This window comes from Mesocricetus auratus, unplaced genomic scaffold (genome assembly GCF_017639785.1).
Source record: "Mesocricetus auratus isolate SY011 unplaced genomic scaffold, BCM_Maur_2.0 Super-Scaffold_100015, whole genome shotgun sequence".
NCBI classification, from domain to species: domain Eukaryota; kingdom Metazoa; phylum Chordata; class Mammalia; order Rodentia; family Cricetidae; genus Mesocricetus; species Mesocricetus auratus.
Window position 1 is genome coordinate 1625275 of NW_024429198.1, and position 142545 is coordinate 1767819.

Sequence of the window (142545 nt, forward strand, 5' to 3'; positions counted from 1 at the left end):
TTAAAAAGTATTAATAATGTCATCTAACTCACAGGGTTGTTTTATTTAGTGTGAAAATGCAAGTAATTCACTTATCATCATACTTGGACTACAGTAAGGTAGTATACAGAAGATTATAAGCAACCTAAGTGGGCAGTGGACTGATTAAATTGTACAGGCATTAAATGAATATTAACACAACTGCAAAACTGAAGAAGTTGTCTATGCTCTGATAAAGACAATTAAACAGCATGCAGTGTTCAAGAAGAAAGAAAAGAGTAAATGAGATGACTTAGCAGGTAAAGTTGCATTGCTTTGCCATCCTGGTGACTGGAGTTCCATTCACTGATACCATGGTGGGAGATAGACAACTCCAAAAGTTGTCTTCTGACCGCTATACACAGGGTGGGGCACTCACTGGCACACACTCACACCCCACTAATAATAATAGTAATTTTTTAAAGTCTGCTTTGGCTGCTGAGTTAGTTAAGGCCAGTCTGGACACTTTAGAGAGACCTTATCTCCAAATAAAGAGTAAAAGCATGGCTGAGGATGTAGTTCAGTGGTAGAGGACTAACTGGCATGAAAGAGGCCCTAGGTTTATCCCTAGGACTGTGTATTGGGCTATAGAGATATGATAGCTCAATAGATACATAGTTAGATATACAGGTTGATTGATAGATGATACATACATACGTCCCAATTAAAGCTAAATAAAATGGCACCTCATATCTCAAAGAAGAGGGGGAGGGAAAAGAAGAGTAAGAAAAGAAGGCAGAGTCCAAAGAAGAGGAGGAGGAAGAGGAGGCAGAGGAGGAGGGGACAGAAAAGAAGGAGTAGGTAGAGGTGAAGGTGGAGTCATCTCCAACACAGCACTTGATGGACAGCTGAGGGGTTAGGTCAGCAACCTGAGCATAGCAGCTGTAGCTTTGCCTCTTCTCATCAAGTCTGAAGTGGGGAAACCCAGAAAGGGAAGTCGATTTTCAACTTGAAGAGCCTTCAAGGAAGAATTTGTATTTGTAGCCAGAAATAAACACAAATACAAGTATAGATACAGACTTGCATCTATAGGTGGAAATATAGATATTTTAATGTTAACATTTCAAATTATATATTCAGTGGTAACTTGATTTAAAATTCTTCCTTGAAGGCTCTTCAAGAACCTAAAAGTAGATCTACTATAAATACAACTATATATTCATCTGAGTTCATATCCAAAGAAAATTAAATCAGCATCCCAAAGAGATATATTTGTATTCCCATGTTCAGTAACACTATTCATTAAAGCTAAGGTATGTAATAAGCCTAGATATTCAACCACAGATAAATGATTGAGATAAATAGGCCTTTATACAAAATGGAGCATTGTTCACCCATAAAGAAGAATAAAACCCTTTGATTTGATGCAAAATGTAAAAAAACTAGAGGAGGACATTGGGTTAAGTAAAATAAGTCAGACACAACAGACGAGTACTTCATATTTTCTCTCATATGTAGAAGCAAAAGAAAAGTTTTAAAAAACTAAAAATGATGAATCTGGGAAGGGGAGTGGTAGGGAGAAGGGAAGGCTGCTAGGAATGGGAAGATATAGAGTTCAATCAGAATACATTATATAAATGTATGAAATTGTCAAAGAACAAATTTAACTACTTTTTAGAAGTGGAACTGGATGTTTGGTTAATTGTCCATCAAAGGGATTGTGTTACCTAGGTTGGCTTCACAATTTCTATGTAGCTCAAACTGGTCATGAACTTCTTATCCTTTTACCTCCACCTCCCAAGTACTGGGAACTCAGAGATAACATACATAGATAAGAACTTTTCATTTTGATGAAATTCAGTTTATCCAATGAGGCTGGAAAACAACTTTAATCCCAGCACTGATAAAATTTTAAAAGGTAAAAAGCACAGAGGCAAAACATAGTTAAAGAGAAATGTGATAATTTAAGTTAAGAAAAGCTAGCTAAAAACAAGACCAGCAAAGACTGGGCATTCATATATAACAATAAGTCTCCATGTATTTATTTGGGAGCTGGGTGGAAGGCCCCAAAGAGTAAAATTTAAAAAAAAAACTAAAACAAAAATACACAGTGCCTTCTTTGTGACTATTTTTTTATCTCAACATGAATGTTAAAACCTCTCAAATAATAACAGAGCCCTCCCCAGCCCCAACAGAAAGAAATATTACACATGAAGGAAGACTGTTCAACAAAAAAGTTGATAAACAACTTTTTGTAAAGATAAGCAGTAAGACATTGTGCTTGAGAGAGCCTCCCATCCCGGTGGGAGCCAAGCACCCGAGATCTCAGGTCTTCTCTTCCACAAATGAGACAAGAGGACCAGCAGGTCCAGGGGACCAGTGGGACCAGTGCGACCGGTGGCACCAGCAGGACCAGGTAAACCAGGCCCACATCCAGACCTGCATTCCAGTGCCTGGGGATTGCCTGGGGACTAGACAGGAATACCAGACAGAAACTTAACAAAGAAGCAAAGGGTCTAATAGAATTTATGACCCAATTGGGATTAACACACATCTATAGAACATTCCATCCACATAAAAAAGAATATACCTTCTTCTCTCCACCACATGGAACTTCTCAAAAATCGACCACATACTTGACAACATATCAAACCTCAGAAGGTACAAAAATAACTGGAATAACTCCATGCATCTTATCAGACCACCATGCATTAAAATTAGAATTCAACAACAACACAAATTGCAGAAACCCTGCAAAATCATGGAAGCTGAATAATACACAATTGCACCACTCCTTGGTCAAAGAAGAAATAAAAAAAGAAATTAAAGACTTCCTAGAATTCAATGAGAATGAAGACACAACATACCCAAACCTATGGGACACTTAAAAACAGTGCTACGGGGGAAGTTCATAGCATTAAGTGCCCACATGAAAAAACTGGAGAATAGTTATACTAGAGAATTAACAGCACAACTGAAAGCTCTAGAACACAAGAAGCAAACTCCCGCAGGAGGAGTAGACACCAGGAAATAATAAAAGAGAGGGCTGAAATCAATAAAGTAGAAACTAGGAAAACAATTCAAAGAATCAATGCAATGAAGAGTTGGTTCTTTGAGAAAATCAACAAGATAGACAAACCTTTGTCCAAACTTACCAAACAGCAGAGTGTGAACATGCAAATTAACAAAATCAGAAATGAAAAGGGGGACATAACAACGGACTCTGAGGAAATTCAGACAATCATCAGACTATACTTTGAAAACCTGTATTCCACAAAATTCAAAAATTTAAAGGAAATGGACAATTTTCTAGATAGCTATCACTTGCCAAATTAAATCAAGAACAGGTAAGCAATTTAAATAGACCTATAACTTCTAAGGAAATAGAAGCAGTCATCAAAAGACTCCCAACCAAAAAAAGCCCAGGTCCAGATGGCCTCAGTGCAGAATTCTATCAGAAATTAAAAAAGAGCAGCTTATACCAATCCTTCTCAAAGTATTCCATGCAATAGAAGAAGGGTCTTTGCCAAACTCTATTTATGAGACTTCAATAACCTTGATCCCCAAGCCACACTAAGACACAACTAAGAAAGAGAACTTCAGACCAATATCCCTCATGAACATTGATGCAAAAATACTCAATAAATCAGATCCAAGAACACATCAAACAAGAACACATCAAAACAATCATTCAACACAATAAAGTAGGTTTCATCCCAGGGATGTAGGGATGGTTCAAAATACGAAAATCCATCAAAGTAATCCACCATATAAACAAGCTGAGAAACAAAAACCACAGGATCATCTCACTAGATGTAGAAAAGCCTTTGACGAAATACAATACCCCTTCATGATAAAGGTCTTGGAGAGATCTGGGTTAACAAGAACATAACTAAACATAATAAAAGCTATATACAGCAAACCAACAGCCAACATCAAACTAAATGGACAAAAACTCAACGTAATTCCGCTAAAATCAGGAACAAGACAAGGCCGTCCACTCTCTCCATACCTTTTCAATATTGTATTTGAAGTTCTAGCTAGAGCCATATGACAACAAAGGGGGATCAAGGGGATACAAATTGGAAAGGAAAAGGTCAAACTTTCACTATTTGCAGACGATATGATAGTTTACATAAATGACCCAAAGAACTCTACCAGAGAACTCTTACAGCTGATTAACACCTTCAGCAAAGTGGCAGGATACAAGATCAACTCAAGAAAATCATTAGCCCTACTATGTACAGACAATAAAAGTGCTGAGAAAGAAATCAGAGAAACATCACCCTTTACAATTGCCACAAACAACATAGAATACCTTGGGGTAACACCAACCAAACAAGTGAAAGACCTGAAAGAAATTAAAGAAGCACTCAGAAAATGGAAAGATCTCTCATGTTCTTGGATAGGTAGGATCAATGTAGTAAAAATGGCAATCCTGCCAAAAGCAATCTACAGATTCAATGAAAACCCATTATATTCCCAGCAAAATTCTTCACAGACCTTGAAAGAACAATAATCAGTTTTGTATGGAAAAACAAAAGACCCAGGATAGCCAAAACAACCTTATTCAACAAAGCAACATCTGGAGGCATCACCATCCCTGACCTCAAGCTCTATTATAGAGCTGTAGTCCTGAAAACAGTTTGGTATTGGCACAAAAATAGACAGGTACACCAATGGAATCGAATTGAACACTCTGATATTAACCCATACATGTATGAACATCTGATCTTCCACAAAGAAGCTAAAAATATACAATGGAAAAAAAGATAGCATCTTCAACAAATGGTGCTGGCATAACTGGATGCTGGCATGTAGAAGAATGCAGATTGATCAATGTCTATCGTCATGTACAAAACTTAAGTCCAAATGTATCAAAGACCTCAACATAAATCCAGCCACACTGAACCTCTTAGAAGAGAAAGTGGGAGGTACACTTGGGAACGAATTGGTACAGGAGACAGCTTCCTGAACATAACTGAAGTAGCACAGACACTACAATCGACAATTAATAAATGGGACCTCCTGAAACTGAGAAGCTTCTGTAAGGCAAAGGACAGTCAGCAAAACAAAAAGGCACCCCACAGAATGGGAAAAGATATTCACTAACCCCACATCTGACAGAGGACTGATCTCCAAAATTTACAAAGAATTCAAGAAGCAAGTCTCCAAAACACCAAAGGATCCATTTAAAAACTGGGATACAGAACTAAATAGAGAATTCTCAATAAAGGAGTCTAAAATGGCTGAGAGGCACTTAAGAAAGTGCTCAACATCCTTAGCCATCTGGGAAATGCAAAATCAAAACAGCTCTGAGATAACATCTTACTCCTGTCAGAATGGTTAAAATCAAAAACACCAACGACAATTTATGCTGCAGAGGTTGTGGTGAAAGGGGAACACTCCTCCACTGCTGGTGGGAGTGCCAACTTGTACAACCACTTTGGAAATCAGTATGGAGATTCCTCAGAAAAATCAAAATAAGCATACTACAAGACCCAGCAACTCCACTCTTGAGCATATATGGAAAAGATTCACATTAATCCAACAAGGACATCTGTTCCACTATGTTCATAGCAGCATGATTTGTAATAGCCAGAACTTGGAAGCCAGAACTTGGACAGAGAAAATGTGGTACATTTATACAATGGAGTAGTATTCAGCAGAAAAAAAACCAATGGAATCCTGAAATTTTCAGGCAAATGGATGGCACTAGAAGAAACCATCCTGAGTGAGGTAACCCAGTCACAAAAAGAGAAACATGGCATGTACTCTCTCATAGATGGATATTAGACATAGATCTGGGGAGTGCCAGCCTACAATCCCATGGCCAGAGAGTCTGGGAAACAGAACCTTCATTCAGTGGCTGATGGAAGCAGAGGCAGACTCCCACAGCTAAACACTGAGCTGAACTCCAGGAATCCAGTGACAGAGAGGGAGGATTGATGAGCAAAGGGGTTAAGACTTGGCTGGTTTAACCCCCAGAAACAGCTGACCTGACAAGGGTTAGCTCTTGAATCCCAGACTGATGGCTGGAAATCCAGCATGCGACTGATCAAGACCCCCTGAATGTGGGTGTCAGTGAGGAGGCCTAGGTAATCTATTGAGCCTTGGGTAATAGATCAGTATTCATCAGGGATATACAAATGGACTTTGCGAACCCATCCAACAATAAGAGATGCACTCTCACCCTGGACTCTTTGGGGAGGGTCTAGGCCCTTCCCTGGATGAAATGACTGACTATGGACACCCCCACGGAGTGCCTAACCCTCCCTGGGGAAATGAGGGGATATTTGAGGGGTTGGTGGGAGGGTGTGGGAGGAGGGGAGGGAAAGAGAGAAGGACCTCAAATTGACATGTGAAGCAACCTTGTTTCTAATTTAATTTTAAATTTAAAAATTTAAATTTAAATTTAAAAAAAGACATTGTGCTCAATTGGTAGGGAATTTGGGCTATCAAATTCCACACAAACCAAGGATAGTGTCATAAGGATCATATCAAAATTAGAAAAACTGAAAGAGAACCTTCATCCAGTGGCTGATGGAAACTGAGACAGACACCCACAGCTAAACACTGAACTGAACTCCTGAAACCCAGCTGCAGAGAGGGAGGAGTATGAGCAAAGGGGTCAAAACCAGGCTGGTGAAAGACACAGAGAGAGCTGACCTGATCGTGGGTGTCAGTGAGGAGGCCTCCGCAATCTATGGGGCCTCAGGAAGTAGATCAGTATTTATCCCTGGCATAAGAATGGACTTGGGGAGCCCGTTCCACATGGAGAGATGCTCTCTCAGCCTGAACACATCCTGCCCTGTATGATATGACAAACTTTGGAGATTCCCCCATGAAGAGCCTCATCCTCCCTGAGGAGGGGAAGGGGTATGGGGTGGAACATTAGGGGAGTTACTAGGGGAAGGGGATGGAGGGGAGGGAGAGGGAGCTGGAATTGACATGTGAAGAAGCTTGTTCTAATTTAAGTAAAAATAAGAAAGAAAGAGAGGGAGGGAGGGAGGAAGGAAGGAAGGAAGGAAGGAAGGAAGGAAGGAAGGAAGGAAGGAAGAGGAGGGCAACACATCAAAACTCTGTCTTACTGGTCTGTAGCCAGATGAATTGAGGAAACAGGACAATTAATCAAGGGAAGTGTGAAGAGAAGCTGCTGATTTTAAATTTTATACTCTGATGATAGACTGATGTAATGAATATGGTGTAACCTGCCATTTCTACTGACAGCATTGATAACAAATGTAATATCACTCAAGAGAGGGCTGGCAAGATGGCTCAGTGGTTAAGAGTGCTGGCTGCTCTCCCAGAGAACTAGGTTCGATTCCTAGAACCCATGTGGCAGTTCACAACTCTCTGTGACTCCAGTTCCACAGGATCTGACACCCTCAAACAGACTCACACAGAGGCAAAAACACCAATACGTGTAAAATAATTTTTTTAAAGACACAACTAAACCAAGAGATTTATACAATGCAATAAAACATGTTAAAGCAGTTTTGGAGTCCACCGTTAGCACACCTGGTATGGTGACTGACAGTTCCCCAACAATAACTGGAAAAAAGAGAACTTGTAAAATTATTAGATGACACAATTACCACCCAAAACTCACCTTCAGTGAAATGTCATCGCACAGTGTATAGGAAAATTTATGACCAAAATCATTAAAAACAGGTATTAGGCAAACCATCAAGAGTCTTAATTTCAGAGCCCCCCGTCTATCTAGACAGCTGATGGCCACTGTGGGAGGGAGAATCAGTTTTCTTTAGGGCCGTGGTCTCAGTAGGCTGATGGTGCTCTATTGGATGGTCCCACGTCTATACAGATAGGCAGCACTAATCAGACTCTGAGTTATAAAAAAAATTATAATCTAGTTTTAAAGGACATGAAGTTGGGAGGAAGAAGTGGGAGATATCCAGGAGGAGTTAGAGGGGATACATTTCAGCCCCAAAGAAGAGTTATTTACAAGGGCCAAGTTTTGAAACTCTAAGTTGACTTTTATGTGTAAGCATTGGAATTATCCAGAAGATGGCAGTATAATGATGTGTTCCAAAATTTTAGCTCTTTGGAGGGGAAAAAAATTCTTAGGAAAATCAAATAGATATATTCTCTCTCTCTCTCTCTCTCTCTCTCTCTCTCTCTCTCTCTCTCTCTCTCTCTCTCTCTCTCTCTCTCTCTCTCTCTCAGGATGTTGCTTTGTTTTTGCTTTGCTTTGCTTGCCTATTTATTTGTGATGCAGTCTCTCGCTGTGCAGTCCAGGCTAGCCGCAAACTCACTATGTCCATCTTCTTGCCTCTCACTCTCCTTTTCTCAGATTCCAGCACCATACCCTTCTGTGTTTGGTATGACTTAAACCACTTTGAACCTGAGAGGACACAGGAGGATAAACTGAGGCTGGGGGTGGGAGGCAGACCTATGATGAAGATTCTAAAGACCGACTGACTTGACTAGAACTTCTGTGGCTGTGTGGAGGGTTAGAATGAGAAGGACTGGATCCAAGCTATCTGGAGCTGCCTTTGTCCCCTTTATGCCCAATTGCTCACCTCTGTGTTCCGCCTAACCTCCATCTTTGTGATTAAGGGTATGCACCCCCAAGCCCCGTTTTTGTCCAACATTTTCTAATCCTGAGGAAGGATTCAGAGAAGATTCTAACAATAATCACTATCATTCATTTCAAAGGTTTTTTTTTAAAAAGCATATTCAGATGAGGAATTCTACTTTTACAGCTAATATTTATTTATTTAGGTGTGTGTGATAGGAGGTTGAGGTCGAGTCTTTCCCTGATTGCTCTCCACATTATTTTTTGAGACAGGGTCTCTAACTGACTCTGAAGCTCACTAATTCAGGTAGAGTAGCAAGCTCCAGGGATCCCCTCTGTCTGCCCTCTACCCTGCTGACCCAGTGCTGGGGTTACGAATGTGCACCACTGTATCCAGCTGTTTACATGGCAAGCACTTTCCTGACCGAGCCATGTCCTCAGTCCAACACCAAAGTTTTCTAGTCATTAACTGTTTGTTTATTTATGCAGACAGTGTCTCACTAAGTAGCCTGTCTTATTTAAGGTCAAGTTGACACAAGTCAGGGTCATTTGGGAAGAACGTAACAGGGCAAAAGTTTCTTCGTTTTGTCTCAGTTTAAGCAATCTTTGGTTTCTACCCCTTGCCCTTGAAAGTCTTGAGGGAAAGCAACCAATCCTGCACTAGAAACTTGGGGTCAAAACGCCCCCAGCTAGCTGCATATTCTTGGCTCTTATAAACTGCTTCCTTGCTTCCCCCTGCAACTGCCAAGTGGGATGTGGTTTTTCTGTGTTCTTTGTCTTGAAAACTTCCTGTAATAGGCATCTGGGCCTCCCCTATACAAATGTTTCATGCTTTTCCTCAGGAAGGTGGAAGCAGATCAGTCCTTTGGTTGTGTTAAGTGGTCTTTGGGTCTTTACCCCATAACCAGAGGGAATCTCAGTTGAGACAATGGTCACCAGATGGGCCAGTGCACAAGCCTGTGGTGCATTTCCTTGCTTGACAATTGGTATGGGAGGGCCCAGCACCGTGTGCAGTGCCACCCTGGGTTAGTGGTCCTGCAAGCTATAAAAAAGCAGGCTGAAGAAGCCATGAGGAGCAAGCCAGTGAGCAGTATCTCTCCAAGGCCTCTGCATCAGGTCCCACCCTGACTTCCTTCAGTGATAAACTGTGCTGTGGAAGTGAAGTAACCCTTTCCTCCCCAAGTTCCTTATGGTCTTGGTGTTTTATCTTGGTGTTTTGAAATCAGCACTGGAAACCCAAACCGAGGCACTAGAACTCCAGTTTCCCTGCCTTGGCTTCCCACATGTGTACACATGAGAGCACATGTGTGTACCACTATGCCCAGCAGGTGATCTTCAGGGTTTTTATCATGAGAATGAGGATCCTCACTTCGTAATGAAGAAGCACTGGAGACTCAGAGTAATAAAAGTCACAGTTTACTGTACAATCTTGCACGGTCTAGTGGCAACCCAGACAAACTGAGCACAGAGAAGAGTTTTCATAGCCCTGAATGATGGTCCCTTCTTCACTGCTTTGGCTGAGAATCAGGGGTATGTATGAGCTCACGGGTCACCCACCGCTGACATTCGTCTATTTCTCAGCCCATGTGTATATGGGTTAATTTACATATTTTATACCCTGCCTGTTTTTTTCTCAATATATGTTTTCATTTAAATTACAAACGTGAATATTTCACATGTCAATCCCAGCTCCCTCTCCCACCCCTCCTCCCTTGTTCCTCCACCAGCCCCCCCAGCCCCCCTACCCAATCCCCATATCATTCCCCAGGGAGGGTGAGACCCTCCTGGGGGGGGGGGGGGGGGAATCTAAGGCCTTTCAGGACCATGAACTTTATGTCCGAAAGTCATCAGGCAAGCTTGACTCTTAGTCATTTTCTTCTCTAAACTTCTGAGTTTGAGCGAGGGTAGCTAGACTAGCAAGCACTGGCAGGGCACAGACTTCCTGTTTATCTGTAGGTTGGTGCATGCTGGCTTAAGGCACTTTTGTTTTGAAAATGTGTTTTATTTTTTTACATTTATCATTCTAAAAGAATTCACAAGTAAAATTAAACATTCACATATACTATCCTCTATTTCTTTTTCATCTTTATAATGACCATTAGAAATTTTATTATGTAACATGTACAAACACACTTTTGTGATATTAGACTATTTTTTCAGACACTACTGATTCCTTTCAAAAGTTTATTGAAAGCAATTTTTGACCTAGGTAGCTCCTATTTTACTATTTAAAATTAAGTATATAGGAACAAGTGAGATAGCTCAGTGGGTACAAGCACTTCCATCACATAAAGGTGGAAGGAAAGAATGAACTCCATAAAGTTGTCCACTGATCTCTGCACACGTGTATGACATGCATGTGCACGCCCATTCACATACACACACACAAACACTATACACAGATACAATAATAAATAAAATTACTGTTTAACATTTAAAGAATAAACAGTCATAAATTCAACAACTCGAGCGATTAATCCAATTTATGAATCTTACCTTATTTCTAAGTGAGGCAAATTTTAACATCTACCTTAAGGGGACTTGTTTTTGTTTTTTGAGACTTGGTCTCACTGTGTGCTGCTGGCTTGAACCTTGATCCCCTTACTCAGTCTCTTAATTGTTAAGGTCACAGGTGTGTACGAGCATATTCAGCTAATGTAGCCTTTTAGTCATATTTGATGTCACTTACAAACTTAGAGAAGCTCCAGCTAAATATCTAGACCAACTTTATTCTTTTTATTTAATGCTGCTAGCTAGCAGAAGTTATCCAAATGTTCAGGACAATATGAATTTATGAAAATTATAATTCCTCTAAGCCATAAGTTCTCTCAAACATTACTTATACCTTTTGTAAATTCATCTTAATCTCTTCAACTTAACTCTAAAATTAAAAACTCACTAACACATTTCCGATTTCAAATAACTAAACTAACAATATAATATTAGAACCTCTAGTGAGGTAAATTTTCTTAGTTATTGTATACAAAGTATGAAACACACAAAAATCAGACCCAAAGTTTATGTAAGATGATGTTTCTTTGAGCATTCATTATTTCCATGTGTACAGGCCAAGTGAGACAGTCTTCTCAGATATGAAAATTGGGGCCATAACCACAAGCAAGTTGCTTTAACTGGTCCAATAGTTCAGGGTCTCTGCTCAGTGGCTGGTAATAAGCCCACAACCAAGGCACCCTGGAAGCAGTTTTCTTCAACACTGAAATACTTTGAACTCCAAATTTTCATCACTTTGCAATCACTGTAACTCCATTCTTCACACATATGGACATCTCACAGACTCCATCCCCGGGGGTCAAGTCGCACATTACCTAATAAGGAAGGTTGGATTCAATTCATTTATGTATCCTCAGGTCCCATTCTTTTTCCATCTTGCATTTATTTGACAATTTCATGTATACAATGATCATACCCATCCCAAGCTCTTGCCCCCTCCCACTCGGTCTGACAACCACCCCCTCCTTCCTGTTTAGTTTTGGGTTTTTTGTTTTTAGTAACCCACCAAGTCTAATTAATTAATGATGCCTTCTGGAATTCTAACTGATCTTGTTGGCTTGATGTTAGATCCTATTCTTTCTTTCTCTTTTTAAGACAGGATCTCATTATGTACTCTGACTGGTCTAGAATTTTCCATGTCATTATGTAGATTGGGTTGGCCTCAAAAGCACAGAGTCAGACGGATTCTGCCTCAAGAGTGCTGGGATTACAGGTGTGTGCCACCCTGTCCAACCAGATCCTACGCTTAGCTACTTTCATATTTTCCACATTTAGATTCCTCACTATGCAGAGACTTTGCATAATTTGTTTTGTTCATTTTATCAGTCTTTACTGAAACTCTTCTTCAGACTGTTAAGAGAGGAATAACCTAAGCAAAAGACATACTTCCTAAGGTCTCTCTTAGGGTCCTCCTTGTTTCCTAGCTTCTCTGGCGGTATGGATTGTAGGCTGGTAATCCTTTGCTCTATGTCTAAAATTCATATATGAGTGAGTACATACCATGTTTGTCTTTTGTGACTAGATTACCTCACTCAGGATGGTTTCTTCTAGTTCCATCCATTTGCCTGAGAATTTCAAAAATCAATTGTTTTTTTCTGCTGAGTAGTGCTCCACCGAATAAATGTATCACATTTTCTTTATCCAGTCTTCGGTTGAGGTTGCTTCCAGGTTCTGGCTATTACAAACAATGCTGCTATGAACATAGTGGAACAGACACCTCCTTGTTGTATTAATGTGCATCCTTTGGGTATATGCCTAAGAGTGGAATTGCTGAATCTTGTGGTAGATTAATTCCCACTTTCCTGAGGACCACCATACTGATTTCCAAAGTGGCTGTACCAGTTTACACTCCCACCAGCCATGGAGGGAGGGAGAGGAGGACAGGCGGGAGCAGGAAGATTGAGTCAGGGGAAGAACAGATGAGAGCAAGAAAAGAGATACCACAATAGAGGGATCCATTATAGGTGCAAAGAGAAATCTGGCACTAGATACTTGTCCAGAGATCTATAAGGATGATACCAACTAAGAATCTAAGCAATAGTGGAGAGGCTACCTTAAATGCCTTTCTCAGATAATGAGATTGATGACTACCTTATATGCCATCCTAGAGCCTTCATCCAGTAGCTGATGGAAGCAGAAGCAGACACCCACAGCTAAACACTGAGCCAAACTCAGTGGAATCCAGTTGCAGAAAGGGAGGAGTGATGAGCAACGGAGTCAAGACCAGGCTGGAGAAACCCACAGAAACAACTGACCTGAACAAGGGGGAGCTCATGGACCCCAGACTGACAGTTGAGAAACCAGCATAGGACCAGCCCAGGCCCCCTGAACGAGGATGTCAGTCTGGAGGTCTGGTTAATCTATGGGGCCTTTGGTAGTGGATCAGTATTTATCCCTAGTACACGAATAGACTTTGGGATCCCATTCCACATAGAGAGATACTCTCTCAGCCTAGACATATGGAGGAGGGCCTAGGCCCTGCTCCAAATGATATGACAGACTTTGAAGATCCCCCATAGAAGGCCTCACCCTCCCTGGTCATCAGAAAAAGGATGGGATAGGGGTGGTGGGGAGCCAGGGAGGAGGGGAGGGAGAGGAAACTGGGATTGACATATAAAACAAGCTTGTTTCTAATTTAAATAAAAAAATAGGACGGAAAAAAAGACATACTTCCTGGCTCTCTGGGGTATGCTTGTTAACGTCTCCCTGCTCTTGGGTAGCAGGTCTTGGCCTGCGAAGACTTGGTCTGTGATGATGTATGTTGGGTAGATCTAGGTTGGAAAGGCTTAGATTGGGACTGATGGGGTCTATGAGGCTTGGACTGAGTAGATCTGGATGGGGAGGCTTTAGCTTGGGAGGGCTGGGGATGAGGGGCTTTAGCTTGGGAGGGCTGGGGATGAGGGGCTTTAGCTTGGGAGGGCTGGGGATGAGGGGCTTTAGCTTGGGAGGGCTGGGGATGAGGGGCTTTAGCTTGGGAGGGCTGGGGATGAGGGGGTTTAGCTTGGGAGGGCTGGGGATGAGGGGGTTTAGCTTGGGAGGGCTGGGGATGAGGGGCTTTAGCTTGGGAGGGCTGGGGATGAGGGGCTTTAGCTTGGGAGGGCTGGGGATGAGGGGCTTTAGCTTGGGAGGGCTGGGGATGAGGGTTTTTTTTCTGAGAAGGTTGAATGGGCTCAGGCTTGACATGTTTGACCTGGAACTTGGGTTGAAGGGAGCAGAACTGGGAGGCAGATGAAAGCTTACTCCCAGACATGGATTGAGACCCTGCTTGGAAAGCTGGATCTGAAGGCCTTCCCTTTATCATCCGCTGAGATCCTTGATGAGGAACGGGTATTTTTCCTTCTTGAATGGCCCCTGCTGCCTGGCAGGACGGAGAATGAGGGTACTTAGTATGAGATGCTGTCCTCGTAGGTTTTATAGTTCCGTCACTCAGGTGCATCCCCTGGGCACAGGCTTTCACAGGCTGTGGGTTTCCTGCTGCTTTTGTTGCTTTTGAGCCGAGAGAATGTGAGTGACCTACAGGAGAGACCACTGTTCCAGGCCTTTGAATGGTTCTCTCTGCCTGTAGGCTCTCAGGACGGGTCTGTACAAGAGAAGTCTGTCTTTGTGATCTCCCAAATGTTCCACTCGAATGATACCCCCGATAAGGTCCTGAAAATTTCATGGATCTTTGCCCTGAATAAAATCTCCAGGGTTGGAAATGCTGATTACCAAAGTTTTTTCCTCCTCTGTGAACCCTTGCATTCTGATGAGGAAAAAGATAGAACCACTTAGCTCTCTGCTGTGACCCAAAGTGGGAGTTCAGAACCCAGGGGGCTTTCAAGGAAACATGGTAAAAGTTACTTCCAAGTGTGGTAGGCAGGGGCCATGGGTGGACCGGATGTGGCACAAATACTGGAGTCTGGTGCGGGTTCTGAGCACTCTGGCTGTCCTCATGTTGGGCCCCAGGCTCTGTGACTGGCACCTGAGCTCGGCTTTCAGATGGGATTTTTGTCTGACTATGTGTTTGCTGGTTCTCACCGTCAGTCATTCTGGGGGGATCTTGAATATCTTGAGTAATTTCAAAGTCTTGGTCTACCTGGATCCCCAACTCCCTGGCCAGAGAGGCCATATCTTCTAGGGACACACATCTGAATGAAGAGGACATTACTTCCTGGAGGGCAGCTTGAAGGGCCTCCATCTTCTCCCTTCTATCCCCAGCTTCCTCTACTTCCCAAAACAGTAGCTGTGATGGCTTGAGTCTCAGGAGCCTTTGGAAAATCTGGGTCTCTTCACGCTCCTTGGCCCAGGAACCAAGGACAAAGTAGCACCTTTCAATAGCATCTTCTCCTAAAAACATCAGCAAGTCCCATTCCTTCTCGCCAAGGCAGTCAGTGAAAAAAAACACGGCTGAGGAAACTTCTACCAGAAAACCAAATTGTGTCCAAAAGCTTTCGAGATCTCCACGCAGGTTGGCCATAGCAACAGGCTTTTGGAAAACATGACGACTTTCCTTTAGCTTCTTGTTGTCAGGAAAACACCACGTTACCTCCACCAGGCCACCAGAAATTTGCCGAGGAAGCACAGGAACAGAGGGATCCTGATGGAGAAAGATTTTGTGTGGCTTCTGTTGGGAGGAGCTGAGCAATGTGTTAAGGATTCTGGATTTGGAGAAGCTACAGCGTCCTAGTCGCACAAAAGAGATGACAGGCATCTTCATGGGAATCAGAAATGTTTCTGTTTCTCTGGGGGGCCCTCCTGAGGACTGCGCTGGGTACAGCTTTAAGTCTTTCATGGCCCCCAGCATTAAGATGCTTTTGTTGTTTTCTGCATCTGGCAAGAGCAGGGGCAGAGCAAACTGGCATTGGTACATGTTTGACATGACTTCACGTTGCAAAGAGCTGTCTGAACAAAGCATGGAGGCACAAAGGACATCAAGGGGGTTGATGGTTTGTTTGTCTCCAATTTCTAAATTCTCTATACCAGCCAGCAATTCTCCTTTGCTCTCCTCATCCACCATCTTGGGCCTAAGGATAAAATCTCTGGCTGTCAGGTCTAGTGCCTGAACTTTCATCAGGAAATTCCAGGCTAAGTCTCCTGGGGTTGAAGGTGTCCACTCACTTCCTCGGTCTATGGAAAACTGCTTCACAAACTCTGGGAGAAGCTTTCTGCTTCTATCCATGCTCAAACAGGACAGGATATGATGAAATACTCTTTTCCTATCTGTAAGACAGAAAGTATTCATTATCACCTTGTTTGGAGTCTTGTCTTCCCTTAAAAGTATGTCACTGACAATTTGACTGCCAAAGGTTGAAGCAATACAAAATCAAATTCTCATTTCACCACCGTTCCTGCCCTGTTTTCCTTCTAAGAGACATACTAACTTTGCATAGTATGTGTCTTACTCTGTTTTCTGTTGCTGTAATAAAGACAATGACCAAAAGCACCTGGGAGGGGACAGGAATTACTTCAGCTTTCATGTCCCAATCACAGTCTGTCGTAAAAAGAACTTCAAAACACGAACTCAAGGCAGGAACTGAAGCAAAGGCCATAGAGGAAAACTCCTTACAACCTTGCTCTCCACAGCTTGTTCAGCCTGCTTTATTAAACAACTCAAGAACCTGCCTCGGGGTGGCACTACCCACAGTGGACTGAGCCCTCCCACATCAATTATCAATCAAGAAAATGCCCCCCACAAATATGTCTGCAAGTAAATTTTATGGAGGCAAAAGTGTAAGTATTAGCTCTGAGGAGAAAGATTTTCCCCAAATCAAATATTGCAGCTGTGAAGGAAAAAAATTTCCTAATACAAGAGTTACAGCCCAGCCAGGCATTGGTGGCACACACCTTTAATCCCAGCACTCAGGAGGCAGAGGCAGGCGGATCTCTGTGAGTTCGAGGCCAATGTAGTCTACAGGGTGAGTCCCAGGACAGCCTCTGAAACAATACAGAGAAACCTTGTCTCAAAATACAAACAAACAAACAAAAAAACAAGGGTTGCAGCCCTAAGTGAGAAAGGTTTCCCCAGTGGAAGTGTTGTAACTCTGAAGGGAAAAGTATCCTGATACCTGAAGCCAAGGAACATCACTAAGTTACCCCACACAACAAACCTCATACAAAACTGAGAAAGTCACAGGGGGAGTCTGCCTCTACTTTGCGAAAAGAACTAAGTGGGAGGCAGGCTTATATAGAGTTCCTTGGGGATGGAGTTCTCCAAGTAGAGATTTACACAGTGGGGATTGGTAGAATTTCAAGTCTTGAGCTTGGGGTGAGTGCAGGCATTGGTGGGATTTCAAACTCAGAGACTGGTGGGTTTTCAAAACCCAGAAGTGAGCTCAAACTTTTTACCATATAAAAGATAGTTATTAAACTTGACAACCTGAGTGTCATCCCTTGAACTCACAAAGTAGAAGGTAAGAGCAAACTCCCACAAGCTGTCCTCTGACCTCTACATGCATGCCATGGTACACATGCTCACACACATGCTCATACACATGCACACAAAATAAAATATAATTAAGCAGTATCAGAATTTACATACTGGGTATTCCTCCTTTGGAACCCCTTATATTCTTGGGCATTTTCCTCATCTTTGCTCTGCTTTAAAAAAAATTACATGCTGTCTCTATTTTTCCCTAATATCCCATTTTTACAAATATTTTTCTAGTTACTAGAAACGGTACTTGTAGGAAAAAACAGCGCAGGTTTTACTATTGACAGATGACAAGATAGCACAAGATGTTTCACCTATTTTGTTTTGCTGTTCCCAGTAACTTGGGACAGGAGTGGATCAGGGTTTCAGGTAGCCCAGAATGGCATTGATCCTCCTGCCTCTACCTCCCAAATGCTAGGATTTACAAACACATAGCACCATGCCCTACATAAGGTATAAATAAGACTTTGTCTTAGGGTATAGCATAGTAGGTACAACGCTCATCTAGAGGATATGAAGCCATGTGTTTAATCCCTGGCACTGAAAAACAAATAAGAAAACAAACAAAAAATAGGAGTGATAGCACATGCTTATAGTCCCAGCACTTGGGAGGGAGAAGCAGAAGTATCTGAAGTTTAAAGTCAGTCTTGGCTACATAGTAAGTCTGAGAACAGCCTGAGATACACAAGACCATGTCTCAAAGCAAAGGCTCTGGAGCTATATGTTTGGTAGAGCACATGCCTGTTCTATGAAGTCTATTCTATGCTTTTACTTCCACATCAAACGCTTTTGTACTTTCAGTGTGTGTGTCTGTGTGTGTGTGTGAGAGAGAGAGAGAGAGAGAGAGAGAGAGAGAGAGAGAGAGAGAGAGAGAGAGAGAGAGAGAGAATGCACATGCCATGGCATGCATGTGACAGTCAAAGGACAACACTTAAGAGTTGATTCAATCCATGTCATCTTACTGACTCGACTTTCATTTTTAACAAGTCTATACTTTTAGTCCTCAAAAAAGGAAGGTTTACACACATAAATGTCTTTGTGTCAAGATGGTGCTATACGGACCAGAACCAGATATCCTGAGACCTCAACTATGCACTGTGAGTTCCTCTACTGATGGTTTCCACTTCAATTGTTAAAACTAAAAGTTGCAAAATCCAACCTCTTTCTGGTTATGAAGCCACTAAAATTCAAAGCTGCTTTAATCTGAAAACAGAAAGTAATGTCTAAAGTCAGCAGCTAGTGGCTGGAGATATAGATCAGGCAATAGGATGCTTGGCTGGCATGCATACAGGTTCCATCTCTAGCACCAAATAAAACCATGTGTGGTGGACCATGCCTGTAATCCTTCAACTTTAGAGGTGGAAGCTGGAGGATCAGAAGCTCAAAGTAACCCTCAGATACACGGTGACTTCAAGGCTAACCCTGGACATCACAAGACTTTGTCTCATGGATGTAAAGCCCACTACACAGGAAGGTACTTATGCCTGGGCCTGCTCAAAAGCTCGTAGCTAGGGAGGTCATAGGTCCTACGGGAGAACACACTTCTTCTGTCGTACTAAATGAACACACTGTCAAACTGCCCTCTCATGTATGTGTACACCCATACAGTACTGCCATCAGCGCTGGTCAAACAAGTCTCCTTCTGCAGCAAACTAGTTAATACGGAGTCTCACAGCCAGCCAAGGTGTTAAGAATAAGTCACTAGCCAGTGCTTAGCACTTAAAGGAACATCCGCCCGATCCCTTCCAATGCACAGAAAACATCATAGATAAAAGGACAGATAGGGAAGAGGGCCTAAAAATGCTGTCTTCCAGGCATGAAATGGTCATTGCTTTCATGAACTCACAGGGGAAGCAGCTGCCTGAACAGGGCCTGCACAAAACTGCCTATGGACTTTGTCATGGATGGCTGAGAGGAGCTATCAGCAGTTGATGAGCTGCCCATTTTCCAGTGTTTAACTGCCTGAAGTGGCCCTCACGGTGGCCCTGGACAACTCAACGGTCACAAAACAAGAGGACGGGATAGTGGGCAGAAGACTTGTTGGGTACACGGGGAGCTGGGGTGGGTAATAAAAGAGGGTGGTAAATGTAACCTGAATATATGATCTTACATTCATATATGAGATTGTCAGTGAATAAGATTTTTGTTTGTTTTTCCAGACAAGGTTTTTCTGTGTAGCTTTGGAGCCTGTCCTGGAACTCACTCTGTAGACCAGGCTGCCCTGGAACTCACAGAGATCCGCCTGCCTCTGCCTCCCAAGTGCTGGGATTAAAGGCGTGCGCCATCACCTCCCGGCCGTGTTGGTGAATAAGTTAATTAAAAACACACATAAAAAATAAATAAGGTATCCCCTACTGCATGTTGGGAAGTGACTAGAGAAATCTATGTACTGATAATCAGTGGTAACTTCTGCTCATATGGACAACACACCATATTCAAGACCCTGAATCTGTAATTCAATAACATTCAGATCATAAATATTTGGGGAAATATTATGTTTATTCTAAAGATGATGACTAATTTTTTCCTATTATTACTCCCTGAAAAATAACTATTTACATAGAGTTTGTTAGTATGAGGACTCTGGGAGTGATTTAAAACACACAAGAACTTGAAGGAGGGAGAGAAAGATAGAGGGATAGTTAGTAGGTACTAGATTGCAAATAGTTAGGAATAACTTCTAGGGCTGGAGAGATGGCTCAATGGTTAGAAGCACTGGCTGTGCTTCCAGAGGTCCTGAGTTCAAGTCCCAGCAACCACTTGGTGGCTCATAACAGTCTATAATGGGATCTGATGCCCTTTTCTGGCATGCAGACAGAATACTTATACACACACACACACACACACGTGTGAATTTTAATTAAATTTTTTTTAAAAAGAATAACTTGTAAGGCCAGCAAGATGGCTCTGTAAGCAAAGGTACTTTCTGCTGGCCTGGTGACCTGAGTTGGATCCTGGTAACTCACATGGTGGAAGAGGAAAACAAATCCTCTAACCTCCACACACATACATGCATGCATACATACATACATACAAACATACATACATGTGATTAAAAAGCTAGGTATCCACATGAAAAGGAAGAGTAGCTTCTAATATTTTGTATCACAGTAAGACATCTTTGGTTGAGAACAATTAATTTCTCTAGACCAGCCAGTATGAGAGCTACTTTGTTTGTGCCTGCTTTGAGACAGGACTTCAATAGCCCAAGCTGACATCAGCCTCTTGGTCTTCCTTTCCCAGTCTCCAGGGTGGGCATTATCTGCATGGACCCCCACACCCGGGGAAAGGATTCTGAAAGTGCCCCAAAGAAATTATACATGTCTGGGAAATAACTATGCCAATACCCTCAGCAGATTATTACACATTGTTTATATTTATTGAAATGTTATACTGTACTTCATAAATACGCATATTACTATGTATTAGCTAAACTAAAAGTGTAATTTTAAAAACAATGAAACATGTAAGAGGATGTATAGAAGTTGTATACAGGTATCAAGCCTCTTTTTTTCATTTTTTGGGTTTTTGGTTTTTGGGGGGGGTTGTTTTGTTTTGAGACAGATTTTCAGTGTGTAGTCTTGACTACACTATGTGCCTTAGGCTGGGCTCAGTTTTTCAGTAATCCTTCTGCCCCAGGTTGCCGAGTGCTAGGATTACAGGCAAGAGCCACCAAGCCTGGTTCACTATGCCATTTGAAACAAGGAGCGCGAGTATTCATGGATTTGGCTAGGCAGAGGAGGTCCTCAAATCTAGGAGAATCTTTCTGCTGCACAATCTCCTACTTCCCCAACCTGGGAACTCCTTTGTTCAATACCCGCCTCCAGAAAATCCATGTTAGAGAAACACCAGATTTCTGATTAGTTGATTAGCCCTATCATGCCCCCTCTCCAGTATGTCTTGGCTCCTTCTTAGTCTATTGATAAGCTGTCTAATTAATTATACAGTCTCCATACCGTCAGTGCTTTTCTCTTCCTCTTCCAATGAAATGCCGCTCTCTGAACCCTCGTAACTACTTTCTTCATTAGAAAGCCCCATGGCTTCTCCATACTCGCGGTCCTCTTCACTGTCATATACAAAGCACTCCAGGTCATTGAAGTTCCCTTCCTCCACATCTTCAACATCTTCAGGGTGTCCAACAGACTCTTGATATTCCCCTTCTCCTAAGTACAGAGAATCGTCCAGCTCCTCGTATCTTTGCCCATCATTTAAGTATGTGATACTCATTGGAACTTCAGACTCAACTCTTCCAAGGGAATGCTCGCTCTCCCTGGAGGAGCCTGCAGTTTCCCTATCATCGCTCCTTCCAGGCACTTCCCATTCCCAACCCACACATTCTTTCTCTTCAGAGAGCTCTGCAATCTCTTCATTCTCTGGAGTGTTCCTCCTGAGGGAAAAGGGATCTGCTGCATTCCTGCTCATCCCCAGCAACCCGGCTGCTTCAGTCGCCTGCTGTGGGACTTCTGAAAGGAAAAGATTTCATTATCGCCTCTGTTTTTCCCCAGAAAGAATTTTAAATTACCTTGAGTCTCAAGTCCTCAAAGCATCACCCGTTCAATTTCTTTTTTTTCCCTTCCTTTCTTTCAGACAGAGTTGTCTGTATTGCCTGGGCTAGCCCAAATGCCTGAGCTCAAATACATTGCTTCCTCAGCCTTCCCCACCAGCTGACGCTACAGGAATGCAGTATCTCTTCTTCATTTCACTAGAAGTTCCAACACCTACTGTGCCTAATCTAATGTGCACTATAACCAACCAATTATCAGAACTTTCTTTTTCATGAGAGAAAAATAAAATCAACTGCTGTCTCTCAAATCAGCTTTACTGAGTGAAAAGAAATGTATTTTTTATGAATTAATTATATTAATATGAATTGCTGTAATTAATTAGTAATTGTATTAATTATACACTTAATGTGATCCACACTCAGAGCTCTTTGGGCTAAGGAAATCCCAGTAACTCCTAATGAATGAGTTGATTACTGTATTGGAATAGTGTATTTCACAAATAGTAAAAGCTATTTTTCCAGGTATATGAGGCTTGTGGAGGTTAATTTTAATTGTCAATGCAGCTTAGAATCACCAGGGAAGAGACTCTCAAGAGTTTTCTACATTGGGTTGGCCTCTGGCCATGGCTATGGAGGACTGTTTTAAATTAACTGATCTGGGAAGACCCACCCCAGCCACTGTGGGTAGCAGTAATCCCTAGGCAGGGGGTCCTGAACTGGAGCAAGCAAGTATGAATGCATTCTTTCCTCCCTGCTCCTGACTAGCTCTCTCAATCCTCTGCCTCTGTGATGGCTCCCACAGAGAAGCACTGTAACCCAGAATTACAAACTAAAATAAGCCCGCATACATTGCTTGTTGTCAGAGTACAGTAACTGAAAAGGAAACTAGAACAAGGTTTGTCATATATATATATATGGTTTTTACGAGACAGGGTTTCTCTGTATTGTTTTGGAGGCTGTTGGTCCAGCTCGGCCTCGAACTCACAGAGATCCGCCTGCCTCTGCCTCCTGAGTGCTGGGATTGAAGGCGTGCGGCACCACTGCCCGGCCTTGTCTTATATTAAGGATCATGAACATACACTGTTTTAATCTAAAGCCCTGTCTCATCCCTTAAAATAATCTTGCATCAGACAAAAAGGCAGCCCACAGAATGGGAAAAGATATTCACTAACCCCACATCTGACAGAGGGCTGATCTCCAAAATTTACAAAGAACTCAAGAAGCAAGTCTCCAAAACAGCAAAGGATACAATTAAAAAGTGGGGCTGCAGAACTAAATAGAGAATTTTCAATAGAGGAGGCTAAAATGGCTGAAAGACACTTGAGAAAGTGCTCAACATCCCTAGCCATCGGGGAAATGCAAATCAAAACAACTCTGAGATACCATCTTGCTCCTGTCAGAATGGCTAAAATCAAAAACACCAACAATTTAAGCAGAAGAGGTTGTGGTGAAAGGAGAACACTCCTCCACTGCTGGTGGGAGTGCCAACTCATACAGCCACTTTGGAAATCAGTATGGAGATTCCTCAGAAAAATGGGAATAAGCCTACCACAAGACCCAGCAATTCCACTGTTAGGCATATATCCAAAAGATTCACAGTCAAGCCAGGCGTTGGTGGTGCATGCCTTTAATCCCAGCACTCGGGAAGCAGAGGCAGGTGGATCTCTTGTGAGTTCGAGGCTAGCCTGGTCTACAGAGCAAGTTCCAGGACAGCCTCCAAAACAATACAGAGAAACCTTGTCTCGGAAAACCAAAAAAATCAAAAAACAAAATTCACATTCATACCACAAGGACATCTGTTCCTCTATGTTCATAGCAGCATTATTTGTAATAGCCAGAACTTGGAAGCAACCTAGATGCCCCTCAACCGAAGAGTGGATAGAGAAAATGTGGCACATTTACAAATGGAGTACTATTCAGCAGAAAAAAAAAAACAATGGAATCCTGAAATTTGCAGGCAAATGGATGGCCCTAGAAGAAACCATCCTGAGTGAGCTAACCCAGTCACAAAAAGACAAACATGGCATGTACTCTCTCATATATGGATTTTAGACATAGATCTGGGGAGTGCCAGTCTACAATCCCATGGCCAGAGAGTCTGGGAAACAGAAACTTCATTCAGTGGCTGATGGAAGCAGAGGCAGACTCCCATGACTAAGCACTGAGCTGAACTCAAGAAAGCCAGTAACAGAGAGGGAGGACTGATGACCAACCGGGTTAAGACTAAGCTGGTTTAACCCCCAGAAACAGCTGACCTGACAAGGGTCAACTCTTGAATCCCAGCCTGATGCCTGGGAATCCAGCATGGGAGTGATCAAGACCCCCTAAATGTGGGTATCAGTGAGGAGGCCTAGGTAATCTATTGAGCCTTGGGCAGCAGATCAGTATTCATCCCGAGTATACACATGGACTTTGGACTCCCATCCAACAATGTGAGGTGCACTCTCACCCTGAACTCTTGGGGAAGGGTCTGGGCCCTGCCCTGGATGAAATGACAGACTGTGGACAGCCCCATGGAGGGCCTCACCCTCCCTGGGGAAATGAGGGGATATGGGGGGGGGGTTGCAGTAGGGCACGGGAGGAGGGGAGAGAAACGGAGAGGAACCTGGAACTGACTTGTGAAGCAACTTTGTTTCTAATCTAAATTTAAACTTAAAAATAAATAATAAAGCCGGGCATTGGTGGCACACGCCTTTAATCCCAGCACTCGGGAGGCAGAGGCAGGCGGATCTCTGTGAGTTCGAGGCCAGCCTGGTCTACAAGAGCTAGTTCCAGGACAGCCTCCAAAGCCACAGAGAAACCCTGTCTCGAAAAACTATCTCTTGTTTTGTGTTTGTTTGTTTGTTTGTTTGTTTTTCAAAATGCGGTTTCTCGTCGGGCTCACGCTTTTAATCCCAGCACTTGGGAGGCAGAGGCAGGTGGATCTCTGTGAGTTCGAGGCCAGCCTGGTCTACAAGAGCTAGTCCAGGACAGCTTCCAAAACAATACAGAGAAACCCTGTCTCGAAAAAAAAAAAAATAGTGGCATATTCTCACACACACACACACACACACACACACACACACACGCACAGATCATACTTTGATTATGTGATGTTTGTCTTTTGGATTTGATTTCGTGTAAGATGATCATTTCTGGCTCTAGCCACCTTTCTTTTTTGGGTTTCTCTGTGGCTTTGGAGCCTGTCCTGGAACTAGCTCTGTAGACCAGACTTGGTCTCGAACTCACAGAATCCGCCTGCCTCTGCCTCCCAAGTGCTGGGATTAAAGGTGTGTGCCACCAACGCCCGGCCCTTTTTTTTTTTGGTTTTTACGAGACAGGGTTTCTTTGTATTGCTTTCGAGGCTGTCGGTCCAGCCCAACCTCAAACTCACAGAGATCCACCTGCCTCTGCCTCCCGAGTGCTGGGATTAAAGGCGTGCGTCACCACTGCCTGGCTGCAAATATCTATGTGATATGATATGGGGCTCTCTGGTATACACCCCAGGAAGAGAACAGAGGGTCATATGACAATTCTGTTCTTAATTTTCATGTTCTCCCTTATATATAGATCATAGTTTAAAATGTACCTATGTATATATATGAGCAAGTATGAGTGTGGGTTTAGTATAAAATTTAAGAAGGAAACCAACAGGGGCTCAGAGGTTAAGAGCACTGACGGCTCTTCCAAAGGTCCTGAGTTCAATTCCCAGCAACCACATGGTGGCTCACAACCATCTGTAATGAAACCTGGTGCCTTCTTCTGGCCTGCAGGCATACATGTAGGCAGAACACTGTATACATAATAAATAAACAAAAAAATAAATAACAGCTTAAGCTTAAAAAAAAAAAGGAAACCAACAGAAGATAGCATTAGATGACTAAGGACAGACTGCCGGCAAAAGGACATGGGTCATGAAAGAAGGTTTAAAGTTACTTTTTATTGAAAAAAAATTTCATACAATATTTTTTTCTGGGAGGGACTGGGATAGGGGGAAATGGTTAAAATATACTACATAAAAAAACCCTACTTTCCCCCCTAGTTTGAACTCCATCATAGCTTCTTTTTTCTCTGTTTATGTGGATGCATGAATAAAATGCATTCCAAAGCGGAAGAATAGCTCGGTGGTATACACCTTTAATCCCAGCACTAAAGAGGCAGAGGCAGGTGGATCTCTGTGAGTTCAAAGCCAACCTGGTCTACAGAGTGAGTTCCAGGAAAATCAGGGCTACAAAGAGAAACCCTGTTACCAAGGAAAGAGAGACAGAGACAGAGACACAGAAAGGAGTGTCGGGGTTGGACTCCTAGGGAATGGAAGGACACAGGGCTGTGGGGAGGGGGACTCAGGGACTGGGACAGGGACTGACCTGCAGTCTGGTAAGGACTGACACCTGGAGAGGGGGGAGGGGCTACATGAGGACTGGGAAGGACTCGGGGACGGGAAGGACACTGGGACCGGGATGCCAGGCAACAGGGATGGACACGGGACATGGCCACAGGGAGGGGGAAGGGGCTAGGGGAATGACATGGGGACGGGCCCTGGGTGGACACGGGGACGCAGACAGGGACAGACATGGGCGGACACAGAGGACTTGGGCGCGGCCACTGGGACTCAGTGACAGGGACGACTAGCAGACATGGCGGACACAGGGACGGGGCAGACACGGGGACAAGGACAGACACTGGGGCTGACACTGGGAAGGGACGGATACATGGACAGAGCAGACACGGGACCAGGACAGGATGGGAACAGACATGGTGATAGCGACTGACTCTGGACACTGAGAAGGGGAAGGAAAACGGGATGGGTATGGATACTGGGAAGGGATGGGGAGAGGGACAGGGATGGACACAGGGATGGACATGGTGACTGGGACAGACACAGGGCCTGAGCGGACTAGAGGACTAGAGTACACAAGAGTACAGACACGGGGAAGGACAGGGGGATGGTAATGGACACAGAATAGACACCGGGCAGGGAGGGAGGCAGGGAGGGAAGGAGGGAGGGAGGCAGGGAGGGAGAATAAAACCCTAAGTGAACCCCATGGCTTCAGAACAGTTGTTCTCACTGTGAGAAGTTCACTGTGACACAGAAGTTTGGGATTGAACAACTTTTTGAATGGCTTCCTTAAACTAGCTGTGCTTTATTTGTGAGTTAATGAGAATAAAGTGATTTTGGGGGGGGGGGTTTCGAGACAGGATTTCTCTGTATTGTTTTGGAGGCTGTCCTGGAACTAGCTCTTGTAGACCAGGCTGGCCTCGAACTCACAGAGATCGGCCTGCCTCTGCCTCCCGAATGCTGGGATTAAAGGCGTGCGCCACCAATGCCCGGCCAAAGTGATTTTTTTTTAAAGAAAGAAAACAACCATATTTTATAGAGTACCAATTTCAAGACTTAAAACTTTTGTTAATAAGATGGAGAAATTGCACTTATAGAAACTACTATTCTGCTGGCATTTTTATCACAGAGACAGGAAGTTACTGATCCCCCGGCTGGTTTAATAAAATGCCCCCCAGTGGCTATCCAAAGGCACTGCTCAGAAAGTTCTAGATAGAGCCCTTACTAACAGAGAGTCCCAGCAGGACCGGTGAGCACCTGATGGTGTCAGGAAAACAACGGGAACTGTCTGACCGGCACTTACCAGTCTCCCAAATCACCGGGATCCATCGTTCCTGCTTTAAAAGCCATACTTTCTGTTTCACATTTCACTAAGAATCTCCTTAGGAAGTCCAATCCAAACAACAGGCAACAATTCTTCCTTTCTTTTCTGGAAAATCTGCTTCCTCCCCTTCCTTTAAAATTAAAAAGAAAAGAAAGGAAAATCGACTCACCGTGCTTCAAGCCCAATGTGGCAGCTGCCTCTGGAAATGCGTTAGACAAACACTTCAGGAAGCAACGGCAGCTCTCCTCTCCCTTCTTCTGTACCACAATTAACAGCTTCCTGCTTTTCCTCAGGGGATCTGTAATTTCCTCTAGCATCTCATACTCGTCCTCAGAAATCAGGCTCCGAGAGGTTAAAGTGTCCAAGAGCGAATCGGGGTCTTGCTGGAGGACATTAAGCAACTTGGTTCTTTGTCTTTCTATGATTTCTGAGGAAGCACTCTCGGTAGCCATTGCTTCCTAAAAACCAGGAAATGGATTAAATCATTCTGGCAAGTAAAGAAATGTAAGCTAAAAAGAAAAAAAGAAAGATGGGAATTCCACTTAGCAAAGATAAAATACGACAAGAATACCTATTGTTGGAGAGGCCAGAGGGGAATCAATCCGGAACACCCTGTGACTGATTTCCTGTTGTACTTGACTTCGCTTTATCTGCTCTGTGTGTGTGTGTGCGTGTGTGTGTGTGTGTGTGTGTGTGTGTGTGTTTGCTGAGTACAGAACAGAAGGTCTCATGATGTTCTGCTACTCATGGACACCCCTAACTCTCTCTGGTCTTTGATTACAAGACTGAGTTTCATTAATACTGGGCACAAATGGTAGCACACACATCACAATCCTATCATTCAGAAGGCAGAGACAGGAGAATCGGGACTGTTGCAATTTCAGGGATAGCCTAGTCTACACTGTGTTCTAGGCCATCCAGGACCACACAGAGACCCTCTCTCAGTAAAACAAGAGATGAAGTAAGGCTGAGAAATTCCCCTAGGAAGTTCCCCTTGAACTTCAAGTTGGGCTAGGTATTCCTGCCCTGGGCACTGTAGTATGATGCTATAAATGTAAATGAATTGGTTGATTTGTAGAGAGTATTCTTCAATATGCAGGTAAATGATAAGAGTTAGGTAACGATTGATTTAAAATGTGTAACTTTCAATCCAGCAATCCCACCTTGGAAATTCAGGGGCTGGAGAGGTGGCTTAGCAGTAAGAACACTAGCTACTCTTACAGAAGATCTGGCCAGGGTTCGGTTCCCACATTCACAAGGTGGTGGTTCAAAGCCATCCATAAATCTAGTGCTAAAGGCATGCATGTGGTACACAAATATACATACAAGCAAAAAACTCACACATACAACAAAATAAATTTAAAATATATATTAGGGGGCTGGAGAGATGGCTCGGAGGTTAAGAGAACTGACTGCTCTTCCAGAGGGCCTGAGTTCAATTCCCAGCAACCACATGGTGGCTCACAGCCAGCCGTAATGAGATCTGGCACCCTCTTCTGGTATGTGCAGACATACATGGAGGCAGTATGTTATATTCATAATAAATAAATAAATCTTAAAAAAATATATTAGATACATGCCAAAATGTACATATAAAAATTCTAAAAGTGTAATAATAGCAGAAAATCGAAAATAACCTAAATTTCCATAAATCAGGGCTCTGTGAAATAAATGATAATAGTAAATACCAAATATATATGTGTGTGTATATATATATATACATATATATATATATATATAATATGGGTTTGTTTTTTCTGTTTTTGAGGCAAGGTTTCTCTATGTAACAGCCTTAGCTATCCTAGAACTCATTCTGTAGACCAGGCTGACCTTGAACTCACAGAGATCTGCCTGTCTCTGCCTCCCAAGTGCTGGGATTAAAAGAGTGTGCCCACCACACCCAGCCCACCAAAGAACTATTGAACTGTTAAGATTTGATTTATTTATGAGATGTCATGTGTGTGCTGGGAATTGAATCCTGATTCAATCCTGGTTCCCTGAAAGGGTAGCCAGTGTTCTTAACTGCTACGCAGTCTCTCCAGCATCCTACTAGACTGTAAAGAAGGATAAAGTAGAACTTAATAATATGATGATACCCACCTTATAATATTTTGGAAAATAGCAAGTTATAAATCCCATAGAAAATAAAACCAAGCTGGACATGGTAGTGTGTACCTTCAATCCCAGTGCTGGGAGACAGAGACAGGTAGACTTCTGTGCATTCAAGGCCAACCTGGTCTACATAGAGAGCTCCAGGCTATTTGAAGTTATATAGTGTGACCCTGCCTCAAAAATAAGCAGACAAAAAAAAACTAGTATGTAAGCTAGGTATGGTGACACATGCCTCTAACCTCAACACTAGGGAGGCAGAGGCAGAGGCAGAGGGATCACTGTGCGTCTAAGGCCGGTCTGGTCTACACACCAAGTACCAGGCTAGCCAGGATGGTACAGTGAGATTCTGTGTCAGGAAAAAAAGTATGTATTCATATAAATATACATGCACATAAACACATATATAGCAAATATTTTCTATAAAATAACCAATAAGCCAGGCATTGGTGGTGCACACCTTTAATCCCAGCTCTTGGGAGCAGAGGCAGGTGGATCTCTGTGAGTTCGAGGTCAGCCTGGTGTAGAGAGTGAGCTCCAGGACAACCTCTAAAGCAATAAAGAGAAACCCTGTCTCAAAAAACCAAAAATAAATAAATAATCAATAAATACTCCAAATTTTAATACTGGCTACTTCTGAGGATAAGATTATGAATGGGTTATATTTTGTACATTAAACACTAATATATTTTAGGGCTAGAGAGATGGCTCAAAAGTTAAGAGTACTTACTGCTCCTACAGAGGACTTGGGTTTGATTCCCAGTACCCACATAGTGGCTTACAACCAACCATAACTCCAGCTCCAGGAAATCCAATGCATTCCTCTGCACTCTGCGGGTACCAGGCATGAATGTGGTGTACATCCATACATGGAGGCAAAACACTCCTACACATAAAATAATTTTTAATTTAAATTAATTTTTTGAGACAGGGTCTCTCTAATGCAGCCCTGGCTGTCCAGAAACTCATTATGTATACTAGGATGGCTTCGAACTCACAGAGATCCACCTGCCTCTGCCTCCCAAATTACTTATGTCATCAAATATAGAGAAATCAAGCTGGTGCCCAACCAGGAGCTTCACCCCTAGCTAGTATTTACGGTAGTGGAACTGCTGTGTACACGATCAGAGAAAGGCAGTCATTACCCAGCTACACAGCCTGTGACCTACAACAGTGACTAGCCTGAAAGACATATAGGTATAACAGTGGCATAAACGTTATAGGAATAGCAAACTTTATGATTGGATTTAAGGCCCACTCCATGAGATGGGACCAGTATCTGACAATATCTGGGTGGCCAAGAACCTGGAACTAGATATGTGACGGGTTGAGGGGAAAATCTACTAATGTCATACTGCTAAAGGAGCATGGCAATAAAATGACTCCTAATGACATTTTGCTACAGCCACAGACCGGGGTCTCTCTCGAGCCACATCAGAGGAGCTTCCTCTTGCAGTAGATGGGAGCTAACAGAGACAGCTGGGCAATGTGCAGAGAATGAGAGACTTTGGAGGACACCGTCCCAAATGGGATGTCTTCATCAAGCCCCTTGGATCAAGGCTCAGGGATCTATCTGGAAGAGGAGACTGGAAGACTGCATGTACTGGGAGTGATGGGAGACTCCAAGGGGACTGTCTTCCAGACACAACAGGACTGGTGCACGTGTGAACTCAGAGACGGAGACAGCATGCAAGACTTGCACACATTCAAGCCAGGTGGGGTCCTAGCAAGTGGACATGGGGTCCCACTCCTCCACTCCTAACCACAAGGCATCCGGCACTCAGTAACTGCCAGCCTAGGGAAATCAGTTCTTACCAATGGAGTGACACAGGGTACATTGACACTCCAGGGCGGGTCCCATGCCCAAGACGTGGCACGTTTTTTTTTTTGTGTGTGGGTGGGTATTGAGGTAGGGGTTGCGTTTCTTGTTTTTTTGTTTGTTTGCTTTTTAAAATAATTTATTTTTGGTTTATGTTCGATGGTTTTTAATTTTTTATTTATTTGTTTGTTTGTTTGTTTTCAAGACAGGGTTTCTCTGTTGCTTTGGAAGCTGTCCTGGAATGCTCTCTGGAGACCACCCGCCTCTGCCCTCTGCCTCCCCTGGAAAAGTGTGTGGGGAGGTTAGGGTTTTTTTTTTTTTATTTGTTTGTTTGTTTGCTTTGTTTCTCCGTGGCTTTGGAGGCTGTTCAGGGTTTTTGGTTTTCTTAAAGATTCATTTCTTATGTATACAGTGTTCAGCCTGCATGTACACCTGCATGCCAGTAGAGGGCACCAGATCTCGTTATAGATGGCTGTGAGCCACCACGCGGCTGCTGGGAATTGAACTCAGGTCCTCTAGAAGAACAGCCAGACCTCTTAACCTCTGAACCATCTCTCCAGCCCTTGATTTTTTTCTAAATAAACAGAAAAAATATATAAAGTTGGATAGTTAGGGAGTTGAGGAGAATATGAGGGGAGTTGGGGGAAGGAAAAAACATGATCAAATACTACATAAAACATTTTTCAATAAAAATGTATTTCATGTGTCGGGCGTTGGTGGCGCCCGCCTTTAATCCCTGCACTCGGGAGGCAGAGGCAGGCGGATCTCTGTGAGTTCGAGGCCAGCCTGGTCTACCGAGCGAGTTCCAGGACAGCCTCCAAATCGATACAGAGAAACCCTGTCTTGAAAAAAAACCAAAAAAAAAAAAAAAAAGAAAGAAAGAAAGAAAGAAAAAGGGGGAAAAAACTAATCTACTGTCAATTGTTGGTGGGGTCAAACTTTCTTTTTTTTTCTTTTTTCTTTTTTCTTTTTTTTTTTGGTTTTTCGAGACAGGGTTTCTCTGTGGCTTTGGAGGCTGTCCTGCAACTTGCTTGGTAGTCCAGGCTGGTTTCGAACTCACAGAGATCCGCCAGCCTCTGCCTCCCGAGTGCTGGGATTAAAGGCGTGCGCCACCAACGCCCGGCCCAAATTTTCTTATAGGGTCTTAAATTCAGGATTTAGGATTAACGTGGTCTCTATAGCGGCCAAAAGCTGGGTATGGGGGCACACTCCTTTAACCCCATAGCTCCAAAGCAAATGTTTTTAAAATTATGCTAAGAACACTCATGAGATTCATCTACTTAAAAGATTCTTTTTTGTGCCGGGCATTGATGGCGCACGCCTTTAATCCCAGCACTTGGGAGGCAGAGGCAGGCGGATCTCTGTGAGTTCGAGGACAGCCTCCAAAACAATAAATACAGAGAAACCCTATCTCGGGGGAAAAAAAAAAGATTCTTTTTGTTGTTTTGTTTTGCTTTGTTTTTCCAGACAGGGTTTCTCTGTGGCTTTGGAGCCTGTCCTGGAACTAACTTCCTTAAGAGATTTTTAGCCGGGCGTTGGTGGTGCACGCCTTTAATCCCAGCACTGGGGAGGCAGAGGCAGGCGGATCTCTGTGAGTTCGAGGCCAGGCTGGACCGACAGCCTCCAAAACAGAGAAACCCTGTCTCGTAAGACCAAAAAAAAAAAAAAAAAAAAAAAAAAGATTTTTAAACTGGGCGACAGTGGTGCATGCCTTTAATCCCAGCACTCAGGAGGCAGGGGCAGGTGAATTTCAGTGAGTTCAAGGCCAGCCTGGTCTACAGAGTGACTTCCAGGACAGCTAGGGCTGTTACACAGAAAAACCCTGTCCTGAAAGACCAAGAAGAAAAAGAGAAAAAAAAAAAAAAAGATTTCTAAGTGTGCATCACAACTTTGTATGTTCAATGCTACTACAAATGGACCTCTAGAATTTGATTTCCCATAACTGAAATTAAATCTATGGTGCTTCATGCCACTACATTTGCAGCAATTTGTCATACAGTCTCCTGAGACTTATAGTTCGTTCAACCACTTAAACGTTTGTTTTCTTTCTCTGAATTCTCCCTGAAACTCCTCCACTTTCAGTCTTTTACTTCGGAGTGGAAAGGAATATGTATTTTCATTTCTACTCCCTCCCTCTAGAAGAAACGAGTACTTAAATACTATTTGCTAACATGAAAAAGAAAAAACAAAAACCCTTCCAATTCCTTAGTGTTCACTTTGCATGTGATAGACTAGTAATTCCCGTATTTTAGAAAGTGAAAGTACATAGATGATATGGCCGAGATTATTTCCCCTATCCATAAACGTCTGTATACATTCCTCACGTTTTGTACTGGAAGAGGTTGCGGGCAAGATGCATTAGCGTTTATCAAGCAAGTCTGGAGTTACTAATTTCTAAACGGTCTAGAGAACACTTTTACAGCACAGACTTCCAAGCTGTACTCAAGTCTGAAGGCTCAGATTTCCTGGTGGCAGCGCGCAGCAAACTGCTATTTACATTTAACAAGTTCTACGTGCGATTTCGTGTACGGGATCAAACAATTCGCTACTGCCGGACGTTTGCCTGAGTTAGAGCTAAGCTCCTACCCTTGCGGGGGCTGGGGGCTGCCGAGCGTCCCAGTGACGACGAACCTGGGAAGCTGGCCTTTCCCGCATCGGGATCCCAGTGCCAGCCGCTCACGGCACACACGGCCAGGGGCGTTGTCACGCCGAATGTCCGACTCTCCTCGATCCCCACGCCGGGAACGCACGCCGCGGGCCCAGCCTGGACCGCAAACGTCGAAGGGTCAAGCAAGACACAGGCGCAGAAAATCTGCCACCGCCGCAGCGACCAGCGACAACTCCGCCTGCCTAGAGGAGCCGCTGGCGCTCCAGAAGGTGGAGTCGGACGCGCTAGCCACACCCCCTCCGGGCGCAGGAGCGCGATTGGCTGCCTCACTCTCCCGGTCCCGCCCACACCACGGCGCCGGAGGCTTGACGGCCCTGCACCTCGCCCGCCGGAAGCAGTTCGCCGGGCGGAAGCTTATCCGCAGGAAGTAGGGGAAGCGCTTTCTCTTCCGGTCTCTTTGGCCTCGGCGGCAGAAGCAAGATGGTGAGTGTGGTCCCTGGGCTCTGTAAATCTCTTTCCATCCTTCTTCCCCGAGCTGCCCTGCCCGCCGTCGGCGCGTGGGTGACGGGATTGCGAGTGTGGGGAGCCGCTGGGCCAGGAGCGGGCGTGCGGTGGCGGGCAGGAGGCAGAGGAACGGCAGCGCTGGCGGGCGAGCCTTCGGCCCCAGCGCCGCCGTTCGTCTCTGGGGCTTGGGGGGACGTACGCACTGTTGTCTCCCCGCGGCAGGCGCTTAGGACAGTTCTGGGGACACTTGTCCCCGCCGCCGAGAAAGCTGGGGACGTGTTTGTTCGCCGGAGCTGGGACTAGGAGGCGGCCACCTTTGGTCTCCCGGCGACTTAAAGTACTGGTGTCCGTGCGGAGCGGGACACTAGAGCGTGCGGGTTAGCGGCAGCCACTTCCTTTAGCTCGCGTGCGAAGAGCTGAAAGCTCTGCCCCGTCTTGCCTCGTGTAAATGTCGCGTCGGTGGGCGTTTTCCGTGAAAATGCCAGAGTGCATGGGAAAGGGGCCAGCTTTCAAACCCGCTTCTTAATGCCCTCACTGTGCAGACGAAAGGAACGTCATCCTTTGGAAAGCGTCGCAACAAAACGCACACGCTGTGCCGCCGCTGTGGCTCGAAGGCCTACCACCTTCAGAAGTCCACCTGTGGCAAATGTGGCTACCCTGCCAAGCGCAAGAGAAAGTGTGAGTACCGGGCTGTCTTTGCATCGGGCCGAGGGAGGGGTGTGATAGCTCTGTACTCGGCACGTGTTAGCTGGTGTGTAAAGAACTTTGGCGGTTGCTGTGTTGGTCAGTGTTAAAAACACCGTAGTTTCTAAGGGGATTGGCTGGCGGTGGGCACTTGGAAAAACCTTTGGAATCCTGTTTTCTTAGATAATTGGAGTGCCAAGGCTAAGAGGCGAAACACTACCGGGACTGGACGGATGAGGCACCTAAAAATTGTCTATCGAAGATTCAGGTACAGTTTTTGTTTCGGTGTCGTTGACTGGGCTGGGATAAGAGCCGGTCCTGTAGCTTTCCGCGCTGGTGAAAAGTGGCAGTGACACTGTTAATTTTGGAATAAGGACCGGCATGATGGACGGAGCACAAGCCATGGAGAGCACGTTAACTACAGTTTATTATAGTTAGACCAAAAGGGGGAGACAGACATGGGAGAGTAAGTGGGCGGGGGTCTGTCCTTTAAGGGGGTCCGTTGCACCTGGTGCAGACTGGTTCTCATGGAACTCTGGGCTGGTCTCAGTGCGTTCTGCCAGGTAATAGAGCAGGCCAGTGTAATGCCTAAACCTTTCAAACACTGCCAGGACTTGTTCTGTGAATGGGGTCGAGGAGGCAGCTCACTTGGTTTAGTCTTCGCTTTTGGTTTCTAAACAACCCTACTGGGTTTTCACCAAGGCTGCCAGACAAAGCTGTACTGCTTATCACTGCTATTCCAGCAGTCTGAGGCGGTCCATTGTGGGGATTGCCCATGGGGTTTGGATGGTGTGCACTGACTGCTGTCTACTAGGACCCAACTTTTGAAGGTCACATGGCAGTGTGAGTCTGTAAACATTTGTGTTTGCACTTTGTGGGCTTGGTGTGTAGTGTAGTAGTTTGCTAGTGCTTTATTAACTGAGTCTACTTTAAGCATTCTTAACCTGTCTGTGCTTCAGATCACTTACCTTTGTAAAATGAGGTTCCTAAAAGTAGGTCTGAGTGTTAGTTAGAATTCACTCCTGGGTGAGCAGCTTCAAATGTTCTGTTATTGGTCATTGTTTTCTGCTACTAAGATTGGGGCCTGTCCTTGAATAGCATAAAGAATAGTGGTCATAAATACCCTTGACTGAAAGAGTTGAGTATATTTGAATCAGTTGTTGTGATTTAATGTGGGTGTCTTTAGTGGGGTAAAAACAGCTTATCAGTGATGTTTTAAAAATAAATGTCTGAACATATGAATGCTATACTGATTTCGACATTTAACTGAGATAAGCTTTATTGAGGTTATTTTGGCTGAATTGAAATGTGTTGGTGTTGCTACATTAACTTTTCTTGTCTTTAACATGGGACAGACATGGATTCCGTGAAGGGACGACACCTAAACCCAAGAGGGCAGCTGTTGCAGCATCCAGTTCATCTTGAGGATTTCAGTCAGTCATAAAAATAAAATGTTCTGGTTTTGAAAACGATGTGTGGTGTGCTAAGGTAATTTAATGTCAGTTCAGTGTTTGGTTATGTGATTGCCTTGGAATCTAAGTTTCTTAATGGCATGTTAAGAACTGGGTCTTCGTACATAAGGTTAGTTCCTATGAGACTGAAGTATAGGGGTAGGGACTGAATGACTTCTCACTTGGGAAAGGATGTGAACCTGCCTGTTTCCGTTACCCTTGGCATGGAGGTTGATAAATGATGAGTGAGAAGATTTGTTAGGGAAGACAAACTTTAAAGAGGAGTTACTAGAATAGTTGTATTAAGTAGCTAAGTGTGCGCCCTAAATTATTAATTCCAGCACTTAGGAGACAGAAGCAGGAAGTTCTCTGTGTTCTAGGCTAGCCTGGTCTACAGAGCGAGTTCCAGGACAGCTTCCAAAAGCCACAGAGAAACCCTGTCTGGAAAAAAAAGTGAGCTTTTAATCCCTGCCATGCTAGGGTATCTTAAGGTGCTTTCAGTCTGTAAAGGACTTGAAAATCCTTATAACTGGTAATGGAAACCCTCAAGGGTGGGAGCCATTTGTAATCCCTGCTCCTGACCTGCTATTGAGCTCTTCATTCTGGATACAGCCAAGTAGGCAGGATGGTGCTTGCCTTTATTCCCAGCACTTGAAAGCAGACAGATCTCAGTTGGAGACCAGCCTGAGCTACTGATGCTTTTCAAATGCTATTTACTTGTTATGAGTTGCTAATCTAAGGGTTGCTTGGACTTTCTAGTATATGAGACTGTACTCTCCTTCAAAGGTGCTAAATTCAAGGCCATGAAGTTGCTTTTGACAGTTTGCATTTAATCTTGATGAAATTCATAGCCTGTGGTAGTCTTATTTTATGGTTAGTAGTGATTAAAATCGGTGAGTTCTAACAGGATAATCAGACATTTAGACGAGTAGGAGTTTAGCTAGGTAGGTAATTGGACTCGAGTAAATCTAGAAACGGGAAGATGAGGTTAGCACAGTCACAAGAATAGGTAGTGCTTGACGAAAATCCCTTTGTTAGCAAGCATAAGAATGGCTTATACCTGTGGGGAAATTTGTTAGCTTGATCTTTCTTGTACATAATAGATTTAGTGCTGATATTAAAGGCATGAACCTCCTCCGCATAGGACTATTATCAGAAGTCACACTTTACTACTACTTTCAGTATTTATAAAAATGTTACATTTTTTAGTTTGTAAACAAGGGTGATGAGAAGCCTGTGATCTTACCATTGGGGATGATAGAAGCAGGAGGAACTAGGGAGTGAGACCATTCTGAACTGCATGAAACCATGTTTCTAGAAACATTTTCCTGCGGCTTAAATCTAAAGTGGGAGGGGTTAGAGACATCTTGGTGGGTTAAGAGCACTGACTGCTTGCAGAACCAGGCTCAGTTCCCAGCACCCACATGGCAGCTCACAACTGTGATTCCAGTACCAGCGAACCCAACAGCCATGACAAACTACCAATGCATGTGAAATTGCAAAAATGGATTTTAAAAGATCTGGAGTGGGAAATAAGATTTTTCAGCTTTTCTGAAGTGACCTCTGAAATGTCTCCCCCAGTTCTCACAGACCCTTTTTTCTATTTGTCATATGTGGGCACGTGAAAGTCAGGCCAAGGAAGAAATAGAAAGGTTTGCTGGCAAGTACCTTTACTGCTTGCCAGCCCCGAATTCTCCCTTTTACATCTCTGTCTTGATCAAAAGTTGGTCTGGGCCAGCTGTAGTGTGAAAGAAGCCCTCTGAGCACGGGCGCACCAGTGCTTCCTGACTGCAGGTCACCATGGCCAGCTGGAGCTGCACTTAGCACTGTATCTCCCTTGCCTTGCTGGACCATACCCTCGAATTGAACCAAGATAAATTATTAGGTTTCTCTTGTCAAGAAGGCCACATACTTGTTTGTGTGGTTTACATGACAGGGTTTCTCTGTAGCTTTAGAACCTGCCCTGGTACTTGCTCTGTAGACCAGGTTGGCCTTGAATTCAAATAGATCCTCCTGCCTTTGCCTCCCAGATTAAAGGCATACTCCATGACACCGAGACACCCAAAGCAGTTTTTTTTTGGTTTGGTTTTTGTTTTTTGGTTTTTCAAGACAGTTTCTCTGTAGCTTTGGAGGCTGTCCTGGAACTCACTTTGTAGACCAGGCTGGCCTCGAACTCGCAGAGATCCGCCTGCCTCTGCCTCCCGAGTGCTGGGATTAAAGGTGTGTGCCACCACCGCCCGGCTTGGTTTGGTTTTTACAAGACAGGGTTTCTCTATTGTTTTGGAAGCTGTCGGACCCGCCCGGCCTCCAACTCACAGAGATCTGCCTGCCTCTGCCTTCCGAGTGCTGGGACTAAAGGCCTGCTCCACCACCGCCCGGCCCCCAAGGCAGTTTTGTGGAAGACATTACAGGGCTCTCAGAAGTTTGAATTAACAGGCAAGATGTTAAAGTAGAAGGTTAGCTTTCAAGATTGGATTAAATACAAGAATTTCTTAACTGGCTTGCTGAATAAATTCTTTAAAATCCCAGCACTTGGGAGGTGGAGACAGGCAGATGGATTTCTGTGAGTTAATCCCCAGTGAGGCAGACAAACTGAGTAATTAGCAACCTGGGTCTCCTTGCTTTGGGCTGTGTATAGACACATCTTAACCCTTAGCTGCACACACTCTGTCCATAGACTCCATTCTGAACAATGGAATAAGATGATTCTTCCTTAGGTGGGGGGGAGGAGGGGAGGACGAGAGCTGGTATTGACACGTCAAGCAAACTTATTTCTAATTTAAGTAAAATAAACAGAAAAAGAAAGATTCTTCCTTTAAGTAGAAAATTACCCATGCTTTTTAGTAACCAGCCCTTCTCTATACTGTTTTACTGTAAAACAGGATTTTACATTAAACCAGATACTTCCCATTTTAGCCAAGCTAGCAGACGAGAGAGCTTTAATCTACTTATCTGTCCTGCAACAACAGGACACAGAGAACACTAATAACCTTGTTTGCCTGGCTCTTGGTTTTATGAAAAAGGGTCTCCACATGTAGTGCTGGCTACCCTGAGTTTACTTTGTAGACCAGGCTGGCAAATTCAAGAGATCATCTCTAACTAGTGCTGGGATTGAAGGTATGAATCGCCATTCCCTGCCTTTCTCTTTGTTTTTTGAGACAGGGTTTCTCTGTTGTTTGGAGACATTCCTGGAACTCTGTAAACCAGGATGACCTCAAACTCAGAGACCCGCCTGCCTCTGCCTCTCTAGTGCTGGGATTAAAGGCGTGTGCCACTAATGCCCGGCTTTTTTTTTTTCACACTTTTTTTTAAAATGTAGGAACTAGGCATTGAAACTCACATCCTCATCTGCACAGCCATGGCTTGCTTGCCTCTGCAGGGCCCAGTTTTCACTCTTGGTAGCCTATTTATGATCTACAGTGTTGCTTTGCTTGAGTAAAGTCACCTTGCTACTTTCACAGCCTGTAAGCCCAGTTCCTTGTAAGAAACCCAAGAACTAGAGCTGGGAAGATGGCTCAAAGTTTATTGCTAAAAACAAGAGGAGGTACAGCGTCTAGGGGTAGGTCTGGTTTTCTCAAGTTACAAGTTAGTTACCAGAGGAAGCTGAGGAACAAGCCTGGTAGCACATGTTATTTCAGGTGCAGAGCCATGGAGTGAAGAGTGGAAAAAATAACTAGTCATCTGGGAATGGGGAAGGCATAATCTGAGCAGCAGCCCTCGAGGAGAAGCAGATCCCCAAAGGAGGAGAGGAAACAGGAAACATTCAAAGTGCTCCTGTTAGAGATGGCTCTTGAGAGAATCCTGTGAGACAGCAGCATGGCATAATGATCTAGAATCCCAATAGTCTTAGTTTTTCTAGACAGGTTTCTCTGTGTAACTTTGGATCCTGTCCTGGAAGTCTTTGTAGACCAGGCTGGTCTCAAATTCACAGGGATCCACCTGCCTCTGCCTCCTGAGTACTGGGAGTGTGTGCCACCACTGTTCCACTGAATCCCAAGAGTCTTGTGGTGATACTTTGTAACTCACTTTGTAAACACAAACTACAACATGAAAAAAGTATTTGTTTAACATACAAGCTTTTTCCCCTGGTAATAAAGATGCTGTTAGTGAGTATTGGAGTGCATTCTTTTAAATAATTGAAATTGGTACCAGATTTGCTTTACAGGATCAAATACGCATCTGGGCAGGATGTACAACCAAAATGCTAACCGTACACCACAAAACAGGTGAAAAGCACCATTTAGACATCCGTACATGTAATTTTAGCAATGGGCTAACACTTCCAAACGTAACAGTGAAACTAAGCGTGGTGGTACAATACATGCCTGTAATCTTAGCACTTGTGAGTGGGAGGCAGGAGATTATGAGTTCAAAGCCAGTCTAGTATGGGCTACTCTTACCTCAAAGAAAAAGACTACAAGCCATTTCAAAATAATTATGGTCGCCGGGCGTTGGTGGCCCACACCTTTAATCCCAGCACTCGGGAGGCAGAGGAAGGCAGATCTCTGTGAGTTCGAGGCCAGCCTGGTCTACAGAGCGAGTTCCAGGACAGCCTCCAAAGCCACACAGAAACCCTGTCTCGAAAAACCAAAAAAAATAATAAAAATAATTATGGTCACAGCAAACCTGCCCTTACTTGATAGTAAAAATACAAATCAACCTTCAAATTTTCATGAAGAAGATCAGGCCCTTGCCTACCAACCAGGACTTTTAACTTAGACTTTAAATTGAGTCCCGTTAGACTACAGTGGGTCTCTTTCTCTGGCTTGACTAAATGTATTGCAAGTATAGACAAACGCTGTCTATTAGCAAGATAAAGTTAGGGCCAGGGAGATGGCCCAGCAAGTAAAAGTGATAGCTAAAACACCCTGGCCAACAGAGACTGATACCTGGAGTTCAATCCTAGCAACCCAAGACAATAAAAAGCCAGGTGGTGGTAGCACACACCTTCAATCCCAGCACCCAGGAGGCAGAGGCAGATGTATCTCTTGTGTTCAAGGCCAGCCCAATCTACTGAGCAAATTCCAGTGCTACTCAGAGAAATCCTGTCTCTCCCCTCCCCCAAAGAAGAAAAAAGATGCAGTGACACACATCTGTAACCTTGGCACTCCTACAGGAAGACTGAAAGCTGAGACAGGAGAATTGCTAGGAAGCTTTAGGGCTACTAGCTAAGCTGAAGTATACAGTGTGGAGGAAATGGAGAACCTGTGCTTCAAGAGAAAACAACAGACCCCAAAAAGTACACAAACGTGGCATAACATCTGCACATATGCAGAAATAGTAAATGTTAAAAATAAATGTAACATCAGTTACAAATGCAAATCAAATATGTAGTTTTAAATTTTCTCGTAGACATTTAAAATGTAAAATTAATCCTATGTATTAATCTAACCGACATTTGTCACCACATAATTGGCACTAGAAATTGAGACATCTTAGATTTTTTTTCTCCCTACTTAAGTACAATATACTTTACATCATCAGCATACCTTACATTTCGCTAGCTAGATTTCAGTGTTTGTGTGACTGGTGGTCACCTAGGTGGTAATGTGAACCGGAACATAAATTTAAGTTTAAATGATCATTTAGTAACACTTTCTTCAACAAGAATAATGCAGTAGATATTGTGACATACATGCTAGAATCCCAGCACATAGGGCTGGAAAGCCGGGCGGTGGCCGTACAGACCTTTAATCCCAGCACTCGGAGAGGCAGGGGCAGGGGGATCTCTGTGAGTTCGAGACCTGCCTGGTCTACAAGAGCTAGTTCTAGGACAGCCTCCAAAGTCACAGAGAAACCCTATCTCGAAAAAACAAAAAACAAAAATAATCAAGTAGAAAGCACGTAAGTTGATAAAGTTAAGATATTAAAGTTACCCAGAGGCGTTTTTTATTTTGTAGAATGGCAGAGAATTTCATACGTCATAAGCACCTCTATTACAAGGTATTGCTGTAAGAATAAAATGCTATGGTGTACATATGGCGTTTGGTGTGATGTCCATACAGTAAGAGTTTGCAAATACTAGCAATCATTATACAGTATCATCTTCTAATATAAATGCTCATTGACATTACGGTTTGCTCTTGGTGCTTTATTGACATATACACAGGACTTCCCCATCATCTCCTCTTTTCTGTCTAAATAAAAAGAAAGGTTTTAACTTTAACATAGTCAAATTATATATAACAAAACAGTTATCAAGTAAGAATATAGTTACAATTTTGTCCATTAACATTTAGTAAAATTTAAAGAAAGTACCATCTGTCCTATCTAGGTGAGTCTAAAGTCTTATATGTAGCTTATCTTTTATCATAACTAAGGAAAACTGATTATAACCATCTGTCTTCAACCCTATCAAAGACCACAGAAGGATAATATATAAACACTAGATTTGAAAGAGACATTTGCTACCTGGACAGTCACCCGAAGTTCCTCTGTAATATTGGGGCATCCATCTTCAGCCCATAGGCCACAATGTGTCCAGAAGATTTCTCAGCAAAGCAGGAAATTTCAAACTGTCCATCTGCATTGTCAGTCTGTCATTCATTTTTCTGTGTCCTGCAGAAAGTCTTATAGACTCTTCCATGAAGCAGGAACCCTGAAGGACTGTTTGAGTTCAGCGGTCACTTTCATATGGGTCCTGCATGTCCAGATTATACAGCAACAGTCAAGCAGTCCAGGCAAGAGCAGTTTCTTGCCCAAATGCTAATCTTGCCATGTTGAAAGCAAACTCCATAATGAGTTTCTTCAATGCCCATCTTCCTCTCAGACATAATTGGTGCTGCCAGGAGCAGACATTTCTCATTGTCAAGAAAAACCTTAAACAACTTTAAATGCCATTTTCTGAAGGTCTTTGAAAGGTTTGAAGACTATCTATCTATCTCAAATGTATCTCTGTATATCTAGAAAACCTAGCTAGCCTAACTATAAGTTCTGACTATTATAAGTGACTATCTATAGTCTGTATTTAATTATGCATTAATGTTTTAAAAGATCATTATAAGCACAATACTTAATCTAGAGGAGAAATATACATACCACAGAATTGACCTTGAATTTGTATCACTAAATGAAAAACCATACCCATATCATAATTCCCCTTTTTACCATTAAAAAGAGATTGGCTGTGATCATTAACCAATTATAAACAACGTCATTTAAATGAAAACTAAGATTTATGAACAATATGGGAATTTGGGCATCAATCATTCCAAACTGCTTCATGCTGGATTGGGGCACTGTTCATACCATGGGGATCATGACAAAACTCAGAAACCTGTGTTAAGTCCTTATTTTCGGGGTCTGTAAGGCTGCATTCATCTTAGCTGTTTTAAATGTTGAATCACTTGGGCCACTGCTTCCGGGGGTCTTGGTTCATCAAACCACAGAAGCCTGGAAGGAGTCCACAGCTTTCCATTTTCTGTGGAAACAGAAATAAAATATCTTTTCCAAAGTAACATATCCTTATACTTAAATTTTGAAGTCAAGGCATTTTCAAAAGATATAAGTTGAATTAATTCAGCAGCATTTATAATCAAGTGTACTTTAGCATTTGTTCCTTCAGCAATCAAAAAACTGAAAAACACAATAGCATAAAGTATTCAGACTCTCTGTGTATTTTCCATCATACGTGGCTTATATTACTCTATTTCTTTTACTCTTATTTATTTTTATTTATTTCTCTGAGACAGTGTTTCCCTGGAAATCCGCCTGCCTCTGCCTCTGCCTCTGGAGCAAATCCTACCTACCAGCATGTGCCACCACAACTGGCTTCTCTATCTATTTACCACTATGCCTTTAGAGATTTTTCTTCATCTGAATCTGACTTTACTGTAAACCTTTTTGTTTTTCTGGCCATGTGTCTTATCTGCTAAAAACCATGGCTGTTTAAACTGCAGTTTTTCCAAGATGGCAGGCATAAGCGTGATTCCAGCTCATTGCCTCAGTCTAGGCTGACATCCAGCAAAAGCTTCCGGCTTAGAGATGTGGTCACTGCCATTTCTAGCTGTGCATACACACCTTTCAATTGTTAGCAGAGCCTCTTAAAAGAACCTTGCTGGGTTCTTTTTTTTTTTTTTGCTTATGCTGAGTCAGGAAGACTCCCTTAAGCAAGCCGCGTGAGTCTCTGCTTGTCGCTAGCAAAACAGAGCCCACCTGAGAAAATGCTGTTACCAAGAACCCATGCTTTTCTCTCCGTCCTTTTGTTTCTAAAATTCCTTTAAAGCTTTTGTAGTTCTACATGGAAATTCAATCCCGCTCCTGACAACCATTTGTAGAGAGAAGCCTTCCTGCCAGCCTGGTTCCAGAGCTGCATCAGTCCCAAATGAACACACAGGAGGCTATATTACTTATGAAGCTGTTGGCCTTGCTTGTTTCTTACTGGCTAGCTCTGACTTAAGTATTTACTCCATATTGTTAATCTAAGTATTTCTCTTACCAGAGAAAGGGTCCGGACTTTTTACCCCTATGGCAGCTACATGGCGACTCCCTGTGTTTCTCCTTCCCGGCATCCTCCTCGACTCCTAGGACTCCTAGTCCCACTTATCTTGCTTCCCTATTGGCCAACAGTGCTTTATTGACATATACATAGGACTTCCCTATCACATAGGAATATGGGTGAGGATTTACTCAAAGAAGCAGAAATGGCTCAAAGACAGTTGCATCACCAAGACCAACCCCAGCACAAGTGACATCTCTCAAAAGCTGGGAACCTGGAGCACACTACTAGCTGCGGGGAGGTAAACAGGTTGGAGAATGTCCTTTCCAAGTGACTAGTCTAAACCTCTTCCAGGCAGCTCAGCTGGTTTCTGCCTCTCCCACACAGCTGGTCTGACCTCAGTCTCCTTTTCAACTTTGCTTGGAGCTTCTGAAAAGGACTCAGCTTTTATTACTTACTCTAGCAGGGAGAGGGCCTAGTGAAGCTTGTCAGTTTCAGGGACTTCCTGGAGCTCTTTTGAGTTGTTTCCCTCAGTGCTTTAAAGAGCTTTCCTTGCAGGATGAAATATTTCAATCTAGTAGGAAACTGTCAACAACCCCTTCCTCTGGCCCTTACATTCTTTTCTCTCCCTCTTCAGCAATGATCCCTGAGTCTTGGAAGGGGTGACTGTAGATATCCAGCTATGCTAAGAATTAGGCCACTGTGCCCTTGTCACTTGTTTCAGCAGCACCAGTGGTTTTAAGTTGGGGTTCGTAGCCACCGTGATCTGTGGGTGCAAGCACACATGTTTAGAAGGGAGTCTGACAGACACATCACGTACATCTAGTAAAACAATAGAAGTTGCTTCCCCACCGGGCGTTGGTGGCGCACGCCTTTAATCCCAGCACTTGGGAGGCAGAGGCAGGTGGATCTCTGTGAGTTCGAGGCCAGCCTGGTCTACAAAGTGAGTTCCAGGACAGCCTCCAAAGCCACAGAGAAACCCTGTCTCGAAAAACCAAAAAAGAAAAAAAAAAAAAAAAAGAAGTTGCTTCCCCATTAGGTCCTATGATCTCCTCAGGCACAGGTTTTTATCCTGGTTTACAATACCAGACATAAACTCCCTCTAGTGGAGTAGGCCTTAAATCCAATCAGAACCCTGCTTGTTGATCTTATCCAAGATAGCTGAGACATTATTGCCCAAGTAGCACATCTTGCCCTACATGTCAGTATTTTAGCATGCAGCGTCTACAGTCAAGTAAGAATGCTGGTGACAGGTCTCCACCAGCAGCCTGTGTGGATCTCCTTTGGCACTACAAAAGCCAGTCAGCAGGGTGAGAGTTTCAGTTCACTGTCAGCTTAATATCTCCATGTCCTGTAGTCACAGCGTGCACATGTGGTATCTTCTGCAATAGGGTCTTACATCTAGTTGTGGCATATAATCAACAGCAGTACTAATAGTTTACATGATTTGGGGGGCCTCAGGGGCTTCCTTGGTCAACAATTCACAAGGATGTAGCCTACTCCTGGCATTTAAGTTTTTATTCAACAGCCTTATGGCCTCTTGTAGTATCTTTTTTTTTTGAGACAGGGTTTCTCTGTATTGTCTTGGAGGCTATCTGGAACTCGCTCTGTAGACCAGGCTGGCCTCAAACTCACAGAGATCCGCCTGCCTCTGCCCCCCAGTGCTACGATTAAAGGCATGTGCCACCAACCCCTGGCTTGGATTTTTTTAAATTAACACAGCCCCAGTAGGATTATAAGGTAGGTGAAAGTATCATTGTGCCTAGTTGTCGCTCCTGTAACTTTCCAAATCTCTAAAATACTCAGAGTTTAGCATTCTGTCATTTACATGACAATCTTTTTCAGAGAATAGGCAGGGTAAGGCAATATCTTGAACCACCATTCACTAACAAATAGTGGGGTTACAAAAATAACCTTGGTTAAACCCTCTGAAAGTCTGTTGTCATCTGAGCAGGTTTCAGGTGATTGCAGAAGTTCACATCTCCTTATGAAGACACTAAAGTTGAACAAGGTCTATCCACACAGCATGGAAAGGTTTCGTCCATTGTATCAATTCTTCATCCACAGGTCAAGGTTGGGTACAAAGCATGGATGGGGGTTTTAACTTAATTGGTTCTCTGTAATTCTTGGTCATTTTCTCTAAGCCATTATTACATTTTCATAACCGAGAGCTCTTCCGCACAGCCTTCCTACATTTCTCCACATCTAATGATCTCAGTGGGCTGAGTTAATCTGCTCAGACAGAGCCAAGGGGGAACATGACCATTGCTCTCCCTTGATGGATCTGAGTGGCCCTGGGGTTGGCACTGTAAATGTAGCTATGACTGTTGCCTTTCCATCCACCATTCCTGGCTGGTGGGGAAGTTCCTGGCAGGGCAAACCATCCCCCCCCCCCCAGCATAACCTTGTGCTAAAGGGAAATGTATCTGCCTCACTCTGGGGAATAATTGCCTACCCCTGGGGCAGTCATGATGGTCTTCACTGGTTTGTGTTTGCATGGATGTCTTCTGTGAACAGCTCCCTGGGCTTCCAAGCCTTCTAGAAGCTCATTGGCACACAGTTTGGCTTTTTATCATTTTTCCCCTTAGAAACTGTGGCTCAACACAGATCTTGCCACATATGTCTTCCAACAACCCAGACAAACCTCTTCCTCTGCTTCACCATTTTAAAAAATCTCCTCTAGGTTGAGCTCTCACTTTATGGACACTCTTTACATATTGGTCTAAGTCGCTGAGACCTACCAAAGCCTTTCCTACTTTACAAAGGTCTTCTTTCACCAAAGGGCTCAGCAAAGTCACTAAAGCCTCATACCAGCCTCGAGGTCCATGCTGAATCAACCTTTTCCTTAACTGTCCTTTGAACCCAGTTCTATCTGGCCCAGTGAACTAAGGTTCAAACACAGCTTCTCTTGTTCCTAGTTCCCTCAACAGTGTCTGTCCCTTCTCTATTGTTGTCATTCTCGGACATTTATGGGGCCTTCAGACAGAGATAACCAATTGTTCCTAATGGCTCTGATAAGTCAGACCACTAGGGACTGACACCGTGTGTCAGTTATGCAGTCTTTGCCTTAAGGAGTAGTTACACTACTCGGTTTTCTGCCTCCATAGCAGTCAGACTGTTCCCATCTGCTCCCATGGCCCACAGCCTCACAAGGCATTCTGTCCTGGTCACAGAGGAAGAAGGAATCTTAACTGAGGAATTATGCACCCGCAGCAAGTTGGCCTGTGGGTGTGTATATGGGGAGAACTCTCTTGATTAGTAATTGATACAAGAGGCCCCGATCACTAAGCATAAGCCACAGAGTGAGCCAAAGGGTATAATTCCCTCATGGCTTCTGCTTAAGCTCCTGCTTGGCTTCCTGTCCTGAGTTCTCTCAGTGACGGGTTGTGACCTGGAAGTACAAACAAACAGTCCCCTTCATTCCCCTGTTGCTCAGAGTAGTTTATCAGAGAAGCAGGAAGCAAACTAATTTTTTTTTTTTATTGAAAGAGGTATTTAGTATAACTTTTGTCAAAGTTACAGCATTGCAACAAGTCAATTAGATTGCTGCAGATAGGGATTGTGGCTTTTGAATGAGAAATGCCCCTCATAGGCTCGTGTATTTGAACACTTGATTCCCAGTTAGTTGCTACTGTTTGTGAAGGCTGTGAAAACTTTAGGAGCTGGAGCCTAGCTAGAGGAAGTGTATGGCTTGAGTCAGGCTTTGAAGTTTGTTTGTTTGTTTAACCTGGCCACACTTCCTGCTGGGTTTTGCTTCCTGTGTGCAGATGATGCAACATAGGAACTTCCTGCTCCCACTGCCATGGCTTCATTGCCTATTGCCATGTCTTCCCTGCCACAGTAGACTCTACCTCCCTGGAACCGTAAGCCAAAATAAGCCTTTGCTTTTCTAAGTTACTTTTTGTCAGGGTGCTTTATCACAGCAAAAGAAAAGGAACTAGTGCCAGCATGTAGTATCAGCTGAACATTCGTGTCTCTCTGAAAGGTACATGTTGAAATCAAATCATCAGTGCTATGGGGTGATGTGGCGATTTGGAGGGAGTGATCAGGTCCTGAGAGTGAGACCCTTATGAATAGTATCACTGCCCCTGTGGAAGAAGTTCCTGAGAGCAGCCTTTCCACTTCCACCATGTGAAACGACAGCAATAAGCCATCAACTAAGAACCAGGAAATGGCTTCCCACCAGACAATGAATGTGATAGCATATTTGTTGGGGCCCATAGAAATAGCTCCACTTCATCTTGATATAGGGTAGAGAGTTCAAACTTGTTTTCATTCCTTAAAGGTCAAACAACAGAAGTAATTAATGGGTCTGGAAAGATGTCTCAGAGGTTAAGAGCACCGACTGATCTTCCAGAGGTCCTGAGTTCAATTCCCAGCATCCACATGGTGGCTCAAAACTATCTGTAATGAGATCTGGTACCCTCTTCTGAACTGCAGGGATACATGTAGTCAGAACTCTGTATACATAATAAATAAATAAATCTTTTTTTTTAAGAAGTAACTAATGGATGTCTTTAGCCTAACAGTGTGACTGATGGATGCTTTACTCCTTGAGAGATTTTTTTTTCTTCCGAGACAGGGTTTCTCTGTGTAGCTTTGGAGGTTGTCCTGGAACTCACTCTGTAGACTAGCCTGGACTGGAACTCAGAGATCCACTTGCCTCTGCCTCCCAAGTGCTGGGATTAAAGGCGTGTGCCACCACTGCCTGGCCTTTTGTTGCTTTTAAGTCACCTAGTTTATAGTGTTTTGGTAACAGTGTCAGCCTTCATGTCTAAAGACAACATGGTTTCCTGGAAAGAATATTTTGAGATATGGATAGATGCATGAGTTAGTAGTATACCCATACATGCCTATTTCTCTGTTTTTCAGCAAAGAAGATCTGGGGGCAGTGAGCATGCTTAGCACCAAATACCAATCCACAAAAGAAGTAACTAAGACTCTTCAAGAAATGACTGATCCAGGGTTGGGGAGGAGGGGAGGGAGAGGGAACTGGGAGTGACATATGTAAAAAGTTAAATTAAAAAATATGAAAAAAGCCGGGCGTTGGTGGCACACGCCTTTAATCCCAGCACTCGGGAGGCAGAGGCAGGCGGATCTTTGTGAGTTCAAGACCAGCCTGGTCTATAAGAGCTAGTTCCAGGACAGCCTCCAAAGCCACAGAGAAACCCTGTCTCAAAAAAAGAAAGAAAGAAAGAAAGAAAGAAAGAAAGAAAGAAAGAAAGAAAGAAAGAAAGAAAGAAAGACTGATCCAAAGACAAAGAAAAGGAGCCAGGTATTGGTGGTGCATGCCTTTAATCCCAGCACTCGGGACGCTGAGGCAGGCAGATCTCTGTGAGTTCGAGGCCAGCTTGGTCTACAGAGCAAGTTCCAGGACAGCCTCCAATACAATACAGAGAAACCCTGTCTCAAAAAACAAAAAAAAAACAAAAAAAAAAAACAAAATAAAAAGACAAGGAAAAGAACTACACACGATGAGTCAGAGCACCCTGGAATGACAGAAAGTGGAAAGGCATGAAACTAATAAAACTATACTGGTGGAGGATGTACTAGGCTTCTCTTGGGCCACCAACCAGCTCCAAAGTCATGACACATTGACTTATTATTAGTTTTAAATGCTTCACTCTCATTTTAGTCTGTTTTTCTTTATCTGCCTTTTGTCTCAGGGCTTTTTTACCTTTCTTTCTTTCTATATATCTTGCTTTCCTGGTATCTTCAAGTCTGGCTGGCAGCTGCCTGGCTTCTGTCCCCAAGCATGTCCCTCTTATTCACCCTCATTCTCTTCTTTGCTCTCCTACTTATTCTTTCTGCCTGTCAGCCCCACCTAACAAATTTCCTACATAGCTATTGGCTGTTCAGATTTTTATTAGACCAATCCAGTTCCTTAGGCAGGCAAGGTGAAACAGCAACACATCTTCACATATTTAAACAAATGCAGCAGAAACAAATGTAGCACACCTTTATACATTAAAGTAACAATCTGCAGCATAAACAAATGCAGCACACCTTTACATAGTTAAATATTTCACAACAGAAGGATATCAAGCCACTGAAACAGGGGTCTCTAATGAGAGCTGAAATGATTTGAGCAATAAGAAACAGTATTGGATTTAAAATATCTGCTGTCAATAAATAACTAGACAGGCATGGAGATGCACAACTGTCATATTGGGACCAGGGGCAGAGGCAGGAGGACCAATGAATGATCAAGGCCAGCCTGGTTATCTTAGGTACTCCTCTGTTGCCATGTGAAAGCACCATGACAACAGCAACTTATAAAACACAGCATTTAATCTGGGGGCTCATGGCTCCATAAGGTTAGAGTTCATGACCATCATGTTGGGGAGCATGGCAGCAGGCAGGCAGGGATCTACAGGAGTAGCTGAGAGATTACATTGGGTCCACCAGGACAAGGTGTAGTGTGTACGTAGAAGCACTGACTGGGAATTATGTGGACTTTTGAAACCTTGAAGCCCAATTCCAGTGACAAACGCCCTTCAATGAGGCCACACCTCCTAATCCTCCCAAACAGTTTCACCATCTGGGCACCAAATATTCAAATATATGAGTGTATGGGGGACAGAATTCCCATTTAAAACACCACACTGGTCTACAAATTGGGTTCTGAATCTAGGCCAGTCAGGGCTACATAGTGAGACGCTGCTTCAATAGTGGGGTAAGAGAGTGTTTGCTCGAGTAAATAAATAGAAGGGAGAGAGGACACGAAGAATTCCAAAATAATTTATGTAATGGTACTTACTTTTTTTTTTAAAGCAATAGTCTCACTGTGTAAGCCAAATTGGCCTGGACCTTGTTTGTGATCTTTCCAATTCAGTCTCACAAATTCTCAGTGAATACTACAAGTTAAAGCATAAGGAGTACAAATTTCCAATGGTTCCAGTAATTTATTTGTGTGTGTGTGTGTGTGTGTGTGTGTGTGTGTGTGAGAGAGAGAGAGAGAGAGAGAGAGAGAGAGAGAGAGAGAGAGAGAGAGAGAGAGAGAGAGAGAGAGACCTGCTGTGGGTGCTGAGAACTAAACTAAACTTGGGTCCTCTGGAAGACCAGTATGTTCTCTTACCCACTTATCCATTCAACCATTTCTCCAGTCCTAAATTTCCAGATTTTTGTTTTGTTTTTTTCTTTTCAAGACAGGGTTTCTCTATGTAGCTTTGGCTGTCCTGGAACTCGACTTGTAGACCAGTCTGGTCTCGAACTCACAGAGATTCTCCTGCCTCTGCCTCTCAAGTGCTGGAATTAAAGGCATGTGCCACCATAGTGCAGCAATTTCCAGTCTTTAAGGATGAACTTTAAGCTAGTTCCAGGACATGGTCCAAAACAATTCAGAGAAACCCTGTCTCAAAAAAAAAAAAAAAAACAAACAAACAAAAAAAAGGATGAACTTTAATTAATGATGTCCTTCCAAACTCTGGAAAGAGAAAAATGTGACAAAGCCAGGTAACCGAGGTCAAGATCAACAGGATGAATCCTGTTGACAGGACCTGGCTTTGATAAGTGTAATGACAGTAGACTGTCAGTGTGCTACAACACTGCTAAGGACGCAGAACTTGGAAATGTCTGGAAAAACATCTCAACTGAGGAAAGACTAAGGAGGCACAGTAGTTTGGCCTTCTGTAATAGTGATAAAAGGACAAATATATACTTGATACTTGCACTTGGTTCCTGGCTCTAAACACCTTTGCAGAAAGAGGCACTAGAAAAATCATTTGTCGAACATTTGGATTTTGAACCCTGTTCCTGACAGAGCACCTGTCACCCTTGCAATCCTCCATGTATATAACAGGAACATCTTTTGTTTTAACAAAAGGATTCTGGGATGCCTTCAGATAGGGCATGCTTACCAAAGGATCCAACCCTGTGACTAGAAAATTGACACTGTCAGCTCTGTCTTCCAGCCTCTGTGGAGGGCAAAGGGATGAAAGTTGAGTCCATTGGTCCTACTTATGTAATATAGACTCTACAAAAAAGCAAAAGTGTAGCTGTTTTTTTTTTCTCGATTGGGGGTCCACCATGCAGCTCCCAAATAAATACATGGAGACTTATTCTTATTTATGAATGCTTGGTCTTAGCTTGGCTTGTTTCTATCTAGCTTTTCTTAAATTATCCCTCTACCTTTTGCCTCTGGGCTTTTGTCTTTCTCTATTCTGCACATCCTTTTTTCCTTCTTACTCCATGTCTGGCTGTGTGGCTGGGTTGGTGTCCCCTGGCTTCATCCTCTCCTTCTCCTTTTCTTGTTCCTAGCTCTTCTCTCTTCTATTTATTCTCTCTGCCTGGCAGCCCTATCTATTTCTCTTTCCTGCTTAGCTACTGGTCATTCAACTCTTTATTAGACCAATCAGGTGTTTTAGACAGGAAATTAACACAACTTTACAGTTAAACAAATGCAACACATCTTTGCATCATTAAATATTCCACAGCATAAACAAATGTAACACATCTTAAACTAACATTCCACAACACAAAAGCACATGGTTGGGATTGCTGAACATTTACAAGTTCCTTGGTGGTGTACGCTGGGAGTGGGCTTAGGGACCTCTTGCTAAATTCTTTGCCTGATCTGTCTCTGGCATCTGAGTGAAACTTTTGTGACATTATCTGTAATTAACTAAGTAAACTGTCTAAGTATAGTGTTTTCTTCGGTTGTGTGAGCTGCTGTAGAAACTACCAGAACTAGAGGAAGGGTTATTGGCTGTGATGTACTGAAGTATGAAGCCATACCCTGAGGTGTGTAGTTGACAGCTGATAAGGGAGGTGGTGCTATGGATTGAAGCTCTTTACTTATGGGGTCGGACACTGTTTTCAGGAAGAACTTGTCAAAAACTGAATTAACTTGTAGGGCACTCATTTGGTGTATGCCGGAGAATCTGATAAAAAGTGTTTTGATGCAGGGAACAAAACAAACTTTGCTTTCTCTTTATCCAGATTTTATAAATTGATCAGGCGGCTTATGACCAAATGAAAAAAAAGAAAGCAGACTGTTCGCTCCTTGTGTTGTCATCCTACATGGTGGAAAGAGAGCCCTCTGGGGTCTTTAAAGCTGTCTCTAAAGGCACATGTTCTATTCCTATGATCTTACTCTCACAACCTGATTTATCCTCAAATTTTAAGGGTAGAATTTTAACAGGCACATTTTTAGAGATACACCAATTTAGTCCGTAATATCTAATATAGTGTAATCTCCTGAGGTTTATCTGACAACAAAGAAAGAATGAGTGTTAGTGACTGTTATCACTGTTGAGACAAAGTACCCCCAAAAAGAAAAAAAGGCTTCAGGAAGAGTTCATTTTGTATCCCAGGTTGAATGTGCAGTCTGTGATGTCTTTAAGGTATGGTAGCAGGAGCGCCAAGTAGTTGGTTACATTGTGTCCACAGTAAGAAAGTAGAGACGGGTGGATGCAGATGCTCTGTTCCTACCTACGTAGACCTTGCGTGCTTTTAACACTGAACCATCTCTCTAGACACATCCTGCTTTTTACCTAACTTGGGTCATCTGGCTTAGGTAGCTAGTGTCTTTATCCACCTAGTCATTTCCGTGGTCCTCTTCCTATCTTCCTATCTTACCTTAGCTACCATAAATACAGATGGACACCGAGGTGTCATAAACATCGCCATACTGTAGACTCTAGTACTTAAGGAAAGAACAAGAAGAGACACAATTTCTTAGAGGCACCAGTGGGCTAGAGTATAAGCAGACAGATGTCTGTCTCCTCCATTATGCTCTACCAATACTAGGTCATCCTGGTGTGTTTTCATCAGGATCAAACTCATTTGAATTAATAAATGCCACAGTACTAAAGTAGGTTTACAGTCTATAGTATCTTAAACTAGAGTAAGCAGGCTTATAGTTTATAGTATCTTCTCTTAAACTGGAGTAGATTCAAGGTACTTCTATGCAATTCCTGCTTGCTTATACTCCATGCACTTTGCCGAGATGGGCTGGACTTAAAAATGATAGGTCAGTAACTGGGTAACAGCCACAGGGTAGTTTATCTTTGCTTCCATGCTAGAAGACTGTTGAGCTATGTAGCATAATCCATCATGGGTGGGTGGGGGCCAGGGAAATACAAAGAATATCACACTGTTCACCTTCCTCAACAGTAGGGACCATGACTTTTCATATCACTGAAGAATATCAGTTTTCATAGTGTCTGGAATTAAAAAGTATTTGAAGAAAGTGAAGACTTGGAGATGGATCAGTGCAAGAATGAATGAAAAGAAGGTATAAGAAAGCACTCTTAAACTTTTTTAAAACCAGGAAGCAAAGAAGAAGCAAGGAGCTATAGCAGGCTTATTCTTTACCATTTCAGCATTCAATTTGATTTGGGTTTTTCGCTCAAAATAAGAAAAACAAAACAAAACACCCCCCAAAACTAATAACAACACAAATCCTCCAAACAAAACATTCAAAACCCTGAGCATGAAAAGCTGCTTAAGCCTGAGCTGTGGTCAAGAGATAAGACAATCTCTAAGTTCCTGCCCAACAGTTTGACTTACTGTTTCAGACTTTGCACACAACCTGAAAATGTAGGCTTTATTGAAGACATAAAAAAATAAAAAATAGCCGGGCGTTGGTGGCGCATGCCATTAATCCCAGCACTTGGGAGGCAGAGGCAGGCGTATCTCTGTGAGTTCGAGCGCAGCCTGGTCTACCAGACAAGTTCCAGGACAGCTTCCAAAACAATACAGAGAAACCCTGTCTCGAAAAACCAAAAACCAAAACAAAAAACCAAAACCAAACAAACAAATAACCCCCACACACATAAAAAAAACAAACCAAACGAAAAACCCCAAAACTAAGAATGAAAATAAATTAGTCAAGGTTGAGGGACATAACTCTGTTTTGGCAGTGAAAGCAATAGTCTTTGACCAAAAGTAAAAATAATACGAGAGTGCATTTCTTCATTTAAAAAATTTTAAATTGTCTTTTACTTAAATAGGTTTGACAATAAAACTTTATTGAATTAAATTTTTTTATTTTTACTTTATTTTATTTATTTCTTTTTTGGCTTTTTGAGACAGGGTTTCTCTGTGGCTTTTTTTTTTTCCAACGATCCCATGTGGAGTTTTATTGGTGGACAAGGAGGGAAAGGGGGGGGTGAGAGTTAACCAACCTGTGCAGAGCTGAGAGAGATAAGATGAGAGAGAGAGAGAGAGAGAGAGAGACAGAGACAGAGACAGAGACAGAGAGACAGAGAGAGACAGAGAGAGAGAGAGGAGAGGAGAGGACATGGAGGAGAGGAAGACGAGAGAAAAAGAGAGTATAAGCTGGCAGGGGTCAGTCCTTTAAAGGGATCCTTTGCACCTTCGTGGTTCTCACAGAACTCTGGGCTGGCCAGAGTGTTCTCTGTGGCTTTGGAGGCTGCCCTGGAACTCGCTCTGGTAGACCAGGCTGGTCTCTAACTCACAGAGATTCGCCTACCTCTGCCTCCCGAGTGCTGGGATTAAAGGCGTGTGCCACCACCACCTGGCTGGATTCATTTTCTAACTAAGACTATGGAAAGGTAAATCAAAGTGTTAAATTGACTTAAAATGTGTTTCCAAGGAAAATTCAAAGATGTGTGATAAACATTTGCTTTTCCACTTTCTCAGAGTATTTTATTTTGATTCTAGGAGTTTTGAGACTTGGACTCTGTGGTAACTATAATTATATCTGACAATAACATTTTACAAAAAAACAAAAATAAAAATAAAGCTCTCCTGTTGCCTTCGCATGATCTTTAGGTTTTTTTTTTTTGTTTTTTGTTTTGGTTTTACGAGACAGGATTTCTCTGTTTTGGAGGCTGTCGGTCCAGCCTGGCCTCGAACTCACAGAGATCCTCCTGCCTCTGCCTCCCGAGTGCTGGGATTAAAGGCGTGCACTACCAACGCCCGGCTGATCTTTAGCTTTTGAAGATTGTTTTTCTTTTGAGACAGTCTAATCCTGCTAGCCTGGAGCTCTCTATGTAGCCCTGGAACTCACAGGTATACCTGCTTCTGCCTATGAGTGCTGGGACCAAAGAAGTGCACCTTCAAGCTTGATGCTGTAATAGATTCTCAAGTCTGTAGTAGTTTCATGAGAAATTGGCAAATGGTTTTTTACAAAGCTCAGTTCCGTTTGCTCTTTTGCAACATCCTAGTGATGTAACTGGCACACAGTTGGACTATTTTGTTACTATTTTCTTTTCCTTTTTTAAGCATTTACTTAATGTGTATATGTGTAGGCATGGGGTAGGAGGTCAGAGATAACTTCTGGGAATCCATTCTCTCCTTCTGCTGTGTAGGTTCTGGTGTTCGAATTCAGGTCTTCAGGCTTGGCAGCATGTTCCTTTGGCTGTTGAGCCATCTCTCCTATGTTTGTGTTAGTTTTGAGAGAGTCTCATGTAGTTCAAGGTGGCCTCAAAGTTCATAGGTAGCAGAGGATGGCCTTGATTTTGCTGAGATTTCAGGCATGAGCTGTCATGCTCACTTTTATATGCTGCTGGGAATCAAAGCCACAGCTTCATCATGCTAGGCAAACGCTCAACCAACTGAGCTACAACCTTAGCCAAATTATTTCTTTTAGATTAAAATAAAGAGCAGAACCTCCCTGGGGCAATAACTAAACATGAAGTAAATTATGATGCTATTTCAGGGGGTGGGAAAAGTTAAAGGGTTCCCCCCCCTTAATAGAACTCAGAGCTATCTGCTTTATACTAATCCAAAAAGCCTCACAAAGGAACTATGAAAAGTTGAAGCCAGTCACTCAGATACACCTGCCATCAAAAATGTCTTTTTTCCTGTGAGTTTGAGGCCAGTCTGGTCTACAGAGTAAATACCAGAACAGCCAGAGCTGCACACAGAGAAACCCTGTCCCCCCCAAAAAAAACCCCAAATAAACAAAAAAGCTTTATTTTACCTTTCAACATAAATGTAAAGTAGGGAGTTGGTTATCCACCACTGATCTCAGTTACTGTTCTTTGCTTATGACATGCTCTAAGTCACAGGTTCTCAACCTCTATGTCGAGACCCCTCTGTGGGTCAAATGACCCTTTTACAGGGGTAGCCTGTTGGAAAAACAGATATTTACATTAGGATTAAAAATTACAGTTATGGGGCTGGAGAGATGGCTCAGAGGTTAAGAGCACTGATTGCTCTGCCAGAGGTCCTGAGTTCAATTCCCAGCAACCACATGGTGGCTCACAACCATCTGTAATGCCCTCTTCTGTCATGCAGGCATACATGGAAACAGGATGTTGTATTCATAATAAATAAATCTTTAAAAAAAATTACAGTTACGAAGTAGCAACAAAAGCAATTTTACGGTTGGGGGTCACCACAAGATGAGGAATTGTTTTAAAGGGTCACATCATAGGAAGGTGAGAACCAACCAGTGTTCTAAACTCAAAGTGGATTCCCCCCCCCTTTTTTTTCTTTCTTTCTTTTTTTTTTTTTTTTTTTTTTTTGGTTTTTCGAGACAGGGTTTCTCTGTGGCTTTGGAGGCTGTCCTGGAACTCGCTCTGTAGACCAGACTGGCCTCGAACTCACAGAGATCCGCCTGCCTCTGCCTCCCGAGTGCTGGGATTAAAGGCGTGCGCCACCAATGCCCGGCTCCCTTTTTTTTTCTTACTTATGATGCATCCTTACTGAAGTGCTTCTCTTGGAACAAAGCAGTGCTTAACGTTGATGTCAGAAGATGGGAAAATTAGGAGAGTTGGCAATTTTCATTCCGAAGAAAAATGGCATTTCTAGTCTCTTAAGAAACAAACAAACAGACAAACAAAAAACAGCCAGGCGTTGGTGGCTCACGACTTTAATCCCAGCACTCCAGAGGTAGAGGCAGGTGGGTCTCTGTGAGTTCGAGACGAGCCTGGTCTATAAGAGCTAGTTCCAGGACGGGTTCCAAAACAATACAGAGAAACCCTGTTTCAAAAAACCAAAAACTGAAACAACAAAAATTCCTTCATGACTGACCATTTTGTCCATTGACTTCGACAGAAACTGAAACTGCAAAATTGAAGGAGGCACATACATTTCTTATGATAATGAAGTTGATTTTGCCTTTTGTTAGGGTAGAATTGAGTAACAGACTGACTTGAAAATTCGATTACAAACAAGCATACTTTCTTGGTGATACGTTATGGCTCCGTATATACCAACAAGACACTTTGTTTTTAGTGCAGTGCAAGTGTATATTTCAGTGAAAATGTAAAAGTAATAACTTCTATACACCATAAATTCGGGATACCGTCCCTCTTTCCCGAATACACATACACTCGCAAGCACACATCTCCAGCCTGCTTGCTGCACAGGGGAAATTTGAGAGTAGCAAACTTCCTAAGAAGGAAGACCCTCCAGGTTGCTTGAGCTGTGCGGTGCCTAATAGTAGTTACTAGCTCAGAGTTCTGTTTCTTTTCTTTTTTAAAGCCGTGGGAAGTATTAAAAGTGCAAGTGACTACAACCCGGACTTCCAGATGCCACAGAGATGAAACTCAAGGTTAAAAGTCAGTGGTAGGGCGGTGTCCCCTGCCATGTTTCCAAGCACACTGCACTATCCCGGGGCAACGTTTCTGCATTGCCCTCCTGGGGACTCCAGGGGGGGCTGTATCCTCACCCGCAGACCCTGGAGGGGCAACCGTGAGGGGAAGCTAGGGAGCCCTCCCGCGCGCAGGTGGGCGGGCGGGCGCGCGCAGAGGGATGCGGGACGCCGAGGCGAGTACCGGCGCCGCTGCCGCCGCCCCGCCGCTCAGCCCGCCAGGGGGAGCGAGTGCGCTCGGCGGCCGGCTGCGGGGACTGCGGGGCCTGCGCGGGCGGCGGCCGGCGACTGCGTCCCGCCGCGGCGCACCCGCGTCCCCACCCCCTCGGCACCCGCCCGCCCCCGGCGCGGCCCTACCCGCCCCCTCCGCCCCCTCCCGCGGCGCCATGCGCAGACTCAGTTCCTGGAGAAAGATGGCGACGGCCGAGAAGCAGAAGCACGACGGGCGGGTGAAGATCGGACACTACATTCTGGGGGACACGCTGGGCGTCGGCACCTTCGGCAAAGTGAAGGGTGAGGACGCCCCGGCCAGCGCGGACCCCGCGAAGCGAGGGCGACCGTGCCTTTTCGCACTCCGCATCCTTCCTCACGCCCGCCTTCCGGGTCCCTGGGCTCGGTATCCCCCCGGCCCGGGCGGCGCTGGGAACGGAGCCCGAGGCCGCCGCGGGCTGCAGAGCGATGGGGTCCGCTGCGGTGGGGTGGGGTGGGGGCGGTCGCCATGGCGACGGCGCGGCGCCCGAGGGGCGGGGATGTCTCTGGGTGCAACTTTCCCAGGCGAGGGAGTTGGGCACTGTGCGCGCGGGGCTCCTGCCGGGGACCGAGGGGGATCTCATCTGGTTTCCTGATCCCTTGTGCACCCTTGGCGCAGAGCCAGCCCGTCGTGCCTTGGAGGTCCTCGGAGTGGTCGCTGCCTCGCTTTTAAGAGGTTGTGGACTTAGGTGCTTCTTCAGTTTCCTGAGTCGAAATGTGTTCTCCCAAAAGTAAGGTAGCTGAGGAGAGATCTTTCAGAAAAAAATAGTAGCAATAATAATAATTACTAATGCCCTTGTAAGGATTACTGATCTCCATTAGGACATTTGATGGATATGCATGTGAACTGGCTAAGTGTTTTCTGTGCATGGCTTACAGTTGGATGCAGACCCTGTGCTTTAAGTGTTTTCATTTTCGGGAGTTTTGGGATTTCTGAGAGCCATATCTGGTAGATAGGGCATATGTTACCTCCAAATGGTATTGGTTATCTTATTGGTGCAGTTATTCTCACAATGTATTTCTATTTTAGTAATTTAGTGCACATCCTTTGGACTTTTTGTTTTAGTAGAATCCCCTGCTGTTGTGGTAGCAAAAGTACATCATTCTGTCAACAACAATCTTGCTCTCTAGCCCACCAGCTCTGACAAGGAAAGTTCTGATTGCGACCTTTGTGAGGTAGACATTTTCCCCTTTAAAATATTAAAGCTTGCTATTAAGTATTTAGAGGAAGGAAGTTTGGAACTGATGAGAAATAATTCATGCATTGGTTTTGGGGAAATAATAGTAAGCATATAGTAAGCTCTTAGTGGATGTTTGCTTGAAATAAAAAGTTGATAAAGACTTACACAGCGAGCTAGCTGAGCTCTATTCTCTCAGGAGGAACAGGAGAACCCTTCCTTCTCTTGCCCTTTCCTAGTCCTAAAACTTGGAAGTAACTGTGGAAGCCTCAGGGGAGCAAATGCATGAACCTTAGGAAAACCAGCGAGCCCAACAGGAGCAGGTGAAGTCGGTGTGCTCTTGGAGGTTTCTGCTTTGTTTTGACATTGTTCAAAAAAAAAATCATTCTGATTGTTGACATTGCTTGGTTGAGAATGTTACAGTGCTGCCCAGGCTGGCTTTGAACTTACCAACCTTTGTGCCTCAGCCTCCTGAGTAGCGGGTGTACCGGCAGTCCTTACTTTTAGCTAGGCGTGTTCCTCATTAGCCGTTCTGAGGCGCTTCTTAGTTTACTAGTGTTGGTAGGAAATGCTCATGCTCGTTAGTGCTCTGATGGTAGTGATACGACAGTCTTGGACTCACAACCCTTCTCCAGGCAGTTCTGTTCAGAAGGTGGTGCCTGCCGTTCCCCTGATACAGACCCGAGTGGATCAGGCAGATAGGAAAGGAAGAAGGGGTTGTTTTCAGTTTTGGGGTTTGACCTGTGAAGCCATCTTCCCCTGAGTGACTCTGCTTTTCCTTACCCTTCGCTTCTCCGCCCACACAGTCTTCTCTTGAAATCCTGTCCTGTCAGTCATAAACCTCCCCAAATATAGAGGGCCAGTGTGAGTCAGAGGATCATAGCTTCATGGTTATAATTAAATTTGTCCTTAAACCTGTTAGTTGATGTTGGTCTAATTACTCAACCAGTTCATTTTAAAACTGTTAAACAGTTGGGATGCTTTTTTTTGGTAGTAGTAATAGAAACCATGATTTATTTATTATTATTATTATTTTGCTATGATGCTCTCCATAGCAAGGCATGACCATATGTCCTTTGGTTTATAGCATGACCATGAGAGAAATGAGACCCAGGTTTGGATGTATGTGTGTTGGGAGCATCTTTATTTTTTTCCTTAGTACTTGGATGCAGTATATGGCTACATGTCTTCTTGCTCTTGCTGGCGAGACACCTACAAAGAATGAGTATAGTCAGGATAGGAGAGAAAATGGGAGTGGGTAAAATTAATGACTGCAGTGGTCATATTGGTAATTAACCCCACTCTTAGTTTGATGAGAATTCTTAGAGATAATAGCATTACCATATATTGTAATTTTCAAGTATTATGTATGTTGGTAAATTTAACATAAGAGAATTTAACAGAAAATATGATACTGGGGGCTGGAGAGATGGCTCAGTGGTTAAGATCACTGACTGCTCTTGCAGAGGGCCCTGGTTCAATTCCCAGCACTCACATGGCAGCTCACAACTGTCTGCAATTCCGGTTCCAGGAGACCTGGCACCAATGACAAAACACCAATGCACATAAAATAAAAATAAAATTAAAAAAGAAAATGTGATACTGATAGACAGTTAAATCCCCAGTATGATATCCAGTGCCTCTGGGGGCACTTAAGGTTTTTTTGTCTGTTTGATTAATGAGATAGGGTCTCATTTAGCCCAGGTTAGCCCCAAACTCACTATGTATCGAGGAGGACCTTGCACTTTGGGTCCTCTTGCACTCTTCCCCCGTGCTTGGATGCAGGCATGTGTGCCGCCGTGCCTGGTTTATATAGTGTTAAGGACTGAACCCTGAGCCGGGCATTGGTGGCACATGCCCTTTAATCTTAGCACCAGGGAGGCAGAGGCAGGCTGATCTCTGTGAGTTCGAGGCCAGCCTGGTCTGTAAGAACTAGTTCCAGGACAGGATCCAAAGCTACACAGAGAAACCCTGTCTTAAAAAACTAAAGTAAATAAGTAAAATCTACATATAATATCACATACATATTGTATACATAGATATTATATATGTACATACACACCATATATGTACATATATGTGGCATGAGTGACTCTTTAGAAAATAAGGGTAGGCACCAAAGACAAGTTGTAGAGACAGGCATGGTGGGACATGATTGTAATCTCAGCACTTGAGAGGCCAAGTGCTGTTATCTTGACAAGATATGGAGTTTGAGTCCTACTGGGGCTACATGAGACCCTGTTTCTAAAAACAAAAACACAACTTCATGTTGTAGAAGAATATATATAGTCTGATATTTATATAGATTTACAAAAACACACAAAATACTTGCCTAATGCCAGTACAAATCTACAAATCAGTACTATCTGTAGTGGCCGATAGTATGTATTAAAGTTAGTCTAGCAATAGAACTTGTAGGAATTTATTCTGTACATGTGTATGTGCTTGGAACACTGTTATTTGTTACAGTATGTGCAATATAGAAGTTTAGAATTAGCTGCGTGTGGTATCAGACACCTGTAAACCCAGTACTTGAAAGAGAAAGGCAGGAGGATTAAGAGTTGAAGGCTAGCCGGGCGTTGGTGGTGCACGTCTTTAATCCCAGCACTTGGGAGGCAGAGGCAGGCGGATCTGTGAGTTCGAGGCCAGTCTGGTCTACAGAGCAAGTTCCAGGACAGCCTCCAAAACAATACAGAGAAACCCTGGCCTGAAAAACAACAACAACAAAAATCCAAACAAACAAACAAACAAACAAAAAAAGAGTTGAAGGCTAGCCTCTGCTATGTAACAAGTTAAAGATCAGCCTGGGCTGAAAGAGATCTTGCCTTAAAATACTGAACAAGTGCAATAAAAAAGTTTAGAAATAACTTTTTATGCACACACACACACACAAACACACACACACACACACGTTTGTATGTGTACGTGGTACACTCATGCCATAGTACATATGTTTATAGCTTGTCTTCATGTAGGTATGCACAAAACTGCTGTGGTCTTTGCTTCAGGGACTAGGTAACCAAGGATGCTGTACTGCTGGGTAGCCTTTGTTCTTTTGTATGCTCACCACAGTCATTTTTAAAAAAATAAAATTTATGAAAAGAAGGAGCTGTTACAGTATTTTCATGGTTTTATACTTACATAATAAAAATACGGGATCATGTGGGAGATTGACACCGAATTCAGAGTAGTTGTCACCTCTGGGGAGAGATGAAGAAAAGCTCTGGGAGGAATCATCTGGGACTTCAAATGTGTCTGTAATGTATTGCTTAAGTGGCTGGTGCTTGAGTATTTGGTATGGCTCTGAAGAAAAATTGACTTTTTCATTTATTAGGGCCGTGTGTATGTGTGTGTGTGTGTGTGTGTGTCTTCTGTCTTGTGGATCCTGTGTGTGTGTGTGTGTGTGTGTGTGTGTGTGTGTGTGTGTGTGTGTGTGTGTCTTCTGTCTTGTGGATCCTGGGGCAGGAACTGAGGTTATCAGGCTTCAGGTCTGTTGCCTTAACTAGCTGTGTGTCTCACTAGCCCCTGGCATGTTTTGATACAACTGAAAGAAATCTTCTAAATTCCTCCCTTGATAGGATTAAGCTATTTTCTAACACTTTACTGGAATTTTCTTCTAATTTTAGAAAGGAAAAGGAAATGGTTAGGTGACTAGAATGTTCTCAGGGGACATTGTATCTCCATGGCATGTCTAGCCTGTTAAAATCCTGTCTTTTAAAATAGGACCCTGTTTCAAAAACAAACAAAATAATAAATAATAAAAAAAGGATCTTGTTACACTTCAGCTTTCTGGATCCCATTAGATCATTTGTTGGCAATGTTTTGTAGTTAAGAGTTCTTGGTAGCCAGCAGTAACTTTGTAGTTAGCTCATCTTTAGTTGAATAACCTGCTAATCTGCTGCTGTGAGGTAGACCCTGTGGGTGTGGCTATGCCTGTATTGCATTTTTCTTAAAAGTAACATTTAAGCACTGTTGAAAGCATAGGAGCAGTCTGAAAAATACAGATTAAGTGTTCATAAAGGGCAGGCAGGCCCCTCAGGGAATATATACTCCTGACAAAGTCCTTTTATTGCATTCACTGATTGACTGGAACAGCAATTACTTTGACTCCACCTAAGTTTACTCAACAGAGAATCTTTAGCCCAGTTTTAAGAAAACAGTTCTAATTCTGACTTTATGCCATTTCCCCCCTCCTCTCTCACTGCAATAGACCTGTGAGTTTTTTCCCTTGTCCCTTCTCATTTCATGAGGAGGAAAGAGTGGATAGGTGGAAAGACTTGGAATCAGAAGAGAATTGGATTTGATCAGAATAACTGTCCCCTGACAAATTACAGACTAGAGGAGTCCCTTGTTTCTTCATCCTTAAAACATCAGTTTTGCTGAGGTGTTGCGTGGCCTAAGATACGATGTTTTTAAAAGTTGAATGCTGCTGAAATGGTAATGTTGCCAGTCCTATTTAAGGTAAGCTGTTTCTGTGTTCCTATGCATCCACACTAGCAACTTTGTAATACCATAGCTTTAAATCACTGACTTAACTGAAGAAGAGGCGAAGAATGGAAAATTGAAGATGTCTGTCGTTTTTTTTGTTTGTCTTTTTTTGACACAGGATTTCTCTATGGTATAGCCCTGGCTGTCCTGGAATTCTCTGTAGATAAGGCTAACCTTGAGCTCTGCAATCCATCCCCTGCTTGCAGGGATTAAAGGTATGCACCACCAAGCCCAGCTGAGATAAGGCCTGTTCTGAAAGAGAACATATTTTAAGATCTTCCGGGTTTAGACATTGCTTGAAAACCTTAGAGAAGTTTGTATTATTATTTTTAATTTGTGTGTGTCTGTGTTCTTGTGCTTCTGTCTGTGTATGTGTGTTAATTTATTTATTTATTTTTTTGCAGGGTCTCTTACCTTAAGTCGAAGCTCAGTCATTTGGTTAGTGTAGCTAAGCAGACTGCTCCGGGGAAATCAGAGGGAGGTGATAAAGTGTGAAGGGACCTGCTCCACACAGGACTAACTGATGTGCAGTTAAGATGTAGCAAACGGCAGAATAATCCTCTGCCATCCCATTAGTCTGATGTTGTGTTGACTAGTCAGCTGCTACCGATGGACCATGAAGAAGTAAAATGAAAACAAACAGGAGGAAAGTTCTGGTTCTTTTTACTAGGGGCACAATACTCAACATCCAAATCAACTGCGTTCATGGCAGGGATGGGGAATTAGGAGTGTCTCAGTTACTGTTCTCTTGCCGTGCAGAGACCCCGTGACCAAGGCAACTTATAAGAGAAAACATTTGATTGGGTTTTGGATGGCACGTTGGTAACCACCAATGGTGGGGAGCGTGGTGGTGGCAGGCAGTCTAGTAGGGTGATGGAGCAGTAGCTGAGAGCTTACATCTGATTCATAAACAGGAGGTGGGGAGGGGGTGGCAGACAGACGGACGGGCGGACAGGCAGACAGACATAGATAGACACGAGACACACTGGACCTGGTGTGGAGTTTTGAAACCTCCAAGCCTACCACCAGTGAAATACCTTCATCAACAAGTCCACATCTCCTAATCCTTCCCAAACAGTCTACCAAAACCCAAATATTCAAACCACCACATAGAGATACCACATTTAACAGGTTTTTAAAAATTATATATATTTTTTTTACTGTAGGATTCCTCAGAGCCTTGTTTTGTTTTTTCGAGACAGGGTTTCTCTGTAGCTTTCGGAGGTTGTCCTGGAACTCACAGAGCTCCTCCTGCCTCTGACAATAAAGGCATGCACCACCACTCAGCTCTCAGAGCCTTGCTAATAAAGATAAGGAGTCCATAGAAGGGAGACTATGCATCCTTTCCCAGGTTTGGGAAATCTTTTTCTGTGACGGCCAGACCTCCACATGTTATGCAAATATATTATACATTAAATACAATATATTTTATGCTTAAAGAACATGACTTGAGAAAATTTTTTTCTGGTACTTTTAGCTGCATTTCCCAGTCAATAGGAAATAATTAGAGCACTGGAAAGCAGCTGTGGAAGGTGATTCCTGATTGGCTGTAAAGGGTGTAAGTTTAGCTTCAAAGGGAGAAAACCACAGGAGCGTTGACAAAATTGACTAGTCATAGGAAGTCCTCTGAGTTAAATGGCTCCCGCCAAAGCGTTGTATGCTATGAAAGCACATTGTATGTGTTTATGTAAGCTGAACCTTTGTGACCCTGTTGACACAAACACTATATTCTGCTTTTGAAACCTTGGGCTTGTATAATCCAGTTTAGAAAACCTTTCTTCATAGGACTCTTGTTTTTAATGCTGTTGTTTAAATTTATTATCATTTTAAAAATTAGGTTCGTGTGTGTGTGTGTGTGTGTGTGTGTGTGTGTGTGTGTTTGTATGTATGCACTTGGCTGCAGCGCCTGTGGAGGCCAGAGGCATGGGATCCCGGTGAGGCTGGAGCCGCAGTGGTTGTGTGCATCCTGATGTGGGCGGCCCTCTGGAAGAGCAGTCTGCTCTGAACTGCTGAACCATCTTTCTATCCCCCTCATCTCATATAGCTCGGTTTGACCTTGAACCCCCAAATCCTTCACCTCCAGAACGCAGGCTGCTTTTTAAATTGCTAAGCACTGCAGTAGCAATGCTAAAGATTGGTGGCTTAAAACAAGAGAAAAACTATTCTCCTTTAATCTGGAGGTCAGAGGTGTGAAACCTGGGGTCCCGGGGCTATGTGCCCTTTGAAGGTCGGTGGAGAACGTGTTCTTTCTCTCCTAGCTTCTGCCGGCTCCTGCTTTGGCTTGGCGTGTGGTAGGCTAACTCCAGCCTCACCTGGGGCCATGTGGTTAGTCTCTACCCTCCGCTTGTGAAAACAAGTCCTTAGATAATTATGCTCACCCTGAGTCTAGCATCATACCATTTTGAGACTAACTCCGTTTGGGAAGAACTATTTCCCAATAAGGTATTCCTGAGGTTCCAGGTTGAGGCGGATTTCAGCTCACCATACTCACTGTGCTGTCTCATGTTTTATTTTTCATGTGTGCGAGTGCGTACGGACATGCGTGTGGAGGCCAGAGGAGGACATCGGGTGTTTTCCTGTATTGTTCCCTGTTGCGTTCAAGGTCCCTCCCTGAACCGGAAGCTAACTCACCCTTTCGGCTAGGCTTGCCTCGCCTCAGATGCTGAGGTTACAGGCGTGCATTGTCATTCTAGGCTTTTATGTCGGAGCTGAGAATTTAAACCAGGCCCTCTTGCTTTCTTAGAAAGGTCTCTTATCGGGGCTGGAGAGATGGCTCAGGCAGAGGTCCTGAGTTCAATTCTCAGCAACCACTTGGTGACTCACAACCATCTATAATGAAATTTGATGCCCTCTTCTGGTGGGTAGAACACTGTATACACAATAAATAAATAAATCTTTGAAAGGAAAGGTCTCTTTCAGTTTAAGCTCTATGCTTTTTCTCTTTTCTTTTAAATGATTTAATTAGCTTGCTAGCTTATTTATTTATTGAGAAAAGGAGTTTCTAGTTCTGACCTGGAACTTTCTATAAAGACCAGGTTGGCCTTGAACTCAGAGATCAAATGCCATTAATCCTGAGTCTGGGGTTACAAACCACATGTCACCACCCACAGCCTTTTCTTTTTTTGACTCTTAAATTCAGTGGTAATTTTGAAGGTGGTTTGGGAGACTGTTTTTAACAAAATGTCTTCATGGTATATCTTAAGATTTTTAAATTTAAAAAGCTAGAATAAAAAGATTTTGAAGTTGATAGGAGGCAGATTTTTAATCAACAGGGCTTATGTTATAAGACAGGAAAAAGAAATGAAAGAATAAAATTTTAGAATTTTTTTTAGTATGGGAAAATTCACTCTATTTTCAAAACATCACTATACACTGAAGATGTTTATGACTGTTCAGCTTTTGTATGTTTTATTAAAAAGATGCATGTATATGCATTATACTGTGTAATTTGTTTTTGAAGGTTTATCTGTTTTTAAAGGTTAGTTTTATTATCATTATTTGAGATAGGTTTTCACTCTGTAGACCATGAGGCTTTGAACTCGGGATCTACCTACCCTAACATGCTTAGTGGTGGGATTAGCAGTAGACCTCATACACCTGGCTATTTTACTATTTCTGACGTGTGTATGCGTGTGTGTGTGAGTGTGTGTGTGTGTGTTTGCACTTGGAGTGCTGGCAGAAGCCAGAAGTCTTGGAAAGCTAGAGTTATTGGTAGTTGTGAGCAGCCCAGTGCAGGTGCTGGGAAAACCTGATATGGGTGCTGGGAACTGAACTCAGATTCTCCACAAGACCACTGTGAGCTCCTAACTGCTGAGCTCTCTCTCCAGCCCCTGGGTTTGTCTTTTTCTAAGGAATATGTTATTATGAGCTAGCAAGATGGTTCTGCGGATACAAACCCTAGCTGTGCAAGCTTGGTGGACCTGAGTTCTGTTCCTGGAGCCTGGGGGGAGAGAACTGACTCCTGAAGGTCAGTCAGCCTCTGACTGCTGCGCGTGTGCTGTGGCACCAGGGAACCCACAGTTAACACATGCATACCGCAATACAGTAATAATTCAGAAAATCATGAAAAAAAAAAGGTTTAAAGACTGTTACCACATGTCTCTTCTAAGAAGCAAGACGTTTTTAAAACCCAGTCTGAGTTTAGTCTGTGGGCATGTCACTCACCAGCCGTGTGCCTGTGCGTAAGGTATGTCCTTGTGTGCCTCCATGCCCGCCAGGCTTCCAAAGTTGGTGAAAGTCAAGAGTATGTCTGTTTACAGAGTGGATGTGCTGTTGACTAATAAGGTGTATGACTTCATTGTATTGCACAATACAGATCAACTAGATTTGTATCCCAGCAAATAGCATTTATTTAAGAATACCTTACTTGTTCACAGAAAATGGTATTTGTTTAAGAGGACCTTACTTGCTTAAATTATAGTGAAATGAGCCCGTTTTACCCCACGCTGGACTGTTCCCATCTGTGGCCATAGAACTGTTTCTGATATTTGTAGGTAGAAGGAGACATAGTCCTAAGTGTGTGGCAGTGACCTGTTGAATATTAACCGGTGAACTTTGGCATCCAGAAATCTCAGGCTTGGAGTGTAGTGGGTTGGGATGGTGGGGTTTAAGCTGGTGAGAGGCGGCGCCAAAGACTTTTGAAGCCTTGGTGAGAGTGGACCGCTGAATACAAGTGTGAACAGAAAGCACTATCTAAGAGCTAAGATCCAAAATGGCTATCCAAGGATTAAGATGGGTAGTTCAGAGCCGGTTAAATGGGGCTGGGGACTGGTTTGGGAATAATGGGAACTTATCTATAAATCCTAATAGCTCCAATTGTCTATGATCCCTTACTATGTGCTAGGCAGTGCGAAAGGCAGTTTACAGACACTGCTTTATGTGCCATCATGGCCACCCTTGCTGAACAGGAGGCTACATTTACAGTTTTAACCTGCCTGCAGCAGATGTCCCAACAGCAACAGCACCCGGGGCGACAGAGTCAGTGCTTTGTATACACGCTGCCTTCTGGGGTGGAGGGGACCTGGATGCCCAATCTGCTTAGTGTTGTTGCTCTCTCCTTTACTTTTGTTTTTTGTTTTTCGGTACAGGGTTTCTCTGTATTGCTTTGGAGCATGTCCTGGAACTCACTCTGTAGACGAGGCTGGCCTGCCTCTGTCTCCCCAGTGCTGGGATTAACTGAAAAGAGCGTAAAACAGAAAAGAAATGTAAAAGCAGTGGCTATAGAATACCTTTCTTATTTTTTCTGTCGCTGCCAGATGTGGAAGTCTGTAACTTTGCTTCCTCTTCATATTGATAGGAACATTTCTCATAGTCTTCCAGCAGGAGTCTGCTGTATTGGAACAACAATGGATTAAGCTGTTTTCTGAAATTAGGAGATTTGCAGTCTTTTGTTCTTACAGAATAAACTGTAATAAACTGAGAAACATTCATGCATGTTCAGTTTACTTCATAGTTCAACTTGAGTCACTTTTATTTTTCTTCTTAAATACAGTGTCATCTTTAACTCTCAAGACATTTTCTTTTGGTTTCCCTAAAGTGTTCTGTTGGTTCTTCCAGCCGCTCCCAGCACACAGAAAAGGAACTATTATGTTGATTTTTGTTAAGCAGACAGAAAAAGCAATCATACTGCTTTCTCTGTTGCTTCCTTTCTGTTTAGTTGGTTGCTAGAGTCTGGCTGGGAGGTCTGAACGACTGTTTGCTTTATGACTGCTCTTGTAGCAGCTTCCATCCCCCAGCCAACCCTTCCCAATTTTTGTTTGAATGCTTTTGAATTTATGTGACATTTTTTCTGCTTTTTTTCTTTTTCTTTTTCTTTTTTGTTTTTGTTTTTCGAGACAGGGTTTCTCTGTGGCTTTGGAGGCTGTCCTGGAACTAGCTCTTGTAGACCACGCTGGTCTCGAACTCACAAAGATCCTCCTGCCTCTGCCTCCTGGTGCATCACCACCACCCTACTTGCTTTTTTTCATTTGATATAAGGAGTCCAATCCCCCCCCTCTCGTGTGTCACAAAGCATTTGTACACACACTGAAGGAATCTTTTCTCATCTTCCACCATGTATGTGAGATCTGGGGATTGAACTCAGGTCCTCAGTCCTGGAGGGAAACTGTTTACGCACTGAAGGCCCTCTTAAGTGGTTTAAGAGCTTGTGTCTCTGCACTTCTGGTTGCTTTTAGTTTGATGAGATGCTCAAGTATGAGACAAGGTGTTGTGTGCTTGATTGGATATTGGCTTCATTCACTTGCCATTTTAAGGCGGGAACTTGTAGCGTGTGCAGGTGAAATATTCTCCTTATTACTAAAATTATATACTTGATACAGGTGAAATATTCTCCTTATTACTAAAATTATATACTTGATACAGGTGAAATATTCTCCTTATTACTAAAATTATATGCTTGATTCCTGTCCCTTAGCTAGCATGTGACCTTTATTCTTGTTAAATTCTGTGGTTTTAGTGTCAGACCATAACATGTGTCACATTGTTGCTGTGTCTTACTGCCTTCTAAGTGACTTGAATTCTTCTGTTGTAGAAATATATATTTTTTTGTTTTTTGAGATAGGGTTTCTCTGTGGCTTTGGGCGCTGTCCTGGAACTGGCTCTTGTAGATCAGGCTGGTCTTGAACTCACAGAGATCCGCCTGCCTCTGCCTCCTGAGTGCTGGGATTAAAGGTGTGTGCCACCAACGCCTGGTTTGTTGTAGAATTCTTATTGTGCTCTATGTCTCTCTCTATTCTTAATGAAAAAGTGTGTGTGTGTGTGTGCAAGCACACACTAGTGTGTTTGTGAGTATATGTTAATACAGGTGTGTAAATGTGTATGTGTTTATAAGGATGTATGTGTATGTGTAAGTGTGTATGTGTATGTATGTGTATATGGGTATTTGAATGTGTGTATTCATGTGTGTGTGTGTGTGTGTGTGTGTGTGTACCATGTTGTGTTAGTGGAATTCAAAGGACAACTTTGAGGAGTTGGTTTTTTCCTTCTACCGTATTGATCCTAGTAATTGAACTCAGGTCATCAGACTTGGCAATAAGCAACCTTAACTACTGAGCCATGCTAGATTAATTTTTTTTGTTTTTGTTTTTAAGACAAGGTCTTACACAGTTGGCATTGGCCTTGAACTTGTGTCTCAGCCTTCTAAGCACTGAAATCAAATTCATGAATCACTATATCTGGCTTTTCTTTGAAATATCAGTCTTATATATCACAGGTTGACCTTTAAGTTGCTATCATTGAAGGGTGACCCAGAACTTCAAGGCTACACCATCACACTCAATTAAACAGTACTGGGGATTAAGCCAGTGCTATGCAAGCACTTTACCAACTGCGTTACATCTGCAGCTCTGCTTTATTAGTTTGAGACAGGGTCTTGCTGTGTAGCCCGGACTAGCCTCAAATTCTTGGCAGTCCTCTTGCCTTAGCTCCCTAGTGCTTGGGTTATAGTAGTGTGCCACTACTCAGGTTGCTTTTTGTGTATGTGTATATATGTCTTAGTCAGGGTTTCAGTTGCTGTGAAGAGACACCATGAGCACAGCAACTCTTATAAAGGAAAACAATTAATGTGGTGGCTTACAGTTTCAGAGGCTTAGTCCGTATCATCATGGTGGAACATGGCGGTGTGCAAGCAGACATGATGCTGGAGAAGAAGCTGAGAGTTCTACGTCTTTGTCCGCAGGCAACAGGAAGTGAATTGTGTCACCAGCCATAGCTTGAGCATAGGAGACCTCAAAGCCCACCCCCACGATGACACACTTCCTCCAACAAGGCCATGCCTACTACAACAAGCCACACGAGCTTATGGTGCCAAGTCACATTCAAACCACCACAATATACATAATGTTTTTAGTTGCAGGTACACATGTGTGTTCAGGGATGTGGATGTGTGTGTGCAAACTAGGGGTCAGCTTCTAGTCTGTGGTTCCTCTGGCAATGTCTACCTTGTTTTTTTTATTATTGTTTTGTTTTGAGACAGGATCTTACTACATGCGACGCCCTGGCCAGCCTAGAACTTACTATGTAGACCAGGCTGACCTTGAACTCACAGAGGTCGACTTGCCTCTGCTTCTTGAGTTGCTGGTAATAAAGGTGTGCACCTAGTTTTTGGAGATAGGGTTTCTCATTGACTTAGAGCTCATGGACTACGCTAGGCTTGTTTATAGGGAATGCTGGGTACAAAATGCCAAATGGATCTGAGAGAATGTTCAGAGTCTTCTACTCTAGTTCCTACCTGACGAAAGAAATTACATCTACAGTTTTGGAAAACCTCAAGTGTTTTTGTTTTTTTAATTATGAATGTGTGTGTATATCTGTGTATGTAGGGGCATGTGTGACCCAATGTGCTGGTAGAAGAAAGCCTGCAGGAAGTAATTCTATCCTCCCACTGTGTGGACCCTGGGATCAAACACAGGCTGTCAGATTGGCAACAGATGCTGTGTCTACTGAGCTCTCTCTCTGACCCTTAATTGTTTAATTGTGTTAGTTGGGTTGATATTCTATTGAGCAGGGCCTAACAGAAGACTGGTTGATTTGTGATGATGTTAATTTATTTGTGATGACGTTAAGTCCCAATGGCTTGTTTTCCAGAACTCTTTCCAAGTGTGAATCTACCATGGCCCTGCTTTGTCCTGTTTCCCAGTGGTGGCTCAGTTGGGTAGCTAATGGAGACAGGGTTCCCACTGGGCCAGAGCTTGTAAATTTGGGGGACAGGTGGAACAGATGAGATTAAGTGTCTTTAAACTAGTTCCCAGACAGAAAGTACTTCCCAAATCGGGCTGTAACAGTTGCTGTACTTAGTCACATCTAATTAGGATTCGAGATTGGCAAAAGCCATGTTAGAAATTAGAATGTTCTTGGTTTTACACTAATTTTAGCATTTTCTTCTTCCTGTATTTTTTCCTTTGTATTTCCATTTCCCTGATATATTTATAATCGTATTTTAAAAACTTGCCTTTATTTTTCAGCCTTATGACTGCATAGTGTCTTAGGGTTTTTATTGCTGTGAAGAGACACCATGACCACAGCAACTCTTATAAAGGAACCATTTAATTGGGGTGGCAGCTTACAGTCTCAGAGGTTCAGTCCATTATCATCGTGGCAGGGAGCATGGTGGCATGCAGGCAAACATGGTGTTGGAGGAGGAGTTGACAGTCCTATATCCTGCAGGCAGCAGGGAAGTCAACGGAGACACTGGGTGGAATCCTGAGCATAGGAAACCTCAAAGCCCACCCCCATGGTGACACACTTCCTTCTCCAAGGCCATTGTTTATGAGATTATGGGGGTCAACCACATTCAAACTACTACAAATAGTAATTGCTAAACCACACTTTAGCTTGTTTGTTTTTCCTTTCTCTTCTTGGTGTTTTGAGACAGGGTCTTACTATGTAGCCCTGAATGGCCTTGAACTATGTAGACCAGGCTGGCCTTGAACTTGGAAATCTTCTTGCCTCTGCCTCCTGAGTGCTAGGATTAGAGATACTGCCTGCCTTTCATATTCCATACTTTGAAAGGTATAGGGTTAGCATCTCTCTTCTCTCTAAATAACTTTCGTGGCCCCCTTTTGTTGCCTTACCCGGATTTGCTGCTATCATCTGTTCCTGTAGCTTCCTTCCATTTGGGAGTTTTCTTTTCTTTCTTTTTTTTCTTTTTTTCTTTTGGTTTTTTGAGACAGGGGTTCTCTGTGGCTTTGGAGGCTGTCCTGGAATTCGCTTGGTAGTCCAGGCTGGTCTAGAACTCACAGAGATCCGCCTGCCTCTGCCTCTGGAGTGCTGGGATTAAAGGCGTGCGCCACCAATGCCTGGCTTGGGAGTTTTCTTAATTTTCCTCCTGCATTGGATTCCTGTTTTTTTTTTTTTTTTTTTTTGTTTTTTTTTGTGGGGCATTTGGGCTCTTGGGGACAGAGTCTTATGCCATTTAAACTGTCTTGAGCTCTCTTTGCAGCCAAAAATTACCTTAAACTCCTCTCTCCTTTTCTCAGGGTAGCATTACAGGCAAGCACTATTAACTTGTTTGCTTTTTGAGACAGTGTCCCGTTCTGTAGCCCTTGCTGGCCTGGAACTAGCAGCAATGCTCCCAAGACTAGGAAAGCAAGCCAGCACTCTCTTAGATCTTCTTTTTTGCTTCTCTGTCTCTGTCTGTCTGTCTCTCTCTCCCCCCAAGACAGGGTTTCTCTGTGTAACATTTTTGGCTGTCCTGGAACTTGCTTTGTAGACCAGGCTGGCTTCGAATTCACAGAGAACTGTTTGTCCCTGCCTCAGGAGGACTAGTATTAAAGGTGTATGCCACTCACCACCTGACTCAGATCTCTTAACTAGACATGTCATCTTTTTTGTTTGTTTCCACTCTGATTTCGATAGGATCTGTAATTTCCCATAGGTTCTTGAGAAAGGGCAGACAGTGTCTGAATTCTTCTGTGCCCATTGACTAGACGGGCTTAGGATGTGATAAGATAGAATCCTTTTAAAAACGACTTTATTTTTATTTATTATTGTTATTAATTTTGTTGTTTGCTTTTTGAGACAGGATTTTTCTGTGACTTTTGAGGCTGTCCTAGAACTAGCTCTTATAGACCATGCTCGAACTCACAGAGATCCACCTGCCTCTGCCTCCCGAATGCTGGAATTAAAGGTGTGCCCCACAACTGCCTGGCCAACTTATTTAATTTTATGTGCATGGGTATTTCATCTGCATATATGTCTGTGCACCGTGTGTGCGTGTGTGTGTGTGTGTGCGCGTGCGTGTGCGCGTGTGGGCCCAAAGAGACCAGAATTGGTTATTGGATCCCTGTAACTGAAGTTATGGATGGCTAATGGGCCACTATGTGGGTGCTGGGGATGAAACTGAAGCCCTCTAGAAGCACTGCTGATACCAATCAACAATCTCTCCAAACTGAACTCACTTATTTTTAAATTTCATATTTGAAACTACACGCCATTGAGCCAAAATTCCAACAACAACAAAAAAAAGGTACAGGAACTGTTAATAATAGGGGAAGCGTGTTAGTGTCACAGGGGAGTTTATTTATTTTGTTTTGTGTGTGTGTATGTGTGTGTTCTATGTGCAAATGCCAGGTCAGAGGGTGTGGCCTCCTTTATCATTCTCTGACTTTTTCTTCTGAGACAAGATCTCTTATTGAAACTGCAGTTAGGTAGTCAGTTAGTAAGCCCCAGTGACTCCATCTCTGTTCAACTGCCCTCTTTCCCCCAGTGTTGGGGTTACAGGCATGATGTGCTACAGTCTGTGCCCCTCACCCCAGTTTTTCAAGATAGGGTTTCTCTGACTGTCCTGAAACTTATTCTGTAGACAAGGCTGGCCTCAAACTCAAGAGTTTCCACCTACCTCTGCCTCTGGAGTGAAGTTGTACGACATCATCCAGCAAATGACTAATTTTTTTATTTTTTTTTATTTTATGTGTACTGGTGTTTTGCCTATATGCTTGTCTGTGTGAGGGTGTTGGGTCCTCTGAACTGGAATGACTGTTGTGAGCTGCCATGTGGATGCTGGGAATTGAACTTGAGTCCTCTGGAAGAGCAGTCAGTGCTATTAAGTGCTGAGCCTTCCCTCCAGCATTCCCACCTCGTTTTTTAAGCATGGGTTATAGAAATTTGACTTTAGGGCCTCAGGCTCTTGCAGCTCTCCCTGGCTGAGCCGTCTTTCCCAGCCCTGTAGGCCAGTGTTCTGAGGGGAAGATGAAACTGTTTTGTCAAATGATTTTTATTGGTTCTTGTTGTTTTGAGACACAGTGTCACCTTGTAGCCCAGGTCTGCCCTAAGTTCTTAGTCCCCCTGCCTCTGCTGTCTGACTGTTGGGATTCCAGGCATAAGCTACCATGTCTTATCGAATGATGTTAGTGATGGCATACCAGTTTCTCCCTGTGTGAACCTCTGTGGAAAGTGTCAAAACATAGAGTTTGATTTTGTATAGCCAATAGTTTAAAAATGAATAACGAGTTAGAAGAATTTGAGTACATGGAGGCATCCAAGAGGCAAGAATTTCTCCTCGTTCTCCCGTAGCTGTTCCTTCCCCCCAAACCCACTGCCAGCGAGCAGTTCCTTGTGTACTTCTCCTGACTTAAACATCTGAACATTCAGGGTTCTGATGGTGGGGGCAGGGAGGGTGGCAAACTGGCTCAAGTATTTTCTCAGAGTGCTTGGCTTACTATTCTAACACAGCAAAGCATATTACCAGCCAGACCTGGTACTGACGTATTAAAATTATCCCTCCTGCAGTGGGCAAACATGAACTGACTGGACATAAAGTTGCCGTGAAGATACTCAACCGGCAGAAGATCCGAAGCCTGGATGTGGTGGGGAAGATCCGAAGGGAGATCCAGAACTTGAAGCTTTTCCGGCACCCTCACATAATTAAACTGTAAGCCCAGCTTTGTCAAACCTGGTCCCGTCATCTGCTCCTGCCCTTTGTTAAGCTGCCTAACTGGCAAGCCACAGTGGGGCCTGGCCTTCTTCCCGTGTCTGAGGCTGGTGGTTGCTTTCTGCTTCTGTGTTCATCCCGGTCCACTGCCAGTTACAAAGCCCGCCCTCCTGTTTTAGCGTGATTCATATCATGCCTATTCTTGTTCTTCCCGGTTGTCGGAACAGAGGCCCTTCGGATAATGCTTTGTGCTTCTGTTTGTATGTAGAGAACCCACTACTGATGTTCTAGTAAAAGTCTCTGTAGCAGGTGCCAGAGCCTCTGTTTGGTCTCCGGTTCTATCCAAAAGAAAAAAAGAGGCAAGACATTCCTGACCTCCAGATTTCAAATTTCTACATGTTGGGAATTAGGCTCATGAGAGACTGTGCGCTAGGAATGGTTTTTCCCTGTCCCGCTTGTACTTGATAGACATACCAGAATCTGAGGAATCTAGTATTGCAGGAGGACAGTGAGCCTCATTGTTGCTTTGAGGTTGGCTCCATGAGGCTATCGGTAGCTTATTTCTTACCCCTGTGTTACCATGTAGGCTATCATTTAAAGTTGCTTGGACTTTTCTGTTGAACTGGCCGGCTCAAATTGTTTGGTTTTTAATCTCATTTATGAAAGTGTTTTGTAACATCATATGCCCATGTCCATAAATGTACATTTCTTGCTTTGAACTCTGGGTCCTATGCCCGCTGCTTACTTTAAATCCTTACTGGGAGGTCCTGGTTAAGTCTCATCTCTTTATCACCTCTCACCATTGTGGTTAATTGCCACATCACCCCTGATGAAGACTTAGGAGCATCTTCAACAGTCCTGTCTACCCCTGTTTACCCCTCCCGCCTCCCTCTTCCTCCAGAGTGGATCGCTGCTCTGCCTCTCAGTGATTCAGCACCATCACATTGGTCTGGACCATCTGCCCTTTCCCGGGTTGCTGGAGGAGCCTCGGCTGCTTCTTAGCATTCAGTCAGTTCTTCAAACCGCTGCCACTCTTCTTTGAACATGCAGACCACGTGACTGCTAGCATTGAAAACATCCCATAGCCTCTCATCTTCCTTTACATAAAAGCCAAAAGTCTCTACCTTCCTGGCTGTGACATCTGGCCTCCAGTGACTGACTCCCTGTTCTCTCCAGGCTTGTTTTGCTTCTGCCTTACGATGAGCATGCCCAGCAGGCTCTGACCCGGGCCCTTGCCATTGCTCCTCACTCTGTCTGGTTCACCTTCCTCCCGGGGGAATGTAGTCTGCTTGCTCCTTCCTTCATTCGTTCCTTCCTTCATTCCTTCTTCCTTCGTTCCTTCGTTCCTTCGTTCCTTCCTTCTTCCTTCCTTCGTTCCTTCCTCCCTCCCTCCCTCCCTCCCTCCCTCCCTCCCTCCCTCCCTCCCTCCCTCCCTCCCTCCCCCCTCCCTTCCTCCTCAGCTTGGTTGTACTCTGGCCTTCCTGGAGAACTCTGTACAGTAGAGAGTTTGCCTCCTTTTCTCCATCGCATGCTCTGCACTACCTAATGCTTACTTACTGTCTGCTTCCTGGACCCTGGCTCACGAGCAGCACACAAGCAGGACACTGACTTTGTTCCCACAGTCTTGTAGCTTCTAGCACAGTTCTGGGTGTGTTACAGGTGTTTAGTGATTCTTATTGAATGGACGAATGCACGTGCTTTAATATTAGTAGATAAATGTTTTCTCTCACCAGGTACCAGGTCATCAGTACACCATCTGATATTTTCATGGTGATGGAATATGTCTCAGGAGGAGAGCTATTTGATTATATCTGTAAAAATGGAAGGGTAAGCCATTCTCATTTAATCCTGTACATATTTTGTAACTCCCCTGTACCCCTTATTTGCATCAAAATGTCAGAAAGCAATTTTCAGAGGTCTGTTTAGTAGCCAGTTCCCTTAGTCATATTTGCTTAGACTTATAGGCTGCTTAGAGGTAGAAAGGAAGACCTCAGCGATGGCCCTGAGCCACTTACACAGACAGACGTAGATAATAAGCCTCCCAGTTACATATTGTTCAAGGTCACATGACTTATTAGTGATAAAGTTCACTTAAATGCCTAAAATGTATACTCCTCAGATTTATGTTTTTGGGTGTACAAACTTTTTTCCTTTTTTTGAGACAGGGTCTCACTGTGGCACCTTGGCTGGCCTGGAACTCACTCTGTAGGTCAGATTAGCTTTTGATGCATGGAGACCTCCTTGCCTCTGCCTCCCAAGTGCTGGGATTAAAGGTGTGCTCAGCTTATACAAACCTTTTTAATATGCGTCTTAAACTTTTTTTTTGTTTGTTTTTTGTTTTTTCTTTTTTGAGACAGGGTTTCTCTGTGTAGCTTTGGAGCCTAATCTGGCACCCACTCTGTAGACCAGGCTGGCCTCAAACTCACAGATATCCACCTGCCTGTGCCTCCTGAGTGCTGGAATTAAAGGCATGTGCCACCAATGCCCAGTGCATCTTATACTTTCTAAGTATTCCTTACAAAATATATTATTAAATACTAAAGGTGTAGGCCTTGTTGTTAACCTGGCCACATTTAAGTTGCATCCACTCTTTGGTTTCTGGACTCTGATGTACCTGGCACAGTAGGAACAGGCTTCATGGAGGGCTTAGGGTTAGTCAAAGGCTTCAGTGCTGGAAGGACTGTGGACATTTAAGTTACAGATATGAATACTGAGCACTGTCCCCTGCCCACATCCGGCCTCAGGTTATGGGAATTGTACCTTCTAGAAGACCCACACCTAGCCCTGAGAAAAGAACTTGGCCTGCTCTCAGCCCAAAGTTGTGTGCATTATTCATTCATTCGCTTTATGTAGTGTTTCTCTTTAATCAGAATCAAACTCACTAACCAAGTTAATCTTTACTTATGTCTTAACACGATTAATTTCTACTTAAAACACTCCCTTCCTCATCCTTCAATGCCTCACTCCTGTCCCCTAGAGGAATTCTTCCTAAAATAACCACTGCCTTTTTTATCTTTTTCCTTCTGCTTATCATTTCCAGTCATTATGCACTACAGTATGGGGATGTTTGTTTTATGTTTTGAATGCTGAATTTTCAGCTCTCCTGTTTCTGTATTTCAGACATCTACCTTATTTTCTGAAATTGCCTTTAGACAGCCTGCCTGTTTGGCTTCACAGATGTACCCTTACCTGGTTGAGAAACACATTTTGGTTTTAATTGTCTTTCGATTCCTTCACTGCTCCATTCTTGGTGCTTTCTGCTAGGTCCCCCCCTTTTCCTGCTCATTTTATTTGTCTTTGTCTTTTTTTCATGACTCTTCCTCAGATCTGGTGATTCTTGACTGTCCACGTAAATGTCAGAATGAAGTTCCAAATGCCAAGCTCATAGACGTGTGAGATTTATTGGTTGGTGGCTTTTCCCGTCGGTTGAGTTGTTAATTTGGGTAGGGTGAATCATTTGCTAGCAGTTGTATTTTTCTTCTTCATTTGATTTGATATTTTCTGTTTTGTGGAAAGTAGTAGTTTAGCTCTTGGAACCGAGCTGGAAGTTGGGGTCAAGTCTCTTCTGTTAGTGTGCTGATTGTCACTTAGTGCACATCTTCCCTACAATGCCCTGTTCCTGCCGTGATGTCCTTGAGATGTCCTGTGCACACGTCTTTATTTCTTCCTCTAGACCTTGGTTTTGCTTCTCCCTTTGTGCTCAGTCTCTCTTCATCTGCTGTTCAAGCACTTCTTTTGAGGGCTGCTGTCTCTCGGTCTCTTTGTTTCATGGGCCCTGTGCACTGCTGATAACACCCTAGGCTGTGACCACAAACAAGACCCTGTGTGACCTCATCAGCTGAAATGTGCCTTGACTCTGCTGTCCTCCTTTAGTCTCTGCCATTCTTTGTACTGTATTTCTCTAAGTATAAGAATACTTTCCACTTTGTAGCCTTTCTACTTATTTTACTTCTTATATTATTAGTTAGTTTTTCTCTTCCTATTTCATACATCTTTTATAACATCTACTGGAACAAATAAAGGCATTAGATTACAAATTACATATTTTAATATATTTTTCTTGAGGAAGGATGTCTTACACTTCAATTTGCATCCCAAGAAATAGTTTGTCTTTGTCCCCACGTTATCCATGCGATGAAGGTGTAGAATTCTGGATTTAGAATGCTCACTCATGACCTGCCAGAGGATTGCATGTTAGAGTCCTTGCCTAGGGGATCTGCAGCTTATTTATTAAATGCACTCTCCTGGAGTGGGTGTAAACCAGTAGTGGTTATTACTTGATGAGCAAACATTTTTGAAGATTACTTTTAAAAGATTATATTTAAACATTTTAATTGTAGCATAAGGTTTTGTTTTTTAAGCACACAAAAGGAAAAAGTGTTAAGGGTTTTGCTTTGTTTAGATAAATAAAAGCATCTTGGACCCGAAGAGATGGCTCAGCAGTCATGAGAGTGTGCTGTTCTCTCAGAGGTCTGGAGGTCTAGAGTAGCTCATGACTGTCTCTTAACTCTAGATCCTTATAGTTCTGGCCTCTGTAGGCATCCATATGCAGGTGTATACACACACATACACACACACACACACACACACACACACACACACAAAACTTAAAAATATCTTAAATTTCAGAATACAGTCTGTGGTTGCTTTGTAATTCTTTTACAGTGCTCTGTTACTTTGTCATAGTCTAAAGTGGTACCCCCATCCCAACAGCACTTTCTGTATTCTTTTCCTTTCCTTTGTTATCAACTAAATTCATTCTTGGACTGTTTCATCCATGTGTGTGTGTGCATTCTGTTTATTCTGTTTATTTTTGGACAGTTTCATCCATGTGTGTGTGTGCATTCTGTTTATTCTCACTCCTGTGCTCGCTTCTCCCTCCCACTCCTGTCCCCCTCCTTCCTGCAGGCCTCTTTCTGGCTTGCATGACTTTTTGTTTTGTTTGGCGATCTACCGAGTCTGACTAGGACTCTCTGTTTGACCATGGTTTGCATTTGTCCATCAGAGCATGTTCTGTGTCACTCTGACCCTTTTCTCCCCACTGTTACACTGATGTGTTTTTTGTTTTTTTAACTGTCATATTTTTGTCCAGTAGAATAGGGCCTTCCTTTCATTCATTTCTGTATTATGAATGTCTAACCTGTATAGCATGTTGAATGTGTTCAATAAATATTTATTAAAAGAATGAAGGATTAAAAATCACCAACTAGCACGCCTAGTTTCAGGTAGAAGTTGAAATTACTAGACCTAGCCCATGAACTACAGAAGATGACAGGTTTTTTAGTGTAGTCTATGCAGGTGATAGGATCAGAAAGTTGAGCTGCTGATCTGGGTCCCTGTAACCTCCTGGCATTTCAGTTTAGTGTTTGCCTGCATTACTTCCCCTTTTCAAAAGTACCTCATGGTGACGGATACTTGGAAGTTTTCATGCTTCGGCACTTTATAGGCTGGAGAATTGCAAGTTTCCGTTGAAACTTGTATTATTTAATATAGTGCACAGCTTAAGATACTTTTCTATTTTTCCTAGCTGGATGAAAAGGAAAGTCGACGTCTGTTCCAGCAGATCCTTTCTGGTGTGGATTATTGTCACAGGCACATGGTGGTCCACAGAGACCTGAAACCTGAAAACGTCCTGCTTGATGCACACATGAATGCAAAGATAGCTGATTTCGGTAAGGACATTTTGAACTATTTGGGGAGTGTAGGTAGCCGTCTTTAGTAGTGTCTGTGGGGTATGCTGAAAAATCTCATCTTGTAAATGAACATGCAAAAGGGGAAAACAGTGAGTTCCTCTCTTCTTCAGAACTGAGTATAAAGAGATTTAGTTATTTTGTGCACATGTACACATGCAGTCGCGTGCTCGTGCACACACAAAAACTCATACACACATGTGTGCATGAGTGGGCACACACACACATGCACATTTACATGTACACAGACTCATATACACATAGCAAAGGACATCTTTGGGAACTGTTTCTGTTCTCTCACCCTGGGGTCTCACAGACTAAACTCAGGCTATCAGGTTTGGTGGGAAGTACCTTTGTCTGCTGAGCCATCTAGCCAGCTGTAAAATTCAGTTTTGTGATAGTAGATATTGCAAGTTACGATGACTTTATGTCCAATATATTCTTTTGGTCAAGTATGGAGAAAATGGGGTGGGATTATTGAAAAAATGGAAATCTAGAAAGGAAACTCTTAAATATTTAAATGCTATAAAGTTGAATTTCAGATGCGGTTGCACATGCCTCTAATCCTATATTCCAGAGATGGAGGCAGGTGAATTCAAGGGGGAAACATAGTAAGGCCCTTTTTCATAAAAGAAAAGGGAATAAAATACAGAGATTATAGGTTCAAGGTGACCATTTTGGGCTTGGGTTTTGTTTTTGAAAAACAGAGAAGGACTGGTAGAAAACTTTCTATTTATCTGAGATTATTTTGCCTATCAATATCTATTAAAAGTTAAGCATTTCACATTTATTCTAACAAACAAAACTGTCACTAGTTTAATATATACTCATTAAACTCTAGTTGTTGAAACACATTGTGCATTTTTGTATAAGGGTGAAGTATTTAGGAGGTAAAGTTTGTGATCACGTTGAAGAAAGAAAAAATAAATGGTGGTTGATCTTGTTAACATAAATAAATTTAGCTGTGTTTAATGGACTTTTCTTTTTGTCCGTGGGGAACCTTGAGTGGCCGTTGTTTGTCTTTTCAGGTCTTTCAAACATGATGTCAGATGGTGAATTTTTAAGAACAAGCTGTGGCTCACCCAATTATGCTGCACCAGAAGTAATTTCAGGAAGGTAGTATTTGATATAATGCTACTTTTGATGTATGTGTAGTTACTTACTTCTTTTTAGATTTTGTTAGTCTATATTGTCATATTCAATACTGGAGAAGGAAAGAGAGAAGTGTTTTCTCACCAGCAAATTTTGCATTTTAAGAATAATACATGAGGAGCAGGAGAGGTGGCTCTGTGGTTAAGAGCACTTGCTGTTCTAGAGGACTAGAGTTTGGGTCTCAACACCCACATTCAGGTGGCTCACAGCTGCCTGTAACTTACCTCCAGGAGACCCAATGCACTTTTGGTTTCTGCAAGCAGTTACATGCATGTGTGTATACACCACGGACAGACTGATAGAAAGACAGCCAGCCAGCCAGACAGACAGACAGACACACACACAAAGATAAATTTTATAAAAAATGTGAGTAAATTAGCAAAACCATTTATAGAGGAAAATGTTGGTTTGCAAGTCATGTTAGGATGAATTTAAAGCAAGTCAGTTGTAAAGGTAAGATAGGTTAAGTTACTGAAAACATATCAAACCACATACTCATGAGAAATGGCTAACTTGACAAAAAATAAAAAATGAGCATTACAAGAGGTTCATGCTTGTAATTCTAGAGTCTGAGACGTTGATATCATTCGTTGATATCCAAGACACTACCTCAAAAAACAAAACAAACCAAAACAAACGAAATACCCAAACAGAAAGCAAAATGGAGTTTCAAGTATAATGTAATGTATAGTTTCATAGTTATTCAAATGGATGTCATCTGTGTAGTAGCTTCATGTTTTACAAGGAAAGAAAGTGTCTTAGGAAATTGAACTAAAGAAGTGGTCCTCCAGAATCAGGAGTCAGAGGGGCTGGGTGTAGTGTGTACTTACACCCTGAGCACTGCACATGTTTTGAGGTGGAACTATATAGGTAGAGCCTGTATCAGGAAAAAGTGAGGTGGGGGAGGGAGAGAGGGAGAAAGTCAGATTCATTTGTGTTCAGTCTTGCTCTAGGTCAGCTAGACACTGCAGTATAAGAATGCTAAACTTGGCTGGACAGTTGGTGGCGCACGCCTTAAATCCCAGCACTCAGAAGGCAGTGACAGGCAGATCTCTGTGAGTTTGAGGCCAGCCTAGTCTACAGAGCGAGTGTCAAGACAGCCAGGACTACACAGAGAAACCCTGTCTCTAAAAACCAACCAACCAGCCTATCAAACAAGAAAATTCGTTTGTGTTTTCTGTCTTAATTCCTTTGGTATGGAAAAAAATGCAGGACCTAGATACAATGGTGGATATAATTATATAAAAAAAGTGATGCATTATGATCAAACATACATAAAATGAACTGTTAGCAAAATCTATTTGTTTAGTAGGCATAGTCAGTCTATGAGGTCTGGATGAATAGGAACACTTATTTTCAAAAAAGTTTTTATTGATATTTGTAATAATTTATTTTGTCATTTTGAATATTTTTTTTTCTTCCTGAAGCCAGACTCTAAATGCATGATTCAACTTTTTTTTTGCAGCAAGATACTTATCTCCAGCCCCCTGAACGTGGGTGTCAATTGGGGGGCTTGGGCAGTATATGGGGCCATCCCTAGTGCATGAACTGGCTTTTGGAGCCCATTCTCTGTGGAGGGATACCTTGCTTAGCCTAGGCACATGTTGGGGGGCGTGTGTCTCGGTCCTGCCCCAAATGATGTGACAGACTTTGATGATCCCCCATGGGAGGCTTCACCCTCTCTGAGGAGTGGATGGGGTGGGCAGGATGGTGAGATGGTTGGGGGAGTGGTGGAGGGAGGAAGAGGGAACTGGGATTGGTATGCAAAATAAGATTGTAATTTAAATAAAAAGGTGGGGGCAGATACTTGTCTCCAGAGTGCTTCCAGTAGAAGTTTAAAGTACTCTGTGAATTCTACTTATCTCTTCAGCCTCAAGCTTTTGAACCTTGATGTGAGGGTTTTAGGAGAGATGGGTGAGATGGACTCAGAGTCTGGCACTACAGAATTGAATCTTGGGCCAGTGAGGTGGCTCAGCTGGGAGAGCACTTCCTGCCAAGTGTGGTCCCTGAAACTTACGGAAAGGTTGAAGGAGAGAACTGACTCCACAGGCTGTCTGTCCACCCCCACACTCACCGTGCGCCTGCACGGATATACACACGGCACACCAACACGTGTACGAGCACACGTGCATGCAGACACACACACACACACACACACACACACACACACACACACACACACGAAATTAAAATTTATTTAAAAAAATCCTTTATCTCCGTGCCTCAAATTCAGCATCGATCATGATGGTTCAAGGTTGGGCCTTCCTGATAGGACCGTTTGAAGGTCATAGTAAGGTAGTAAAACAATTTTACCCATGGCTCATAATTGGCAAAGCACCTTAACTTTAAAAAGGTAACACTGGTAAGATTAACATCTTTATGTGTGATGTGCAGCAGTTGCTATAAATACCATATTCTGAATACTGATTTCTTTAAGAATTATTTTCTTGTGTTGATTGTTTATAAAATGCTTGTATTTGGAGAGTGTTGAGTAATGCTTTTTGCTATTGTGATTAATGCAGCCGTCTTCCCTATTCAGATTGTACGCAGGCCCTGAGGTGGATATCTGGAGCAGTGGGGTCATCCTCTATGCCTTGTTATGTGGGACCCTCCCCTTTGATGACGACCATGTGCCAACTCTTTTTAAGAAGATATGTGATGGGATTTTCTATACACCGCAGTATCTAAATCCCTCTGTAATCAGCCTTTTGAAGCATATGCTGCAGGTAGATCCCATGAAGAGGGCCACAATAAAAGATATCAGGTAATTTGAAACCAGTGTACTTTTCTACCTTTTGAGTCTCAAGACATGAGAAAAATTTCATTTTATTAATGACGTATATTTTCTCCTGCCGTACACTTTGAGTCATAGGAAATTGAGTTAAGCTTCTTTATCCCTTTCCATTTACTCCTTATGCTGAAAGTCCTGCTGAAGCCAGGCAGTGGTGACACACATCTTTAATCCCAGCTCTCAGGAGGCAGAGGCAGGTGGAACTTTGTGAGTTCAAGCCCATCCTGGGCTACAGAGTTTGTTCAAGACAGCTGGAGACTTCTGCCTGCTGAAAAAGAGACTCCAAGTGGCAGGGCATGGCTTTAACCCCCCAGATGGGTTCTATTAAATTGATATAAAATATGCCGGGTGGTGGTGGCGCACACCTTTAATCCCAGCACCCGGGAGGCAGAGGCAGGCGGATCTCTGTGAGTTAGAGGCCGGCTGGACCGACAGCCTCCAAAACAATACAGAGAAACCCTGTCTCGTAAAACCAAAAAAAAAAAAAAAATTGATGTAAAATATCGAAGCGAGAAGTGGATTTGCATATGTTTTAGATATGTTTTCATAGTTAAAATCTGATAGAAAATGCCAGTACTTGGTTGGGAAGCTGCAGGAGAATGACAGTGAATTTCATTCCAGCCTGGTCTACACGGTGAGATTCTGTCTCAAGACCAGTTGGAAACAAACAAAAAAAATACCCTTAAAATTACAAACAAAACAAAAACAAGAGAATAAAAGAATACTTTTATGTCTAATACTTAGACAATAACCATTATTCTTTGGGGGATATTTTCCTCGGTGTTTTGTTGTTGTTTTCATTTTCATTTTGTTTCTTAAATTTTAGCATAGTTCTTGATATGGTTCCATATCCATTTATATGTGCAATTAAATGATATAATAGGGAATCATTCAGAGAATGATCTTTTGGGTCATGCAGAACTGGGTCCTGAGGGTGGGAATAAATTTTACTTGTATGAATTGCTTAGCATGAAACTAAGTATACAGAAGAATTGCATGCTTAGAACTTTGTTACTAAGTTCTTTTCATGTAACATGAGGCAGTATAAACAAGAGTGTAACAGTGAAGCTATACAACATAATTTCTTTCTGAGCTGGAAAATACCTGGATTTTGTCATTGTCATTTGGGTAGACATATCTTTTCATTAGACTGCAGCAATTCTTAAAAATAAGTGCCAGGGCCGGTCAGTGGTGGTACACGCCTTTAATCTCAGCACTCGGGAGGCAGAGGCAGGTGGTTAGCCAGCCTGGTCTATAGAGTGAGTTTCAGGTCAGCCAGAGTTACACAGAGAAACCCTGTCTTTACCACCCCCTCCCCCCAGAAAATTAGCAGCAGGCTAGAACATTTTTCTCAAATGAAGTATGAGCTACAAAGAGGAAAACAGTTAAAAAAAATGGTAGTAATATAGTATGGGTAGAAATGTAAGTTAATTCATTTCCTAAACTCTTGAAAGTTGTTTTTATTCTTGGTTTTACTCAAAATCCTTCCCTGCACATTGCTGTTTCCTTTTAGGGAACATGAATGGTTTAAACAGGACCTTCCAAAATACCTCTTTCCTGAGGATCCATCATACAGTTCAACCATGATTGATGACGAGGCCTTAAAAGAAGTGTGTGAGAAGTTTGAATGCTCGGAGGAGGAGGTCCTCAGTTGTCTGTACAGTAGAAACCACCAGGACCCATTGGCAGTTGCTTACCACCTCATAATTGACAACAGGAGGATAATGAACGAGGCCAAAGATTTTTACTTGGCAACAAGCCCACCTGATTCTTTTCTTGACGACCACCATTTAACTCGGCCGCATCCTGAAAGGGTACCATTCTTGGTTGCTGAAACACCAAGGGCACGGCACACCCTTGATGAATTAAACCCACAGAAATCCAAACACCAGGGGGTACGGAAAGCAAAGTGGCATTTAGGAATTAGAAGCCAAAGTCGACCAAACGATATCATGGCAGAAGTTTGCAGAGCAATCAAGCAGTTGGATTATGAGTGGAAGGTAAGAAGGCAAGCACTCTCCCTAACACATTTGGCGAGCCTGTAGACAAAAGTCTTTTGGAGAAGAATTGATTTGATGTGCCTTTGTTTTTGTCCATATCAAATGCTAGGTTGTAAACCCCTATTATTTGCGTGTACGAAGGAAGAATCCTGTGACAAGCACATTTTCCAAAATGAGTCTACAGCTATACCAGGTGGATAGTCGGACTTACTTATTGGATTTCCGTAGTATTGATGGTAAGTACACACAAACCCACAGAGGTGATATGTTAGACCTGGTTAACTAATTTGGTTTATAGTTTTTTTCTTTTCTTTTGAATTAAAACTAAGCATGAAAAGTAGTAAGTTTCAATACATCACTTTGTTTTCTTTTTCCCCTCCCCTCCTCTCCCCCTCCCCTCCGCTCCCCTCCCCTCTCTCCCCCCTTCCCTTTCCTCCCTCCCTTCCCTTTCCTCCCCCTCCCTCCCTCCCTCCCTCCCTCCCTCCCTCCCTCCCTCCCTCCCTCCCTCCCTCCGCATGTGAGTTTTGGTGCCCTCACCCAAGTGTACATAGGGTGAGGGCAGTAGAGACCAATGTCAACTGCCTTTCCTCACTCTCCATCTTACTTTTGAGACAAGGTCTCTTTCCAAACAGGAGGTTGCCCTTTAGGCTGAACTTACTGACCAGCAAGCCCCAGGGATCCTCTCATTTCCAGCCTTCCGTGTTGGGGTTATAGATGTGCACCTCCTGGCCTGGCTTTTACATGGGTCTGGGGATTGGAATCGAGGTCCTTATGCAGCGCAGCAGGCTCTTCATCCACCAGGCCGGCTCCCTGGCCTCCAGCAGGACACTTTCATACTTTGTTTTATCATCCTCCCCCACTGCCTCTCCATCTGCAACCTCTGTGTCTTATGAAGAGTCCTGGCTTTTTCCTGGGAGGCAATAGAATGTCACTTCTGTGCTCCACGACACTCCATGTAGTACATGTTGAACATCTGTAGTTCTTTTACAGATCATCATCCTGGGGCCAGGAATTTAGTTCAGTAGTGAAGTTCTTGCCTAGTATACATAAAACACTGCCCTCGATCACCACTCCCATTTCTCCTGAAGTAGAAAATGATTATTGTCCTGTAAAATCTTTAAAAATTTACAGTTTAATTCTAAAGTGATAAATTTCTTTCATGTTTCTGTTGCTTTGTAAGGTTCGTTCTGACAACATAAATTTTTTTATTGTAAAGAAAAGGTTGATGTTATTGTAGTTTTATTTACTATTAAGTACTTTAAAAATTAAATACAAGATTATGGCTGTTCTTCCAAATCAGCTATACCAGTATCAATGGGAGGATATTTAGAATTATTGCTTACAGATGCAAAGGCAGCACCTACAGAGTATAAGGAAAACAAAGGTTTGAGCTGTGATACACACTGGCCAACCTGATGGTCTGGTTATTTACTTATTTTTGAGAAAGGGTCTTCCAAGTAGGCTGGCCTGACTTTGAAGCGGGGGGCAGTCCTCTTTGTTCCGCCCTTGAGTGCTGGTGACAGGTGTATGCCATGCCCACAGGTCTGGGTAGCATATGCCTGTCGGCTTACACACACCAATACAGTTTGAGACTGGGAACAGGCTTTATTTTTCTCTTAGTATTTAGATAATTTTGCAGTCTGAGTTATATCAATTCTTGGACTTGGCCAACTAAATGAATACTTATTATTCCTATATTTCTGTTCTAGTAGTATTTCTACTTATATTTTGTTCACAACTAGTTTCTCTTTCATTTTTAGTGTTGCTTTTGTGGTACTAGAGATGAATCCAGGCTTTCTCAATAAGCTCTAGGCCCAGCCCTCTTTTTACTTTTTACTTTGAAGAAAGGTCTCACAAGTTACCCAGGTTGTCCTTGAACTCTAGCTCCTGCTTTAGCTTCCCGAGTAGCTGAGATTGAAGGCCTGTACCACTAGGCCCTGCTTTTCTGATTTTGCTTATTGGAATTGTTGCTCTGTTATGCTCGCAGATGAAATATGAGAAAGTGCAGAGAGAAAAGCACTGAATTGAAATTGGGAGGGTAGAGTGCCCAAGTGGTGGAGTTTTTCTGTTCATTTGTTCCCTTAACAAATCACTTGACTTCTCTGGCTTTTGCTTTATATCAGTAAAATGGTTCTTGGCTGAGATGATTTCCAAGATATCTTCCATATTTCAAGTGATTGATTCTATGCTTTTAATAGAAAAGAATTTTACTGCTAGGGGATTTTTATTAAAACCCAGGTTATTAGTTTCCTGGCTCTTAGTCAATTAAAAAGTCAAGAGTAGTAGATTGTGTAGACTGGTCATCATAGGCATTCTTCATACTGTATGCAAAAACTGTGAGTGAGTAGCTCAATCCAGACAAAGTGCCCCCATTTGAGAATGTACAAATTACACGTGCTCTGGGGAGCTGGTCAGTAGTCTCACTTAAAGAATCTGATTCATACTGTTGGAACACTTGAGGGACAAATAGTAACATGTGGGAATTCTTTTCACCCAGATGAAATTACAGAGGCCAAATCAGGGACGGCTACTCCACAGAGATCGGGGTCCATCAGCAACTATCGATCTTGCCAAAGGAGTGACTCTGATGCTGAGGCTCAAGGAAAGCCGCCAGAAGTTTCTCTTACCTCATCTGTGATCTCACTCGACTCTTCTCCTGTTGACTTAGCTCCAAGACCAGGAAGTCACACAATAGAATTTTTTGAAATGTGTGCAAATCTAATTAAAATTCTTGCACAGTAAACCTAAAACTTTGCTTATTTCTTTGATGCAATAAGCATGCATAATAAATCATAGCCAAACACTTCCACTTATCAAGTTTTACATATATATATATACACACACACATATATATACATACATATATACATACATACGTATATATATATAATATATATACATATATATTATATATATAACTAAGGATTGGCCTTTTGGAATGCAGTTTGCACAAGAATTGGAAAATGATAAAAGCCTTGTGTGGAAATGAATTGGGACCATTTTGTTGTCCCTTATTCAATAGATACATATAGCATAATATATACATAATGGATTGTAGATCTCAGGCTCACTTGATTTTTTTTTTTTTTGACCATTTTAATCTGGTGTAACAGGGCTTCATAGGCCATAAATTTACCATAAAAGCCTTCACATATGTTGATGTTTTATATTTGTTTCATGAATTAATTATTTGCCTAGGATTCCCCATAGACCTTCTTAAGTGATGCTGTTTTCTGGGCTCCTTAGCTCCTTAAATAACTACTATTTCCATTTCTGGTAATATTGTGAATGATTTCCACGTCATTAAGATGCTGTTTTGTGTGGTAAATCATACCAGATATAGAGTCAGTTTAAATATTTTCTTTAGCTTGTAAGCCCCCAAATCCACAGTATTTATATATTCAGAAACTCTGAGCCCTAAGTTTACTTCTACAATTTCCCTCTTTGTTTTGTATATGAAGTGCTGCTTTGGATCCAAGAGTGGACTTGCTCATACTGTACTGAATCATGTTTTTGTCACTGTCACAGATTCTTCTGGCTATCATGCCAGCCAGTGTTGAATGTCATTTGATTGTGTATTTTTAAAATTGATTCAGTGCATAGAAAGGATATCTTTTATAAGCTTTGAATACTTGGATTGGATTTTTAACCTCTGATTTTCTTTTGGACATTTTTTTAAAAAAGAAAAATTGAAAGAATATAGTGATTGCATGTATGTCTACTGCTTAGTTCCAACAACTCCTATTTGGCTGCATTTGCTCTCTAGGTCCATGTATGTACAAAACCATAGATATGCATATATATTTGAATGTATGTATGCTTTTGTTCTGAACCACTGAGATGTTAAGAAACACATACCCAGCCCTAAATACTTAAGCGTCTCCTAAATATAATATTGTCCCTTAAGAAACTCTTGAATGCATTATAAAATCAGTAATTTCCAGAGAGCTCATGACCTTCCATATTTATCTCTTAACTGTCCAGAATCCCATTTACATTTTTTTTTTTTTGAGACAGGGTCTCTCTGTGGCTTTGGAGGCTGTCCTGGAACTCCCTTGGTAGTCCAGGCTGGTCTCGAACTTACAGAGATCCGCCTGCCTCTGCCTCCCGAGTGCTGGGATTAAAGGCGTGCGCCACCAACGCCCGGCTTACATTTATAGTCTCATTTCAGCTGTATCTCTCTCTCTCTCTGTTTTTTTTTTTTTTTTTTTTTTTTTTTGAGACAGGTTTCTCTGTGGTTTTGGAGGCTATTCTGGAACTGGCTCTTGTAGACCAGGCTGATCTCGAACTCACAGAGATCCGCCTGCCTTTGCCTCCTGAGTGTTGGGATTAAAGGCGTGCACCACCACCACCTTCAGTTGTATCTCTTTAATCAGGTTAATAATATTTTGAGAAAGTATAGAAAGGATCAATTCTTAAAATGGTCAAGTTTATTTCAGGTTTTATTTTTAAAAAATTAGTGGCTAAAGAAGTAATATCTTTCTTAGACCTCTGATTTCTATGCCTCTCCCCTTTAAGTGACAGCACAGCATTAGAGTTGTAAATGAAGATTTAAAGTCACAGAAGACAAAGCTTGGTATTTTATGAGCTTATAATTAATTTCTTATTGTTCATATTTGGCTTCTATTGAAGTTTAAGGAATTGGGTCTGAGGCTCTAGCTCAGTGGTGGTGCTTGTCTAGGATGCATCTAGCTTGTGGGTTTGATCCCAGAAATGCAAACATATATTTTCCTTAAAAGGTAATCATTTCCCCTTTTCAAGAGAGACTTTTTTTCACTATATTTATTTTAAAAAATCCTACCCCCCCAAAATCTGTTGAGCACTTACATAACCAACCAGAAGGGAATGAATTTGGAGGTCACGATAACTTGCATAAAGGGTTACTCTATAGTTTATGCACTGAATTCCAAACAAAGATTATGATTCTTTTGTTCAGGGCTTGTTTTATTCAACTCCAATTTGGAAGCTGTATAAAGTAATGGATCCTCCATTGAAATAAGTTCTGAACTGTATTTATACCGTGAGTGTGTGTGTGTCCTTTGTTTGGGGTTTACTGACGTTACTTATGCTGTCCAAATGCAGCATTGTGTTCCTGATGTAAAGAATGGAAGAGTGTGTTTTTAAAATTCCAGATTTGTAAATAGAACTAATATCTCTATTAACTGTTGGGGGGAAGGGGCACAAAAGGAGGAACCAATTAAATAGGACCTTCTAAAAATTGTTAATTTTGTAAACTTTGCTTCTTTTATAAGTTATTCTGTGATTCCTTTTAGTTACTGAGTTTTATTTTGAAGATATTTAAATATTGCACTTGTATAAATAGTATGATAAATATAGACTATTGCAGTCAATTTTTTTTAAGCTAGGCTATCTGAAATGACAAGTCAAGCTGGCAACAGAATTTTCACAAATGTATTGTGAATGTAGTTTGCAAAATTCTTATGTTGAAAATGTAAGGGAGTCAATGCAAATGATTTTTAATCTTTTTTTATTATCTTTTCAGCAGTTTATATTTTTTTGTGATTTTATGCAACCATATTTTTACTTTGTCTTGATAACTGAAAGCTGTATAAGTTTTTGCCAGAAAAGTACTGTATACATAGTTTTAAATATAACAGATTTTGCTGATATGTAAAAATTTTGCCATTAAAATTGATTTCTCATGAAAGGAACTTTTCTACCAAGTTTGGACATGTGGGAGCTTAATATATCTAATTTAAAATAATTTCACTGAAATAAACACCATTGCTTTTACTTTGATTATATTTTTTCTTAAGATGATTTTGTAGTGTTTTGGAGTCTTAGGTAATTTTATATGAATTCTCTCCCTTCCTTGCACCATCCTTTGGACCTTTGATGCCATTCACAGATGAACTAATGTGGCTGGGTGTGTAAGATCTGAGTTCCATGTGGCATTTTGGGAATGAAAGAAAAACATATCTAAATCTTTCTTCCTTCTCCTTAACCTCCGCCTGCTCAATGTGGACCCTGACAAGATGAATGAGATTCCACACACAACCTAACTGTGAAGTTGGATGTAGGGCGGAGTCAATCTTTGTGGGTTATGTATGATTGCCCAGAGTACCTTGATTTAGAAAGCTGGCATAATAAAAGAAAATACTCATTTGTCATCCATTACGTCTTTCTTGATTAATCTAGGTGTGGGAGTTGGCAGTTCACTTATTCATGGCTGAGTATCTGGGCTCTTTCATGTACTGAAATATAAAATAGTGCTTGATTATATTTTAGTACCCCAAATGCTGATTTTCGTTTCTCATAAATTTGTTTAGGTTTCATCTAGAAATCAGCCATCTAGACAAAATATTAAGATGCAAACAGAAAAGTTGAAGCAGCTGTCACACACTATTCACATACTAGTCACAACCACTGGACAGAATTCCATCATTGCTCAAATATTGTTTACTATTAAATCTAGAAAAGCTCTTGGGGCTTTTGCTAGATTGCTGGCTTTCTAAATATTTAAGACAGCAAAGACGTATTAAAGAATGTTATGAACAGCATGTAAAGTGCTTTCAGACAACTCATTTTCATAGGCATTCTCTGAAAATCTGCACAAGAAACTGTCATGTGAAACCACATCTATTAAACTGCCTTGTTTATTATGAATGAATAAACTTCTGGTGGTTGTAAATGCCAACAAATATGTTTAGTGACTTGGAAGTTATTGCCAAACCTTTACTGGAGTAGAGGGCATCAAAGTTAAGACACCCCAAGAGACTCAGAAAATGAACAGAGCCTCAAGCACTGTTCACTTATGGCCAATGTGAACTATTCATGACAAAGGCGACCAAAACTTCAAGATACAAGTTCTGCTCCATCCATCTTGTTAGGGATTTATGGAGATACACACATATGCACTACAGTACAAAAATAATGTAAGCATGGGCTCAGTGGATAGTCTGTGTGTTTCAGGATTATAGTGAATGTGACCATATACACCTTCATCCAGGAGGGAATTGCCTCCACCACAGTGTTTATTACAATTGATGAGAGTGAAGACATGGATCAGTTCTGACACATCATGGGAAGAGCATCAGGGGTGTGAGAGGCTGGCTACCACAGTCATTCATGGGTTATTCTGAAAACACTGGCTCACTTTACAACTCTTAAAATGTTAATGAATGTAATCAAATTATGAGTAAGATTGCATTTGAAATCACCACTTATCTCCAAGTCTAGGCATACTAGCAAGCTGTCAGCATCATTTTATCACTGGTACAAACTGCCAACTGTTTTTCTTTAGTTTCTTTTCTAAGAAAAAAATTTGTGTGTGTGCGGGGGGGTTTGTATGACATAGGACAAATATGGAGGTCAGATGACAGTTCCAAATTTTTTGTGGAACTTTTTTTTTTTGAACCACTGACACACTTATTATTCATACTTGGATATTTGACCTTTTCTTGAAATGAGCGAAGCAAGGGGCTTGTGAGACGGTTCAGCGGGTCAAGGATGCTTGCCGCAGAACCTGATGACATGAGTTCCATCCCTAGAACCCAATGAGTGCATCAGTGGTTTTGGTACCAGCGTTGGGGGTAAGATTTTTCTTTCATGGTATTTTGATATTTGGAGAGAGACAATTTGGTGGTCCTATTGGTGACTATGGTATGGGGACTGTTAGTGGCATCTCAGCATCCTACAATGTTTCTCCCAACAAATAACTAACCAGTAGTAAGAAATGCAAAGTGCATTTGAGGCTGAAAATGGGTGATCTCTAAAAATGATTCTTCCTTTTTGTAGCATAGCTATGTGGATAAAAACTTAACGATTTTCAGTTTCCTCAGTATATACCAGTACTAACATTTGCCTGCTAATTTACTTTTAAAAAGTGGCCCGTGCTGTTTTCAGGCTGTGTTGAAGATTCTCACGGGAATCCTGCATTTCAGCCTTGGCCCTCCTGATCAGCTGAAGTCTTACTTTCCTATTGCTGGGATAAAACACCACAACCAAAGTCTACTTGGGGAGGAAATGGTTTATTTCAGCTTACAGTTCCACATCATGGAAGGAAGACTGAAGGAAGTTGGGGCAGGAACTTGGAGGTAGGAAGGAACTGATGCAGAGCTCTTGGCGGAAGGCTCGCTTACTGATTTGCTCCTCCTGACTTGCTCTGTTTACCTCCTAATCCACCTGCCCAGGGGAGGGTGGTACCATTTACAATGGGTTGGGCCCTCCCACATCAGTCATTACTCAAGACAATACCCCATAGATTTATCTAGAGGGCAATCTTATGGAGGCATTTTCTCAAGAAAGAGTCCCTCTTTTAGCCATGTTTAGGTTTGTGTCAAGTTGACAAAAATAAGCCGGGCGTTGGTGGCGCACGCCTTTAATCCCAGCATTCGGGAGGCAGATCTTGAGTTCGAAACCATCCTGGTCTACAAGAGCGAGTTCCAGGACAGCTTCCAAAGCCACAGAGAAACCCTGCCTCGAAAAGCAAATACAAAAACAAATAAACAAAAAAAGTTGACAAAAATAAACCTGCACAGGTCCCCTTGAACTTATTTTCAGCTCTGATTTTTCCTCTTTTTTTTTTTTCCTCTGCATCTTACTTGGCCTCAACGGGTTAGGCTTGGCTAGCTAGGCTGTAATCCCTTTACCTGATGACTGTTCTATGGCAAAGCACAGCTGCCTGGATTTGAGCCTCCTATCCCGAGTCCGCCACTCCGGGCTGCTGCTAGAGGGCGTTGTTTCGGTCCTATGGCCTACTACAAATCCCATAGTCCCTTGGGCGCCGCAGTGACTTCTGGGACCTGTGGCCTCGTAGAAGGGTCTGGAGGATAAGAAAGCCCTCTCTTTTTCTCTCTCCACTTTTCTGGACTGTTGGAACGTCCCCGGACGACTTCATGCGTTTTTAAATAGAGAATTAAGGAGCGCAGACAGGCAAGGCCGGGTAGAAGCCCGACGGGATCATTTCCGCTTCCGGTGCCAAAGGGCAAGTGGAATGTAAACACCGGACCACGGAGTGGCTTTCAGGTAGCTGGCTGCGGGTGGGCGGTGGGAGGCGGAGGGGACGGAAGCAGGGCCAGAGGGCTCTGCGTGCGGGACTGGGGGGCGAGGGCGGCCCGGGGAGGTCCACGCAGCCCGCGGGTTCGCCGCTGCCCCGGGCGCGAGGCGCGGTGGCGGGGCTCGGTGTGCGGGCCCGGCGGCCGGAGGAGCTGTGGCCGTCCGCTCGTTTTTACTGTCGGCCCAGGAAGGGGAGACGGAGCCCCCTTTGGTGGCGTTTCGAGGTCAGTCGTGTCTCTTAATCCTCCACCCCCGAGTACGCCTCTCCTGCTCGGAGGGATGCCGTCGTGATTGCTGACGTCCAGCCGGTGTTTTTCCAAGCCGGGCGCTGCATGCTCTCACGCAGTCAGTACCAGAAGACGTTTGCTCCGTCGCAAGCACCTACCGGCTTGTGGCTGGCCGGGTCAAGTGTCGAGCCCGGCGATTGCTGTGGGGACCTGTGTACGTCAGCGTAGAATACAGGTGTCATTGTTCAGAATTTTCATCCCTCTCAGCCGTTCTGTAGAATGTGCTGACGTTCAACACCAGGCACGAGTCAACCCGAAACCTGTACAGTTGTGATTTTCCTCGATGGGTTTCTTATCCTGGCGAAAACTGTTTAAGATCTAAGGCGCCTTATCCGTCCAAGTCCAGATCTACCCAAACCCCTTCTGGTAAGGGGTTTTAGTGATGCATTAATTAAAAACACAACCGTAGAGGTACAACAAGTTCATAGTTTGAGATGAAAATAGTTTAGTTGAGATAGATGTAACCTGCGTGTTATACAATTCGCTCATATAGATTGCCCAGTAGCCCTTATTGAGATACACACACACAAACACACACTGACGATCTCATTCTGTTCACCTTCATTCCATCCCTAATTTCTGCTAACACATTTGACCAGTGATTAAAGTGAAGTTGTCTTCAGTAAACACAACCTGTTAATATCAATACATGCATTACACTGCCTGGTGCCCCACACTGGTAATGTAGAAATTTGGGAACCTGAGACCAGAAAACGTGATCATCATTTTCATCACCTTTAGGGACAGTCATAAATACAAGAGCATCACCACCGCCACCTCCTCCTCCTCTATCTCAGTATCCTTTGAAGACACTCCAAGCATCCATTCTCCCAGGCTGTATTCACTCTGCCCCTCTGGATTTGTGATCCGTAGTAACCATACTTTCATTTTTTAAAACCGTTTCCTGGTCTTCCCCTGGGCTATATCAAGTGATTTTTCAGACAGAGGAAGTACATTTCCCCATGTTATAATGAGGCCTAGGAGGAAGCTTCCATTGTCCTAATTCCCTAGTGCATTTTATACTCCCCAATATGCCCAGGATTTCCCACAATTCACTGCTTTGTGGAAAGCATGTGGTTCACCTGCATCAGCCTGCGAGCTTGGTGATGGCAGTTTCTCTTGTTCAGTAACAGGCCTGTGACCCGAAATTTTCTCAGTTCTGATTGGAACTTAGCCACCCTCAGTTTTTTTCTCTTCCTGTTGTTACTTACATTTCACTTCAATCATGTGTATCAGTGATGAATCTCTTGGTATTGCTAAAAACTTACTGTTGCCTTCCTCCCACCCTCCCTCTCATTCTTAATGCCTATTGCTTGATAATTTCAAAAAGACCTAAGTTCATTGTTTTTTTTTTTTCTTGTCTCCTTAGGCTTACAATTCCTCTAAGAATAGATACAATCTTATATATGCCTGAATATACACAGCATATAAGATAGTTATATACAATCAGACGTTATGATTTATTTATTTATTTATTTGAGACAGGGTTTTTCTGTTTAACAGCTGTGGCTGTCCTGGAACTAGCCTCAAACTCAGAGATTTGCCTGCTTCTGCCTCCCAAGTGCTGGGATTAAAGGCATGGTCCACCATGCCTCCTTGGATTCCCCTGTATCTTAAAGCCCATCCATGTAGCTAGTGATTACTGATTTATTAATTAATCTTATCACTACTGTTGAAGACATCCATTATTCACCTTTATTCAGTCAGCTAACCTTTCTTTTCCTTAGCATTCGAATGTCATGGTAGGTTTACAAAGTTGTTTAATAATGGTTGTTTTTTTGTTGTTGTTGAGTCAATACGTGTCTAAATCTTTAGAAACTATTTTATAGCCAAGTGTAGTGGCACACATTTGTACTTTTAGCACATAGAAGGCTGAGCTACGAGGATCATGAGTTTGAGTCCAGTCTGAATTCTAGAACAGCTGTATTCTAGTGGTTCCTGTATCAAAAGCAAAACAAAAAGTGCTCAAAGCCTAAAAGAAATTAAGGAAAATTTCCATATCTATGAGGGGAGGAGGAGCAATGAATCTTCTATGCTGATCTTTCAACTTCACCAGTTACCAATTCAGAGTGATCTTATTTTACCCACCCCATGGCATTTCTCACCATTGAGGACCTTGGACTAATTCCTAGGTGTCATAATTTCATAAGAAATACTTTGCTCATAGTTTTCCCCAAGACCCTTCGTGTAGACCTGGCATTAGCTTTGTCATGTGGGTGTTGGGAATTTTGAACCTGGGTTCCCTTTCCCATTATTCATTTCTTGAAGAAACAGCTTTGTTTTTCTTCAGTTTCTGCTTCCCGCTACTACATATGATGCATTACTGAACATGCTTCACTCTATCATGTGTTTTGTATAAACTGGCAGAGGCCTGTTGGAATGCAGGGTTAGTCTGCAAGAGCACACTCTTCCATTAGGAGATGAGGTTAACAGTAGTGTCCAGGTCTCATCTTAGACATTTTTTGGTTCTAGATGATTCTTTCTTCATCCATAAATGGGTGCTAACATGGCTGTAATCTCTGTCCATCTGTACTCAGCTATTGATTAGAATACTTCTGTGACATTTTAAAGCAGTTCCTGAAATTTTCCAGAATGGCTTCCTTTGGGTGGAAGAGGAAGATTGGTGAGAAGGTATCGAAGGCCACGTCACAGCAGTTTGAAGCTGAAGCTGCTGATGAGAAGGATGCAGCTGAGAATGAGGATGGGAGCTGGGTTCACGCCAGCAAACGGAGGAAGGAAAGCCTCCAGGAAGGCTGCAAACAGAAGAGTAAACAGCTGAAGGATGAAGGCGCTAGTCTTGCTGAAAAGAAAAGGTATGGTTTTTGATTTCTGTTATACGGTGGAGGACAGTTTGCTTTTTCTGGTTCATAGTCTCTAACGGAACAAAGAACTTATTGTCTTAGATAAGTTTCTGTTGCTGTGATGAAACACCATGGTCAAGAACAACTTGGGAAGAAAAGGGTTTATTTTTTCTTACTCTTATAGTTAACACCCCATCATTGAGGGAAGTAAGGGCAGGAACTCCAGGCAGGGACTCCAGGCAGGGACTCCAGGCAGGACCCTGGAGGCAGGAGCTGAAGCCGACTCCATGGAGGACCGCTTCTTACTGTCTTGCTGCTCATGGCTTGCCCAGTCTTCTTTCTTATACCATCCAGGACCACCAGTCTAGGGGTGGTACCACTCATAGGGATCTGGGCCCTCCCACATCAAACATCAATCAAGAAAATGTACCACAGGCTTATCCACAGGCCAATCTGGTGGGGGCATTTTCTCAATTGAGGTTCCCTTTTGTAAAATGATTCTTGATTGTGTCAAGTTGACATGAAACTAGTCAGCACATCTGTCTAATAGATGCGTGTTTTAAATATCTGACTTCATTTTTAAAAAGAGATGGGTTAAGCCGGGCATTGGTGTCTTACGCCTTTAATCCCAGCACTCGGGAAGCAGAGGCAGGCAGATCTCTGTGAGTTCGGGACCAGCCTGGTCTACAGAGTGAGTTCTAGGACAGGTTCCAAAACAACACAGAGAAAACCTGTCTCGACAAGCCAAAGAGAGAGAGAGACAGAGACAGAGACAGAGACAGAGACAGAGACAGAGACAGAGACAGACAGACAGAGAGAGAGACAGAGAGACAGAGAGAAAGATAGATATGGTTTAGAGACACCTGCAAAATTCTAATTTTCATGGAAAACGAGTTTGTAATAGTCACATTAAGGTATAGATGCTGCTTTTCCCCCTTTGTTCTGTCTAGGGGAGTGTTGGTGAAGTATAATACAGTGTGTGGCTCAGTAGGAAAAAAATTATCCTTTTACCTTTTCTTTGCGAGACAGAATCTGTGGTAGAATTTTATTTTAAGGTGTGTGACTTTTGTTTATGCTGCAATTTTTTTTCTTTTTTTTTTACGAGACAGGGTTTCTCTGTATTATTTTGGAGGCTGTCGGTCCAGCCTAGCCTCGAACTCACAGAGATCCGCCTGCCTCTGCCTCCCGAGTGCTGGGATTAAAGGCGTGCACCACCACCGCCCGGCTTTATGCTGCATTTGTTTAACTCTGTGAAGCTGTGATTTCTTGCCTGTCTAAAACTCCTCATCATCTAATTAAGAGCTGAATGACCAATAGCGAGGCAGGAGCAAGGATAGGCAGGGCTGGCAGGCAGAGAGGATAAATAGGAGGAGAAACAAGGAAGAGAGAGAACAGGAGCAAGAGAAGAAGGAGAGAAGGATGTCAGGGCCAGCCACCCAGAAACCTAGACAGTCACAGAGTAAAAAAGTTACAGTCACAGTTACAGGAGTAAAAAAGTAAAAGCCCAGAGGGAAAAGATAGACAGATTAAATTAAGGTAAAAAAAGCTGTCTGGAAACAAGCCAAGCTAAGGCTGGGTGCTCATAACTAAGAATAAGCCCTGTGTGTGATTTACTTGGGAACTGGGTGGTAGATCCCTCAAAAAGCCAAGAGAGTAAAGCATTGCACAAGAATCTTGCTATTGTAGCCTAGGTTGGGTACCCTCCCTCCCCCAACCCTCATCTTCATATTGCTAGGATTACAGAGATATTCGACCATACTGCTGGCCATTGACTTCTTGTGTACTCTTGTAAATGTGGTGGACTTTCAGGAACTTGATAATAACATTTTTTTATTCATAGGTATTCCATAGCTAAACTACATATTTCCCATTTATACCTGTCCCCCCCCACATTGATTTCTTACTTTTTTTCTCTTTCTGTTGCTTAGATAATTCAATGGGAATGAAAATTCCTTCACAAGTCAATGGAGAAAAGACAAATTGTTTCATAGAATATGTTGGAAAACAAGATTAGAAGAAAATAGCCGGGCGTTGGTGGCGCACGCCTTTAATCCCAGCACTCGGGAGGCAGAGGCAGGCGGATCTCTGTGAGTTTGAGGCCAGCTTAGTCTACAAAGTGAGTTCCAGGACAGCCTCCAAAGCTACAGAGAAACCCTGTCTTGGAAAAGATTAGAAGAAAATAAAAGTGGACCTTTACTAATAATGCCATATAAAAGACAGGCCTTGAAAAACTTAAATCTAATCAAAAGGAAGATTATCTTTATTTTTGCAACAAGGCACCTATAACCCAGGTTGGCTTTGAATTTCTTACCATCCTCCTGTCTCTGCCTCCCAAGTACTGTGATTACAGGTGTGTGCCATTACATCTAGTTTTATCTGGCGCTAGCAATGCTAGTCAAGCACTTTACAAACTGAGCTACATCCCCAGCCCAGTAAAGTCTACATATAAAATATACAGTTAATAGAAGATACCTAGAGTAGGAAGACTTTTCTTCTTTCAGTGTTTGAGACAGGATGACAAGGTCTTACTTATAGCCCAGGCTGGTTGGGGCTTGTGATCTCCTTGTTTCTCCCTCTTGAGAGCTGGGGTCAGAGGCAGGTGCCACCATTCACCATGCCATTACACGTTTTGTTTTGTTTTGGTTTTTTTGTTGTTGTTGTTGTTTTTTTTTTTTTTTTTTTTTTTTTTGGTTTTTCCGAGGCAGGGTTTCTCTGTATTGTTTTGGAGGCTGTCCTGGAACTCACTCTGTAGACCAGGCTGGCCTCGAACTCACAGAGATCCGCCTGCCTCTGCCTGCCATTACAAGTTTTTACTGTGAAAAATATTTTATCTGTATTAAAGTTGAAAGGATATTGCAGCCCTATATTCTCTACACCCAGACTAAACTTTTTATTATCACATATTAACTATACATAATAATGGGTTCATTATGACCTTGCCTTACATGTATATAATGTGTTGTGGTCATACTCACTTTCTGCTAGCCTCTCCTATCTGCCCTGCACCCCCACTCCTCATGGTCCTCTTCCTTTTCCCAGGTAATCTTTGTTTGTTTGACCTGGTGAATTTCACTAGGGTTGCCTATAGGTGCATGTGGTAAGTGATTACTTATAGTCATATGTTACCTTAGCAGCTACACTCCTGAAGAAAATGGATTTCCCTCCTCTAGCAACCATTAATGACTTATAGATAGATCCTCAAGGAAGTGGGGCCTCATGAGCTCCCCTACTCAGATATGTTTGATATTTGCTTTAACACACACACACACACACACACACACACACACACACACACACACACACACACGATTCATGTGCAAATACATGTACTTAGTATTCAGTTTTTTAAAATCATCTTTAGAGTAAGTTTTAGACACCTTTAATTCAGCACATTTCTCCAAAGAATAAAAATATTTCCTTCCTGACATACCATTATCAAATATGTGAAGTGACAATTCCATAATCTTAGTTCACACTTAAGAGTTTTCCAACTTTAGAAATTTTTTTTAGTATATATACATTTAAAACCAGGACCTAAATAGAGTTCACACATTGTATTTGGTTATTGTGTTTCTTTATTGGTATCTTTAATCTGTTTGGATCCCTTTCTCCTTTTTAAAGATTTACTTTTATTTATGTGTATGAGTTTTGCCCAGATATGTATTTGAATACCACATATATGTCCTGTGCTCATGGAAGCAAGAAGAGAGCAGTGGTTCTCCTGGAACTGGAGTGACAGGCAATTGTGAGCTGTAGTGTGGACCTGGGCATTGAGCCTGCTCTTTCTCAAGAGCATCAAGTGCTCTTAACCACTGAGCTCTCTCTCTAGCTCCTCATTTTTTAAAAATTCTTTATATGTCTTTACTTTTATGTGTATGAGTGTTTGTTTTGCCTGCTTGTTTGTATGTGTGCCACATTTGTGCCAACTGCCCTTATAGGTTAGAAGAGCCTGTTGGATCTCTTGTTTGTATGTGTGCCACATTTGTGCCAACTGCCCTTATAGGTTAGAAGAGCCTGTTGGATCTCTTGGAACTGGAGTTATGGATGTTTGTGGGCTACCATGTGGATCCTGGGAACATCTAAGATTTTTAGAGAGACATAACACGTTTTCTATTTGATTCCTTGTGCCTGTATTTAATTTCTCTGTGTCACATATTTTTGTAAATTGTGGATGTAAAGATTTGATGGAGAGGCTAGTCATTTTCAGTGAAGTGCTGGACACATCATGTAGGGACATAAGTAGCATTAGATGGCTTTCTGTTAGGGCAACTGTCACAGTGACATAGTGCCATATCTGTTTGCTCTGAGAACTGTTTAGGGCTACATTTTAATAAAAATCCTTTAATTTTGAAGCTCAGGAGATATCTCAGTTGGTAAAATGTTCTCCATACAAACTTAAGACCTGGGTTTGATTCTCCAGCACCTACATAAGCAGCTATAGTTATGTGACAAAAATTTTCCTGGGGAGATGAAACGAGCGTGTGTGCGCACACACACTTGCCTGCTCACTTCACCCCAGCTAGGAAACCCAAGACAAACCAAAGAATAGATACCACTAGAGAGAGTCCATCTTGGTGAACCATGAGTTGTAATTAGGGTTACTTAGGGGAAGATGGGTGAGGGGTTACTTACAGGAGCAAAGACAGCTGATTACCAAAACCTGCCCCCACATGGGTGACAGCTCACAAAGCTGGGAACCTGGAGCCCACTGCAGAGCCCACAAGCAGCTCATTAGTTTGGAGAATGTTTTTTCTAGGTGCCTAAGGTGGTTTAGGCAGCTTAGCTGGTTTCTGCTTCCAGGCTGCTCATCTGGTCTCAGTTGTCTTTACAGTTTGTCTTGTTTGGACAAGACTGGCTTGTCTTGAGAGTGACTCTTACCTTTTGTTGCTTACTCTGGCTGGAAGGGGCCCAGTAGATGTGGTCAGTTTCAGGGACTTCCTGAAGCTATTTCGAGTGCTTTACCTTCCTGCTTACGTATTTCCCTACAGGATGGAATGTTTGAATATTGGAGGAAATTGTTACTCAACAGTCATGGGTCCTGGCTTGTTCTTTTAATCCTAGTATCTAGCAGGTAAAGATAGATAGGAAGATCCTTGGAGCTTGCTAGCCAGCTGGCCAAATCAGTGAAATCCTAGTGTGATACCCTGTCCCAGAAGGGGCATGGACTGGCGATGGAGGAACAATATCCATGTATGAACCTGTGGTCTCCATATACATGTGCACATATGAGTATACCCCCATGAATGCACACATGTGAACACCCTACTGCCTACACGTAAATTTAAGGATTTTTTCCCCTATAGATCAAATCTTAGTCATTTGTCCTTGGTGAAGAAAATACTTTAGAAAACTTGGTGTTATTATTCTGACAACTTTTGATATATTTTCACCTACTATGATTTTTATAAGACGCATATGTGACCAAAAGGAGTAATACCTAGTTTTTACTTTACTTTTTTTTTCTGGGGCCTTTTGCATGCCAAGCTTGTGCAGTACCCCTGAACTATACCACTACTCCAGGAGTGGTATCAGTGAGACAGAATGCTGTTCATATCATGTAAAGATGTGATAAAGTTAGGCCTGTGTGCTGCTGACTGTATCATCCATGTGGTGTGAAAACTGCTCAGTCCTAGTTTCCAGTAGCGCCTCAGCTAGGATGTAGAGATAGGTGACGAGAGGCCATGGAGACAGCTCAGTCAGTGAACGCTTAATTCAGTCAGGTTCCACGCTCAAACAGATAAACATGCCTGCACAGCCACACACATGCATGTACATGCAAACACACATGTGTCCACCTCTCCTCCATCTCTGGCTTGAGCCAGTACAGGTCCTAAGCGTGTTGTCATAACTGCTGTGATATATTTATAAGCTACTGTGGTGTGTCCAGAAGCTACTGTTTCCTGTTGTGTTCAGAAGATACTATTTCTTGTAGTCATCTATGTATCTTAGATACTTCCAAGTCTGCTTTCTGAAGTGATCTTTGTCGGGAGGAGGTATGGTGAAGGAATGCTTTGATTCTCTTCCTTCTTTTTTTTTAAATGTCTTTTTTTATTATTATTTTAATTTTAAATAGCTTGTTTTACATGTCAATCCCAGTTCCCTCTCCCTCCCCTCCTCCCGCACCCCCCCACCATCCCCCCAGCCTCCCACCCTATCACCATTTCCTTCCACATACTCTTCCTTCTTTTCTTTGGGCTAGTAAAAAAAATTATTATAAGGTATTTTTTTGTTGGTTGTTTTTATAATAAATGAATCAGTCGAGGAAATAATATACTAGTTTCTAGGTCTGCTTTTGATTCTTGGGGAATTTTTCCCCAAGAAAATAAAAATTGTGCATAAACTACATTAGCATTTCAAATCACTAGGAACAAAGAGGTAGAAATAAATAGCAATAAACATCAAATAACTTAATTAATTAATTTTTTTGAGATAGGGCCTCACTACATACATACATACATATGTTTAACAAGCCTATAACATGTAGACAGACCTAGCCTCAAACTCATATAGATCCACCTGCCGCTGCATCTCAAGTGCTGGATTAAAAGGGTTGAGATAGGGTTGCACACTAGCCAGAATGATCTTAAACTCCAGTCAGTTTCCCTGTTTCAGTTTACTGAGTGCTGGAAATATAGGCATGAGCCATTGTGGCTGACTAACACCTGTCAAGATCTTAACAGCATAATACTAGGTTGCTTTTCTTGATGCTACACTGGTGTGCAGAGGGCAAAGCCATTGATTACTGTCAGGACTTCTGGTAGGATTTTCTGAGGTACTAATGTTAAAGATAAACAAAATAGTTCATGTTTTCTGTCTACATTTCAGAGCATTGAGTCACATCACTAAAATCAGCTATGCTGGATACTTAGTTTTGTATGGAGAACGCTTTAGGATCATGAAGGTTTTATCTTTTGTTTCTTTTTTGTTTGTTTAGTATTTGTTTCAGAATAATCTATATACAGGTTTGGAAAATAAACAGAATTAAGGGAAGTCTAGTGGAATTATGTAATTTGCCTATTCAAAGCCAAACAAAAGTTTAAAAATGCCTAAAACACAATGAAGTTGTTTAAGAGTAATGTAAGGAGTCGCAGTGAAATTTAAATTAAAAGCAACCACACTACCCAGCATCTCCCTATCAAATCAACTTTGCTGTTTTCACTGCCTTTAGTTACACTGACTTGCATTTTTTTATAGACATAATTCCGTGTGTGTATGCATATATGCGCATGCGTGCATGAGTGCGTTGTGTGTATGCGTGGCTGCGAATGCATGTTTGTGAGTATAGAGCCAGACTGAATTACCAAAGCATTTATGACTGAGCCGTCTCCCCAGCCTCTTGTCGCCATAGTTCTTCTGGAATTGTGTGAGGAGCTCTTTTCTCCCCTTTCTGGTGTGTTTTTCTGCCTTTCATGTTTCTGCCCATGTGTTGTTCACAGCTCCTGACTGGTAGGCAGTCTGTTGTGTGGTAACATCCTGAGCGCCTTCTTCCTCACCTCCACAGCCTTTTGTTTGCCCCTTTTGTATTTCTGCTGTCTTGAAGTTACTTTACATACTAAGTTACGTGTTTATACGTCCTTGTGATTTTTCTCTTGTTTTTTAAATTCTTCATATTTTCTCACTGAGTTTTGTTGAGTATGTAGAGTTATCTGAATATATTAATATGATCTTATCCAAATAGGTTACTGTCATCTCTCCTGGAGATGTTATGTTGCCCCTAAATAAATGTGTGGTAGATATTCTGTATTAGAATATTATGTTACTGGTTTATATCATATAATGCTAAACTTTTTAGAAGTTAGTTTCTCCAAATACTTATTTGTAGACTTATTTCTAACTAGGATTTGCTGTTCTAAGGTAAAAGGTATAACTCCCAACATTTTAAAATTAGTTTATCGTTTCAACCACTAGATGGTGATACTTGCATAGCTAAGTGGCTAATTTTTCTTTGTTATTGTGGCATGGGTGTGTATATTTGTGTGAAGGCCAAGTGTAATCACAATTTACATTGAATATTATTTAGGAAAGAATAATGACTAGAGTGGGTCTGCGTACGTTTTCACCCTGGGATGCGAAGCCTCTGATCCCAAGCATCAGTGTATTTAAAGTCAGTGACTGAGCTTCACATCTGTAGACAACAGTGGATGCAGTCAGTGCAGTGTGCTTATTTCCTCACTCTCATGGTTTCCGTGTATTGGATCTGTAGACTATTTCCTTACTCTGTTGTAACGAATACCAAGTTCTCATGAAAGATCCACTCTTCCGTTTATGCACTGGGATTCATCCCTTCTCGCCTTCACAGGAACATTTCCCTAAATATCTCTCAGTGTCTTTGTGTCAGCTGTTCCTCTTACCAGTTCTCTAATTTACTGGCATGCTTTAGAATGAGGCATATTTGACTCCATATGTTCTACTTGGCTCACTTCTGCTACAAACTCATTTTCCTGATGTATTATCCTTTTGATCATTCAGATTCTGTTCCCATTAATTTACCAAAACAGTCATACAACTGTCATACAGACTGAGCAGGTTATATTTAGAAATATATATGTGTATGCATGTGCATGTATGCGTGTAACAAAAATTAATGAAAAAAGAGACCATGTACTTGAAAGAGAGCAAGGAGGGGCATATGGGAGGGTTTTGGAGGCTGAAAAGGGGTGTAATTATAATCTCAAGAATAAAAGAACAAAAGGTTATCAGTGTTCCTAAGCTCATGATGGCCTCAGATTTTCTACGTATTGAGACTGGCCTTGAACTCTTGATTCTTTTGCTGTCACATCTTGAGTCCTGGTATTATAGGCATGTGTCATGATGCCTGATTATTGCTCTCTCCTTGTGTAGTTTCCTTCATTTAGTTTCTGAATGCTGCCAGTTATTAAATATATGTGTTAGTGTTGTCCTCCCATTGAACCCCAGCTGCTTAAGTCTCTGTGTATCTACTTGGATGAGTAAAATGTACCAAACTTAACAAAGCATAGCATCTGAGTTTTTACCCACATATCTGCTGCTTTCCCATATAGGTGAAAGGCACTGCCATTTTCCCGAGTGACTTAAGCCCCTACTATGAGTCATCTCTACTGGCTTACTCACCCTTGCAAGGCTGTTCTGCCTCACTTGCCTGTAAGTTACTACTTGCCTGATAGCTCACTCTGTTCCTGTAGCCATGCATTTCTGGCTGCTACTATGCAGACCAGTGAGCCCCCATTTGTAATGTTGTTAGGCCATCACCCCTTGACCGTGACCAGATGAGACTGACTTGGTGAAGTTCTGGAGAGAGTGGTAGGGATTAAGACTGTGTGGAACAGGCTTTGATATGAGAAAGAGCCTGTAGATTAACCCCTAGCCCCACTACATGAACTGTTTCCAAAGCACAGTGATTTCATAGGTATCTTTAAGAAGTTTCTCAAGATAATGGTCATCTAAGTTTATTTGTAGAGCAGTTAGCAGCTTCCCATAGGCCTTGTATTTATTCTACTTCTATCCTTTTGGCCCCTGCTCCATCTTGCTTATGTGAGATAGCAGTTAACTTAGCCAGCAAGCTTTGACCTTAGGCACCAGAGGGACGTCATTCCAGATTCCTTCCTTGCCTTCACTCCTAATGCCCATCCCTAGTGAGTTTCCTTTATCATATATGCTCTTTTATCCACTTTCCGTTTTCATTTCAGTTATCCTGAGCTATTTGATAGTTATCTTGTTCTTGAATTTCTTAATAAACTTGTATTTGTCTCCTTGTGCACAGTTTTTTAACCTGACAGTTTGTTCCTCTCCCTTGATTTTGACATTTTTTAAAAGTGTAAACTGTCAGTGTTGATAAGGCCAATGGATTCTCCATCACACCTACATTAAGTCAACACTTCTAACCATAGGGGTTTTCTGTGACCATGACTAAAGCCTATGCATTCTTCACAAGTACATTAAATCACCAACCACTTCTAGCCATAGATTGTTAGGTTTTTCTGTGACTGTGGCTTGGCCTACTTCTCTAATATCACATTTCTTTGCCTTATACTATAACCATTCTGGTTTGACTTTCTGTCCTCTGAGCATGGAATGCTTATTCCTGCTGTGAACTCGTCTTTGTTTGGAAAGGAGTTGCTCCAAATTTTCAAATGGTTGTCCTCTCTTGTCATTTCAGGTCTCAGCTCATATGCATTCCTAAGAAGAATCTCTTGCTCATTCATTGTCCCATTGTGAGAAGACACTTGATTATTTCCTGTTACATCCTTCTTCTTTAAATCATTTTAAAATCAAATTTACATTTGAACCTTGTCTTTCTCTCCATGTCTCCTACCCATATAGTACTTTAAAAAGTTCTAGAATAGTAGAAACTTGTTGAATGCAGCATTCTTAGTTTCTAGATTGCTACCTCACCCAAAGAAAGTGACCTATAAACATTTATCAAATATTCCATTAACTAAATCGCTCATTAGATTTGAGCAGTAGTGAATTAGAAATGTCATTGAGAGCAAAGTAACTAAGCACTGAGACATTTCCATCTGGTGAGTGTGCATGCTATCTAACTTACTTGGCTTGCTCACCAGCTGTTCTTTGCTTCATTGTAGGGCATTATCTCACCCTGCCCTGTGTAATCCCTGAGCTATTCACTTTGCTTCCTTCCTTGTGCTAGTTTAGTTCCATGCTGTTAAGGCTGCCTTTAAACTGGCTGAATCAGAATTTGGTCATTTATTAACCACAGTGGCTTTAAACCAAGTTTTTATCTTTTAGTATTTCCTCTCCAACAGCTGCAACAGGGCTGTCTTTTCAGTTTGTTCCAGACTGAAGTTGAATTAGGAGATAGGCCACAGGAGTTGGGAGAGACCATTGATTGACTTATTAAGTGCCAAGTTTCCTATGATTCCCAAATGGAGGAACTAAGTGGTACCACCGTTTACCTGTAGGGCAAGGAAATGAAGCAGAGTGGGAGAGGAGAGGGAGAGGGAGCCCAGAGATGTGTCTGGGTGAATTGCTCTCCATTGTTTGCTTCACCATAGCCACTGGGAGCTAGCTCATTTGCTCTTTAAATGTTTGTGTATTTAGGCAAGAAAGACCTCAGCTGGAAGGATTGATTGTATTTCAAAACAAAAGTTCTGGGTGAGAAGACATGCTTTTCTTTTTGCCTTTTATATTCCAAACAAATCTGTGGGAGGTGTGTTTGCACATGTGCATGTCTCTGTGTTCATACCTGCATGCATATCTTCGTAGTGCAGAGAGTAAGTAGGAGCTGTGGCTAGTATTCTCTTGAATTTCTTTTTTTTTCTTTTCCTTTTTTAAATTTAGAAACAAGTTTGCTTCACATGTCAATCCCAGCTCCCTCACCCTCCCCTCCTCCCACACCCCCCCATCAACCTCCCATCCTATGTCCCCCCCTCCCCTCCCCATGGGGAATCTCCAGAGTATGTCATATCATCTGGGGCAAGGTCTAGGCCCCCTCCCTCATGTGTCCAGGATGAGAGAGCACTACTCCATGTGGAGTGGGCTCCCCAAGTCCATTTGTATGCCAGGGATAAATACTGATCGACTACCTGAGGCCCCATAGAGTGCTGCGGTCGCATCATGACACCCACATTCATGGGTCTGGATCAATCCCATGCTGATCTCTAAGCCATCAGTCTGGGGTCCATGAGCTCTCACTTGTTCAGGTTGGCTGTTTCTGTGGGTGTCACCAGCCTGGTCTTGACCCCTTTGCTCATCACTCCTCCCTCTCTGCAACTGGATTCCAGAGTTCTGTTCAGTGTTTAGCTGTGGGTGTCTGCCTCTGCTCCCTTCACCCACTAGATGAAGGATCTAGGATGGCATGTAAGGTAATCATCAATCTCATTATCGGGGAAGGGCATTTAAGGTAGTCTCTCCACTATTGTTTAGATTGCCAGTTGGTGTCATCCTGTAGATCTCTGGAAATCTCACTAGTTCCAGATGTCTCCTCAAACCTATAATGGCTCTCTCTATTATGGTATTTCTCATCCTGCTTTCCTCTATTCTTCCCCTGATTCAACCGTCCTGTTCCCCCATGTCCTCCGCTCCCCTCCTCTTCTCCCCCTCTCTTTCTCCTAGCTCCATCTCCCCTCTCCCCATGCTCCCAATCTGCTCAGGAGATCCTATCCCATTCCCTTTCTCCGGGGTACCATGCATATCTCTCTTAGGTTCCTCCCTGTTTCCCAGACTCTCTGGCGGTGGGATTATAGGCTGGCAATCTCATGCTCCATGTCTAAAATCCATATATGAGTGAGTACATACCATGTTTATCTTCTTGTGACTGGGTTACCTCACTCAGGATGGTTTCTTCTAGTGTCATCCATTTGCCTGCAAATTTCAAGATTCCATTGCTTTTTTTTTCCTCTGAGTAGTACTCCATTGTGTAAAGGTACCACATTTTCTCTATCCACTCTTCAGTTGAGGGACATCTAGGTTGCTTCCAGGTTTTGGCTATTACAAATAATGCTGCTATGAACACAGTTGAACAGATCTTTTGGGTATATGCTTAAGAGTGGAATTGTTGGATCTTGTGGTAGACTGATTCCCATTTTCCTGAGGAATTTCCATACTGATTTCCAAAATGACTGTACAAGTTGGCACTCCCACCAACAGTGAAGGAGTGTTACCCTTTCTCCACATCCTCTCCAGCATAAACTGTCATTGGTGTTTTTTATTTTAGCCATTCTGACAGGAGTAAGATGGTATCTCAGAGTTGTTTTGATTTGTGTTTCCCTGATGACTAAGGATGTTGAGCACTTTCTTAAGTGTCTCTCAGCCATTTTAGATTCCTCTATTGAGAATTCTCTCTATTTAGTTCTGTACCCCCTTTTTTTTCTTTCTTTTCTTTTTCTTTTTTCTTTTTTTTTTCTTTTTTTTGAGACAGGGTTTTCTCTGTGGCTTTGGAGGCTGTCCTGGAACTAGCTCTTGTAGATCAGGCTGGTCTCTTCACAGAGATCTGCCTTCCTGTGCCCCCCAAGTGCTGGGATTAAAGGCGTGGACCACCACTGCCCAACTTTTTATCCCATTTTTTAATTGGGTTATTTGGTGTTTTGGAGACTTGCTGAAACTGAGAAGCTTCTGTAAGGCAAAGGACACAGTCAACAAGACAAAACAGTAGTCCACAGATTGGGAAAAGATTCACCAATTCCACATCTGACAGAGGGTTGATCTCCAGACTTATTCTTTGTAGAAGAATTGAAGAAGCTAGTCTCCAAAACACCAAATACTCTCTTGAACTTCTTAATTAACCTTGCTCTTTGTTTATGGACAGCTTTCTTAGATGGTAAGCTATCTTCCTTCTCTGCAGTAGGGTCAGTGACACTTTGGGCAGGACAACCCTTTGTAGTTCAGGGTTGATGTTTTCCTTACAGGCTCTTAACATCCTTGACTGTGTAGCCCATGCCACTAATTCCTTAAACTCATAGTGACTGTTGAAAATGCCTCCAAGAAATGCTGAGAGACCAGAGGAAAGAAGGTGCAAGGCACTACCACACCTTACTTCATTAGTGTCTCAGCAGACAAGTGAGCCAGTTCCTGTTTCTCCCTGCTTATATCCTGTTTCCCCAGCTACCACACTTCCTGTCTGTTTGTACAGATGCCCCATCCCCCAGATCGCTATGGTTGGATAGTGGCAAGCTCCATTCTCTGACTTTCAGACAGACATTATTTGTATAAGCAAGATATCGCCACAAGAGGAAGAGAAGGAGAGAAAAAGGGGGTGGGGTGGGAGGTTGGCAGGGCCCTTTTAAAAGGGAACATAGTGAATGTGCACAGGTGGTGCTCTTAGTGGCTGCAACGGAGGGCATATCCTGTCAGAACCCAAGGACAGGCCAGTAAAGATGCCTGGATACTACCAAGTGTGACCAGTTCATCTGAAATCTTGAAATCAATAAAATCTTAAGTGGAGAAAAAAAAAAAAAGAAAAGAAAATACCTCCATGAATTCCCATAAATGACATCTGCTATGTTGTAAGAACTGCCTGTTGTTTATTCAGCCAGAATGTAGAATGGGAAGTAAAAGAGACATTGGCTTTGGAAAATGACCTTCATACAGTGTTGTGTAGGTCAGAGGACAAGCTTATAGAGTTAGTTTTCTTCTTTTATCATTATGTAGGATACAGGGATTGGACTCCGGGCTTAGGTTTTACCCCCTGAGCCATCTTGCTAGCCTGGGCTCCAAAGTCTTAGAAAGAGATTTGTAAGATCATATTTATATTTTGTCCTTTTCTCTGTTGTTGTTTTTCCTTTCATTTCTTTAATTTGCCTAGGCTTTTATAATAGTATTATCAATTTCTAAATAGGAAATTTTCTTAGTAACTATTTTCAAGTTTCCAATTTCCAAGTTTAACTCTCAAAGGTTTGGCAAAGTCTGATAATAATATGTAACTTTACAATTACAGTTACAGATACCAGGAGGCAATTCAGAAGTGGGATATTAATGTAAAGTCTGATATTAATGTAACTTTGCAATTGCAGATACCAGGAGGCAATTGAGAAGTGGGATATTAATGTAAAGTCTGATATTAATGTAACTTTGCAATTGCAGATACCAGGAGGCAATTCAGAAGTGGGATGAAGCATTGCAGCTCACCCCAGATGATGCCACCCTTTATGAGATGAAATCACAGGTACAGTTATAAGGAATTTGATTTTCACTATGAATATGCCGTGTTTACTCAGTGAGCTGTGATGAACGAATATGACCGCTCTCATTTCATTTTATGTATAAAATTAGAAATGCATTTGCTTTTGCAATGAAGTCAAGTGTTACTTGAACCTAGCTTTGAGAAGATATAACATATGGATAAAATTGGTAGTACATTTTTTAAGTAGATGAAAAGTTTCCACTTTGCTTATAAGTTGTTTACCAGTAGCTCATTTTTCTTCAAAATGAGGATGCATTGGTTCTTGGAATATGTGTGTGTGTGTGTGTGAGTGTATTCCATATATATGTGTGTGTGTGTGTGTGTGTATATATATATATATATATATATATATATATATATATATATATATATGTAATGGGTCCATTTCTCCAGCAAACCCAGAGCTGCTCCTAGTGGAGCGTGTTCTAATCACTCAGTGAAGATGCTTGAGGAAACCCAGACCTAAGCCTGACCAATTGAAGAGGAAGAGGTTGAAACTGCCTTTCATGTACAAATTGCCCAGTTAATGTCACTTGATTAATAAGAGATCGTTTTTGAGGTTTCATTCCAAATTTATCAGAAGTTTGTGAGCATAACAGATCCCAGTAAGCAAGACTGTGGGAAGGAGTTGCTTATTAATTCTTATTCCTAGCAAATAGGATCAAACTCTCACCAGGGTTAACAGCTTTGGTACTGTTGCCACGTTTGGCACTGAAACCTTTGTGGGGGCTTTGTAGGCTTGTGCAGATACTTTTGTGATTGGCCGGTTTGGTGTTGGGTTTTACTGTATGTTTCATTGCTGAGAAAGTGACCTGATCACCAAGCATAAGAATGGTGAGCAGCATGCCTGGGAATCTTTTTTTTTTTTTTTTGCATTCCAATCCCATTTCCAATCTCTCCCTCCACTCCCTCTTTTCTCCCATCTGCTCCACAGAAAGGATAAGGCCTTCCCTAGGAAGTCTACTAAGTCTATCCAAATGCCTGGGAATCTTTAGCAGAGTGATCAGTCACAGTGAAGACTGCCTGCTGCAGGGGACCTATAAGCCATGCAGCAAAGGCTAACCTATCTGTGAAAGACCAAATTGAGTACTCAGAGGACAGGATAATAAAGAGACTATGAAGAAGCATTCTCAGTTGTGGCTAACCCATTGGGGGAGGGTGATAAAGAAGTCAGTGATCATGAGACGGAAGACAAGGAAGAGAAGAAGCCTGGTGACAAATCTTAAATAGAAGTTGTTCATTCATTCATTCAGAAGGGGCGGGGATGGAGAAGCCAGAGGGAGTGAGGAGCAGGGAGGTGTAGGAGGATAGTGACAAGAAAAAGATGATTAAGGAAAGACACATGGATTAAGAAGCAGTCGACCAAGTAAATCCCACTTGTACCAGAAACCTTGATGACACTGTTCGTGAAGGACGAGGAAAGGTCTGTAAGAGCTTGAGCAGTGGCAGGGAAGCACATTGGGCAGTGAAGCTCTTTTCTGTTGAAGCACATTGTGGAATTCTAAGTACTTATTGTTGTACGAAGACATGTTCCTTTTCATCTATTTGAAAACAGGGAAGACAAAAGAATCACATTAAATTGTATGCATGCTATTTCTGTCATGTCTACCTACAAGGAATTAATAATCCCAGAGTGTCTGATTGTCTTTACAGGACTGGCAGACTCTAAATAGGGAGATAGTACACAACTGTGGTAAGTTGTAACAAAGCAAAACTTAAATGTTATCAGAAAGAATTTGGTCAAAGATTGCTAAGAACTGTTCAGTGAACTGGCATAAGAGTCAGAAAAGTTTTATGAACAGTTCTTGAAAAGTATGAGTTGGAAATCATTGAAGACTCAAAGTTGCAAGAACCTTTCAGAGCTGCTATAATACACATGTTCTCTGGGGATGAGATGATTTCTCCAGCACTGCTGTACCACAATAAAGGAAAACCAGAAATACACCTGTTTTGTCACAGGTGAGACCAAGTACTTTGTAGTTAACTTGGCCTTCATGAACACCTCCAAAAGCATGGTTTAGAAGTGATACAAACAATAAAGCCCATTGATAAATGCTGTGTCTAACAGCTAGAGGAATTTCAGCAAAGGAGTTTAGTGTCAGTTATTCAAGAGGAAGGGAGTAGAACTTCCAAAATATGAAGAAGAAAGAAAAAAAAACTAGAGAAAAAGACAAAATTTCTACAAAACTATGGAAAAACATTTTGGAAATAAAGACGGAATATGTAGTCATATCACACTTACTGGTAACTTCCCCAGGCTGTATGTCACAGGCTCATATGAATGGACAGCAAGCATGGAAAGAGTCAAGCCTTAAGAGACAATTCAACAGTGAGTTACATGGCAGCAAAAGATACCTGTGGGTACACCCTGAGCACTCCATTTCTGAGGCCTTCAAGCAGAAAAGGTGGAAGCTGACGAGACTGTCACATCTGTTAAGAGTCTGGTCATCTTGCTGCACGACCGGTACTTCTGGCTTCTGCTTTAGTGGAAGATCTCCAGACATGCTAACAGGATTCAGAGGATGACAAACTTGGTCTAAGATGATTCCTGTTGCTGTAACTACAGAGACGCTGCTCCTGGAAGGAGACCAGCGTTGTCTAAAGGACTGTGTGGCTACATCTTCAATACTTACTTTCTTCCATTTTATAGGATTTTTGTTAACATTTAAAATAATGTTTGTGACATGATAACTAGGGAAGATAAAGGATGTTTCTTAGGTATTAAAGAAAAGCTAGAAATGCCTTTTCTGGTTTCCCCTTGGCTTATTTGAACAGGTTAGTAGAACATTTGTTGTAGGAAATAGTATAACTTGTTATTTTGTGGTTGATAGCAAGCTGGACTCTTTAGTGAACCTAATCTCACCACTGAAGTATTCTTACATCTTGATGTTTAAAGGGTAAAACTGTTAAAATGCCTTCAATTCATCTTCTGGGATCCCCTTTCAGAGTCTCCATGCCGTCTAGTTTTTTCTACACTCACCAGTCTTAGAAATAAGTATGTAAGCTGAATCAGCTGGATAGAAAGAATTCCCCACGGGGCTTGTTGTCCAAACTGAGGAGCAAAGCCTTAAACTTCCCTAGGTCTCTCTCGTGAAGCCAACCCAACAGTAAGTAGGTGAGGCTTATGGATGGAAATAGAGTTCCCAAGTCACATCTGCCTAAGAGACAAACAGACCAGACGAAAAGAAATGGCAGAGATCTGAGCAAAAGGTTGGGGAGAAGTGACTTATTACCACTTAAGAAACTAGCATTTGTATTAAATATGCATTTCTAATACTTAGTGTCGACACTGTGTACAGTGTCTGCCCATCTGAACCAGTTATCTAGGGAATACTAAATGTCTCAGACAGCAGGGTGTGGTGGAGCATGCTGTAATCCCAGCATTTAGGGAGACTAAGGCAAGGAGAGTCGGGAGTTCAGGACAGCTTGAGCTTCATAGGGCAAGTCTAAAAATTGAAATACCAAAGCAGCCTCTAAAACAACACTAAGTACAGGTTTTGACAAATAATAAATTATTGCTGGATATTAACAAGTGTTTTTCACATAGTACTCTGAAATGAAAGGCACATGCTTTAATGACTTTGATTTTTTTTATCGAGGAAGGACCCAAGTAAATTAGGTGCACTGAAATGGTTCTGTATGACCTTTTAGCTGAATCCTTCACATTCAGGCTTAGAATGTGTGTAGAGTAAGGGGAAATCCATGGCAACTATAGGAAGAGTTTAAGCTAGAACCTAGGAATGGTGTTTGTGTCAAGAATGCTCCAAAGTGTTCAAAGGTTAGAAATGAACTCCAGCTGTTTCCCATGGACATTCAGTTCTCCAGTTTTGTGAACTTTCTGGTTTGTGGCTTAAAAAGCTCAGTTGTGAGGACTCCAGGGTGTTTAGTTTTCATAACAGGTAAATGTGCACTTGGGACTGGATGACTGGTTGAACAAGCTTATCTATCTGGTTTTAACAGCAAGACTTGAGTGTTTCCTAAAAACATTGTAAATAGAGTAACTGTCAGTGAAAGCTGGACTCCAGATAGCATTGAGCTGCTGTGGCTGGAACACAATCATTTGGTTTTGATCAGATTGATATTAAGATACTTTATATTTTCATTTATTTGGGGAGTGAAAAAAGGTCTGGAATTTCTGATGCTGAATGTAAAGTAGGGGTAAAATCCACAAAAATGCTGTGTGCCAGATTAAAATATATTTTGTAAAGGAAAATCATTGTTTGTATATGATCATCTACCAGTAGTTTGCTAGTTTATATTACATATGTTCATGGCAGGTTTTGTTTCTTCTTCTTTTTGGCACATAGGTCCTGATGTCTCTTCATGAAATGTTTCCAGCAGTACATGCAGCAGAAATGGCTGTTAAGCGTAACCCACACTCATGGGAGTCTTGGCAAACTTTAGGTCGTGCTCAGCTTGGATTAGGAGAGATAGTTCTGGTAAAGGAATTTGATTATTATAATGCTCATATTTAATTATATTTTGATTTTAAAATAAGTTTCTCCCGGGTGCATGTTGTATATTGAGCATGCGCCTTACTGCCTCATCTTGTTTTCCTGTATTCTCTCCACCCTCTTTTTTCTCGTTACCCCACCCTGTTAGTCTACATTCATCCCCTAGGCAAACTTACTTTTATTTTCATTTAATTTATACATAGATGACTTTATGTGACTGTATAAAACCTACTAACAGTGGGTGAGAGAAAATATATGATGTTTGTCTTTCTGAGACTGACTTAATGCCCTTAATATGACTATCTCCAGTCATATTATTTTTCCTATAGCAATATAACTTCATTCTGTATAGCTTAAAAAATGCATTGTATATGTATACACACCACATTTTCCTTGCTATATTGTTGGACATCTGGGTTTTTTCCTACTTAGCTATTGTGAATAGTACTGTATAAATATCAATGTGCAAGTATCTCTGTGATGTGTCTACTTGGTGTCCTTTGAGTAAATACCCAGGAGTGCTGTAGCTGGGTCAAATAATAGATCAATTTCTAGTTTGTTTTTTCCACTTAAAAACCAATATGGTTTTCATGAAAGAATCTCACTGGGTTTTGACTTGTATTCTCTGACAGCTAATGAGACTGAACATTTTTTCATGTTTAATGGCAATTTGTATTTCATCTTTTTCTATTTTGACATTTTTTTTTTCAGACAGGGTTTCTCTGTGGCTTTGGAACCTGTCCTGGAACTCTCTTTGTCGACCAGGCTGGTCTCAAACTCTATTTTGACATTTTAAAAATTAAAATGTGAATACATCATTTTCTTTTTCTTTTTTTATTTCTTTCATTTTTTTTTTTGTTGTTGTTTTTGTTTTTCGAGACAGGGTTTCTCTGTATTGTTTTGGAAGCTGTCTTGGAACTTGCTCTGTAGACCAGGCTGGCCTCAAACTCACAGAGATCCACCTGCCTCTGCCTCTCAAATGCTGTATTAAAGGTGTGTGCCACCAACACCTGGCCATTTTCTTTTTCTTTCTCCAACCCCTCTTATATCCCTCTACTTGCTCCTTCTCAAAGTCATTACCTCTTCATCTTTGTTACTGTATCTGTGCATGCGTGCATGCGTGCGTGTGTGCATGTGTGTGTGTGTGTGTGTGTGTGTGTGTGTGTGTTATATGCAAATTTACAAGTATATGACTGTAACCTGCTCAGGTCATTTAGTGTTAATTCCATGATGTGATTTCAGGGCTGACCAATTGGTATGCAGTAGTCAGTTAGGGTGTTGTTCATCCTGGGATGAATATTTCTCTCACTTTTTTTTTTTTTTTTTTTTTTTTTTTTTTTGGTTTTACAAGACAGGGTTTCTCTGTATTGTTTTGGAGGCTGTCGGTCCAGCCCAGCTTCGAACTCACAGAGATCTGCCTACCTCTGCCTCCCGAGTGCTGGGATTAAAGGTGTGCGCCATCACCGCCTGACCACTTTCAGGATTTCTTATTTGCCTGTAGTTCTTTTTCTAGTGGTGAGCCCCTGTGAGATTGAACCCTTCCATTGTTACCATGTCTATTGGTGGTGTATTTGCTCTTGCTTAGGTATCCATATTGTTGAGGTATAATGGGTGAAGCTTTTCTAGAAAATACAGTCTCACAGAAGATTTCTTAGTCCTGTGGCCCTTAGTCTTTTGCCCCTCTCTTCCTTGATGACCCTGGATCTTAGTTTCAGAAGTTGTGTTGTGACTATAGGGGCTAGGAACCTCATGATCAGTTATTCCATGCATTTTGACCAATTGTAGTTTTCTGTAATGGTCTCCATCTCTTGCAAAGTTTCTTTGAGGAATGGTAGGAACTATGCTTATCTGTGGATATAAGAGTATTTAAAGTGCAGTTATAAATTGTGTTGATTTATTAAAGTAGTAGTAGAAGGCTCTCCTCTAAGAGCTATGACCTCATTAGCTCCAGGAAGTTGACTAGGTTTCCAGTACATCATTTCCTTCCCATTGAGCTGGCTTTAAATCCTATTAGATAGCTATTGGTTACTTCCAAGATCTGAGTACCACTATTGTGCCCTTAGGGATATTTTGATATGCTAGTGCTTGTTGTGTTTCAGAGGCATTGCAGCTAGATAGGACTTTTGGTTGCTTCCCCTCTTTGACAAGTTACTTAATATCTTGCAGTGCTACGAAAACTTATTCTCAGGAAGGAGACTTTTTTCTGATGTTTTTAGTTTAAATTAGAAACAAGCTTGATTTACATGTCAATCCTAGTTCTCTCTCCCTCCCCTCATCCCCTGTCCCCCACTGACCCCCATCTCATCCCCTTTCTGCTTCCTAGGAAGGATGAGGCCTTCTATGAGGAATCATCAAAGTTTGTCATATCACTTGGAGCAGGGCCTAGGCCCTCCCCCATGTGTTTAGGCTCAGAGAGTATCCCTCTGTGTAGAGTAGGCTCCCAGAGTCCATTCATGTACTAGGGATAAATACTGATCCACTGCCAGAGGCCCCATAGATCAACCAGATCTCCTAACTGACACCCACAATCAGGGATTCTGGGTCGGTCCTATGCTTGTTTTCCAGCTGTCAGTCTGGGCTCCACGAGCTTCTCTTTGTTCAGGTCAGCTGTTTCTGTGGGTTTCTCCAGCCTGGTCTTGACCCCTTTGCTCATCACTCCTCCCTCTCTACAAGTGGATTCCAGGAGTTCAGCTCAGTGTTTAGCTGTGGGTGTCTGCTTCTGCTTCCATCAGCTACTGGATGAAGGCTGTAGGATGGCATATAAGGTAGTCATCAATCTCATTATTGGTGAAGGGCATTTAAGGTAGCCTCTCCACTTTTTTTTTAGATTCTTAGTTGGGATCATCCTTGTAGATCTCTAGACATTTCCCTAGTACCAGATTTCTCTTTATGACTCCCTCTATTATGGTATCTCTTTTCTTGTTCTCCTCTATTCTTCCCCTGACTCAATCTTCCTGCTCCCTCATGTCTTCTTCTTCCCTCCTCTTCTCCCCTCCTCTTTCTCTTAACTCCTTCTCCCCTCCCCCCATGCTCCCAATTAGCTCAGGAGATCTTGTCCTTCTCCGAGGGACCATGTATGTTTCTCTTGGGGTCCTCCTGTTTCCTAGCTTCTCTGAAGGTGTGGACTGTAGGCTGCTACTCCTTTGCTCTAGGTCTAAAATCCATATATGAGTGAGTACATACCATGTTGGTCTTTTTGTGACTGGGTTACCTTACTCAGGATGGTTTCTTCTAGTGCCATCCATTTGCCTGTGAATTTCAAAATTCCATTTTTTTTTTCCTCTGAGTAGTACTCCATTGTGTGAATGTACCACATTTTCTCTATTCACTCTTCAGTTGAGGGGCATCTAGGTTACTTCTAGGTTCTGGCTATTACAAATAATGCTGCTATGAATACAGTGGAATAGACATACTTGTTGCATGAATATGCATCTTTTGGGTGTATGCTTAAGAGTGGAATTGCTGGTTCTTGAGGTAGACTGATTCTTATTTTCCTGAGGAACTGCCATACTGATTTCCAAAGTGGCTGTTGAGTTTGCACTCCCACCAGTAGTGGAGGAGTGTTAGAGGAGACTTTTGAGTCAGATCTAACTCAGATCTTCTGAGTCCTGTATCTGAAGTGCATGATTTCTTTAGCAATAGGGACTTAACCTTCCACCTCTTCAAGGCAACCAAAGGCAACATCAATAACCTATGACGTTTTGGGAGTGTTTTGGACTACCCTGACCAACACCTTGAAATGTGGTTTCTTGTGCCTCCAACTGGAGTTTTTCTTACAGTTTATGACCTATGCAGGGAGCATTATTAGCCTGAGTGGTGTAACATTGTTTATAGCATATATGTATATGTATATGTATACAAATACACTAATATGCCTTGTCTATAACTTTAGGTACATAATAATTCCTCAAAGGCATTCTTCCAAATATCCTTAGTGCTTTTCTCCCTTCTTCCTCTTCTCTCCCCCCTTTACCTTATTTCCCTCTTCATATCAATATATCAATATACCTTTCATATCAATAATTCCCCTGTCTAGAAAATACTTATAGGAAGTAGAGATGTCTAGTGGAATGGGAGAGTGAAAAAAGCAGGAGGACAAGAGCAGAGAGGCAAAGGCTTGTTAGGAGATTGTTGGTTTAGGGTGACGGGATGAAAGAGTTAAGAACACTGAAGAAATGGCTCAGCAAGAAGAAAACTAGAAGAGAATGAGATTACTGAGAAATAGTTAAGATTTATTGGAGACGTTGGAAAGAGAGTAGGAAAACAAGTAGGAGCTCTTTATGAACAGTAGTTTAGTTTACTTATGTGACCCTTAGCCATCAGTGCTGAAATTAGTTTGGGTCTGCCTTTTCAGATGTGACATACATCGTTATCACCTTCTGAATTGTTTTGTGTCAGTATGTGATATACACTGCCTACCTAAAAAGTCTTAGTCCCCTGATGCTTTCACAATTTTCTCAGTCTCATTTTAGTTGGTGGTTTTAATACTGTGATAATTGTTACACTAGATATTTGCATAATTTGGCATTTTTGCATCCATGTACTACTGTTTTGTGTACAGTAACTTTGTAACACATTTTGGAAATCAGGGAATATGATGGTTCTGGTTTTGTCCTTCTCAAAATTGACTTGGTGAGGTGTTTTGTAGTGCCATATGAATTTTAGAATTTTATTTCTGTTTCTATTAAAATGCTATTGGGATATAGATAAGTATTTGTTGGTGGACATTCTTTCCCACTCACCAGTTCCCAGATAACCATACAGAGGCTTAATATTATTTATAAATGCTCATCTGATAGCTCAGACTTGTTACCAGCTAATTCTTACATCCTAAATTAACCTGCATTTCTTGTTTACCATCTGCCATGTTCATGACTTGCTACCCCATTTTCTACATGTCCTCCTCCTTCTCCTTCTCTATTTCACTCTTCTTCATCCTAGCATCCTTAGTTTGGTTATCCTGCCTATACTTCCTGCCTGGCTACTGGACAGTAAACTTTTTATTAAACCAATTCAAGTGGTACATCTTTACAGTATACAAAGGGATTATTCCCACAGCAGGTATTAAATTGAAACTGTTGTTTTGCTGTAGGAGTATAAGCATTTTACTGGCATTAAGTTTTTCAACCCACGAGCGTGAGATGTTGACCTATTTGTTTGTGTCTTTAATTTCCTTCAGCCATGTTTTGTGGGCTTCAGGGTGTAAGCCTTTTACCCCTTAGTAGTTGCTGTTCTATGTGAGTTCATCCTCCCAAGTTTCTGTCACATAGTTATCAGTGTGTAGAGGCATAGTCAAGCATTGTATGTTGATTTCATATAATGCAGCTTTTTAGAGTTTGTTCATTAGTCTTCATAGATCCTTTTTTGTTGTTGTTGTTGTTGTTTTTTCTTTTTTTAACTGAGATTCACTATTTTGTCCAGGATAGCCTTGTCCTCCTTGGTACAAGTCATCCTCCTGCTTCACCTTCCTGAGTAAGCTAGGACTCAGGCACCTCCCCCTGTGACTGGCAGTTCTGACAGGCATCTTGTGGAGTGTATAAGGTTTTTCTATATGTAAGATTATGTCATCCAAAAATGAGGATAATTTTACTCCTCCCTCCCCATTCCCCATTTGGATGATGTTATATTTTTCTTTCCTGATTTTTTGGCTAGAATTGACAGTTCAGTTGTGGATATAAATGGGAAGAGCATACCAATTTGTTGTCTTTTTTTTTTTTTTTTTTTGGTTTTATGAGACAGGGTTTCTCTGTATTGTTTTGGAGGCTGTTGGACCATCCTGGCCTCGAACTCACAGAGATCCACCTGCCTCTGCCTCCCTAGTGCTGGGATTAAAGGCGTGTGCCACTACTGCCTGGCCCAATTTGTTGTCTTAATACCAAATGATCAGCCTTGAAAACATATATGCAAGTAACAGTATACAGACTGAGCAGGTTATATTTAGGAATATATACATATATGTATCCATGTAATAACATTTAATGTAAAAAGAGGCCTTGAATTTGAAAGATAGCAAGAAGTATATGAGAACATTTGGAGGGAGGACACGGGAGGGAGAAATGGTGTTTTTATATCACAGTCTCTAGAAAAGACAGAAAGGAAGGAAGAAAGAAAGGAAGGAAGAAAGGAAGGAAGGAAGAAAAAGAAAGAAAGGAAGGGGAAGACCTGGCCTTATTCTGATCTTGCAGGACATTGCCCAATTTTTCACTGTTGAGTGTGATGTTGGTTGTGGGTGTTCTGTTGCATGGCTTTTATTTCCATGTGTTCCCAGGCTTTTTAATCACAAAAAGACACTGAATTTCACCAAATGATTTTTCTTCACCTGTTGGGACAAATTCTATGATTTTTGTCTTTTATTATACCAATTGTCCATGTTGAACTGTGTGATCAGCATCTGAGGGATAAGTCTTATGTGGTCATAGTGTATGTTTCTTTTAATATGTTCTAACCCTAGTACCAGTGCCCCTAATTTAATGGCTTTTAGTCCATCAGAATTTTCTGTCTTTTCTCTTTACACCTGTGAATTTTTTTCTCTACCGTAATTATCTAGACAGATGGCCTGACTTTTGTGTTGAAATTAACTATAGTAGTATGCTAGATATTTATGACTGCATATATAACCACACTTACTTGTATTATGTAATTGTACCTAACATGGTGATTTTTAGAAATAAGCCACATGAAAACAACTTTTCCCCCCAGGCAATCCGAAGTTTTCAAGTAGCTCTCCACATATATCCAATGAACCCTGAAATATGGAAGGAGGACCTTTCTTGGGCAAGAAAGCTCCAGGAACAGCAGAAAGTAGCACAGAGGATTGAAAAAAAAGAAATTCCACCGGAAGGAACAGACATCTCACCAGAGTCAATCCCTGACTATGACTTTGAAAGCGATGAGATTGTTGCTGTTTGTGCCGCTGTTGCAGAAAAACAGAAGTCTGTGTCTGCAAATAAAACAATGGTTATTGTGTCAGCTTCTGGAACTGTGGAGATAGTAAATGAGAAGGAAGAGGGCTCTTCTACCCCAGATGGCTCTGTCTTTATCAAAGCCCGATGAAGCATACACAATGAAAAGATGTTTGAATCTAGTTTTTCTTTGTTTTGTTTTTTGTTTGTTTTTTTTGTTGCTACTTAATGCAACAAAAGATATCCACTTTGGCAGAGGAGGGCAAAACTTGTGTTTGTAAATGGAGTTTTTTCAGATGAAGCATATAAAAATCAAGTAGTGGAATTATTCTTTAGTGATTGGACTGTGCTTCTCTAAGCTATTTATACTTAAGGTGAGCATCTTAAGTGATGTGTTTTGACTGATGAGCCTTTAATTTGACTTTTGTCAAATTACATTTAAAGATACAATTTGGAAAGTGTGTTCTTGAACATTAATTAACTTTTGACTGGCAGTGTTATTACAATGTAGACTTGCAGCCTTTTGTTTTATGATAAAGGAAGTATATGATTTCTTTTCCTCCTAGAATTCTGCTGTTGTCTCTCCCATTTCTCTTGCTTCACTAGTATAAGCTTATATATTTGTGACATTCATCTTGATTCAAAGGTTTCAATTGGTTATATTTAAAGTATTTGAAAGTTTGCCTAAAAATGCATGCAGATGTGTATATCCTGAACATTTCTTTGAATTTTTTGTTCCAATTTGTGCTTCTGTTTTGACTTTAAAGTTAAAAAGTGGTAACTGTCTTCTTCAGTGTTTGCTACCTACAAATACTAACCTGTCAGGATGATGTTTCATTCCATTGTTAAGGTTGAGTCCTCTTTATCTTATCTCCTCATTCGTTTGTAAAGGTGAATGGTATTTCCAGATTGTCAGTAAATTCTACTGTTACATTATCCTGGTCAAAACAGTTTCTTTCCTTTTTTCCTTTCAAGGGGAAGGGTGTACCTAGAGCCCCCCAGCACACTACACTAGCACCCCACTGCTGAGCTAAATGTTCTATTTATCTTTTTCTTATTTTTGAAAGTATGAAGAACCCCGAAAACATTTATTCCCTTTTAGGTTTTTGTTTTTGAGAGAGAAGGTCTTACTTTTAACCTAGGCTGACCTCAAGGCTGTCTTCCTGCCTCCGTGTCTGAGACTGCTGAGAATAAAAGTATGAGCTACTGCAGCTGGCTGGTACTTCTTGCTTGTAACTTTGCAGTGAACAGTTTATAAACGTCTTTCTAAATAGCTTTTTTGGAACTATTCAGTGAAATGAAAAAATAGTTGCAATTTCCAATGGGTATAAAGTATGTCTCTTTAAAAGTAAAAAGGCAGAGGTATTAGAGTGTCAGTATATGGCTGACAGTCAAGGAACTGGACTGTGATGAGTAATGTAATTCCATGAGTGAGCAGACAGGGCAAGAAGCAAATGCCTGTAATCTCAGCATTGGCAGAGGTGAAGGCTGGAAAGTGGGAAGTTCAAGGCCAGCCTGGGTGACTTATAGCAAGCCCTTGCCTCGGAAGAAAACAAAAACGGTAGACTATAAAACAACAAAAGAAAAAGGTTTATTAAAAATCCTCATCCACAGCCACAAACCAATACTATTATTGCCGTGAATTACTGTTTTTATTGTATATACTGTAGTACAAACATACACAACTGTCAGGCCCTGTTCTGTCTGATACTCAGGAAGTTATTATTGATGTAATTTTTTTCCATTAGAGATAAAAGTTATTTATGTTGTGTTATGCAATCTTAGCAAAAACTGCTGGCATATATAAGTATGGCCAGCATTTTTCTGAGGATGATATTTTTTAGAAGTATTTTAGGGGAATATTCATTTTTTTCTTTCAGAGTTGGAGAAATCTTCAGTTGCCTTAAAAAGTATTTTATTTCCCCCCTAAATTATACCATCAAAAAATCAATCCTTGGATAGAGAGGCCAGTTTTAGAATGAGTTAAAACATTTGAGGCTAGCTAGCTAGATGGCTAGAGGAGTGTATATGTCACATTTGGTATATTACATATGGGTATCTGTTTATTGTGTAATTTGTGAAAAAATAGTTTTCCCCCTGTGTTTTGGAGATTTTCCTCTTAGATTCTGAGACTTAGATTTTTTTTTGTGTCAAAGTATATATGAAACATTTGCATGGTTCCTCATATGTGCCTTGTTTAGTAAATGCTAACCATTTCTAGGAAGATCTTGTTTTAGTTTGGGAATACGTCTTCTCACTTCCTTCTGATTTAATTTTTCTTTTCTTTTTTTCATAACCTTTTATCTGAATGAAGTCATTGCTTGTGGTACTGAAAGACAGTTGTCAGAGATTGTTCTTGGCATGGAGTTTATTTATGTCTCAGCCTCAAAGAGGCAAGACCCCACATAGCCTGTGCGCTGCTTCTAGACTGGTAAACCTGTTGTTTCAAATGTTTTGCCTTTAGTGGGTCATTCTAGTCTCTTTATTAGTCAGATATAAGGTACAAAATAGGCAGAAGACGTGGAGAAAAAAGAATGAACTATGGAGAAAGACAACTCATTTCTCTAGACCCCAAAAGGTACGTTAGCTAACACTTCATGCAGGAAGAGAAAACCACATCCATTATTTTGCTCGGCTATGAGGAATGGTATATAAAAGTTTACTAAGCTTGTTAATTAGAACAATACATTTTTATGAATCTGGAGAAAAATGATACTCGTGACAATGATATATTTATGTTTAGTGATCTAAACAGCAGTATTAGTGTTAAAATTACATCAAATATGATTTGTATTGTTTTGGTTTCAAGGTTGCATGGTATAGATACTTACCAGAGCATTCTGCATTGAGACCGTACCTGAAAACTTGAGACTCATGTTACTCTCTAGAATGCAGATGCCTGGCTGGTAAAATATTGCATCTTAAATATGAAACAGAATTGAAAAGTTACAAGGGAGGCATTTCCGAGCTCATATCTACTGCAGCTGGGGCCTGTGAACAAAATAGGATGGTGACAGTGCAACACACAAGTATTTTAAATTGGTCTTGTTGTTTGGCTAAAACTTAAAGAGGAGTTAAAAGGGGTTGTCTTAGAAAACTGGTGTTTCCATGATTGTAGCAGGACAGCACAGCCCCGTCAGTTTGCAGATCATGCTTTGTGCAGTGATTCACAGGCTGGCTCCCTTCTCCCAGCAGTAAGAGTGTTATTAATCAGCTCTTTAATTTCCTTCAGTCAGAAACCCTTACAAATTCACTCTGTAATAGACATTCTAGGCTGTGGTTTCACAACATAGCATGTATCTGAATGAGTTAGGAGTTAACACAAGAACCACCATCATCATCTTCAGTATGTGTGTGTGTTTTTCTGAGATGACTTTAAACCAACAAAGGGGTTTATGATTGGTGACATTTTAGAATACAGGAACTGACTTTTTAAACCAGTAATAAAACATGACCATCGGTAAATGACCTCTTTATCCATGTAAGTTAAAGTGAAATGAAGGAGGGTAACATCTGAAGTCGTGTACTACAATGGCCCTTTAGCTAGTATACAGTACCTCAGTGAGTATCTTGTGTGAGGTCCCTGTATTGTACTTGGAGAGCAGTGGGAAAGCTGATAAATGTGCACTAACTTTGTTGGGAAAACAGATTAGGCAGGGATGAATTTCTTTCATCCTGCTTCTTAGAACATCCGTTAGTCAAGGAATCCGGATCCCCTTCCACCTCCCAAGGAGAGAAGGCGCATAGGAAACAGGACTGGGCATGGTGGCCCCTTTCTGTGGGTTGGTCATGCCTCCTTCCAGCTGTATTGTGAATCTTGCAGTGAACGGGAGACCTGAGGTTCAGAACTGCCCACAGCTCGGTGAGGCCTCTCTAGTTCTGGGTTCAGTGTTACTTGGTCATGACATGCAGTCATCTGGTGTAATCTCCATGTCTCCAACTTGCCTCTTAAGTAGTTAGGCCACAAGGGAGCCCTTAAGCCCTAATAAAGATTTGAGTATATTCCACAGTAAGTGTGAAATTTAGTGAAAACAGAATTTAAAAATCCTAATTTTGGCTTTTTTTTTAGGTTGTGGAGATTTTATTAAAAATAAATAATGTTTGTTACAAGGCAACAGGAAATTTGCTTATATTATTTAAAGGTCTACATCTTTCAACCACAAAGTTGAAAGAAGGAATGTGGAATGAGTTATGGTATCCTCTACCCTCTTCTGCCAATTTTAAGTAATTATAGTTTAGATATAGGAAAAGGCAGCCACTTTAAGTTTGCAGTTTGAAAAGTTCTTGACAAATGTGTGAATATCCACTTACCTGTCTCTGCCATTGTGAGTAGTCCTGTGCCTACCTAAAAAGTCTCTAAAAGTCTTAAGCACTCTAGTTCACCTCTACCCCAGTACCCTGCTCTAGTCAATGACTTATCTGCTCTTTGTGACTGTAAATTAGATTTTTCTTTTATGGAATTATAAATAAACAGATCGTATGGTATATACTCTCATGTCTGGCATATTTTGCTTAGTACAGTGTATTTGAAGTTCTCCATGCTCAGATTGATCCATGTTTTTTCATATGTTAGTAGTATGTTCTGTTCTTTTCCTTAGTGTTCTGTTGAAGGAATATACCAAATTTGTTTAACTATTGGTAATGAACATTTAGATTGTTTCGGGTTTGGCTTTTCTATGAATAAAGCTGCTATGTACACATGACACATTCTGTTTATGGACATATGTGTTAATTTCTTTTGGGTAAATGCATAGGGTAAAGGCCGACTCTTGCTGTATGTGGAACTTATATGAAGCTTTTAAAGATCTCCCAAAATTTCCTTTTTTTTTTTTTTTTTACTAGCAAGCGCTGAAAAGTGTTTGTTTTCCCACATCTTTGTCAGTATTGGTGTTGTCCATCTTTGTCATTTTACCCAGGTTAATGAATGTTTTCATTCTAAGTATATATTTCCTTAGTGATGTGAGGCTTTCTTTCCCTCTCCCTTTCCCTCTCCCTCTCCTTCCCCTCCCTCCCTCCCTCCCTCCCTCCCTCCCTCCCTCCCTCCCTCCCTCCCTCCCTCCATCCCTCCCTCTCTCTCTCTCCCCCTCTCTCCCTATTCTTCTCCCCTTTTCATCTCCCTTCCTTCCTTCCTTTTCTTTAACACTGTGTTTGACATATCCTGGCTGAACTGACTTTGAACTTGCTTCGTGGTTACAGTTGAACTTGAACTACTGATCTCCCCTTCTCCATCTCCCAAGTTTGGGGATTATAGGTGTTGTGGACCACCACACCTGGTTTATGAGGTGCTGGACACTGAAGCCAGGCTAAGTAAACACTCCCAGCTGGCATGCATCTCAGGCCCTGGTGCCATTTTCATGGGCTTCCTTGACATTATCTTTTGGGAGAAGTGTATGTTCAAATTTCCTCATTTTAAGTTTTGGGTTCCCTACTCAGTTTTGTAATTAACACTTGGTAAAAGTCTTTATGAGTTAATATTGTGAATATTCTCTCTCATAGTTTTCTTCAAATTCTGTTCTGACAGTAGACACTGTAAACTTTGTTGAAGGTCAGTATATAGGGTTTTTCTCAGTTCTTCTTCTTCCTTCCTCCTCCTTCCTCCTCCTTCTTTCTTCTTGTTCTTCTTGTTGTTGTTCTTGTTCTTCTTGTCCTCCTCCTCCTCCTCCTCCTTCTCCTCCTTCTTTTTGAGACAGGGTTTCTCTGTAGCTTTGGAGCCTGTCCTGGAACTCGCTCTGTAGACCAGACTGGCCTCGAACTCACAGAGATCCGCCTGCCTCTGCCTCCCGAGTGCTGGGATTAAAGGCGTGCGCCACCAACACCCGGCTCCCCAGCTCTCAGTTCTTCTAAGTCACAAAGAATTTCTATATTGCCTGCTGATATTTTGTAGGTTTAACTTTTGTGACTAGGTTTGTTCTTCGTTAAGTTCATTTTATATGTAATGTGTGATAGAAGCTCAGGTTCATTTTTCCATGTCCAGCTTTTAACCCTGTTTATTGAAAACCTGTTCTTTCCTACCTGGTATATGCCTGCCATCTCAGCACTTGGGAGCAGGGACAGAATTGTGATATCCAGGCAGGCTGCCTCAAAAAATAAGCAAGTATATATGTAAATAACCAAGTAAATAAAATAAAAGTAAATGATCTCTTTTTATGGTAAGTTGCAATTATTTTACATACGGCAAATCAATTGTATCTCTTATATTTTTGGTTGTGAGCCTAGGCTTTAATGGCTGAGACATCTCTCCAGCCCAGATCAATCATGTTTCTGGGATAAACTTCTCTTATCCATTTTACATACTGCTCAATTCAATTTGGTAGTATTACATGAAGGATTTTTGTGTCTGTTTGTACAGGATATTAGATTATACTTTTTTTTTTTTTTTACGAGACAGGGTTTCTCTGTATTGTTTTGGAGGCTGTCGGTCCAGCCTGGCCTCAAACTCACAGAGATTTGCCTGCCTCTGCCTCCCGAGTGCTGGGATTAAAGGCGTGCGCCACCACCGCCCGGCTGGCTTATACTTTTGTATTTTAATGTCTGTTGAGTTTTCAAATAAAAATTATACAGGACCCTCTAAAAACGAGAAGTATCTCTGCCTACTCTTCTTTCTCAAACACTTAGTAGAGATCACACAAGACATGACACATGACCACTTGGGCCTAAAGGTATTTTTTTGGGGGGGTGGTTCCAGACAGGGTTTTTCTGTGGCTTTGGAGGCTGTCCTGGAACTAGCTCTTGTAGACCAGACTGGTCTCGAATTCACAGAGATCCGCCTGCCTCTGCCTCTCCAGTACTGGGATTAAAGGCGTGTGCCACCACTGCCTGGCTAGAGTTTTCTTTGGGATAAGATTTTTAATTACAAAGTTTTAAAAATAAGTAATGTATTATTATGTGACTTTGTAGCTATTACGTGTGTCTCAAAGTCCTCTATTATTTGAAAGTCTCCTTCCTGTCCCTCCCCCGCTACTAGTTTCATTTTGAGATAACAATCTTATTTTTCACTTCCCTTTCCTCCCTCCAAACTTTCTCATACACCTCATATACCTGTCCCCATCTACTTCAAATTCATGGCCTCTTTTCACTTTGTGTGTGTGTGTGTGTGTGTGTGTGTGTGTGTGTGTGTGTGTGTGTGTGTGTGTGTGCTCGTGCGCATGCGTATACGTATACATACATACATACATACATACATACATACATGTACACATACACTATTTCTCTCGAATATAACCTGTCCAGTCTGTGTAGTGTTACTTGTATGCATGTTTTCAGAGCTGATCATTTGACAACTGGGTGCCCTTCCCTTGTGAAGAATACTTCTCCTAACTTTCCTCAGCTGCTTACCATTCCTTGTGTAGGAGTGAGGCCTGTAGAGTTTTCCCTGTCCAGTTTGGCATATCTACTGGTATCATCCTTGTTCTGCTTGCATTTGGACAGTCATGTTGGTGGGGCTTTATGGATGTAGCTTCTGAGGTTACTCGGAGACACAGTCTCCCAACAAACTAGTTAAGATTCTGGTTCTTTTTTAAAATTTTATGTGCATTGGTGTTTTGCCTGCATATATATCTGTGAGGGTGTCAGTCCCCTGGAACTGGAGACAGTTGTGAGCTGCCACGTGGGTGCTGGAAATTGATCCTAGGTCCTCTGGAAGAACAGTCAGTGCTCTTAACAGCTGAGCATCTCTCCAGCCTGATCTTGCGGTTCTTAACACTCCTTTTGCCCTTTATTCTGCAGTGTTTCCTTGAGCTGTAGGTACAGGAATGTTTTCTAGATGTGTTCACTGGAGTTGGGCTCCACAACTGCATTTTGATTGGTTGTGGTTTTCTATAGTGGTCCTCCATCTTTTACAAAGAGAAGTTCCTTGATAAGGTGTGAAGACTACACTTCTCTTTGGTTATAAGTACAAATACTTATACTTTAGTTAAGGATTGTGGTGATTGTAGGTGGTTCTCTTCTAAGAGCCTTGACTGCCATCTTTCTGGGTAGTGGGCTAGGTTTCCAGTACCAAGTGTGACTTCTCTCTTGTTGAGTGGGTCTTAAGTGAATTAGAGAGCTGTTGGTTACTGCCAAGGTATGTGTGCTGCTACTGCATCCTTTGGGTTGTCATGGCCTATTGGTCATATATGTGGTTCATAGGCATCATATCTGGGCACAACTGTTGGTTGTGTCCCTTCTTTGGAAGCCTGTATTGTCCTTCTGGTGTCATGGATGCTATTCCTCAGGCAGGGGACTTTCGGGTCAGTCCCAGCTTGGGGCCCCTGGGCTCTGTTTCTAGAGTGTATGGTGTCTTCAGCAACAGGGACCATTTACCTTCCACCTCTGGTCCCCTCCATTGTTTTAAAAAGGAACTAGTTATTTTTTTCTTTAGTATTTTCATCTTTTATTTTGCTTATTGTATCCTACCTGATACAATTAATTTTCTTCTGTGTTCTTGGTTTTGGAGACTGGACAGAGTTATTTTCTTAGTGGGCGGGGAGAGGAGGGTTATAGCCTTGACTACTTTTACCAGAAGTTAAATATTTCTAGCTATCACTTCTTCATCTTATCAGCATCTATTGATTGCCTTTGTCTGGTGTACTTTCCTTGTCATAGAAATAAAACACCTCACAAAGAAACCCGAAGAAGGAAGGCATTGTTTTTGGCTCAAGATTTGAAGGTATAGCCAGTCCATCATGGAGTGGAAGGCAAGATGGCGCAGCATATGTAGCGAGCTGGTCACGTGGCACCTGCAGTCAGGAAGCAGAAAGAACCCAAGGCTGGTGCTCAGCTTGCCTTCTCCTGTCCATTCACTCCAGGACCGCAGCCCATGGGATGGCTCCACCCACATTCAGGGTGGTTGTGTCTTCTAGAAACATAGATATATCCAAAAGTCTGTGTCCTAAATGATTTCAAATAGCATCAAGTTGAGATTAACCATCCAACCTAGGTCATTATTTCACTAGAGGTCATAATAATAGTGATAATTCTGTTTGTCTTTGGTCCCAGAAAATTCTAAAGAGAAACTCTCCGAGCCAACTATGTTTTCTTTCTTTGGGAAACAATTTATACATTAAAGCCATTTAGGAGTAAAGACCTGGTTCTTTTTCTTATTTAAAATTTGAAGTGCACACACAAAATGATGGATTTCATTGTGGTATTTTCATATCTATGCCGTTATACTTTGTTCTTATTGTTCATTCTTCCTCATTGCTCTCCTTTATTTCCCCCTTCCCTCCCCAAATGGTCCCGTTCTGCTTTCTTGTGACAGATTCTCCATTATTGGTTTTGTCCCAGTTGACCTCACTTTAAGGTATCTTCCTTTCTTCTAATAGTCCTCCAGTTTCATATTCCACCCCTTCTACACACAGAAATTGCATGCGTGCACACACACACACACACACACACACACACACACACACACACACACACAGTTTAGAGTCTGCATATGAAAACAATAAGCCAGTATTTGTCTTACTGAATCTAGCTTACTTTACTTAATGTGATGACCTCTGGTTCTGTGCATGTTAATCTACACAAGTATTTCTTATTTAAAGTTTAAAAATCGTAAGTTGGCTCCCTAGCATTCTCCATTGGTGACCAGTGAACTGTCTAGATTTGTTGTATCTTATAAAGCCAAGTGTTAAGACATTTTTGGTATATTTCAGTTCCAAAAATTACTATGCAAGTTGTATTAATTTTGTGCTGCTACCAACAGTGTAGAAGATTTTCTAAAGTGTACTTGGTGTTCTCTGACTTTTGATGATCTTACCGGGTTTTTAATCATTTCTAACAGTTAAGAAATTATTGCTTTTTCTTGCTTATGGTATATATTAACTGTCTCCCATGGAATTCATTATGATTTGGTTCAACCTGTATATAATTGCTACATATAGTTGAGTTAGGTATTTCATATTTATCTTTCCATTCTTGGACCCCTCTTTGTTTTTCCTGGAGTCAGTAAGCATCTTGACTGACTTTAATGAATTTATAATTTTCCTCCTAGTAACGCTACATATCAAACAATCTACCTTAAAAAATTGGGAAGGTTGAGTTTGGGGAAGGACAGAGAGGGAGAGCAGGGAAAGAGATACTTTGATAAAGGGAGCCATTAGGGGATTAGCAAGAAACCTGGCACTAGAGAAATTCCCAGGAATCCATGAGGATGACTCCCACTAAGAATCTAAGCAGTAGTGGAGAGGCTACCTTAAATGCCCTTCCCCTATAATGAGATTGATGGTCACCTTAAATGCCATCCTAGAGCCTTCATTTAGTAGCTGATGGAAGCAGATGCAGAGATCCACAGCTAAGACTGGGCTGAACTCCTGTTGTCCAGTTGTAGAGAGGGAGGAGCGATTAGTAAAAGGGGCCATGTTGGGGAAACCCACAGAAACAGCTGACCTGAGCAAGTGGGGCCTCACTGACTCCAGATTAACAGCTTGGGAACCTGCATAAGACTTAACGAGGCCCCCTGAATGTAGGTGACAATTGAGGTGCTTGGACAGTTTATGTGGCTGCTGGCAGTAGAACCATTAATTATTCCTAGTGCATGAACTGGCTTTTTGGAACCCATTGCCTATGGAGGGATACCTTGCTCAGCCTAGATACAGGGGAGAGGGTCTTAGCCTTGTCCTCAAAGATGTGACAGACTTTGATGAATTCCCATGGGAGGACTCACCCTCTCTGAGGAGTGGATGGGAGGGGGGATATGACAGGGGGGAGAGGGAACTGTGATTGGTATGTAAAATAGGAGAGGGAACTATGATTGGTATGTAAAACAAGATTGTTTAAAAAATAAAAAAAAGAATAAAAAATATTGTATTTGCTCTCATAAATTCAATAAATTTTTGAATTGTGGCTTTACAGCAACTGTTTAGATCAAGTTTGGGAACTAAATTAGATCTTTTCATAAAAATAAAACAAATTTTGTTTTCTGCTCATTGGAAAAACAAATCTTAGCTATGGCCTAGAGTTGTCTCCAGCTGCCGTCTGACTGCACTGTGCTCTCAGCCTGCTGCAGGAGGTTACTGGGCGCTTTCATCATACATGGGATTCCGCTCGGTCTTCCTTTGTATTAAATTCTGCTTTACTCTTCTCAGGAAAGGAGAGGAACAGTGTACCTGTTGATATTGTGAGTGTTGTTTAAGGCACAGGTAAGTTTAGTGACCTCTTCTGTTCCCTTCTTCGATGGTGGGAACTGGAGATAATGGCAAGGCAAGGCACTGATTGAATGAATGGATGAATGAATGAATGGCAGAGATGTTGACAGATACACAATTTAATGTATTTTTGAACCTAGTATATACTTTCATTAGTCATTGGGGATATGCAGTTAAACTTCCTTAATATGACTGTATTTGGAGATAAAGCTTTTACAGGGAGGATATCAAGGGTGAGGTCCTCTCCAGTATGTCTGGTGTCTTTATAATGGAGTGCATGTGTGAACAAAGATGTCCATACAACATGGAAATAAAAGGCCATGTGTGAGCAGACTGAGAAGACTGTATAAACCACCAACAAGGGAAGCCTCAAGAGAAACCAACCCCACCAATACCTTAAAGTTGAACTTCTAGCCAATAGAAACCTGAGAAAATAAATTTCCATTGGTTAAGCTATCCAGTCTGTGACAGCCTTGACAAATTATCATAGCCTTATTAACCACTAAAAATGGGGCGGGGGGACCTTCAATGGACATTTCCCTAAAATATAAAACTAGTAACTATATGTATATACTTTTAAAATGTCATTAGTCATTAGAAACATATGGCAAAACAACTTCACACACATTAGATAGCTATAATAAAATACATTAATAAATTTTGTGAAGTTATTGAAAAATCAAGGTCTTATACATTGCTGGTGGGAATGTAAAATGCTATAGTCATGGGGAAAACAGTTAAACGGTGCCTCAAAATACTGAATTTAAAATTAATATATGACCCCAGCAATTTGATTCCCAGTTACGAGCCCAAAAGACTTAAAAACGTGCACAAAAAGGTCTTAGCAGCAGCATTTACAATAGCTAAAAATTGAGATCAATGCCACATTGGTCAATTCAGTCGTATGTCCATTTCATGGGATATGATTCAGATGTAAAAAGGAATAAAGTATTGATTAATGTTGCCATATCAACAGACCATGAGAATGTTATTCTAACACAAAGATGGCCAACAAAAACACCGGTTACTGCATTGTTTCCCTCATATAAAACGTTCACGATAGAGAAATTAATAAACATACTGGTTGTTGGGTTAGGGCTGCGGACAGGTGGACTGATTGCAAATGGCTTGTCATTTCTTAGAATGATGAAAATGTTTGGGAATTGGACATTAATGATGGATGCATTTTTTTAGTTGAATTTAGCAAAACTTTTCCTTTTTTATCTTTTCTGTCTCACTTTCAGATGCTAGCTAGAGCCGGAGTGTGCTTTTTCTGGTACGCTGGTCTCCCTTTCTCTGGAATCACTTCTTCCTACCGTGTGTGGCTGCTTGTCTGCCATGTGTCTGACCTCCATGCCCACTCAGCTGAAATGCCGTGGCCCCTTCTCTCTCTGTCCTTCTCTGTCAGCTGGTGAGATTTACAACTTACCGCCATGGAGTTTTTCTTTAAAATCTAATAAGAGCGTCTTCAAGCTTCAGACAAAACAAAAACAAACAACAACAAAAATCTTTCAGTTTAAAAGGATATAGAAGATACCTCAAAACAAAACAGCAGCAAAAAACCCCATACAAGGTTTCCAAAATTGAGACTATGGAACTCAGATGGAATGCAATTATTTATTGTAATATCCAGAATAATTTCAGTCGGTTCAACTACTCGTTAACCCTTATCAGTATCAGGCTCAGTATTCAGTCACAACCAAGCAGTTCACAAGAACACGTTAAGCAACAAAACATGCTTACTGTTTCTCTGAGAAAGAAAGCGCCTCCAAACACAGGGACAGTATTACTGTTTCTCTGAGAAAGAAAGCGCCTCCAAACACAGGGACAGTATTACTGGGTGTCACAGAAGACTGTCAGTGTCTCTTGGCACACACCACACAGTGGGGACCACACCAGAGAGCCGTCTTCCTCTTTAAATCAGAAAGGATGCTGTCAGACATTCTGATGGCAAGTAAAACTACACAGGCTTTCAGGACAGAACAAGCTACTTGGACTTCTTATATTACACACTTCAATGATGGGTAGCTAGAGACTTTAAAAATGTATGTTACAACTTTAAAAATACCAATCAGTGGGGACGAAGGTTGGAGATATTTACCAGCAATGTTATGTACTCCTGAATCACAGTTTCCTGGATAAATAAAATATGTTTCTAATTTTTCATTATTATAGATAGCTTGGAAAATATATTTTAGATTGTTTAATTTTCACATCTTAAATAATATTTTTCTTTTGATAGTACTAAACTCTTAAAAATTTATATCTATTTTATAGATATTAGTTTCACTCTTTTCAATACTTTGGCCTGGCTTGTTTAGTGAAAAAAATAATATTGACAATATTAGCTGGTTATATTGGCAGGAGAGGGCTTATCATAATTTTCTTATACCTTGTATTAACAATAAACCTTCTCACAGAGAAGAACATAAATACCTTAAATTACATTTCCAACAATAAAAATTCACATTTCATGCTTTAGTGAGACACTTAAATCAAATGTAAGATAGTCCTTAGAGTTTGGGGTAGAGCCCTTCCAGTATCCGGACCTCGGGTATGTGCCCAATCGAAAGGTCGGATGTTACGGAAATAGCATAGCTTTTGCCATTTTCCTATCCAGTAGGAAAAAGCTGCAACGTGCCAGTCACATCAGAGTGGCTGCCAGCATGCTTCAGACCTGGGCACTCAAGGGACTCATCTGCCGCACTGGAGAGTATTCATGCTCGAATGGTCTCTACTAGGAGTCACAGATGAAGACAGCCCTTCTGAGTACAGCTAAACACGTGTATGTCTATTGCACAGGATTTCATCAAGTTCCCAAGACAATGCTCCCCCGAACCCTTTAACTACTATATGCATTTTTCAGATAAGTTCAGCGTTTCACTGGGGAAGGTGACTTGCAGAGAGTTTCCTTTAGAGGCAGGTTCTTCCCTGCCGCTCGCACCGACCCCATCCACCAGCAAGACACTCTCTGAGTCCTGGCCCTGGGAGGAGTCCGAGGTCTCCGATATTCGCAAAGTTCTCAGCGAGGTGGTGTCTGCTTGGGTCAGGCCCATGCCCTGCACACCCGGAAGCAAATTCCTGCCTCCGAGGCTGCTTTCAGTTAGGTCTGGCAGGTAGAGGAGAGTCTGAGATGTGCTGCTGATCTCCCTCAGTTCCCGAGAGAGGAAGGAGCGAGAGTGGCTCGACATGGCCGAAGAAGTCCTCCGACTCTCCGAGCAGTGCTGTGCCGACCCATCTCTGCCGGACCCGCCTATGCGGCAGAAGAGGCACTTGACCTTCTCTATGGCTTTACTGAGTACAGTCTTCCGCAGAAGGATATAGATCCACGGGTCCAGAATGGGGTTCACGGAGGCAATTCTGATGGCCTGCAAATCGGGGTTTCTGCTGATGTCCTTCACCACACTTGGCTGATATAACTGGTTGATGAACACTCGCACCTGCACAAACCAGAGGCCCATGTTGAGATTTTAATAATTAAGCCATTTGGCAAAACACTTTAAGTGTTGCTTTTACCTTTGACGTGACGTAGCTGCTCTTATGTGGTAATGCCTACTTTGCAACGGCAGCTTACATAAGTCAGTTACTATGTTTTAAAAGAGACTCATTCTGTAAGTCAATTAACCGTGTAATTACAAAATACGGAGACGCCTATGCCTTTACATTCAGAGAAAATACTTTGTACTTTTGAACCAACATCAGTGTCTCCTGTTAGCCAGAATGACCAGAGCATAGATTTCC

At 42.1% G+C, this 142545-nt stretch overlaps 5 protein-coding genes, 2 long non-coding RNA genes and 1 other non-coding gene across 17 annotated transcripts in view; 5 read left to right on the forward strand and 3 right to left on the reverse strand.

Moving 5' to 3' along the window:
- Nucleotides 1-10478: 10478 nt before the first annotated feature.
- Nucleotides 10479-12607, reverse strand: LOC121144286. Of its 2 annotated transcripts, none has more exons than XR_005881607.1 (2): nt 12536-12607; nt 10479-11823 (listed from the first exon to the last, which is right to left on the reverse strand). It is a non-coding gene; the product is annotated as an uncharacterized LOC121144286 (long non-coding RNA). The 2 variants fall into 2 exon arrangements; XR_005881606.1 differs by having other exon boundaries at nt 12509-12567.
- An 818-nt stretch (nt 12608-13425) lies between these two features.
- On the reverse strand, nt 13426-34257 carry Card6 (caspase recruitment domain family member 6). 4 transcript variants are annotated; one of them, XM_040757613.1, is made up of 4 exons: nt 34123-34257; nt 27733-28021; nt 21374-21880; nt 13426-16207 (listed from the first exon to the last, which is right to left on the reverse strand). In XM_040757613.1, the coding sequence occupies exons 1-4, from the start codon at nt 34144-34146 to the stop codon at nt 13704-13706; spliced, it is 3324 nt and encodes a 1107-aa protein (XP_040613547.1). In that variant the 5' UTR covers nt 34147-34257; the 3' UTR covers nt 13426-13703. The 4 variants fall into 4 exon arrangements, with proteins under 4 accessions (XP_040613547.1, XP_040613546.1, XP_040613548.1 ...); XM_040757612.1 differs by having other exon boundaries at nt 34078-34208; XM_040757614.1 differs by lacking the exon at nt 34123-34257 and adding an exon at nt 28135-28231.
- Nucleotides 34258-34481: 224 nt separating this feature from the next.
- Rpl37 (ribosomal protein L37) lies at nt 34482-36759 on the forward strand. The gene is made up of 4 exons (XM_005086510.4): nt 34482-34582; nt 35146-35281; nt 35471-35555; nt 36643-36759. The coding sequence occupies exons 1-4, from the start codon at nt 34580-34582 to the stop codon at nt 36710-36712; spliced, it is 294 nt and encodes a 97-aa protein (XP_005086567.1). The 5' UTR covers nt 34482-34579; the 3' UTR covers nt 36713-36759.
- Nucleotides 36486-36565, forward strand: LOC121144397. Its single transcript, XR_005881761.1, has one exon. It is a non-coding gene; the product is annotated as a small nucleolar RNA SNORD72 (small nucleolar RNA).
- A 23137-nt stretch (nt 36760-59896) lies between the features above and the next one.
- On the forward strand, nt 59897-92342 carry Prkaa1 (protein kinase AMP-activated catalytic subunit alpha 1). 2 transcript variants are annotated; one of them, XM_040757650.1, is made up of 9 exons: nt 59897-60197; nt 77825-77966; nt 79700-79793; nt 83494-83638; nt 84685-84772; nt 87348-87572; nt 89113-89599; nt 89709-89835; nt 92097-92342. In XM_040757650.1, exons 1-9 carry the CDS (start codon nt 60071-60073, stop codon nt 92339-92341), a joined length of 1680 nt encoding a protein of 559 aa, XP_040613584.1. In that variant the 5' UTR covers nt 59897-60070; the 3' UTR covers nt 92342. The 2 variants fall into 2 exon arrangements, with proteins under 2 accessions (XP_040613584.1, XP_040613585.1); XM_040757651.1 differs by lacking the exons at nt 59897-60197; nt 79700-79793 and having other exon boundaries at nt 77827-77966.
- A 6097-nt stretch (nt 92343-98439) lies between these two features.
- On the forward strand, nt 98440-132381 carry Ttc33 (tetratricopeptide repeat domain 33). 5 transcript variants are annotated; one of them, XM_040757570.1, is made up of 5 exons: nt 98440-98587; nt 101496-101717; nt 116223-116304; nt 120630-120761; nt 127476-132381. In XM_040757570.1, the coding sequence occupies exons 2-5, from the start codon at nt 101497-101499 to the stop codon at nt 127827-127829; spliced, it is 789 nt and encodes a 262-aa protein (XP_040613504.1). In that variant the 5' UTR covers nt 98440-98587; nt 101496; the 3' UTR covers nt 127830-132381. The 5 variants fall into 5 exon arrangements, with proteins under 5 accessions (XP_040613504.1, XP_040613506.1, XP_040613505.1 ...); XM_040757572.1 differs by having other exon boundaries at nt 98444-98587; nt 101479-101717; XM_040757571.1 differs by having other exon boundaries at nt 98456-98587; nt 101476-101717.
- A 5553-nt stretch (nt 132382-137934) lies between these two features.
- On the forward strand, nt 137935-140472 carry LOC121144264. The gene is made up of 2 exons (XR_005881576.1): nt 137935-138798; nt 140049-140472. It is a non-coding gene; the product is annotated as an uncharacterized LOC121144264 (long non-coding RNA).
- The window catches only part of Ptger4 (prostaglandin E receptor 4), an 11311-nt gene continuing 9168 nt past the window's right edge, over nt 140403-142545 (reverse strand). The window contains exon 3 of the mRNA XM_005077978.4: nt 140403-142244. Coding sequence (XP_005078035.1) covers nt 141654-142244 — 591 coding nt within the window. The 3' untranslated portion in view covers nt 140403-141653. The remainder of the gene's footprint in view (nt 142245-142545) is intronic.

What these genes read in the sequence shown, in the direction of transcription:
- Prkaa1 (XM_040757650.1), top strand. Translation starts at nt 60,071, where the DNA reads ATGCGCAGACTCAGTTCCTGGAGAAAGATGGCGACGGCCGAGAAGCAG. An exon ending in CACCTTCGGCAAAGTGAAGG is followed by an intron (nt 60,198 to 77,824) that starts GTGAGGACGCCC and finishes TCCCTCCTGCAG; the next exon opens with TGGGCAAACATGAACTGACT. An exon ending in AGTTGGATTATGAGTGGAAG is followed by an intron (nt 89,600 to 89,708) that starts GTAAGAAGGCAA and finishes ATCAAATGCTAG; the next exon opens with GTTGTAAACCCCTATTATTT.
- Rpl37 (XM_005086510.4), top strand. An exon ending in TGCCAAGCGCAAGAGAAAGT is followed by an intron (nt 35,282 to 35,470) that starts GTGAGTACCGGG and finishes CTGTTTTCTTAG; the next exon opens with ATAATTGGAGTGCCAAGGCT. An exon ending in ATTGTCTATCGAAGATTCAG is followed by an intron (nt 35,556 to 36,642) that starts GTACAGTTTTTG and finishes AACATGGGACAG; the next exon opens with ACATGGATTCCGTGAAGGGA.
- Ttc33 (XM_040757570.1), top strand. Translation starts at nt 101,497, where the DNA reads ATGGCTTCCTTTGGGTGGAAGAGGAAGATTGGTGAGAAGGTATCGAAG. An exon ending in AGTCTTGCTGAAAAGAAAAG is followed by an intron (nt 101,718 to 116,222) that starts GTATGGTTTTTG and finishes TTGCAATTGCAG; the next exon opens with ATACCAGGAGGCAATTCAGA. An exon ending in TTTATGAGATGAAATCACAG is followed by an intron (nt 116,305 to 120,629) that starts GTACAGTTATAA and finishes TTTGGCACATAG; the next exon opens with GTCCTGATGTCTCTTCATGA.
- Card6 (XM_040757612.1), bottom strand. Translation starts at nt 34,146, where the DNA reads ATGCGGGAAAGGCCAGCTTCCCAGGTTCGTCGTCACTGGGACGCTCGG. An exon ending in AGCCCCCAGCCCCCGCAAGG is followed by an intron (nt 28,022 to 34,077) that starts GTAGGAGCTTAG and finishes CCTGGTTTTTAG; the next exon opens with GAAGCAATGGCTACCGAGAG. An exon ending in CACATTGGGCTTGAAGCACG is followed by an intron (nt 21,881 to 27,732) that starts GTGAGTCGATTT and finishes TTTTCCTTTCAG; the next exon opens with AAGTCCCACAGCAGGCGACT.